At 59.3% G+C, this 137,684-nt stretch overlaps 4 protein-coding genes across 20 annotated transcripts in view; 2 read left to right on the top strand and 2 right to left on the bottom strand.

Moving 5' to 3' along the window:
* The window catches only part of GPR179 (G protein-coupled receptor 179), a 12,866-nt gene extending 9,232 nt beyond the window's left edge, over nt 1-3,634 (bottom strand). The window contains exons 1-5 of the mRNA XM_057402598.1: nt 2,781-3,634; nt 1,819-1,927; nt 980-1,073; nt 373-569; nt 204-272 (exon numbers count right to left, since the gene is read on the bottom strand). Coding sequence (XP_057258581.1) covers nt 204-272; nt 373-569; nt 980-1,073; nt 1,819-1,927; nt 2,781-3,595 — 1,284 coding nt within the window. The 5' untranslated portion in view covers nt 3,596-3,634. The remainder of the gene's footprint in view (nt 1-203; nt 273-372; nt 570-979; nt 1,074-1,818; nt 1,928-2,780) is intronic.
* A 1,119-nt stretch (nt 3,635-4,753) lies between these two features.
* SOCS7 (suppressor of cytokine signaling 7) lies at nt 4,754-22,350 on the top strand. The gene is made up of 10 exons (XM_057402626.1): nt 4,754-5,642; nt 9,975-10,039; nt 12,825-12,929; nt 13,665-13,766; nt 14,574-14,704; nt 15,177-15,345; nt 17,849-17,977; nt 20,641-20,776; nt 21,422-21,579; nt 21,791-22,350. Exons 1-9 carry the CDS (start codon nt 4,789-4,791, stop codon nt 21,540-21,542), a joined length of 1,812 nt encoding a protein of 603 aa, XP_057258609.1. The 5' UTR covers nt 4,754-4,788; the 3' UTR covers nt 21,543-21,579; nt 21,791-22,350.
* Nucleotides 22,351-28,634: 6,284 nt separating this feature from the next.
* ARHGAP23 (Rho GTPase activating protein 23) lies at nt 28,635-60,097 on the top strand. 3 transcript variants are annotated; one of them, XM_057402625.1, is made up of 24 exons: nt 28,635-28,658; nt 45,670-45,849; nt 48,160-48,184; nt 48,922-49,014; nt 49,414-49,492; nt 49,592-49,646; nt 50,163-51,510; nt 52,329-52,484; nt 52,611-52,722; nt 52,824-52,881; nt 53,005-53,142; nt 53,241-53,540; nt 54,589-54,650; nt 54,957-55,087; nt 55,237-55,355; nt 55,438-55,593; nt 56,208-56,286; nt 56,613-56,686; nt 56,811-56,900; nt 57,039-57,164; nt 57,305-57,346; nt 57,439-57,532; nt 58,948-58,979; nt 59,093-60,097. In XM_057402625.1, the coding sequence occupies exons 1-24, from the start codon at nt 28,650-28,652 to the stop codon at nt 60,095-60,097; spliced, it is 4,563 nt and encodes a 1,520-aa protein (XP_057258608.1). In that variant the 5' UTR covers nt 28,635-28,649. The 3 variants fall into 3 exon arrangements, with proteins under 3 accessions (XP_057258608.1, XP_057258607.1, XP_057258606.1); XM_057402624.1 differs by lacking the exon at nt 28,635-28,658 and adding an exon at nt 33,719-33,901; XM_057402623.1 differs by lacking the exon at nt 28,635-28,658 and adding an exon at nt 42,773-43,074.
* Nucleotides 60,098-63,785: 3,688 nt separating this feature from the next.
* On the bottom strand, nt 63,786-132,213 carry SRCIN1 (SRC kinase signaling inhibitor 1). 15 transcript variants are annotated; one of them, XM_057402614.1, is made up of 22 exons: nt 131,968-132,212; nt 121,385-121,447; nt 102,825-103,108; nt 91,325-91,348; nt 80,007-80,199; nt 79,522-79,720; nt 79,247-79,340; nt 78,042-78,871; nt 77,642-77,734; nt 77,427-77,470; nt 76,972-77,150; nt 76,455-76,630; nt 76,111-76,241; nt 75,312-75,459; nt 74,255-74,567; nt 73,050-73,299; nt 72,749-72,903; nt 72,499-72,651; nt 71,789-71,902; nt 69,460-70,599; nt 67,807-67,944; nt 63,786-64,912 (listed from the first exon to the last, which is right to left on the bottom strand). In XM_057402614.1, the coding sequence occupies exons 3-22, from the start codon at nt 103,083-103,085 to the stop codon at nt 64,469-64,471; spliced, it is 5,079 nt and encodes a 1,692-aa protein (XP_057258597.1). In that variant the 5' UTR covers nt 103,086-103,108; nt 121,385-121,447; nt 131,968-132,212; the 3' UTR covers nt 63,786-64,468. The 15 variants fall into 15 exon arrangements, with proteins under 15 accessions (XP_057258597.1, XP_057258590.1, XP_057258594.1 ...); XM_057402607.1 differs by having other exon boundaries at nt 132,009-132,212; XM_057402611.1 differs by lacking the exons at nt 121,385-121,447; nt 131,968-132,212 and adding exons at nt 111,433-111,608; nt 111,807-112,143.
* Between the last annotated feature and the right edge of the window lie 5,471 nt (nt 132,214-137,684).

Raw genomic sequence — 137,684 nt, 5'->3', positions numbered from 1 at the left:
GGATTTGGGCAGGGATTAACTCCTGCCGCCACTGGGAGAGCAGGGATTTGGTTTCCCAAGGTTTATACCGGAGCCACCGGGGGCTGTGCCAGCGAATCCACAATCAGGTGGAGTTGTGCCCATGCTCTGCTTGGGGCCAGCCCCCGACCCTCACCAGGCCTCAGAGGCTCTTACACGGAGTCCTCTGCCAGCTGGATACTCACTGGGAAGTAGAGGAGGAGGGACCCGAAGAGGATCGTCTCCAGGAGGATGATTCCGGATGCCCGGATCCTCTGCGGGGACACAGGTGTGAGGATGCAGCCAGGAGCCTTGAGCCCATGGGGTTTGGGGATGGGAGCAGGGCAGGGGGCATGGGACATGGGGACACCTTGCCTTGCTCCGTCGGAAGTGGTAGGAGACCAGCATGCTGAGGAAGATGGCCAGCATGCAGCAGGCCTGGCAGGACAGCACGGCTGCCCGCAGCGCCCGGTCCTCCTGGATCAGGCAGGGAGCATCGTCCTGGCAGGTGGAGCATCCCTGGCGGCAGGGCCGGCATCCCAACAGGGACCCCCCGTCTGCCCCCGCTGTGCCTGGAAGAGGATCATGGAATTATCATGGACCCAACCAGGCTGGGAAAGACCTCTAAGATTGAGTCTGACCGGTCCCCAGCACTGCCAAGGCCACCACTAACCCATGGCACTGAGGGTGTGTGAACACTTGCAGGGACGGTGACTGCAGCCCTGCCCTGGGCAGCCTGTTCCAATGCCTGAGCACCCTTTGGGGCAGGAATTGTTCCTCAGCTCCACCTAAACCTGCCCTGGTGCAGCTTGAGGCCGGTTCCTCTTCTATCACTCATTACTCGTGGTTACAATCACTGCATCACTTGGAGGCACTTTCCTTGCCAGGGAATGGGCTTGGGCTTCCCAAATCCCCCCCCCCCCCCCCCAGCCTCAGCCCCCACTGCAGTGGCCATGTCCCACTGGGTGAAATGGGCACCCACCTGCCTGGGCTGCTCCACTGGCCCCATAAAAGCCCGGCTTGCACCGGCACAGGTACCTCCCGAGGACGAAGCCGTGGCTCTCCTGCGGGATACACTGAAGGCGACAGGCTGGGATGCATGGAAGGGCTCATCCCGCATCCCAAACACTCCCCCTATCCCTGCATCCCTCCCACACCAGAGGCTCCAGCATCCCCTGTCTCACAGGTACCTGCCCCAGGCCGCTCTCCCCCTGTGCAGTGGTTAAACATTGAAGAATTAAAAGCCAAAGCTTGGCCCCCAAATCCCTCCCTAAACCCTAAATGGACACATAATGCAGCAGAGAACACTAATCCTGCCCAGCCATGACGGCAGCGGCGCTGCCCTAATCCCCTCTGCCCGCATCCTGCCCCCAATGGGCTGTGCTGGCAGCTTCTCTGGGTATTGTTGTGTCCTGGAGACATTCCCAGCACCAGAGCCCATCCCTCCGGAGGAAAGAGAAGCTGGCGACGCCTTTCCCACTTGGGGACCACGCTGAGCCGTGTCGCTGCGGTGTTTGCTCTGCTTGGGGATGCTGATGGTTGCGCCAAGCCCTGATACAGGCTTTGGCATCACCGGCAGGGATGGAGGTGATTGTCCCAGCGGTGCCCACCCATCCCCGTGGTGTCTGGGCAGGGAGCACCAGGTCACTGGCTGCTGCTGGCACAGGGAGGGCAGATTTGCACACTAAACCCCTCCACTGCAGCGGAAGGAAGCAGATGGATGGGCCGGGAGAGGATAAAGCTCAGTCGGAGGGAGGGATGGGGGCAGAGCGGTGCCCTGCCGGGTGAAGGGATGGGGTGCTGGGTGCTGGTGGACGGTACCTGGGTGCTGTTGAGGTCGCAGCGGTGCGTGTCTGCGAACCAGCCCGGCCCGCTGGCACACTGGTCAATGGCCACGTCCCGCAGCTCGATGTCCACCCGCACGACACCCCTGTGCAGAGGGATGGGGTCAGCCCCGTGTCCACAACCAGCGTGGGCCCCATGCCCCACCAATGCCACCGGGACAGGCACCGGGGGAGGGCACAACCATGGGGGTGCTGGGTGCTTGGGTGGCCCAGAGAAGCTGTGGCTGCCCCATCCCTGGCAGTGTTCAAGGCCAGGTTGGACACAGGGGCTTGGAGCAAGCTGCTCCAGTGGAAGGGGTCCCTGCCCGTGGCAGGGGTTGGAGCTGGAGGAGCTTTAAGGTCCCTTCCAACCCAACCCATTCCATGGTTCTATGGTTCTATGATACGTCCCCCCTTGGAGCTGCATCTGAGGGAGGCTGGAGCAGCAGCTCCTGGCTGTGGATTCTGCCTCTCAAAAGGGGCTTTAAGCAAACGGCTGGGAAATAGGAGGTGCTGGGGTGGCCCCTGGTGCCATCCTGCATCCTGCAGGACCAACCCTCTCCCCTAAGTGCTCTGAGGGGCACACAGCATCCCCCTTAGAAACGGAGACACATCCCCTCTCCAGGACTAAACCCAGGAGCCCCTTTCCCTCCCCATTGTCCCCCACTGTGGCTGCTTGCACAGGGGGTGCTGGGGTGCAGCAGGGACCCGCCACCCCACAGAGTGGCCGTGACAGGGTAGGAGGTTTCGGAGGGTGGCAGCCCGAGTGGGGACAAGGGTCCACACCGTGCCTATGGGTGTGCAAATAGCCATACACATGCACAGGGATGCAGGCAGTGTGCCGGCAAAGCATCCTGCCTGCACCCCAAGGTGCTGCCTCCATCCGCACTCCCCAGCATGCACACAGGGCGCCCTCCAACCCTCTTTACCCCTCCTCCGGCCCCTCCGGGTACCACTTACCTGAACTCAGGGCTGAGGTCTGGCTTGAGCCCATAGAAAGCAGCGGAGAGCGTGACAGCCCAGGCAGGCAGGAACCGGCCGTCCCGGCACTCGAGGAACGGAGGGGACCACCGCACATGGCCCGGGTCCCCCACGTAGCTGTCACCCCGCTGCCACTTGGGGGTCTCCATGCTGCGCAGGTCATTGCTGAGCACCCGCTTGCGGAGGGCAGGGGTCCGCTGGGATTTGGGGGCATTGAACCACTCGTTGTCCCAGCTGAGGTTACCGAGGCTCGGAGCTGCAGCGGAGACATCCTGGAGCAGGATCTGGCCATCGCCCTTGGTAGCCTGCAGCATCAGCCGGGGCTTGGCGGCCAGCGGGTGAGCATCGAGGGCCAGCACCGCCCTGCGCACCCATGGGTGCCCCTCGGCCAGGCTGCGCACCAGCGCCTGGTACCACTCCACGTCCTCGGCCACGCTGGCCTCGCGGATGTCGTTGGTCTGGAAGAGCATGTTGAGGAAGTTGGCGGCGTGGGCCAGCGCCTCGGGGGCGGCACGGAGCGCAGCTCGCAACGCCGGGGGGGGACCGGGACCCGCGGCCGCCGCCGGGACCCCCCGGCTGCAGTTGGCTCGGGCCAGGCGCCGAGCATCGCCCGTCCGCAGGAACGCCAGAGCCGCCGCCGAGCCCTCGGCGTCCCCCGGCTCCTCTGTGGGTCCCCAGGGGGGTGATGGAGCCGGGGACCACCCCGCCGGGCGGGGGGGGCCGTCCTGTGGGCGCTGGCCATGGAGCAGCGCCGTGTGCCAGCACCAGAGCAGCAGCCACCGCCACGGCGCCATGGCTGGGGCTCAGCGGAGCCCCCCGGCCTCCAGCGGCCCCGCCGGGGGGCACATGGTGATGGGCGCGGTGCCCCGGAGCCTGCTCGGCTCCACAGCGCTGGGATCGCGCTCTGCCGCTTGTTTTCCTGCCTCGGTGATGCCGGAGCAGACGTCACCAGCTCCAAAACGTGCTCATCTGCTGGCGCCGGGGCTCGGAGCTCCCCCCCCCGCTTGTCCCTGCGCTCCTGCTTGGATGCGGTGCCGCGGAGCCCCTGGCCCTGAGCCCCATAGGGACCCCCACAGCCCGGCCCTGAGGCCCGTGGGGACACCCGATACCCCCAGCCCTGAGCCCCGGGGGGACCCGTGCACCCCTCGTGCTGGCCGTGATGCAAGCGCATCCTGATGGGAAGCCATGGCAACAGGGCTGGGAATATTCCTCCTTTCCGCAGCCCCCCTGGCAGCCGGGGGGAGAATCTCCCGTTGGTTCCCCATATGTTGCCGGCCTCAAGCCCTCAGTTTCCCCCTACCCCGGCGATGGGATGGAAGTGGGGCACCCATAGGGATCTCCCCATAGGCGGTGGGTGCAGGGTCCCCATGGCAGAGCCTGATGCTCCCCTCCCCTCAGCTGGGCGATGCTGTCCCAGCTCCCACCCAGCACTGGCCCTGTTGCAGAGGGGAAACTGAGGCACCGCTGGGGCCGCTCTCCCCTGCCCGGAGCAGCGGTGACTTCCCCCTTCAGCGGCCCCCGGGCGGGAGGGGGCAGAGCCGGGGCCCGGTCCCTCGCCTCCATCCGTGGGGTGCGAGGGGTGCGACAGCCGAAGCCGAGCCGAGCCGAGGCGGAGCCGAAGCGGAGCCGAAGCCGAGCCGAAGCCGAGCCGAAGCCGAGCCGAAGCCGCCACAGGACGGCGCCGTCCACCCGCGCATTGCCCGGTGCCGGGGGGGGGGGGTTCAGCCTCCCCGCTCGCTGCCGGTGCTGCCCCAGAGGTACCCGGCCCCCCCCCGCCATTCCCGCTAAGTGCCCCGACCCGAGAGGGCGTGTCCACATCCAGCGAGGGGAGGGCGTGGTTTGCGTCAGGAGGCGTGGCCTATGGCGGAAGTGAGGGGGCGTGGCGCGGCGCCGTGATGGTGGGTGGGCGGTGCGGCCCGGTCGCGGCCCCGCTCCCGGTGCCTGTGCCGGTCCCGGTCCCGGTCCCGGCCATGCGGCGGCCGTAGCCATGCACCGCGCCGAGCTGCGCGACGGGGACGCGGCGGCGGCCGCTGCGGCCTCCTACCGGGTGCTGAGCCGCCTCCTGGGCTATGTGGCCGGGCCGGAGGCGGGCGCGGCGGGCGGCTCCGTTACCGGCGCTGCGGGCGCGGGGCCGCTGGGCCTCGGCGGCGGGCGGCTGGCGGGCGGTGCGGCGCTGCGGAGCCCCCGACCGCCGCCGCAGCTGATGGTGTTCCGCAACGCGGCCGAGGGGCGGCCGGGAGAGGAGGGCGGCCCCGCGGCGGGCGGCGGGGGCCCGGCGGGAGGCGGCGGGGAACTGCTCTGCCCGCGGCACCGCTGCGCCCTGGAGCCCAAGGCGGTGACCGGGTGGGGAGCCGCGCCGGCGGGCGGGCTGGAGCTGCAGCTGGCAGCGCTGGGGCTGCGGCCGCCCGGGCTGGGCACGAAGGGACCCGCGGGGTGCCCGTGCCTCGGGCCGCCGCCGCCGCCGGCCGGGCCCGCTGCCGAGGAGACGAGCGATGCGCTGCTGGTGCTGGAGGCGCTGGAGCCCGACGAGGCCGGGAGCTGCTCCGAGGAGGAGCCGGGGTCCCCCGGCCGCGGAGCCGCCAGAGCTACCGGTAGAGGAGCTCCCGGCCCCGCGCCGCCGCCCGCGGCCCCCGGGGGAGCCGGCCCCGGCGGCAGGAAGGGCTCGCTCAAGATCCGCCTCAGCCGCCTCTTCCGCACCAAGAGCTGCAGCGGCGGCTCAGCCACCGGGGACGCCGCCGCCGCCGCCAGCACCGAGGCCCGGCGCGCCGGGGAGCTGCCCGCCTCGGCCGGCAGCCTGACCGATGTGTGCGGGGCCCGCGGCCGCGAGCAGGAGGCGGGCAGGTACGGGGGGGGTACCGGCACCGGGGGGGCTGTGGCCGGTCTTGAAGGGGAGGTTTTGGGGGTAATAGGATGGGGGTTGTGGGGACAGGGATGGTTTTGGGGTGATGTGGAAGGGGGCTCCGGGGAGCAGAGGTGGTTTTGGGGTGGTGGGGGCTGTGGGGAGCAGTCGCCTGCGTGGAGAGCCTGGGGGCTGATGTGACAGCAGCACAGGGCATGCAGCGATGTGGCCCCCACAGTACGGGGATATACGGGGTGCCAGGGCTGTGATGCCTTGGTGGAAGTGGAGGATGAGCAGGTACCACCCTGCACATGGGCATCACGGTTGTGTATGGGCTCCGAGCTGGGTTCAGGCCGCTTCCAAGCTGAGGCCTCATCTTCTGGAGCCCAGGAGAGGCAGGCGAGGAGGACCCCTCTGCTCTGGGCCTCGCATCCTTAAAGGGGATGGTGGAAAAACATCCGGGAGCAGGATTAGCGGAGGGATGGCAACGGCTGAGCAAGGAAGTGGGGCGTTCTGGGGATGGCCGCTGGTGGCTCTGTGCTGAGACCCAAGGGGCTGGTGTTTCCTCTTGCAGAATGATGTCCTGAGGCTCACCGGTGTCACCGCTGGGCTCTGGCCTCGGTGGTGGTGGTGATGGTGATGGTGGGTGATGCTCTGTAGGAGGACATAGCTGGAGGAAGTGTTGACAACCAGAGGTTGACTGGTTTTTGTTAGGCTGAAGGGATATAATCTGGGACCTGCTGGTGTGGGACCCAGGGCTGCAGCACTCCTGCTCTAGCCTCATGTCTCAGCAGAAGACATGAGCTGCTTGATGCCACCTGAGGAGGGTAAAGGGCTGATGCCTCTGGTGGCCTCCTGTGCTCCAGAAACCACCTTCTATAGCATTTCCAGCAGCAGAACTGAGATCCCTCATGGAGGAGGCAGGGGGAGCCTGCCCAAGGGCTGTGCAGGCAGCCTGGGAGCAGCATCCAGTAACTAAATGGACTTTGGGTATTGCAGCACAGCCCTTTCCCTGTGGGGTTAAGTAACCCTGTGTAAGGCTTTTGGGCTCTGTAGCCTCCTTGTTGAGGTGAAGAGTAGGGAGCTCTCCAGGCTTGCTCTGAAAGATGCTGACCTTGGCTCAGGTGTGGTAGCGGGGCACTTGCGCAGCCCAAAAGGCAACAGAGGCCAAAGTTCTGAAGCACAGGATGGGTTCTGAGATGGGGCAGCCTCAGCTCCCAGCCCTGCAGCTGCTGGGAGGGTGTTTGAGCCCTGTGAGGAGCCTGGCTTTTGCATAGGGTGGTGAAGCAGCTTTATACAACGGCTTCATTCCCTACAAATGACTGAATGGGCCTCAAATGATGACATTAATGACATAATGTTCTAATGGGCTTGTGGTTTAGGCCGTCCTGGTGCTTGATGAGAGCAGGAAGGAGTCCTAGGACCTCCTCTACCACCGGCATTAGGCAGTGCAGCGTTGGCAGTTGTGTCTTAAGCAGGTCAGGAGCAGAGAAGCACCGTTATCACTGCCTGGGTCTTGCCTCTGGTTCAGTGGTCACTTCTCCAGCATCATGCAACTCCCCTGCACTAAGTAGGTGATGTTTGAGCAGAGGTTACTTCAAGGTGCCTGATGCAGCAGCTCGTGTGGTTCAGGGACTGTTCGTTGCTGCCAGCTCCAGTGTCCCTTCCTGCTCACGAGGGCTGGGTTATTTGAGTGATGCTTTTTGTGCCCTGGAGTGCAGCTCTTGTGCTTTGGGGCTGTGGGATGGGTGTGCTTGCAGCTGGCATCTCCTCTGCTGGGAGGCTGTGCAGGGCTGGGATGGTCCCTGCTGGTCCTGGAGGTCTTCTCAATGAGGAGGAGTGGTTTGGGGTGCTGGGGATGCTCATCCCTGCCTAAGCAAGTTAGGTTTAGGTAAGCCAAGCTTGCTGGGAAGTGAATGTTCGTCCTCAGCAGATGGTGCTTTCCTTTTCCTCTCTTCTGCTATGGCCTTTAGTGGGCTTAACCCAGCCCAGCAAATGCTGTCCGCTGGCTTGCACCAGCGCCATCAGCAGCATGACCTCTCCTTGATTCTGCTCAGAGCTGGAGTTTATGGCCCCTGTTAATATAGGATGGATCTGGTGTTCCTATGAGCTGCTGCTGAGGTGGGCTCAGGGCAACTTTTGGGTTAATTCCTGCCTCTGCTTGCTATGGGGCTCTTGTTGCCGACTTGCAAGGATCTTTGATGCAGGGTGCTCCCTTGGACTGTGGTGGGTGTTATCTGTCCCAGCTCCTTTTTCCTTTAAACATCCATCTGAAGCAGGATTCCTGGTATTTGGAGTCGCTGCTCAAGCTTCCCATCCAGGTAGTTGGAGGGGAAAGGGGAATGGGTTTAGGCACCGGTTCTGTGGATAGGTGGATGCAGGCAAACCTGAGCTGCAGCCAGCATCTGCTGCCCATCACTGGCCAGGTTGGTACCAGGTCCTGGTTGATAGCTCCACTGGTGACCTTGGTTCTTCACATGTCTCCATGGTATTACAAGTATAAAGTAGCACGTGGCCAGCTTGGATGGCTGGGTGAGACTTGGGATGAGTGGGAAGCACCATTTCAGCATCGTTTGGATGCTGCAGAGCTTGAGGGCAGGAGGAGGGTGTATGGAAGGCGGTTGTTTTGGGTTGGGAAGTGGAGGATCCGGTTCATGGGAATCATTTCTTGCTCTCACCCTGCTTGCTTGAAACGAGACATCTCAGGAAGTGATGGTTGTAAGACGCTGGCATAAAATGTAGCTGTTTTGGTAACAGCAAAATGCCAGCAATGCTCCTTTCCGTCTGGCTTAGTGGGAGGGAGCAGAGCTGTTACTATATTATAAGCTTCGTTGATATTAGTCCAGAAGTGTAATTTTGTATGTGTGTGTGTGTGGCTGATAATCAGGGAATCATCTTCCTTGGAGAGGGAAAACCATCCAACCCTCGAATAGGTGTGAGAGGCTTAAAATGGGACCACTTCCAAACCTTGGAATGGGGTTGATGTATCAGGATGAGTGTTTGTAGTGTGTTTATTTGCAAGCTGATAGCTGTGAATTAATACTATGAACCCCAGTGATGTGTCTGGACACAAACAAGAGAAGCGTTTGGGCAGCTCTGTGAGGAGGTGAGGACTCCCCCATCTGCTCCACGTGGGAATATGAGCCTGGAACTCAGGTTTCTTCTCCCTCTGGGATGGCTGAGTTGCATCTGCATCTCAGAGCAGAGCTGGGGGCTGAGGCACAAGCTTAAGGCTCAGGGTCAGCCTTTTGCTGGGAGGAGGTTGGAGAGTGAAGATGATGCCCAGGAAGAACAGTGTCAGCCCTTTGCTTGCAGTGGAAGCAGTGTGCTCTGGGCTGGGAGGAGAGCTGGTCTCTGAGCTCCTGCAGGTCTCGGTGCCATCACTTGCCTGCATGCACCGGGACCGGTTCCTCTGGTCAGCACGGTGGAGTTGCACTATTCAATTGGGAGTAGCCTTGCCTGACCCACTACAGACCTGGAACAGGCTGCCCCATGCTGGGATGGGCCTTGCAGGGTGCTGGGAAGACCTTTGTCAAAGCTGACGCTGATCTTTGTTCTTGTGCTCCCCTCTTAGGTGGGACTGAGTGTCTGGCACCAGGGATGCGCTTCTCTATTGGATTCGAGTCCTGGGGGTGCCATACTCTCTGCCTCAGTTTACCAGCAGTTTCTGTGCCTACATCTGGATAAAGCCCTTGAGCACTGCAATAGGAAGGAGGGGTTTTGTGTGGCGAGAGCACGGTGCTGGCTACAGCCTTGTTATAAACCCACTGGTTTGGAAAGCATGGGAGCTGCTGGCTCCTCGTCAGAGGCGCATCTTTAGCTGCTTCCATCCATGTCCCCAGCGCCGGGTGTAGCTCGCCTGCCCTTCAGCTGCAGTTTGGCACCCTTTTGGGGGAGATGGTGTCCTCCAAACGCAGCGGGAGGGCACTCGATGCCCTCGCTCCAGGCACAGCCCCTCGTTGCCCAGGGACCAAACCTGTTTGTCAAAGGCATTTGGCAACGGCTGCTGCGGAGCGAGAGGGAGACGGCGGTTGGGAAACAGCTTCTGGGCTCTGGTTAGCACAGCTGCTTGGGGTTCTTCTTCCTAAAGGCTTTATTAATTCCCTACTTACGGATGTGCTTCGGAGCAGGATGCAGACCTGGCTTTACTGGTTCACTGCCCTACTTAGGCTAAAGCACTGCTCTAGAAGTCCAATAAACACAAAGCAATGAGGTGTCTCTCGCTCCTGGAGCGAGGCACGGGGAAGGCTCTCCTGGTTGGAGGAGGTCAGAAGGGGTTTCCTTGTGCTGGGATGCCTCCTCTCCACTGACAACGTTTTCCTTATTTCCCATAGGAAACACAGACTGACAAGAACTCAAAGTGCCTTTTCCCCGGTTGTGTTCAGCCCCCTCTTCACAGGTAAGGGTGCGCAGTTGGTGTTTAAGGATACTTTGGGATGAAGGGACCTTAAAGCTCCTCCAGCTCCAACCCCTGCCACAGGCAGGGACCCCTTCCACTGGAGCAGCTTGCTCCAAGCCCCTGTGCCTTGAACACTGCCAGGGATGGGGCAGCCACAGCTTCTCTGGGCACCCTGTGCCAGCGCCTCAGCATCCTCCCAGGGAAGAGCTTCTGCCTAAGAGCTCATTTCAGTCTCCCCTCCGGCAGGTTCAAGCCATTCCCCTTGGCCTGTCCCTACAGGCCCTCTTAAGAAGTCCCTTTCCATGGTTGCACATCAGCATTTTGCAATTCCTCCTGTTGAAACACAAGTTGGAGGTGAAGGTCCTGGTCCTTCCTCTGCACAGGGCTCTGCATCCGGGGGGTTTGGAAGATCCCTTTCAGAGCAAAGGCATTTGACTCGAGAAGGGCTAAGACCAAGCCCTGCTTCCCACCTGGACCATACATCACCGTTGGTGGCTCTGCAGTGGGAATTGAAACCTCATTTGTGGAGCATGGTTTCCCCTTTCCCCTTGTCCTGCTGGTTTCTGACCTTCCCTTTTCTGCTGGGCAGGCATGGGGGGGGGGAGCTGGTTTATAAATGGTGTGAGGGGGAAGTCCTGCTCTGCTGGTGGCTGGAAGCTGTAGGACTGCAAAGCTCCCAGTCATGGTCATGTGCCTCTTGTGGTCTGGGTTTGTAGTCAGAACGGTCCCAGCCATAGGGCTTGGGGCTTCCTTGCGTGACTCCTGTCTCCAGGCTTGCATGAGCAGGAATCTAAGGGCACAAGTGAGTATTTATTGGCTTGGGAGGGGTTTCCATGGCCTGTTATAGAGGGCAGGTTCAAAATAGATTCATATTGAGGGTCTTAGTGCAGAGCAGAGGAGTCAAAACGGGATTGTGCAGCCATAGCTGCCTTAAAGCTGGTGGGGAGAGCTTGAAAGCCTCTTGTTGTTGGCGTAGGTGATGGAGAGTGGGGGGTGTTTTGTGCCCCTGAGCAGGGCAAAGCCTCTTTGGAGTGCAGTGGTGAACTCTTCTCTTCCTCCAAACTGGTTTAAACATCAGAGAAGTTGCCTTCAAGGCAGAGCATTCGTTTGACTTGCCTGAAAGTAGGAACTGGAAGCTTCTGATCCTGATGTTTCCTGTAGCTCCTTCAGCTCTTGCAGAAGGGGAGTCACTCGGGGGTGATTCAGCTGTGCTGGGGCTTGTTCTCTCCTCCATTCCCACATCCTTTCAGCCCGTGTCCTGAGGATGGGGTGGCACGTTGAGGACTTGTTCCTCGTGTGATGGGACTCTGTTCCTCAGTGTCGCCTTGCAAATCAGGGCTGGTGCAGGCAGAAGCTGCTTCTGCTGCTTTGTCGCCTGTTGCTGGGGGAAGCTGTGAGTGTAAATGCAATAGTGACAGTGCCCTTGGAGGGTTTTTTCCTGGCCAGAAAACCATGGCATCATCCCCAGAGTGAGGATCTGGCTTTGGGTCGGTGCTGACTTCAGTCTTGCACTGCTTGGTTTCTTTCATGGCTCCTGCATTGTGGGGTTTCTGAGGCTGGGACAGAATTCAAATGGACTGTCCCAGCTTGCATGAATTCCTTGGGGACTTGCTTCCAGGTTTGTCTGTGGCGTGAGGAAAGGCCTTTGGGAAGGCTCTCCTTCCCTTCCCTGACCTCTCCTTGAGCACCCCTTGGAAGCATAAGCCCATCACAGCCCCTCCTGCTGCCTTGGGAAGGGTTGCAAGCTGAGTTCCTGGCCCCCCCCCCCCCCCCCTTAGCCTGGTTGGCTTTTGGGTTTGTTTGTCCAAGGTGGATGCAGCTTGGGCACTTTATTGTTAAGGTGTGGAAATGAAGGAGTGGTTGTGTGCATGTGTGTGTGCTCACACCCTTAACCCCCCAGGGAGAAGGTACCTTGGATAATACCCACCCTAAATACTCCTCCTGCCATCGCTTATTAATAGACAGGAGTCTTAAAAGCAGAAGGAAGCTGAGTCAATCTTGTCCTCTCTAATGCATGGTGAATACACTGTCAGATGGGTGATGCTGTGCATGGTATCTGGAGCAGGAGAGGAGCTCCCTGCCCACAGGAATTGAAATCTAAGGCAGCCAGATCTTGTTGTCCTTGAGACCATGGTTCGGATCTTTGGGATGATGGGGTTCCGGTGCTGGTGTCCATCAGAGCCTGGTTAAACTCAGTGTTAAGCCTTGGCTGTGGTAGCACCCCTAGGGATCTCTCTGGGATTTGGGTGTTTTCCTTTTGCCTCTGTATCAGCCCAATACCGAGGCTGATGCTTTGACCTGGATTTGCTGCCTTCCTTTCTCTCCCATGATTTTAGGCTCATTTTAAGCTTTTCTGGCTTGAAGTTAGACATCTTAATTTGTGTGGTTATTTTCCCCCAGCAGTATCCTGGGTCTGAAGCCTTTTTAGTGCTCAGCAAATTCCACTTTTTAAATGTTAAAGCCTGTCCAGTTCCCTCGTATTAATCTGAAGAGCTGGTACCCTCCTGGCCTTTGGCATTAAAGTGCAGCGCTTGATGAGCTCTGCTTGCTGTGAACTTGCCTTCCTCATCCCAGCATCCTGACGTTGGACTCCAGGGGGATTCAGGACTGGTGTCGTTCTCCTCTGCCTGACCTTTGGGCTACAGCAGCCGAGCTAATCCATGTCTCCAAAGGGAAGCAACTAACGAGATGGTGTTCCAAACCCTGCCGAGGTTCCTGCCCCGTTCCCCCTCCACGTGCCCTGGAGCAGGTGTGATACTGATGCTCTTGCTCTGCCAACCCTCAGGTGAAACGGTGTCGCTGGTGGACGTGGACATCTCGCAGCGAGGACTGACCTCCCCTCACCCTCCGACTCCACCACCACCACCACGACGAAGCCTCAGCCTGCTAGGTACTGTCTTGGAGAGCATCCTTGCCCTGTGTCCCTATGGGAGCGTAGGAACTGCCCATCTGCCTGTGTAGGGAGGGAAGGGGAGAGCCTTGAGCATCCCTGGCATTGGGCTCGCTGCCTGCTCACCCTTCCCTAGGAGGGGATTGCTTTTGCTCTTCGTTGACAGGCTCAGTGTTTCTCCTGGATCAGCCAGGAGGGGAGGGTGATGGGGCAGCAATGTGAGGTGGGGAGGGAACGTGTTGGTTTTGTAGCATTTCTGCTGCTTTTGGGAACTGCTCCCCTTCCTACCCATCACCCAGCGAGGCCGGTTCCTTTCTGTGCTCTGGAGTCACTGGAGGCTGCATGGGAGCTCACCAGGAGGCAGGCTCAGCTGCTCTTCATCCTCCTCTGGAGGAGGCTGCTCTGAGAAGAAGCTAAGGATGGGTCAAGTCAGCCTTAGGCAGCAGCACCTTAAACTGCACATCCCATGTGCTGGGCCTGTGAAACCTCCTTTAAATGCCTGTATTATGCATGTGAGGGGCTGGAAACCAGCCTCCCCCACTCTTGGGGAGCATGTGAAGCTCCAAGCTGGTGTGAAGCAGCAGCAAGAGGAGGATGCTGAGCTGCTGGTGGGAAGCTCCATCTTGGCTGCCCCAGGCAGCACCAAGGGCTGGTTTGCTCGGGTGTGTGTCAGGCAGTGCAGAGCTCGCTTGCTTTCCTGTTTTCTGAATCTCTCTTGCCTCTGTTCTCTCCTAGATGATATCAGTGGGACGCTGCCTACATCTGTCCTAGTGGGTCCAATGGGCTCCTCCCTGCAGTCTTTCCCTCTGCCTCCGCCTCCTCCACCCCATGCCCCAGGTCAGCTTAGCTTTAGCAGCAAGGCTCTGGCTTTCCCTTGAGGGATCTGGAACCTTCTGGGGTTTTATTTGGTGAATTCTAAGGCTGCACTTTGGGCTTTCACAGCAGCGGTGCTGCCTGCGGTGCCTGCCGGGGGCCGTGTGGTCCTGCACTGCTGAGTGCTCAGGCACTCTTGTGTCAAGGCTCCTGTTTCCATGTGGCTCTCGTTGCTCACAGGGGTTTTGCTGAAGCTCATCCCTGCACCAGCTTTATCCTCAGTTCAGCATCTCCCGTTTGCTCTGATTCCTCTTGGGTTCAGCCCACCCCAGTTTGTGCTGTGTCAGGGAGCATGGTAATGAGTGGCAGGGATGGGAGAGAGCTGTGGGAGCAGGGTTTGGTGCAGGAGCCCCAGCTCTGCCAGCCAGCCTGGTGTGCATCCAACTGACCAGCACACTGGGATGCTTCCTGTGCATTTACCCTCCTGCTTTCAGTTTCCTTCAGCACCCATAGAGCTTTAACTGCCCCTTTTTCAGGCTGTGCTTGTTCTTTCCAATGGGTGCTGCAGGGCACTTCCCTGGCCTTCCCTCCGAGCTAGCAGAAAGAAATAGCAGCGAAGGCACTGAATTAGTCACCTTGGAGGAGCAGGTAGTGACTCCCCTGCATCCTTCACAAGGACATTGCCCTCCCATGGCTCAGCCCAGCTTCCTCCTCCCCACTGCAGCTCCTGCATCTTGACCTCCAGAGCCATGCGAGGGGGACGGGGCGACTCAGCCTTGTGCTGAGCTCCCCAAGGGGTGACCAAGGCCTGGGCTGTGTTTCCCTCTGCAGATGCCTTCCCACGGATTGTCCCTCTGAGGCCCATGGAGGCGATGCCCGGCCAGCCCGCCCAGCACCTCCAGTGCCCCCTGTACCGCCCCGACTCCAGCAGCTTCGCAGCCAGCTTGCGGGAGCTGGAGAAGGTAATGGGGATGTGGGTTGGTGGCAGCAGCCCCAAGGGAAAGGCTCTGGGTCTAAGCTCTGCTTTCGGGTCTAATCGTCCCCTTTACAGACTTCATAGAGTGGTTTGGGTTGGAAAAGACCTCAAGATCATTAGTTCCAACCCCCTGCCATGGGCAGGGATGCCTCACACTAGAAGTGGGTAGACTTGGGAGCACAAGATTAGGGTAGGACTGGAAAAAGCCTCCTGCCTTTCTCCCAGTGAGGTCTTCGAGTCATTGTGTGGAATGGAATGCTTTCACCTCATCTGTTCTTTCACTGCTTTTAGGTGGTAAGGGATGTGATGGTGCACTCTCATCCAGGAGTAAGTCCCAGCCATTCCTCCTCCTGGTTGGACACAACAGGGCACTTCCAATTTAGCACTTAAAAGGAATTAACAACGGGAGCAAATCCTATTGTGTTTGATTGCTGATGTTCTGCTGTCTCTCTTCCTAGTGTGGCTGGTACTGGGGACCGATGAACTGGGAGGATGCAGAGATGAAGCTGAAGGGGAAACCAGATGGGTCCTTTCTGGTCCGAGACAGTTCTGACCCTCGTTACATCCTGAGCCTCAGCTTTCGGTCGCAGGGCATCACCCATCACACCAGGATGGAGCACTACAGAGGTAAGAGCCATGCATGGGTGGTTCTGGGGATGCTGCTGACCGCAGAGGCCTGTGGCTGGGGACCAGTCTGATCTCAAGGTCCCAAAGCAGTGCTCTGGGTGCAGAGCTGGTGAAAGAAGGGGAGCAGCATCACTGTGTCCTCACTCTTGTGCTGAGGTTCTGTGAGAGGCCTTAGAAGCCGGCTTTGACTTTGCTTCTTGGGCTTCAAGAAGCAACTCTCCTTAAAACTGGGGAGCACCAGAGCTCCCTCAGGCCTTGCTTTGGAAAACTTGGCCTGAAGAAAATGAGGATGGCGGGATCCTTGGGACCCTGTGTCACTGGGATGTGAGGTACAGCACAAGCCATCACCCGTCAGCTTTTCTCCCTGCGAAAGGAGAAGTGATCTCAACGTGTGGCAGCTCAGCACCTTGCTTGGTTCTCCCCCTGCCCAGGGATGCTTAGCAGTGGGATCACCTGCAGTAGGTCCCAGGCTGAGGCCTTAGCTCCACGTGTGGTTTCCTGTACTGACCCCTCGTGCGCACTGTCCTCAGGCTGAGGATAATGCCCAAGAGGCTCCATGGAGCTGCCCTGTGACCAGTGGGCAAGCTTTAATAACAGCTGCCTAGAGAGCCTTGTCATTAACAAATAATAGGGTCAGAGGCTTCCCAGCCAACCTGCTGCAGAAAACAGTGGTTTGCAGCCCTTCAGAGCAAAGCTCATCCTTTTCTCCTTGTCCTTGCTCCAGGGATGCTGCTGTTCTCTTCCAGTTGTGCTAGGCAAACCTGGCAGCTCTTCTGCTCTGGAGCCCCTCGGATGGGGAGGTGGCCCAATATTCATTGTAACCCCTCTAGAGCTGGTTCCCCTGTCCCTGACCATTGCTTGAGAAGGAAGGATCTTCATCACCCTGGCTTTGTATAGAAACTGCATGAATCTCTTTCAGGTGGAGGGGATGGGAGGCTGCCTGTGCCATGGATTCTCTTCCATAACTGAGTTTTGGAGCGAGCTTGTCTGGCTGCTTACTTTGGGGTTGGGATATTTCCCTTCTCTGAGCATCCTTAGCCCAGCATCCTTCCCTTTCCTCACTCTTCTCTTGTTGCAAGGATGGAGCTTGGTGCTCCCACCTTCCCTCGAGCATCTCTCCCAGCCATGGCATCACATCAAGGAGTGCATTTTTTGGGTGCAGTGCTTGGGTCTATGTGGGGCAGCAGCCCTGTGCTCCCCCCCACACACCCTAGGCCTGGCTGCCTTGTGCTGAATGGGCTGCAGCACCCTGGAAAACTGCAGACTGGAGCACTTTGCTAAACCAATGAAGATGATAAATGGTGAGGCTGGGGGAATGGTAAGAGAGCAGTGCTTGACCTTCAGGTTCTAAGTAGATGAGCAGAAGAAACCAGCATTTATTTGTCTATTTTTAGGCAGGCTGAGGATGCTGGTGCTTGTCCTTTGCAGTCACTGACCAAGGGCTCATACAGGACCAGGATTCCCAAGAATTACCTGTGCTTGCTGATCCTGGACGTTTAGCACGTGCTAACCCAGATCACTGCTCCCAAACTGGCCTGTGGCAAGGGTGAGAGGTATCTCCTCCCAGTAAAGCCTTACTGGAGCAAGCCGTGGGCTGTCTATAGCCCTGTATTGCTGCTTGCTGTCCACCCTGCATAAAGCTGTGAGTGCTGGCCATCCAACAGAGCTCCTTCCTCTAGTCTTCCTGTGGCAGGTTGGTGCTGCAGAGCCTGTGATGGTGCTGGGGGGGGGCTGCTGGCCTGGGTACCTCTGATTTGGCTGGCGACAGGGGCTAAATGGCTGCGTTTTGGTGCAAGGAAGGAGGTGTCTGCTTGCAGCACGAAGCCTGTGACACCGGTCTGATGTGAGGCTTCAACTCAACCTGTTTGGAGGTCTGTAAGCAGGGTAGAGGGCCTGCTTGCCGCCCGTGGCCCCTTTCCAGTGCTGCTCCAGCTCAATGCACCGCGTCGGGTGGCAGCACAGGCAGGGCTGCATCCGTGTGCCTCGCCCCTGCTTCTAGCTCGACAGCCATTTGGATTAAGGGGTTTGGAACAGCAAGCAAGGACATAAAGCTGCTGAAATAAGTGATCCTTGACAGCCCTAGGGCTGGCAGAAGAGGACTCCAACACCTGGCTCACTGCTTTTACATACACCCCTATGTGTGGGCTGAAGCGCTCCGATGCGGCGGCTTGCTTTGCGAGTGCTGTTGAGGGGATGCTGCAGAGGGGCAGGGACATCTCTTAATGCTCTGTTCCAATATGTTTTGGTAGTTTTAGAGCCAGCAGTTGTTGCAGGCTGCTCGCAAGTTCAGGTAAGCTTGACCTGAGGTCATCCTTGGGTTATAGAGCACTGGTTCCAGTGGAACAGCATCTTCGCAAGCTGGTGTTTCCTTTTAGTGCCCTTCCTAGGTTAAGTTGTCTGCCTGGGGCATTCACCTGGCCTTTGAGAGCATCACTCATGGCTGAATGGCTCCTCTTGCTACCAGTGCTCCTGTAACATGAGGCCTTTTCTGTTCTGTTGGAAGGGACCTTCAGCCTCTGGTGCCATCCCAAGTTTGAAGACCGCTGCCAGTCCGTGGTGGAGTTCATAAAGAGAGCAATCATGCACTCCAAAAACGGGAAGTTCCTCTACTTCCTCCGATCCAGGGTTCCAGGTGAGTGTCCTGCTCTGCCTCTGGGGGAGGCTTTACTCTGTCATCAGCTGCTGGTCTGTCCTAGAGAGCCAGTTTAATGTGGCTTTGCTGGGATGGGCTCAGTGCATCCTGCTCCGCATCCTTGCCCACTGACTTCAGAAGGATCCTGAGGAGCACATCCCTTGCACCACTTACTGTGGTAAGGAGACCTCCTGAAACTTCCTTTCCAGGAGTGTGGAAGCATAATACAAACTCACACTATGACAAATGGAGCTGGAGACTGGAATGCTACTCCCTCAACAAGCAGCTGTTTGGCTACTAAAGCTCCTCTTTCTTCCCTCCCCCAGTCTCAGTGCTGCTGTTCTTAAGAACCACTCCATACTTTGTAGTTTCCCAGCTCTCCCTTAGCTGAAACCCACCTGGGGCTGTCAGGAGGGAGAGACGTTAAGCTGAGCTGTGGGAACGTTTCCAAGTGTGAGCTCAAAGTGAGCCTCCAGCTCGCTTGATAGATGCTGTAGATTCAGAGTCCCTGGGGGGGACCCTGATGCCAGAGCCCATCAACAGGCAGGTGCTTGCAAGCAGGGAGGGAGTGTTAGCGAAGCTTTGTTGGAGCATGTTTGATTGCATGCTGCTGGGATTGCAAAGTGCTTGTTTCCCCATCCATCAAGCTTTGGCTCCTTAAATGGGCTCGCATCTCCTGCCTGCTAAATCTGGGCAGGCAACTGGACCAGTGTCCTTGGTGCTTTTTGTTTCACTCGTTTGTCCTGGTGTACCAGCAAGCTGGCCAAAAAAACCCAGTGTGAAAGGAAGGGGAGAGCTTGCCAAGTGGGCAAATGTGCCCCTTAATTGTGAGGGAGCAGCAGTGGGGAACAGGATCTGGAGGGCGGGTGAGTGGGGATGCTGGGAACAAAAGGGAGCAGGAATGGGAACGCTGCCGTGGTGAGGTGGGTGATGGCAGTGAAGCAGAGGGGAGCAGGACTGATGAGTGTGAGGATTCCTGCAGTAAATTTGTTCCCTATCTCCTTTGCCATTGTGCCTGCAGACCCTGATGGTGACCTCTGTGCCACTGCAGCATGGAGAGGATTTGGCCCAAAGAGTTTCTGGTCTGGAGGAGGGATGGGATGCTCCTCTGCAGGGTTCCCAGCAGTGCTGGAATCACAGCCTGAATCTGTTCAGTGTTGCCCTCTGCTGCAGGCACTGCCAATAACTGGAGAGCTGATGCAGAACATGGCTGTGCTTTGGGAGGAGAGGGACAGGAAGCTGGTTTTGCAATGTATCCTCCCTTCAAACAATCCTTTCCACTTCAAGATGCTTTCCCTTCCTGATCCTGACACCTCTCCCCTTTGAGAATAGGGCTTTGAGGGCTGAGGCCTCCAGGGAAATACCTCAGAAAGCACTTGCTCTAGAAAATATCATCAAGAAAAGAGCCCCACCAAGCAGTGCTGAAGGGTCCCCTCCATAGGCTGTGCTGGCTCCCGGTCCTGCACCTCTCCATCCGGGTGCAGCACTGAACCCGGGTGCTTCTTCGAGTCGCTGCTCCTTGATCCATGCAAAACAAGGTCTCACCCCGATGCCTCATCTTCAACGGGGGAACCCTGAGGACCTGCGTGGCCCGGGGTGCTCCTTGGTGCTGTTCTCCTGCCCACACGTTAACTGCTGCTCGGAGGAAGGGGCAGTTTCCAGCTCGCATCTGGCTCCTGGCAGCGAGGCATGCGGCGAGCTCAGTGTGCGGAGCTCGTGCTGCCGCCCCGTAGCTGCTGGCTGAGCTCCCAGAGGCTAATTCCTTTCTGTAAGAGAATAGGGGAGATGGGAAGGGGGGGGGGGGGGGGAGAATCCAGCCTTCAATTGATTGCTGTTCTTTGCTTTCTCAAAAGCTGGCTCACAGCTTCCTGAGCTGCCCGGAGCAGTTTTGAGCCCATCTTAGTGTGAAGAGCTTTCCCTTTTCTCCTTTCTCTCCATTGCCCTCGGAGACAAGCCAGCAGGAGGGGGTTAGAGTGTAGCTGGCTTTGAATCCCGCTGCAAAGACAGATAAAACCTTGTGCTGTGAATGAACCCAGCTCCCAAAGAGCCTCCCTGGTGCTCCTGCACCGACCCCTTGGTTCTGAGGGCTCGATTGTTGCCTGTAACGCTGATGGAGGAGGTGGGGTGGAGGGAAAGCTGGATGCAACTCGCTTCCAGCCCTGCGAGGCTGCTGCCTGCGTGGGGAGCTGCCTTTGTGCCCAGCCTCGTGACCCCAAGAATGAGCAGCTTGAGCTGGCCAAATCCTCCAGCTTTTTAATGCTGCGCAAGAACTGCCCAGAGGCTTGTGCAGAGCAAAGCCTACGTGCGGCTCATGCTGCCTGCCCTCTCCTTTGCCTTCCTCCTGCCTCCCTTCCAGGCTCTGGGGCTTCTCAGTATAAGCGATGCTTCATCTACGACTCCACGGAGGGGGGTGGTTGGGAGGTTGTGGTATCCCAGGATCTGCTTTGCCACAGTCACCCCATGACCTCCAAACCGGTGCTGCGTTGTGGGGAAGGCTGAACCCTGGAAGGTTTGGCTCCCCAGTCCCAAGCAGCATCAAGGCAGCGGGCTCCTGGGATGACGCGCTATCAACTGCAGCCTTGCGAAGAGCTCCGGCTTTTCCTTGCTGCATCAAGAGTGGTTTCGTTCTAACATAACACCTCCAACACTGCTTTATTCCCAAGGTCTCCCTCCGACGCCCGTGCAGCTGCTGTATCCAGTCTCCAGGTTCAGCAATGTCAAATCCCTTCAGCACCTTTGCCGCTTTCGGATCAGGCAGTTGGTCCGAATAGACCACATTCCCGAGCTCCCGCTGCCCAAGTAAGGCGCTTTGGTTTCCTCCCTGACCATCACCTTAGGAGCAAGAAGTTGTCTGTACCCGCAGCGAGGGCTCTGGGAGGGAATAGAATAGAATCAGAACAGTTTGGGTTGGAAAGGACCTTAAGATCATCCAGTTCCAACCCCCCTGCTATGGGCAGGGACACCTCGCACTAAACCATCTCACCCAAGGCCCTGTCCAACCTGGCCTTGAACACTGCCAGGGATGGAGCATTCACAACCTCCCTGGGCAACCCATTCCAGTGCCTCAGCACCCTAACAGGAAAGAATTTCTTCCTTATATCCAATCTAAACTTCCCCTGTTTCAGTTTTAACCCGTTACCCCATGTCCTGTCACTACAGTCTCTAATGAAGAGTCCCTCTCCAGCATCCCTATAGGCCCCCTAAATAGTTGGCTTCTTCAGCCTTGGGATAACATGATAAATATCCTGAGGTGTGTAGGGATGTGTACAGGAATGGTGACCAGCTCAGAAGTGAGGTGCTACCTGCCTATGGCAAAGCTTCTAGGTACAGGCTCCTGTTCCTGCTGGATGTGGGTGGGCTGGGGGAGAGGTTCTGGTTATCCTGGTGCTGGTTGGTGTGGTGGTGGTGGTTCAGGGTTAAAGCTTCTGCCCATTCCTTCCCCAGGCCCCTCATCTCCTACATCCGCAAGTTCTACTACTACGACCCGCAGGAGGAGGTGTATCTGTCACTGAAGGAAGCTCAGCTCATCTCCAAACAGAAGCAGGAGACCGAATCCTCCACGTAGCGAGGCTGCCTCACTCACCTTGTTGCTGTCACTGATGGTACGTGTGTGCTGCTGCTCTGTGGGGTCAAACACAGATCATCCTATTCCCTTGGATTGCAATGAAAGCACAAAACCCTCCCAGAGGAGCTGTGGCTTGACCATAGCTTTCCTTGTGCACGTTTGGGCCCATACAAACCTGTGCTCATGCTTGTGCAAACCAGCTGGAGCCTGGCTGCTTGATCCCTCTTCCCCTTTATTCTCCCCACTAGGAATTTGATTGTTGCCATCCTGTAAGCCCAAGCCTGGCTGTGGTGGAAGGAGGCACGCACGGGGAGCCTGCTTCTGCGGGGCTGCTTCTGCTCTCGAGCTCTTTTGTACAGAGAAGAGGGTTCAAGACTCCTGAGAAGCGCAGTGGAAGGGGGAACAAGAGCCTCAGCTCCTGCCTGAGGGAGAGGGGAGACAGCTGAGCCCAGCTCGTGGACTCCTTGCGGAACCAAGAATGTCCTGGCACTATTTATGACTTTGGGAAAGTTTTATTTTTCAATGTCTTTTGGGTTTGGTTTTATTTTCAGCATGAGAAATAACTGTCTTATGATGAGCTGAAGTTTATTGTCCTCCCTTGGAAACTTCAAGGGGGAGAGGAAGAGAGATGGGGACTCTCTGGGAAGGTCATTGCTCCAGGTGGGATGGCAAGACTGGTCTTGAGCCCTTACTGATGGGGAGATGCAGCCAGAGAGCTGCTTGGAGGCAAGCCTGAGCCACGGCGACCTGCAGCTACGGGGAATAAGCTCTGGGAAGCATGGAGCTCTGAACCAGTGGGCAGCTGAGCTTTGCAGGATGGGCCCAAGGAAGGAAGGAAGAGCACGGGAGCCTGTTTGGATGTCGTGGAGCCTTCTGCCAAAGGGAATGGCTGCTGCTGCACTGCAATCCTGGGCTGCTCCTCTGAGGGGGCATCGTTCCCTTAGCGAACACTGGAAGGTTTGGCTGAGCCTCTGCTAAGTGGAAGGAAGGTGGCAAAGCTGCGGCTGCAGCTGCAGTCCGTGGACCAAAGGTACTTGCTCCAGCCATCTCAGTCCTGCAGAGCCACGGGATGTGCACTTTCAGCCTTTGGCTGTCTCCAGAAGCTGTGAATGAAGTGGCTTTGTGCCGAGCTGTGAAGGATCTCGACTGGGAGTTGCTGGGGCATTAAGAGGCATCTCTAGGCTGACTTGGAGCCAGAAGCAGATTAAGTGAGGCTTCTCCTGGAGCAGCATCTGAGCTCTGAGCTTGCTGCTCCCTCCTCTCCCTGGGATGTCCCCGGAACCACAGCAGTTCAGAAACAGTAAAGCCAAGAGAGGTGGTTGCTCTTGCTGTGTTTCTGGGCTTGGCATTGGCTAAAAGACCCCTTCACCCCTTCAAATCCTGGTCTGCAAAGAGTTTGCATTTCATGAAGTTTAAAGTTTGCTCCAAGGGATGCTGAGAAGCATCTTTCCTCCTGCATTTCCATGAGCAAAGGTTCCTGTGCTCTCAACCCTGCAGCAGTGTGGGCTGAAGATAGGATGCTCTTGCGTGGCCTGGGCCTGTGGAGCTGAGCACCCTGTGAGCACTCGGGAGCTGCCAGGACTTTGGTCTTGCCCTGCAGAATGATCCAAGCCCTTAAATCAGGCACAGTCCTGTGGATCTTAAAGCAGCCTGGAGGAACCCCCCACCCCATTGCCTCTGCCAAGTGTTGCTACGATGGGTGCTAACAAACGCTGTCCTTCCTCCCCTCACCGTCCCCTCTGGCCTCCGTTTTTGGCCTTTGAGGAGCAAGGATGGTTTTTAAAAGGATTTGGCTTCCAGATGAAACAAACTGAGCTTCAGATTGTGTAGAAATACCTCATCAGGCACTGCTCACTGCTGACTGTGTCCCATGGCTGGGGCAGGGCTTATCAGGAGCTGCCCCAAGGTGTGCTCATCGGCATATCCTGACCCTTGGTGAAATGGGAGCTAATCCAGCCTACAGCTCCCCGTGTCCCTGCCTGGGGAATGGTGATGTTCCCTCCCTTGGCTGTAGACCTGCAGCTCGCAGCGGGTTACCAGCAGAGCCTGCAAAACGAATGCAACTGCTTCGAGTGAAACGCACAGCACGGTGTGAATGTCAGGGGGGGGAAAAGGCATCTTGTGCAGGTGAAAGCGGAGTGTCCACAGCAGCCTGGCTGTCTGTGTGCTGAAGGTCTGGCTCTTCCAACTCAGCCATATGCTGGGAAGGAAAAGCTTCCCCAAGAGCCAAGCCTGGTGCCTGTCATGCCCAGCCCTATGCCAGTGCAGAGCAGCGTGCTTGGGGCGTGTGTCTCCTGCCAAGCTTCCCAAATTGACCCCAGAGGCAAGGATGGGATGGCATGGATAGGTGATGGGCTGGAGCTGGGAGCTGGGAGTCTCCCCTTGCCAAAGCTGGGGAGAAGCTGGTCTTCTCCCTAGTGTGATGGTAACAGCATTGTTTTCACTCCCTCCATCCCTCCATCCCTCCATCCCTCCATCCCTCCATCCCTCCATCCCTCCATCCCTCCATCCCTCCATCCCTCCATCCCTCCATCCCTCCATCCCTCCATCCCTCCATCCCTCCATCCCTCCATCCCTCCATCCCTCCATCCCTCCATCCCTCCATCCCTCCATCCCTCCATCCCTCCATCCCTCCATCCCTCCATCCCTCCATCCCTCCATCCCTCCATCCCTCCATCCCTCCATCCCTCCATCCCTCCATCCCTCTTCTGGAATGGAGAGGCACAGGCTGGGTTTGGCAAGGGGAAGAAGCCAACCAGGGAAAACTGGTGCTGGGAATCAGTGCAGAGTCCCACTGCTGGGCTTGCCTGGGGTCGAAACACACAGCCCTGCTCTGTGGTGGGTCAGGAGCTCCCCATGTTACCCCCAGAGCTCCCCTTGAGGTGGATGGGGTTGGCTCTGTGGCTTTCAGAGCTGCTGAAGCAGCAGCCAGGCCTTAGGGGCAATGCTTGCCCTCCTTGCTTCAGGAGAGCTGGAGCGTGGTTGGAGGCCATTGGGGCTGATAGTGCTGGATGTGACCCCAAGGGTAACTGGAGTTAACAGCCTTCCCTTGAAATCCAGTTAAAGTAAAGCTGTTCCCAGAGTTCCTTCCCATCCAGGTGTAAGGGGAGGGATTTGATGTGTTGGAGCATGGAGGAGGTTCAGAGCTCTTGTTCTGAGGCTGGATGTGAGTGGAGCAAGCAGAGGGGTCTTTGTGGTGGGATCTTGGAGAGGTCAATCCCGTCTTGCCAATGCATCCCTATCCCTGTTTGGGGAAGGACCAGGTAATGTCTGCATCCTGCCTGGAATGGTTCTGGAGGATGCTCTCATCCTGCTGATTTGGAACCAAACTTTAGAGCCTCCTTTGTTCCAACCTTGAATTCTGCAGAGCTGGTGCTTGTTCCTCCTCCATCAGGGCCCAGGGGCCGATGATCCATGAAATGGACCATCTAAAAACTACCAAAGCGCAGAGAGCATCCATGGAAAAGCTTTTCCAGCTGGATGGGTACAGCCTTCAGCTGCGTGGTGGACCTGGGTAGCGAGGTCCCACTTTGCTCCTCTCCCTTGCAGCCTGCTTCACTTCAACAGGGAATTCCAAGAAGCCCAGGATAGTTTTCCATAGGGAAGTCCTTAGCTCAGCATTGACCTTTCTGAGGCCATAAGAAGGGATAAAAAGGATTCCTCTTTGGGTTGGGTTGGTGGGAGCCACCTTGAGCTGCTCAAGTCGGAGAGAATCAGGGGGTTTGAAAGCAGCAGGCATGGGGTGCTCCCATGTGGGGCCAGGTTTTAGACCCTAAAGGTGGTTTTGATGGGGACCTTTGTTACCATAGGGGTGCAGGGGGATGCGCAGGCTCTGCTGTGGGTCTTGGCTGGGAGTGTTTTGGGGAGGAAACCACTGGAAAGCTGGGTTTGCAGAAGGAAGGATTGTCCTGCTTCCACGAGGAAGGGAGCTGACCCTTTCCCTTCCTTCTTCCCAGTTCAGGTCTGCCTTTGGGATGATTTTACCCTTAAACCCAGACCTTTTGGAGGGCTCAGCGTGGGGATGCTGGCACCCACCCGAGCCCCCCAGGGCCTTCCAGAGCTGGAGCCATCTATCCAAGCATCCCCCATAGCCCTTCCCAGCCCCACGCTCCTCATCCAGAGTCTTCCAGATGAGATGGGGCAGGTGGGACCCCCCCCAACCACCCCCTGCTGATGAGAGAGGGGGGGGGGTCCCCCCACTTTGTGCCTCCAGCTGAAAAGCACAACGGTGACCCACAGCATCCCCCCCCCAAAACCAACATCCCCCAGGGGAGCCGGGTTTGCCTTTAGAGGAGGAAGGAGCAGACTTTGGGGGGGCAGCTCCTGGTGCTGCTCATGGCTGAGGACTCTTTGGACCCCCCCCCTTGGGTAGCAAAGCAGCGTTGCTTCCTTTGCCCCTTTTCACTCGGTGTGTGTGCGTGTGCGTGCTTTTAATTTATTCAGATAGTCGCTGTATAATTTATTTTCCTAAACTCTATTAAAAAAGTCACAGAAAAGGTTCAATCCAGCGGGGCCGCTTTTGATACCAACACCACCCCTAGCACTTTTGGGGTGTGTTTGGTTCTTTTTGGGGGTGGGAAACGGGGCTTGGCTGTATATATTGTATTAAAGGCATGTTTGGCCTCTGGGGTGGAGCCGTTTGGAGCTGCTGCAGGTCCCTGGGGGGGGGAAAGCTGGTGTGGAAGTCCCTGGTTCGGGGTTGCTTTTGGGGAGGGAGAGCGGATTCCAGTGGTTGTAGCTCATTTCCAGCGTCGGTTTGACTCATGGGGTATGGTTTTAGGGGGTATTTTTTTGGGGGGGGGGGGTGTGGGAGAAGGGGAGAGAGTGGGGGTTTGAAATAAACTCGGTAGAAATTGCTTTATGTGCTGTGTGTTGCCTTGCAGCATCGCTATGGGATGGGAGGGGGGGACCCAAGGGATGGAGATACCGCCGTCCTGCCTCCAGCATCCCCTCATCCCTTCCTTTCCCCACTGCGTGGTGCTTCCCCCCCTAATTCTGTGTTTGATGCTTTGAACACCCCCGGGTTTGGCAGATCAGAGGCTGTGGAGTGACAGAATGGGGCTGAGCCTGCATCTCCCGCCTCTCCCCTTCCTCTTCCTCCTCCATCACTGGGTGTGAGCAGTGAGGCGGGGTTGGGGTGCACCAGTTCCCCCCCCTGTTGCTGTCCTGGCTCTAGGCTTGGGGTAGGGCTCTGCCCTAGTGCCCCTGCCATGGGGACAAAGACCCCCATTGAGATCCAACATCTGAGGCCTCCTCTTGGTTCTCAGTCGGACCCAGCCTGGGGGCTGGAGCTGAGATGCCCCCAACCCCTTTGGGCAGCCCTGGGGAGGTTTTTGGGGTTCACCACCCCCAAGGAGCCTTGTGCTGAGGGGAGGGTGTCAGGGGTTGTACCCTGGGTCTTGCCCTTGGTGGATGATGGGGTCCTGGGGGAGCCACAAGCCCTGGGTGGGAATGGGGCACCCCCTGTGTACCCCCCTCCAGCCCCATAAAGCCCCTTTTGTCCGGCCACGCTGGAGCAGCCCCACCACGGCTGCGCTGCGCAGGAGCTTATTTTTAACATCTCATTAGCATCAGAAAGCAGCGAATTTCCCCATCCCCGGCAAGGTTCAGAGCCCCCGGACAAAAGCTTCTTTCTTCCCCTTCGCTTCCCCCCCACCCCAAGCCCTGAGGCGGGGTCTCCCCTTTTCCCCCCTCCCCACAACCCCGATGGGGACCATGTGGGGGGGGGGTGTTCAAGCATCACTGCTCCTGGTGCTGCCCACCCTGTGCCACATCAGAGCCTGGGCAAAGCACCCTATTGGGGTGTCACTGCACGGTCCGTCCCCCCCCCACCAGCCCTGACTCCCTTCCTAAGCCAACCCTGCTTGGACCATGACGGGTATGGGGTGCCCTGGCCCCACTCTGTGGAGGGAATGGGGCGGGGGGGGAGTATCCTAACCCTCCTCATCCTTATCCTCATCCCAATGCAGTGGGGAAAGCGTGGGGACATGGAAGGGAAACCCAATGCAGGGCTATGGAAGGGGGACCGAGGCACGGTGCGGGGCCGTGCCGGGAGCTGATGCAGGGCATGGGGCCGTGCCGCTGGCACGCAGGGCACTGGCGCTGCCCCAGCGGGTCACTGGGCCTGGCAGCGCCGCTGCCTCCGAGCTAATATTTACCCAGGGCTTGGCCCCGTGCTGGGAAACGTCGGGAGCGGCCGGAACGGGAATGGGAACGGGAATGGGAATGGGAACGGGAATGGGAATGGGACCGGGACCGGGAAGGTGCCGCTGGCAGGGGACAGGCAGTGCCGGCCAACGCTGCCCCAGGGCCACCCGGGTGTGGGCACAGACATCAGCACCTCTGCAGCCCTCCGGGTCCCTCGGGAGAAGGAAGGAGTGGATGGATGGGTGGGGACGGATGGATGGATGGATGGATGGATGGATGGATGGATGGATGGATGGATGGATGGATGGAGGATGAGGAGGCAAGAGGGGAAGGTAGGAAGCAGGATGCCAGGTGGTGCTGGAAGGAGAGATGGAGGGGACAGGATGGAAGGGTTGGGTTGGGGGTTTGAGACGGAGGGGTTGGGATGGGAGGGTTTGGGGGGGGGGGGGGATGGAGGGATTGGGATGAAGGGGATGGGATGGAAGGGCTGTGTTGGGGGTTTGGGATGGAGGGCTTGGGATGGGAGGGTTGGGGTGGAGGGGATGGGATGGAGGGGTTAGGATATGGGTTTGGGGTGGAGGGATTGGGATGAAGGGGATGGGATGGAAGGGCTGTGTTGGGGGTTTGGGATGGAGGGATTGGGATGGGAGGGTTGGGGTGGAGGGGATGGGATGAGGGGGTTGGGAACGGAGGGTGGGGGATATTGGGGGGGGATTGGGGGGGGGGGGCTGTGGTGGGTTCCCCGGGGGGGGGGCCGGGCGCGGTCCCCCCCCGCCGCCGCTCACATGACGCCGCTCCCGGGATGCGCCGGGCGGCGCCGGGCGTGGGCGGCGGCGGCGAGAGGCGGCGGCAGCGGCGGCAGCGGCGGGGCCGCACCGGGGCGCGCCGGGACCGGCACCGCCACCGGCACCGCCACCGGGACCGGCCCATGGCCCGCGGCCCGCCCGCCGCGCCGGCCCCATGGAGCAGGTAGGAGCGGCCGGCACCGGCACAGGGACGGGTCCAGCACCCCCCGGGCGCGGCGCTGCTCCGGGGACCGAAGGCTGGGGGCAGCCCCCACCCGGGACCGCGGGGACCCCTCCCGCTGCCGGGGAGACCCCGCTTGCCCCCTTTCCCCCCCCTCCCCCGTGCTCCCCACCTGCTGCTCGGGGATCCCTTTTTGCCGTGCCGGGTCCCCACCCGCCTTCCCCAGCATCTCCCCATCACCCCCAGCATCTCCCCATCACTCCCCTGCTTCCCCATCACCCCCCTGCATCCCACCCTAGCATCACCCTCTTCCTCCTGGTACCCCCATCACCCCCTTGCTCCTCCATCCAACCCCTGCACCTCCCCATTGCCCCCCCTGCTCCCCCATCACTCCCCAGCACTGCCCCATCACCTCCCTGCTCCCCCACCACTCCCATCACCCCACAGGATCTCCCCAGAACCTCTCCATCACCCCCCTGCATCCCACCCTATCGTGAGCCACCAGATGCCCCCCCGACCACGAACCAGGGACCCCCAGGACCCCTCCATCACTGCCTGCCCACCCTGAGCCCTCGTGTCCCATCCCTGCCCCACTGATATCAGCGCTCCCACAGGCTGTGGCATGTGCGTGGGCTCCCTGCATGGGCACCCATGGGTGCTTGCCCAGCCCAGGTCCCTGCCATGGGGATGGTTTCTTCACCCGACATGGAGGGGACAGAGGGGACAGTCCCTGCTCTGCCCCAGGTTTCCATCTCACCCCAAGGTGTGTCTCATCCCACTTGCTGGGAGCACCAGCGTGGGGTCCAGCTCCCTTCCCACAGCCTCAGCACCCCCCAGGCTCTGCCTCTGGTCTTCCCCACCTGCCCCATCCTGGCTTGGCCTAGATCTGAGGGAAGGATTTAATGCCTCGTGTGTGCCCCTGGTCTGGGGCTGCTCAGAGGGACCAGGGCAGAGCCACTGAGACACATCCCCAGCACACAGCAAAGTGTCCAAGGCCAGGTTGGACACAGGGGCTTGGAGCATCCTGCTCTAGTGGAAGGTGTCCCTGCCTGTGGCAGGGGTTGGAGCTGGATGAGCTTTAAGGTCCCTTCCATTCTATGGCTCTGTGTTGGGGTCTGCATGCTTGTGAGCACCCCCTGCCCAGCCTGGGTCCTCAGGAGCCCACATCCATCTACCCCACGAGAGCATCCAAAGCCAACGTGGGTGCCGCACGTGATGCTCTGCCATCCCCATCCCCAGGCTGCAACCCCGCTCCTGCATCCTCCCTGCTGCTGTGAGCGTGGGTGCCCCCCACACCCAAACCCCCCCGTTGCTCGCCGTGTCTCAGAGCTTGCATTCCCGCTGGCAACATCCCCGTCCGTGCCCATCCAGCTGCAATGCAGAGGAGCTCCGGAGCTCCGCACGCCTTCCCCCATTGGCAGCATCGCCGCTGGAGCAGCCGCGGTGGCTTTAGGCCGGCGGCAGCAGCAGGTTGGCGTGGGCCGGACCCCAGCAGCGAGGGCAGCCCCGGCCGCATCCCCGATGGCGATGGGCAGCCGGGGATGCTGGAAGCGAGGGGTCCCGCGGGCACCCCGCTTCCCAGCAGGGTTTCAGCCCCTCCCTGGTGTGAGATGAGCCCCTAAGTCCCCGCCGCTCCCCCCCTCCCGCCGCTCCGCTGCGTTTCCTCGCCCCATCCCATCCCAGATCCCCCCCCTCTCCCCTCAAGCCCTGCTCTTGTTTATGCCCGCAGCCGGGGAAGGAGGGGTTGGGGCCGTAACCCCTTCCTCTGGCCGCCGCCGGCTCAAAATGGCTTCGTGCCGCGGTGGTTGCCGAGGGAAGAGCAGCCCTTGGCTGGGAGGTGTCTGCCTGGGGCCGGGGGGGGCTGAGCGCCGGGAGGCCCCACCGATGGGCACCCAACACCCGTCCCCATGGGCAGCGCACGGTCCTGCGCTGGCCTCGGTGATGCTGTGTCCTGCTGCGATGCTGCTGCTGCTCCTCCGGCCACGCCGGTGCCCTGGTTTTTTTTTTTGCTTTTCTTCATTGAATTCATAGGATTAGGTTAAAACCTAAAGCTGGGATTCTCCTCTCATCTCCCTTTGTCTGTGGCTCCATAGGGAGCGGCAGCCTGGGCGGGTGTGGGGGGGGCTCACGCTCCCCCAGATCCTCTTCTCCAGATGCTGGGATTTGGGATGGGCACCGAGGAGGTTGAGATGTGATGGATCTGCTCTGCTGAACCCGATAGTGGGGTGGCTGCCGTGGTTTTCGGGTGGATGGCTATGGAATGGGGTGTGGGTGAGTGGTGGTGGTAGCTTGGGAACGCTGTGCCGGTGCCATCCCATCCCTGCGCATGGGGATGGGGGAGCCGGGGGTCCCCCTTGGTGCTGGGATGGAGACAAAGAGGGCCGGGAGGAGGAGGGAGGGATGGAGCATAGGCTGGTGGGGGCATGGTGGCACCCGCTCCTTGGGGATCCCTATGGAAAAGCTGCCTCTGGAGAGGGGCTGGGGTTTTGGGGGGGGCTCCTTGAGTCCCCCCCACCCCAGTTCATGCACCCCACAATGGGGTCACCTGTTGCTGGGGGTGGTTGCTTGTCCCTCAGCTCATCAAGGGTCCATCCCCGCCTCTGGGTGGGATCGGGGTGACAATAGCCAGCTCGGGTCGTGTCACCCCCCCAGTGAGGGTGGCACTGGGGAGCCCACATGGGGACACGGGAGTCCTGGGGTCCATGTGCACGTCCTGCCAGCAATGGCTCTTCAGTGCCAGGCTTGTGGTTGGTCCATGCGGGAGGGATGCAGCGCATCCCAGCGGGACCCGGAGCTGCTCTGCTGCACACAGGCGGGAGGTGGTGGCCCAAGAAGGGGACTGGGGACAGAGGGACCCATTGTAGGGTGCTGAGCAGGGGTGGAGGGTGGCCAGAGACAGGCTGCAGGCATCCGGCTGCAGGGGAGGAAACGTCCCATCATCCACATCCGACTGTTGGCTCCCTCCGGTTGTGGGATGGCTCCCAAGGCAGGGAACAGCCGTGGTGGCAGCGCTGCTGTGGGTCCCCCTGGGGTGCTGGCAGAGTGCAGGACCCCCCCCTCATCCCACTTCCCTGTTGCTGTGGGTGCTGCACCCCAGGGTGGCTGTTTCAGCATCCTGGGATGAAGGTGATATCCCCATCTGCCTGTGCTTGTGTGGCTGTGCATGGAGCACGAGGAGGGTGAGCAGCACTGCAGGAGCCACCAGCCAAGCAGGACATGCCCTTAAGCAGGATCAGACCCTGTGGCCTCTCTCCAGCTCCCAGTGCCCGGCGTTTCCGTGGCCGGCGGCGCGGTCCTGTGTTTGTTCTGGTGGTGCTGAGGTTTCTCCAGGAAGTCCTTGTTGACACAGACCTGCTCAATTGTGTCACAGAACCCTGGTGCTGGCAGCCCCGGGCTGGCGCTGACCCTAGGACATGGCATGGATGTGCCAGAGCCTTTGGCACAAGCCTTGTGTCCGGCGGGAGCTGGGGCTTCTGCATCCTGGGTGTCCTCCCTGTGCATGGAGCCCTGTCCCTGCTGGGGACCAGGGTGAGGATGGTGACACCCACCCGCAGCAGAGGAACCCCCTCAGGGTGCTGTGATGGGAGACTGAGCGACCACCCTGCACTGCCTTGGGCTCCATGGGCTCCAGCCCTGTTGAACCCCAGCTCCAGCCCCTGTGTCCGTGCATCCCCGTGGGCTGTGCCCATCACTCCTCCCCGGTTTCCTGCCTCCTCCAGCTTTCCCGTCACGTGCGGCTCCGTTTCCCCTCTGGCGTTGCCTCCATCACCCCAAGGCTGGTGCTGGGTCCCGGCTGTGCCTATTCCATGCCATGTGCCCAGCTCGAGTCTGTGGTGACTCTGGGCTTGTGCCGCAGCAACGCGGTCGCCTGCTGTCACCAAAGCACCTCTGAGGTGCTGTTTGCACCCCGAGACTCGGGTGTGGGAGGTAATTTGCTCAGTGGCTGCTTAATGACAGCTTTGGGATGCTCTGCTGTGGTCCAAGGGGCCTGAGCCGGGCTGGACCCTGTCTGGCTGCCCCTGTCCCTCTGTCTGCCAGGCCAGGCTCCGTCCGTCTGTCCTGCTGTTTCCCGTCCTTGCCGTTTCCTTTCCCCATGGGTCTGTGTCAGCCTTTGTCCCTCCGTCAGCCCCAACTCCGGTGTTTCCGTCCCTGTGTCTGCCTGTGCCAGTCCCCGTCACTCCCGTCCCCCTGTCCCGGTGTTTCCTGTCCGTGTGCCCTTCCCTGCTCCTCCTCCTCCCGCATTGCCCGGCCTCGGCCTTGTCCTGCCAGTCCCTGTCCTGCTGTTCCATGATCCCTCGGCCCGCTCCCCCTGTGCCTGCACTGGTCAGTTCTGTTCCTGGTTCCTGTCCTTCTGTCCTGGCTTATCCAGTCCTGGGTGTCCCTTGCACATCCTGGGGTCTCTCATCCCCATCCCCATCCTGGTCCCTGGGTGTCCCCCACCCACCCCTGGGTGCCCCATCCCCATTTGTGTTCTTGTTCTTGGGTGTCCCCTGTCCATCCCTGTCTCTGAATGTCCCTTGCTTGGTCCTGCTCCCTGCGTGTCCTTGTCCTGGTCTCTGAGTGTCCCCTGTCCATCCATGTCCCTGAATGTCCTGTCCTGGTTCTTGGATGTCCCTTGCTTGGTCCTGGTCCCTGGGTGTCCCTGTCCTGGTCTCTAAGAGTCCCCTGTCCATCCATGTCCCTGAATGTCCTGTCCCTGTCCTGGTCACTATGAGTCCCCTGTCCATCCATGTCCCTGAATGTCCTGTCCCTGTCCTGGTCACTATGAGTCCCCTGCCCATCCATGTCCCTGAATGTCCTGTCCCTGTTCTGGTCCCTGGGTGTTCCCTGCCCACCCATATCCCGGTTCCTGGATGCCCCTTGCTTGGTTCCCATCCCTGTCCCGTCCCAGTCCCGCTCCCCGGCTGTTCCCGGTCCCGGCTCTCCCCATCCCGTTCTCCCGATGCCTTCGCTCCCTCCCGTCGGGGCGGTCCCAGCCGCAACCCCGCCCGCCGCCGCGGGCGCCCGGAGGAGGCGGAGCCTCAACCGGGGCCGGGGCCGGCCCAGCCCGAACCGAGCCGAGCCGAGCCGAACCGGACCGGATCGTGCGGGGCCGGGCGGGACCGCACCGCTCCGAGCCTCATCGGGCTGAGCCGAGCCGAGCCGAGCCGAGCCGAGCCGGGCCGGACCGAGCCGAGCCCGGCCGCCGCGCCCCGATGAATGGGATCGCCTTCTGCCTGGTCGGGATCCCGCCGCCCTCCCCCGCGGTGAGCGGCACTGGGTGATACCGGGGAGGCTGTGGACTGGGGGGACTGGGAGGTACTGGGGGTGCTGGCATGGCGCCGACGTCCGGCAGCGGGGCTGGGCGATGCCCGGGTTCCTCGGGGGCCATAGGGCTGGGGCAGTGGGACCAGAGGGTTCCGGTCCCGCGCACAGGGCTGTGTGCCACGGGCGATGGTGGCCGCGGTGAGTCGTCACCGGGGACCATCCGCAGTGGTGTCGTGGCAGGGCGGTGGGGCTGAGGCGCCTGGATCCGGCCATGGGGCTGAAGGCGAGAGCTTGGGGCTGGGCTCCCCCTTGGTGGGACAAGACCCGCGCACACCCACGTGTGTTTCCTCCATAACTTCTGTCTGGGCTCTTTCCTTCTGGGTCCGGCTGCTCCATCCCTGCCAGCTCCATCCCTGCCAGCACTGGGCAGGCAGAGACCCCCCTCAATGTGCCCATAGCCCCTCGACGTCCTGTCCTGCCCCTTACACAGGGCTTCAAGCAGGCCCTCAGCCTCCAAGGTATTTACATCCCCACTGCCCCACGCTGCGGATGCTCCTCCCGTGGCGTGGGCACCGGCATCGCCCTGCAGGCGCTGGGGCCATTCCCTTCTCCCTCGGGAGCAGCGTGGTGCCAAGAAAGCCCAGCCCAGCCGTCGTCTAAAACCCCGTTTCCTGCCCATTTCACGCCAAAGCCCGGCGAAGGCGTGGGGTGGGGATGGGGACGGCGCTGGGGGCCGGTGGTGGGGGGCACGCCGGGGATGCGGCCGCGGTGCCGGGCTGGCACAACGCCGGCTGATTCGAGCACGTCCTTGCCCCAGAGCTGAATTCGGCCTCTGTTCCTCAGTTCCTGGTTATTTGAACTCGGCTTCCTCGGCCCGGCCATGGGGCTAATAACCAGCCTCAAAGGATTAATTGGGGTGTGCGAAATGGTTCAGATATGGGGAGTGCTGCTCGTTGCAGCGGCTGAGCATTAATCATGGTTTCTCTTCAGATTCCTCCCTGCTTACTCCGTCCCATTGAGTGCTTGCAGGCAGAATTGCCACGCTCTTGAAATCTGCTCTTCTGCTGCTTTTTTGGGGGTGAAATCTGCCCTTTTGGGTGGGCAGGACCTAGCGTAGGGGCTTTGCTCGGTGCCCACCTCTTCCCCCCCTGGGTGACGTGGGGGCGAGTTAGTACGGGGGTGGAAGGCTCTTTGCAACCTTCCAGCGAGGACTTTGTGCTGAGCAAGCAGAAATCCAGCCCCATGGCCATCCCCGGGGCTGCACCCCCCTGTCCGCCAGCCTTTGACCAGTGGATGCTGCCCTCATCCCCGTGCTGCCTCCATCCCGATGCCCCTATATACCGGTGCTCTCGGCAAACTGAGTTTCTTCATGCCTTTTTTTCTCCCCCTTCCCTTCCCTTCCCTTCCCTTTCTTTCTGAGCCCTGAACTTGAAAGACAGGAAAAGCCTGTGCTCGGTGCCGCAATCCCGCCTCGCCAGCGCAAAACCTGGCACCGGCGCCACGCTGGGGCACGTGGCGTGATGCCACCCCGGGGTCCGGCTGCCCACCCCGGGGGGGCTTTGGAGCCGTGGGGTCCCCATGAAGGGTTCTGACCTCATCGCTGCTGTGGCTTTAACCTTGACCTGTCTCATGTGCTGGCACAGCTGGCACCCATCTCTTGCACCGCGGGCGGGCTGATGGGTGATGTTTAATGTCCCAAAGCCTCCCGGGGCTGGCAGCGCTGCCCGGGTGCTGTCATCTGCAGTGTGAAGTGCCAAGGAACCACTGCAGGGAGCAGGGACTGTGGTCTCCGGGTGGGGGGACGTTGGTGCTGCAAGCATGGGGGACGTGGTGACAGCTCTCGGTTTGGGAGCGGGGCTGGCACCGGTGGTGCGGTGGGAGCTGCATGAGCAGATCCCAGGAGCCTCAGAGCTGTGTTCTGGGGCCTTTCCCCACTTTAAGCAGAGCAGGGAGAAAACACACAGGGATGGGGGGGGGGGTCGTGTTGGGAAGCTCCTGAGCTCCAGGGAAATGGCTTTTTATTCTCATTAAAAGGGGACAAAAAAGCTTAGGTTTCAGGTCGGGGCCATCCCATTAATAAACCAAGTTTGTCTTCAGCAGGCAGCAGGACCTGATTTAAAAAGGAATGGAGATAGATGACCTATTTTAAGCTCTCAAGTTGGAAACTATCGACCTGGCCGCCTCTGGGCCACGAGCAGCAGGGCCGGCTGCACTGGCTGAGCCCTGCCTCCTGCTCCCAAACCCATCCGGCTTTCCAGGGAGCCGGCCCGCCTTGGGATGCCCCAGGTTGTAAAGCAGGGTGGCTGCTTTAAACCTGCCGCCAACCTCCTGGCTATGGAGCAGATGTCTCCAGCACTGGCTCCGAGCACCCGAAGCGGCTGGGATTCCCTTTTCCGTGGCTGCTTATCCCAGGATTTCATTAAGCCTTCCCTAATTGCCGCAGCCAGGCGTGTTGCAAGACCCGCAGCGTCGCGGTCCGGCACGTCGGTGCCGCCGCCTCGGTGGGAATCACCTGCATGCCCTGTGGTTCCCAGCCCTTGGATTTCTTAGCGGGGCTGGGATAGGGGATTGGTGCCATTCCGCAGCCCTGCTGTGAACGTGGGAGCTGGAGCTGGGGTCTCCCCAAGGAAAAGGGTGGTTGAGGGTCATCAAGTGGCTTTGTCCATGGGGGTGTTGACCCCAGAATGGGATCCAGCAGGATTCCCCTTGCCTCTGCCTGCAAGTGCTTTGCTTGGTTAAGACCCTGCTGCAGCAGGAGGGAGCTGGGGCTGCAGTAACCGTGTCCAGATTGGGATAGGGATGAGATTCCTGCCATAATTCCCAATCCGGAGCTGGGTCCCCCAGTGATGTGCAGCCAGCAGGTCCCAGGGCTCTCCTATAAGATACCCATCAGTGGCACCCCCATAGCAGCACCCACAGCCCTGTCACCCCCACGGTGCCGGCATGGGGGTGCCCACAGTTGCCTTCCCCCCCACCCAACCACCCCGATGGCAACAGTGGGCCCCTTGATGTGGCCGAGCGCGTGGGGCAGCCCCGGAGCGGGTGGGATGGAGCCCGATGGCTCTGGGGGACAATTGTGCTATTGTGGAACACACTGGGCTCTTTGAGTGCCGTGCGAGGCGGGGGGCCGGGGCTGGTGGTGACTGGTGTGGTACCAGTGGCAGGATGCTGGAGGTGATGGAGCAAGGGGGGACAGGCCGGTCCTTGGGTTTAGGGATGCGCGTAGGCTGTGGAAGAATGTCGGGCTGCTTCTCATGGCAGGAAAGCACCGCTGGGTTTTAGGGCTGCAACAGAGCAGGAGGTGCTGTGGGAGCGTGGTGGTCCCCAAAGCTGCCTCTTGTCCTCGCAGGGGCTGGAGGGAGGCTTCTTTCCCCCATCCATTGAGGGATGCGGGATTTGTCCCTCCCCGAGCATCACCGACCCCTTTGCTCCACCCCATCCCCGGTGCACAGGCAGCAGCCCAGGGGGGGTACAAGGGGTCCCTCCACCATGCGAGGGGTGCACGGCCCTGGCCCCCACCCCGGGCCCCCGGCCTTGAGCAGGGCAGAGGCTGGAAGGAGCCGGCAGCTCCTTCCCTTGACCTCCATGGGTAGGATTTTCCGCCGCGTTAAGGTGCCTCTCGGAGCCGCCGGAGGAAATGGCTCATTGTTAGCGCTGCTGAAAAAAACAGGGACCCGAAAACCTGCAATAATGAGGCCAGCTTCTATTTGAGGGTTTCCATGGGAAAAACAGGAAGCGCAATCCTGGTCCTTTTCTAGGGCTCGCTGCTGATAACACCGCTTAGGACAGGGAGAGAATGAGGAGCTGGGGGTGAAGGCAGACCCTCGGTCACCTCCTCGGTGTCACTGTGGCTCCGTGCTTCCCAGCCTCTCCTGTGGGGTTTGGGCCACTGGGCACATCCCTGGTGTGGATCCCATCCCTTGCCCCCATGGAGCCGCTTCCCCCCATGGTGCTGGGTGTTAAGGAGGAGCCGTGTGTCTGGGGACCTGTGGGACACGGGATGGGGAATGGAGGGGGTTTAGGGATGCCCTAAAGGAAGAGACCCCAGGATGGTGGCACCACGGGGACGTTCTGCATGAACAGGGGATGTGGTGTCCCCTCATCGTGGCTCACAGGGATGCCCTGTGGGGGGCTCTTGGAGTATTGTGGTGCTGGGTGCTGGAGAGGACCGAGCTGGAGCCACATCCTGCCAAAGGGAGCTCAGTTTGGTCACGACGTGGCCGGGAGGGCATGGAGCCAAGCGGGGACCGGGCGCGGGGCTGTGAAGGAGACGCTGTGGAGATAGAAGTTGGTGTTGGGAAGGAACAAGGCGATTTCCTTCCCCACGTTCACACCCAGAGCGGAGCGGCCTGTGGCTCCTCCAACCTCCTCCTCAGCACTTGGCTCCGTGTCACCCGGGAAACAGCACCCCTGTCCTGGCTGCTTCGGATGCTGGGGATGCGGTTCCCCAGCCGGGCACATGGTCCCAGTGTGGGATGGGATTTGGCAGTGGGTCCAGTGCTGCCAAGCCTTGCACGTCCAGCACCCTGTGCCAGCCCCGGAGCTGGCTGTGAGGATGAGGATGGCACTCGAGCTGTGGTCCTGGTGGCTGTGTCCCGTTCCACTGGGACATCCGTGGGGTTGGCCTGGGTGCAGTGATGGGGTGGGAAGGGAGGAATCTGTTGAGCATCGTAGTGGATGCTTAGGGCATCCCCAGCCCTGACAACCAAAAGCCATCCCCAGAATTCCCATCCTGCCTACGGATGCCTATGGATGCTGCATCCCTGCCCAGGCTGGGATGTGGCATGGGGACTGCTGGCAGTTATTGGGAGGCACTTGGGGGGGGGGCTCTCCATCACCGAGGTGTTGCTGCCTCCAATTCCCAGCACTGCTGCTTCTGCATGGGATGTGCATCTGCTTCCCAGCATCTCCCTGCGGGATGCAGCCGTGCTGGGGCATTCCGGGGGGCCGGGAGCATGTGCTGGCTGTGTGCAAGCAAGCCAGCACCCCCCAAATCCCTGCTGAGCCGCAAAGCTCCTCAGCCCTGGTTTGGGTTAAGGAGAATTAAAACGCTTTCTCCTGGGGTTGGTAATCCTGGAGGATGGGGCCGGCTTCTCCCAGCGCCGTCACCTCCGTGCTGTTCCCCTTCTCCTGCCACCACATCTCCATGGCCAGGCCCTGCTGGTGGACTATGCCCTGGGGTGCATGGCTTGGGTGCAGGCAGCCCCTGCTCTTGGCTCCCTTTGGGGTGATGCCTTGGGACCAAGTGGTGCTGGGAGGACCTAAAGTGGGAGCAGGCAATGGCTTTGCCATCCAAGGGCTGGGAATGACTTCTTGTCTCAACACAGCTTCCTCCTCCCCAAAAATCCTATTAAAACCTCATTTTTCTGACCCTAATCCCAGCTCACCGTTCGGGAGGGATTAATGTTTGCGTCCCCTCCCTTCCCTGCGTGCTGTGGGGCTCCATGCTGGGATCAAACCTCCTTCCCGCATGGAAAGCGGTGCTGGAGGAGGGATGCTGGGGCCGATCCCAGCACGCCGTGGTGGCGGCAGGACCGGCAGCTGCCTGCCCCTCTGTCCTCTGTTCCTGCCCCACGCATGACGTGATCCTCGCTGCGTGCCAGGGGTTGTGATAGCCCCACAGCTGCCACTGGTGGCACTGGGATATAGTGGGGTGTCCCCCCCCCAGATGGGACCACCACCTCCATCCTGGGGGTGTCCCCATGGCCTGGGCAGGGTGGGAGAGGCCTGGGAGCAGCAGCCATGGGGCAGGGAGGTGGGGAACAGGGAACCCCCCTTAGGAAAGGCTGCTCCGTGCCTCAGTTTCCCAGCGGCTTTGGCCGGGAGTGCCGGCACCGGCACCCATGGGTGCGCGTCCCCACGCCTGCCGCAACGTGTGCCCGGTGCCGGAGCATGCCGGGAACGCCGCTGCCTTTCCCCCTTGCTCCTGTTTGGCTGCGTATTTAGGGCACTCCTGTGCAAAACACAAGGGGTTTGGAAGGCGTCCAGGAGCGCTCGCATTCCGCGGGGTGGAATCTGCCCCCGCCAACGCTGCTTGACCTTTCCTGCTTTGGGCTGCGGGAACAAGCCTGGGGCCCATCTTCCCCCCCCCCCCCCCCCCCCCCTGCCCCCCAACTTTGGGGGGACAGGGACCCCCTGTCACCCTCCGGGCTCAATGCAGCTGGGGAAGGTGTGAGTGGAGGTGGCAGGATCGCATCCGCTGTTCCCAAGGTGTTCCCGGATGGAGCCGTCCCTCTGTGGCAAGCTGCTTTTTGCCCCCTCTTAGCTGAAAGCATCCCCCCCCCCCCCCCTCCCCGGGCTCTGCTCGCACCCACAGCTCTGTTATCCTTGCCTCAGGCACCTCTTCCTGCTGGGATGTGCTGGAGTGGCTCCCATGGGAGACCCACAGCACGCACGCAGGGTGACAGGGGGAGAAGGCAACGGTAGGGATTTGGCTCCTGCCTTTTCCCCATCGCAGTTTCTCCTTGGGTTGTCGGTACGGAGGTGCTGGGATGGTGTCACCAAGCAATCCAGCCAGCCCTCAGCGAGGCTTGGAGCAAGCACTGGGGCTGTCTGGGGCCACAACCTTGGTACTTTGGCCGGGGTAGACTTGCTGAATGCCATTGGGAAGTGCAGGGAATGCGGGATGCCCCATCCCTGGACGTGTTGGATACAGGGGCTTGGAGCAAGCTGCTCTAGTAGAAGGGGTCCGTGGCAGGGATTGGAACTGGATGAGCTTCAAGGTCCCTTCCAGCCCAAACCGTTCTGTGATCCTGTGGATGCCAAGGCACCGCCACCATGCAGGGGGTCCCCAGGGACCGTCCCCTCGCTGCTGGCTGTGGGCATTGGGTGCCCGGCACCGTGCTGCTCCCGCTGGTGGAGTGGAGGGGGCAGAGGAGTGGAGGGGCCATGGGGAGCAGGACGCTGGCCCCAGGGCTGCAGGCTGCAATCCCAGCAATGCCCGGCATGTCCCGGCGCGGCCGCATGTGCCTCTCCTCGGCTTCCAGCACGGCAGGAATGCGGAGCGGGACCCCCTCGAGCGGGGACAGGGGCAGGGACAGGGTGGGGGGGGAGGCATTGCCCTGCTCTGGTGTCCGGGCTCACCACGGTGCTGCCGGTTTCCTTATTCCTCCCATGTTTTGGCTCAGCTCAGGGGAGCCAGGATTGAACCGTAGGGGTTGATGACTCCATGCATGGGGACCAACAGGGACCTGCAGCCCTGGGTAGCCCCCAGAATGGGAGATGAGGGAAACTCTTGGTTTGGGAAGTGATGGCCTTGGAGCCATCGCCCTTTGCCACAAGCACTGAGCAGGAGGCTTGAGGGGCTTTGTGGGTCCCCAAGGGTCTGTGTTGGTCCTTGCGGTGCTGCAGCAGCGGAGCCTAGGGCTGGGTGGGACAGAGGGGAGCAGGGGTGACTCGAAGCCCCCTTGTAGAGACCACTGGTGGCTCGTCTCTGAGCAAGCAGGGGGGACACTTGCTGCCCCCACGGGGTGTCCCCCTCCCTGTCCCCAGCATCGCCTGGTGCCCTGTGTGAGTGAGCAGAGGAAGGAAGGAAGGAAGGGAGGAAGGGGCTGGGAGGAGGGCGAGGAGGAAGCCGGGAGGGTGGATGCTGCCCCGGGGTGATGGAGGAGGAAGGGGCAGATGGGAAAACAGAAAACAGCAACCCAGAAGAAAGAAAGAAAGAAAGGAAAAAGGGAAAGTCCTGGCAAAGGGACGCTGCAGGCATGGGGGGACGGGCGGCTGGAGCACCAGCTAGGATGTGTGGCTGTCCATCCTCCATGCATCCATCCATGCATCCACCCATCCATCCATCCCATCCAGTTTCCATTCCACCCTGTGTCTATCCCACCCTCCCTTCATCCTCCATCCATTCCTCCATCCATTCCTCCATCCATTCCTCCATCCATCCATCCATCCATTCCTCCATCCATCCATCCATCCATCCATCCATCCATCCATCCATCCATCCATCCTTTCATCCCTCCCTCCCTCCCTCCCTCCCTCCCTCCCTCCCTCCCTCCCTCCCTCCCTCCCTCCCTCCCTCCCTCCCTCCCTCCCTCCTTCAATCCCTGCCCCCCTCCCTCCCTCCCTCCATTCCTCCATTCCTCCATCCATCCCTCCCTTCATCCATCCATCCATCCATCCATCCATCCATCCATCCATCCATCCTTTCATCCATCCTTTCATCCATCCTTTCATCCATCCTTTCATCCATCCATCCATCCATCCATCCATCCATCCATCCATCCATCCATCCATCCATCCACACATTCATCCATCCATCCATCCATCCATCCATCCATCCATCCATCCATCCATCCATCCATCCATCCATCCATTCATCCATCCATCCATCCATCCATCCATCCATCCATCCATCCATCCATCCATCCATCCATCCATCCATCCATCCATCCATCCATCCATCCATCCATCCATCCATCCATCCATCCATCCATCCATCCCTCCCTCCCTCCCTCCCTCCTTCCTTCAATCCCTCCCCCCCTCCCTCCCTCCCTCCATCCATCCATCCATCCATCCATCCATCCATCCATCCATCCATCCATCCATCCATCCATCCATCCATCCATCCATCCATCCATCCTTTCACACTTCCCTCTCTCCCTCCCTCCTTTCCTCCATCCACCCACCCATCCATCCATTCATCCCTCCATCCCACCCTGCGTCCACCTCACCCTCCCACCCTCTCTCCCTCCCACCCTCTCTCCCTCCCTCCCTCCTTCCCTCCCTCCCTCCCTCCCTCCCCCCGTCCCTCCCTCCGTCCATCCCACCCTCCCCGTCCCACCTCAGGGTTGCAGCCACGGAAGGCGGCGATGGCTGAGCCCGAGCCCGAGCCCGAGCCCGAGCCCGTGCCCTTGCCGGCTGCCGGCTGAGCCCCCTCGTCCCTCGCCGCATGGTGGAGGAGAGCGCGGGCAGCGGGGCCCGGGGCTCCCTGCGGGTGCTGCGGGGCTCCCCCCCCCGGCCCCCGCCGGCCCCCAGCCCCGTGCTGGTGCTGAGCAAGAGGCTGTGGAGCGTGGAGCGAGCGGGCCGGGGCTGGCGGCTGGAGCTGCCGGTCGGGGTGGACTGCAGCAACCCCGAGCCGCGCTGCCTGTGGCTGAGCAGCCTGCGCCGGCTCGCTGCGGGCAGCCCGCACCGCGGCCCCACCGACCCCCGCACCCGTAGGTGCCACCGGGTGAGAACCGCGCTTCGCGATGGCCTTGGACGGGAGGGAAGGGGCTGGGGGGCTCCGCTGGGGCTGTGCTGCGTCCCCTCGGTCCCGGAGGTTGGGGTCGGGGGTCCCGGTTCCTTCCCCGGTGCAGGGCTGGAAGCTGCGGGCAGTGGCAGGGCTGTGCCTGGGTGTTTGATTCCCACTCGCCGTGGCCGGGAGGAGGAGGGGGGAGGATGGATCCTGCCCCCTCAGGATGCAGAGAAAACTCTCCTTTGTTCTGCCTGTCCATGGGGCAGCGAGGTGGCATGGGGACATGGGGTGCAGGTGACACCAGTGATGGGGGGGACGGGACAAGCGACCTCGCAGGCGTTAGGGCTGTCTGGCCCTAATTGCAATTAAAATCAAGCCAAAAAGGCAGGAAGGAACTGGGCTCTGTGGGGATGGGGGACGGGGTGCTGGGGACAAATGGCTGAGGTGACAAATCAAGTGTCAGCCCGCTGCTGGGGGAGCTGGAGCATCTCCCACTGCGGGGATGTCCAAGTTAGGGGCATGTCCAAGCCCACACTGGGGGCTTTACAGTTCAGAAAGCTCCAATATGGGGTGGGTGGAGAGGGAAACTGAGGCACTGCGGTATGGGATGGTTTGCAGGGTCTCTGGGTCTCTGCAGTGGATGATTCCCTCTGTCAGATGGGGGGTAGAAGGGATCTGGAGTGGGAAAACCACCAAGTTGAGGCTGGAACAATCCCAAATGATGCTTAATCAGGGCAAGGAGAACCCCCCCATCAGCAGCGGGATCAGGACACTGGGTCCCTGTGGGATGGGAGTGATTCCTCCTCTTCTATGACTTATAGAAGCTTGGGATAGAGCCATGGCCATGGCTGTGAGCACAGGGACACATCCCCATCCCTGCGGGTCGGTGCTGTGGTGGTGTCTGCACTGATCCTGCCCTCTCCGAGGCTTGTCTGTGCCGGTTAAAATCAGCTGGGCACATTCAGCTGTCAGCTTAAAAATAATCCAGCAGCCACGGACACAATGGAGGGCGCAGATGGGGACAGGCGCCGGGATGGCCCCGGGGCAAAGGGATGGGGGTCCCCCGGGAGCGTGGGGAGCCCGTTGCCATCTGGTTTTGGGTCACCAATTGGGGCTTTGGGGGCTCATGGGGAGCTTTACCCCCTGTATGGTGCTGGGGTGGGGGGCTGGTTCTGGCTCTACAGTGCTGGTGTTTGGAGCATTGCTGCTCTCTGCCGTGTTTTGGGGTGTCTGAGAATCCCAGCCTGGTTTGGGTTGAAAGGGACCTTAAAGCTCCTCCAGTTCCAACCCCCTGCCACGGGCAGGGACCCCTTCCACTGGAGCAGCTTGCTCCAAGCCCCTGTGTCCAACCTGGCCTTATCCGTGAGCACCCAAATCCATCGTGGTTGGGTCTGGCAGTGATGGAGTGGGTGCCGTGCCAGGGTGATGCCTCACCGGCTGCAGTGCCAGAGCGGTGCCCTCACCATGGAGCCCTTGATCCCCATGGGGACGGGACCCCCAACAGCGGGGCCATGCGGGACGTGCCGGCACCGGGGGCTCAGCCTGGCCCCGCTGAGCTGCTGTCACATTTCCCCCCCCGGCAGCGAAAAGGCCCACTCAGCAGAGCACAGACAAAGGCTGTTTTGTGCCACTGTCCCTTTGTGTGTCCCTTTCCCCTCCCCGCTCCCCATCCATCGCTTCAACCCAGACAGCGCCTGCATTTTAACACCCTCATCCCTGCATGGGCTGACTCCCGCCTGCTGCGGTGGGGAAAGAGGTCCCGCTCGGGCAGAACCCCTCCTGCCTGGCTGTCACTGCCCTGCCTGGCCCTGCAGCTCCCACGTTACTGGGTTCTCCCGTTTCAGCAGGGATCTGTGCTGCCGGGGCACTGGGAAGGGCCCTCTGCCCCCTTTGGCCGTGGGGCTGCAGGGCTGGCGGATGCGCAGCCAGATGTGCAGCCGCATCCCTCACCAGGGCAGTGCTACGAACCCTCCCGGGCTCAGCCAAGGTCTCTGTTTTCCTGCTGTCTCCAGGCTCTGTTCCCAGTGCCAAGCGGGATGCCCATGGCTTTGCCGTGGCCTTGTTCCCCATCCCAGCACCGAGATGGAGCCGTGGCCCTCCTGACCCCATCTGCTGCTCCAGGCAGGCTCCTTTGCCAGCACCCATGGCGGTGCCAGGTCCCTGCCCTGTCTCGGGAAGCATCACTCAGCCAGCGGCTCTTTCCGGCTTGCCTGAGGTTATTACCACGGCGTCATCGGAAAGGGACCCTTTTGTCCCCAGCTCCCCCATCCGCTCCCATCCCTAATCCTGCTGTGCTGCCTCCTGGGTCCCATCCAGACCTCCAGGCACCGCTCATTCCCCCCTCCCGCCCCTTTTTTAACATCCTTTCTATGCATCTTCTCCCAAAAGTTCCCATCCAAGGAGTTTTGGGGCATGGTCTTTGCCTGGAATTCGCTGGGATTAGGGAAAAGGGTTCCTGAGAGCTCTGGGCAGATCCCAGCCCCAAGTGCAGGGCTTTGGATGGGCAGACATGGGGGGGACACTGCCTGTACCCCCCCCCCCCCTTCCAGAAGTGACATCTTCCTCCTTGTCGTTCCCCCCCCCCAACAGCCAACACCAGGCCGGAGAGATGGAGCATCCCCAAACGCCAACGTGCCCCCCGAGGGCTCCTTCCCCTGGGTGGGCCCCAAGACGGTGCTGCTGCAGAAGAGCTCGCAGGGGGGGTTCGGCTTCACCCTCCGCCACTTCATCGTCTACCCCCCGGAGTCAGCGGTGCACTGCAGCACCAAGGTAGGGCTGGGACCCCCCCTTCCCTCCATAGAGGGACCCCCGGGGGGTGGTGGGATGCAGGATGGTGATGTAAGGGTGGGAATGGGGCTGTGCATCGCCTGCTTGGTTGGGGTACCCTGGGATGAAGGAGCACTCAGGGATGTGCTCCGAGCAAGTTGGCAGCGCCTTTGGAGATGTCCCGGAGCCTTTTGGCAGGGACACGGCTGGCTGCGGGAGCAGAGGATCCCTCAGCTCCGGACGTGGCTCTGGCATCCTTGGGAATGGCAGGAAAAAGGCACTTCAGAGCCCCTGAGGCCAGGAGGGAGGCTTGGCACAGCGGGATGCTGCTCGAGCTGAAGTGAACTGCGCACCGGCACTGCAATTCCCGGTTTTTGGCTCCCAATTTTCCTGGCTGGAAGCTTTGGGCTGGATCTGCCCCAGGACCCAGTGGCTGCAGCCTGGATCCTTCCTGGGTGCTGCCTTTTGGAGGGACCAACCCTGGGTTGGTCAGCACCTCCTGCACCCTCCGAGCCATCAAGAGACGCTCATCCAGACAGCACCTTTCCATTGGGATAGAGGGACCATGCCAAACCACCCAGCAGCTTCCAGCATGGACCGTGGTGCCCTCTGCACCTGAAGGCAATGATCCAGCTCTCCAGCCATGCCAGCTCCAAGCTCCTGGGGTCTAAAATCCTCCTCTCACCCCATATTCTGCACTGGCAGCTTCATGCAGATGAAGGGAAAAGGGTCTGGGGCTGCATCATCCATCTCAGCCCTTTCCCTGCTCCGGGGTGAGCGGACCTGGATGCTTCACATCACCCCGGAGCTTCACAGCCCCACGGCTCTGGCTGCCCCATGGCTTGGCATTGGCTGCCTCCTCCCCACAGGGGGGAACCGCAGTGGGAAGTGAGTCACAGGGAGAAGCAATTCCCTGGAATCCCCACTCAGCACCCTCAGCTTTTCCAAGGCTCCTGAGCCCGCTTCCCTAAATCCTGCCTGCGCTTCCCTGCTCGCACCGGCAACACGGACCTGAGCGCAAAAGCTTTTCCCATGGGGATGGACTGAACGGACCCCCTCACTTCCTAAAGCATCCTCCAGGATTTGGTGCCTGCATTGGGCACCGGGGGCGGGGAGGCCACGGGGCCGTGTGGGAAGGAGCCGGATCAGCGCCGGGAGGTGGAGATGCTCTTGGAAAGACGCTGGGAACACTGGGAATAGCTGCCGGCAGCCGGAGCCGGCGGGGCTGGGTGCAGTGCGGCTGGCTCAGCACCCATGGGTGCCGGCGGGCAGCCAGGTCCGGGGGCTGAGTTTCGGTGGGGTTGACTCAGCCGGGAGGGTGATGACGGCAAAGCCGTGCCCCAGCCATGGCAACGGCGCTGCTGGGCTGCCCCGGGGGCCAGGAAGGGCGCTGGGTGCCGCAGGGTGAGGAGGGGCAGGGACTGGGTGAGGCCGTGCCTCCAGGGCCTCCCGGTGTCCCCATCGCCTGCTGTGGCACCATGGCACAGGCAATGGTGTGTGCCGAGGCTGCAGGATGGGGCTTCCGCTTCCCACCATGGGGAGATGCTTCCAGCCCCCTCACTGGGATGGAGACTGGTGCCATGCCAGCACCCCCGAGAGACCTGCTCATGCTGGAGGCACTGGGGCTGTGTCCCTGCTCTTGGCTGGAGCTGAGCCTGTGTCCCCCCTGGAGCCAGCAGGATCCGGCCCTTGTGGAGTGAGAAATCCCCTTCCCGGTGCTTGGCTCCCTTGGGATGCTGCTGGCTCCATGGCAGGGCTGGGTGCTCAGCAGGGTGGGTGCAGCCCCATGTGGGTGCCAGCACCCACAGCTTGGCTCTGTAGGAGGATCCCAATGGGAGGATGCGGGGCGGGAGCAGTTCCCAGTTCCCATGCCAAGGGACAGACCCACATGGCTCCCCAGGGCTTTCCCTGCCCGTGGCTGGGAATGGGGTGCTGGGACCCCCCTGCAATGCCCACTGCAGCCTTGAGGATGCCTATTCAAGCCCACTGCCCCCCTTCTCTGTCAGTGCCTGGGTGCTGTGGTCGCATGGGTGCCCCCAGCCACCTCCATCCCTCCCCTGGGACCCCACTGTGGGTGTTCAGGCTCTCCCCTACTTGGTGGCCCAGGAGAAGGGTGCGATGCCACCATAGGGCTGGCTGGGACCTTTGCTGCTCCCCTGGTCCACAACCAGCCCCTTCCCCACCTGTTGGGTACCAGGGGGCTACGGTGGGTCCTGCCTGGGGCTTCATGGTGCTGGCACCCATTGGGTCCCCTCCTGGTCCCCTCCGCTGCGTCCTGGCCACCAAATGAATGTGTTTCTCTTGTTTTGGCAGGAGGAGGAGAACGGGAACCGAGCAGGTGAGCACCGGAGGGACCCTGCACACGGGGGCATGGGGGTGTCACAGGTCACTGTCCCCACTGACTGCCACTGCAGCCCTAAACACTGGCTGGTGGTGAAGCTTTGTGGTGTTTTGGTGTCCCCAAAGCCCTTGGGATGCTCACGGGACCTTGTGCCCAAGGAGGGGTCTGTCCCGAAGCCGGAGGGGCTGTGGCAGGGCCCCTTCAGGTGGGCAGCTTGGCCGAGCACAGGGTGTTTGGGAATGGGGACACGGCCCTGCTCTCCTCCCCGAGGCTGGTGCTGACGTGAGTGGATGTGAAGGTGTCAGAACACATCGGTGCTGCTGGGGTGACGCGGCCCAGGGAGCCAGAGCAGGCAGCAGGGGCTGGACCCAGCACCCGTCAGGGCTGGGAGGACACCGGCCTCTCTCCGCATGGTCCCCAGGGGGTTCAGCATCCCTTGTTGCCACCGTCCCTTTGCCATCCATCCTCTGCCCTCCACTTCTGGCAGCACCCGATGGCTTTTACCCTTGCAGAGGAGTGTGGCGGCAGGGGGAATCCTAGAATCAACCGGGTTGGAGCAGATCTTTAAGCTGAGCTGGGGCTGGAGGTGCTGGGGCTGTCCCAAGCTTTGCCCAGGGCAGGGCTGTGCCCCACAGGTCCCAGGGGCAGGCAATGGGGGTAGCGCAAGGGACCAAGGATGCTCCTTGCCATGGGATGGGTTGGTGATTCCCTGGTGCTCTGTCCCCTGGGAGCAGGTCCCCCCCGGAGCCGCTTGGAGCCCATGGATACCATCTTTGTGAAGAGCGTGCGGGAGGACGGGCCGGCGCACCAGGCAGGGCTGCGCACTGGTGAGTTGTGGTGCACAGGATGCTTGTGATGCACAGGATGCTTGTGGTGCGCAGGATGCTTGTGATGCACATGATGCTTATGATGCACAGGATGCTCTGCCTGCTCTGGCAGGGACTTCATTGCTTATTCTGCTTGCTTTCTTGCATTCCTTCCTTTTTCTCCCCCTTCACCCCCTGGCTCTGCTCTCTTGTCCCTGGCCTGGGATGCTCCGAGCAGCATTGGGGTCCCCATGGGTTAGGTGGGCTTTGGGGTTCCCCTGGCTCCTCTTGCCAAATGGGACCAGGCTCTGCCTCTGGCAAAAGCCCTGGGCATGTTCAAACTCTGCTGTGAGTGACAGTGGGGACAGCCCTGTGCCAGCAGCTCCCCACGTGCCTGTGTTGACACTGTCTCCTCCCCAGGGGACCGGCTGGTCAAGGTGAATGGGGAGAGCATCATTGGGAAAACCTACTCACAAGTCATTGCGCTGATCCAGAACAGGTGAGTCCCCTTCCCAGGGCATGAAAGGGACCCGTTGCAGCAGACACCGGTCTGGGGTTCCATGATACGGTTCCATGATAACATCCCCTTTCCCGGCAGTGATGATGTGCTGGAGCTCTCCATCATGCCCAAAGATGAGGACATCCTCCAACTGGTGAGTTTACCAGGCGGGTACCAGGGACTGGGCTGATTCCAGGGCTTGGCTTCCCTGTACGTCCCTGCCCTCCCAAAACTAAGGGGCTGGTCGATCCCTGATAGTACCCACCCCCCGTGGCTTTGCTATTGGGTGTCACCCAGTGTGAGGGACCCATTCCCATTGGACTGGGGGGGATCTTACAGCCCTGGGAAACCTGTGCCTGCCCTGTGCTGTGAGGATGCTCTGGGCACAGAGTCAGCGGTGGCTGTGAAAAGTGAGATGGGAGAACCGGGCCCGGCAGCCCTGCCGGGGTATTTTGGGAAGGAGCAGAGGGAAGGGCGGAAGGGCTGCTGGTGGTGGGAGCATTGCTCAGAGCTGGGGGCCCCATGGGAAAGCAGGAAGCGGAGGGGGGGGGGGGACACGACACACGACTGCAGCCAGCCCTGCCCAGCTGTCCCCAATGGGGGGGGTTTGCTCATGGGGAGGGAACTGGGAATGGGGGGCTGTGTCCCTGAGCCCCCCATCCCTCCGCAGGCCTATTCCCAGGATGCCTACCTGAAGGGCAATGAGCCATACTCCGGCGGGGCGCAGAGCATCCCCGAGCCCCCTCCTATCTGCTACCCACGCAAGACATACACCTTCCAGGCCCGGGGTGCCGAGCCCCCCCCGGACCCCCGTCCCCACCGCGCCGCAGCCGCATCCCCGCTCAGCAGCCCCGCGCATCGCCCCGACGAGCCCCAACCCGGGGCGCTCCCCCCGCGCCCCACCGCACCCCACGGCCACCACCCCGGCTCCTTCTGCCGCACCAACGCCTCCGACCGCTATGGGATCACCTCCGCCACCCCTTCGAGCTTCCCCAAGCACCTCCCGGAGCACCGGACTCACTGCGGCTTCAAGGAGGGCACCGGGGGACTGTCGGGGGCCGGTCGGTCCCGCCGGGATGCACCGAGCAGCAACCAGCGGGTGCCGGGGCGCCAGGAATGCCATCAGGCTCTGTCGCGCTGGTTTAGCAGCCAGGAGCCGCGGCGCAGCTTGTCGGAGGAGCGCCGGCACGCCATGCCCCCCCGCTCCCGCAGCGTGTCCCAGGACCGGTTGGGGGGCTCGGCCAGGACCCCCCGGGGGTGGCCTCACAGCGCCTCGCATGACACCTTGCTGCAGCCCAGCCGGGAGAGCTGGGCCCCCCGCGCCCGCTCCGACCATGCCCTAGGGAGATACGGGCGCTCCATGGAGGCTCTGGAGCCCAGCGCGCTGCTCGCCCACCCCCTTGAGCGGGAGAGGCTCTGCCGGGTGGCCACCACGGTGGGGCAGCACATCCCGCGTGGTTCCTTCACGCCTTCCTCCTCCTCCTCCTCTTCCTCGCGGGAGCCGGCGCCCGTGCAGAAGCACCCATCGCAGCCCAACCTGCAGAGCGCCGATGATTCGGGGTACATCGGCTACCGCAGCTACAGCCCGTCCTTCCAGCGCCGCACGGGGCTGCTGCACGCCCTCTCCTTCCGTGACCCGGCCTTCGGTGGGCTGCCCACCTTCAGCATCCCGCAGGGCTCGGCCAGCCCGCTCCTGGAGAGCGTGGTCCCCGCTGTGCCACCTCCCGCCGGGCCCCCGCCGGGCCCTGCTGCATCCAGGGAGAGCAGCCGGGTGCCTGAGCAGCCGGAGGAGCGGAGGGATGAGGTGGTGCTGAGGCAGAAGCCGCCCTCGGGCCGCAAGGTGCCGGTTCCTCTGCGGCAGATGAACTTTGTCTTCCCCGAGGGGGTGAAGGGGATGGACATTTGTGAGCAGCCACAGCCCGCTGGCAAAGGGGACAGGCCGGCAGCCGAGCGGCACGGCCGGCGTGTGGCTCCGTTAGCGGCCCCCGAGGACTCGCTGGCATCCATCCCCTTCATCGGTGAGTGGGGCTGGCTCCAGGAGGGGGGTTTAAGCCAGTCCCGTGCCAGGGGATGGGGAGCATTCAGAGCATCCGTCCATGGAGGTGTCCCCAAGCAGGGGTGCAGGTGTTGGTGATGGGGTATCAGGGTTTGGGCTCCAGCGGCGTTATCGGGGGTTGTAGCGATAGGACAAGGGGTGATGGGTTTAAACTGAAACGGGGGAAGTTCAGGTTGGATACAAGGCAGAAGCTCTTCCCTGTGAGGGTGCTGAGGCGCTGGCACAGGGTGCCCAGAGAAGCTGTGGCTGCCCCATCCCTGGCAGTGCTCAAGGCCAGGTTGGACACAGGGCTTGGAGCAAGCTGCTCTATGGAAGGGGTCCCTGCCCGTGGCAGGGCTTGGAGCTGGAGGAGCTTTAAGGTCCCTTCCAACCCAAACCAGGCTGGGATTCAATGATCCCTCCCTCTGTTGTCCAGCATCACGTGCCCAGCCCCTGGTACCTCTTCCTCTGTGTGAACTGGAGCCCTGTACATTCCTGCTCCGAAGTGGGGACGAAGACATGGCACTCCCTGTCTCGCTTGCACAGCCACCTCTGCCCATGGGGACCCAAATGGGTCTGGGGCAGCTGCCAGCTCTGCCCCATCCCTCACTGCAGCCTGCAGGGAAGGGACCCCAGGGGAGGGTTGGGACAGGGTACGTGTGCTCTGTGCAGGGTTCTGGGCACATCCTGTCCCCCAGCCCAGGCAATGCAAACCCACCACGTGCCAGAAGTGCTGAGGGGTCCCAGCAGGGTCTTCCCCTGCCCCAAGCCCTCCTTTAACATCACCTACCCCTCTCACAGATGAACCCACCAGCCCCAGCATCGACCTGAAGGCCAAGCACGTTCCTGCCTCCTCCGTGGTCTCCAGTGCCATGAACTCAGCACCCGCCGTTGCCACCAGCCCCTCCTCACCCACCTTCGCCTTTGCGCTGAGCCGCCATTACTCCCAAGACTGCAGTAAGTTCTGGGGCGGACGAGAACCATCCGTGGGGCCACGGTGTGGGGCAGGATGGGCAGGAGCCCCCCCTTCACCCTGCCGCTCTGCCCTGTGCCCACTGGGCTTTGCCCTTCTCCCCCTCGCAGGCAGCATCAAGGCTGGCCGCCGGTCATCCTACCTGCTGGCCATCACCACCGAGCGCTCCAAGTCCTGCGACGATGGTCTGAACGCCTTTCGGGATGAGGGGAAGATCCTAAGGTAGGGTTGGACCCCCCCAGTTCCCAGACCCAGCACCACATAGCTCCCATTCCCTCCCCATCATCCCGCTCACGGGGGCTGCTCTTTCCCCCCCCCAACAGGAGGATGCCCAGCCGGGTCCCCAGCCTCCGCATGCTGAGGAGCTTCTTCACCGATGGGGTGAGTGTGGTGTGATGGTACCTCTATAGGAGGGTGGTCTGGGGTGGCTCTGCTTGGATGGAGCACTGGTGGAACACGAGGGCATCACCCTCACCGTGCCCTCTGGTCGTCCCCCCTCCGCAGTCTCTGGACAGCCTTGGCACGTCGGAAGACGCCCGTTCCAAAAGACACTCAACCTCCGACCTCTCGGACGTCCCGTTCAGCGCCGTGAGGAAGGAGGGCTGGCTCCACTGCAAGCAGATCCTCACCAAAAAGGGGAAGGTACGCGGGCGCCCACCCGAGCCCCGCCGGCCCCGCAACGGGGCCGCTCCCCGCCGCGAGCATCGCTGAGCTCCGTGCCCCGTCCCTTGTCCCCGCAGAAGGTCGGGGGAGGCATCCGGCAGTGGAAGCGCGTCTTCGCCGTGCTGCGCACCCACTCGCTGTACCTGTGCAAGGACAGGCGGGAGGCGGTGACCTGCGCCCCGGCCCCAGGTGAGGAGGAGCCGCCGATCAGCATCCAAGCGTGCCTGGTGGACATCTCCTACAGCGAGACCAAGAGGAAGCACGTCTTCCGCCTGACGACCGCTGACTTCTGTGAATATCTCTTTCAGGCAGAGGATCGGGAAGACATGCTGGCCTGGATCAAAGTCATCAGGGAGAACAGCAAGGCTGAGGGCGAGGTGAGAGCCACATGGGGCTCCCGCCTGCCTCTGGCTCTCCCGGCACTAACCGCCTCGGCTCTCTCCGGCTCTTTGCCTTGTGCTGCTTCCCCAGGCCACGGCCAGCCCGGGGCTGGTGCGGAGCTCACGGTGCTGCGCTCCCAGGGGTGCATGAGGGCTTAACGGTGCCGCGGCATCCAAGAAGAGCGCGGCTCCATCCAGGGCAGGGTGCGTCAGGGTGCTTGGCAGCGATGCTCCGTGCGCCGCAGGCAGGGTCGGTGCCGGATCCACCGGCAGCATTCGGTTGTGTGGAGGGACAGGAGCGCGCGCGGCTCTGCCGTGGTGTGTTTTGTCTTCACCGCGCTGTGTTGTGGTTCCTTCCACGGAGAGACGCTGGGCACGGTGTCCGCGCGGTGCCGGTGCCGGGTCGGGGCTGACCCTTTGCCGTGGTCTGTGCAATGGGTTGTTTGGTGTGAGATGGGGAGAGCTGCTCCCCGAGGATGCGGGCTCCAGCGCAGGGTGCGTGGGGCTGGATGTGCCGTTACGGCCTCATTTGGTCGCTGCGATTGTGCCAGGCTTGTGGCAGGCTCCAGGCCATGGAGGGTGCGTTGAGCTCGGTGCAGTCTCTGGTTCTCTGTGGCACAGCCCCTCTCTGGAGGGTGCTCAGTGGTGCTGGCAGTGCAGGGATGGTGCTGCCAGGTTGGAGCTGTCTGGGGACCTGCTGGTGCCGCTGGGCAGGACCGTGCGGGCAGCATCGCACAGGGATAAGGCGCGCGTGTCTTTGGATGCTCTGTGGTGCCGCGGGTGCGCCTGGCGCGGGCAGATGGAGATGTGAGTGCCATGGAGAGGGATGTGCTCATCCCTGAGCCTCTGCGTCCGGCTTGGACCCCGTGTGTGTGGCAAGGAGCTCTGGAGACCTCAGCAGGGCAGCACTTCAGGGACCTGCTCCTGCCTTTGCCTGGTCCTGCCTGGCCCCGCGTGGTGCCCGGCAGAGCATGGACTTGCCTGGGGCCTCCGTTGGGATGCGCTGCTCAAGCTCTCCCTTCCCCTCTTCTCTCTGCCTCCCCAGGACCCCGGTTTTGCCAGCCAAGCACTTATCAACAAGAAGTTAAACGACTACCGGAAAGTGAGGTACGGACCTGGGGCCGGAGGGCACCAAGACCCCGAGTGCTTTATTCACCTCGATTGTAAAGTGATGGAGCAAAGCCAGCGCCTGCCTTGACGGCGCGGTGCTGGAGGTGCTGGTTGTGCCCGGCTGCGCTCAGGCTGCCGGCAGGGTCTGGTTCAACCCAACTGGTGCCGAGCAGAGGGTTTAAAGCAGCTCAGTGCTCCCCAGGGGTCCTGGAGGATGCTGGGCAGAGGTGCCAGGAGGTTTTATTGCGCCGGGCTGGTGTCCCCCTGGCCGTGCTCCGCCTGAGCCTCCTGCTCTCCCTGCAGCCCCGCGGGCACCAAGCCCGATTCCTCCTCACCCAAGGGCCCTCGTGGGCTGGGGATCCGAGCCGAGTTCCTGAAGCAGACGGGAACCAGCGCGCCCCGGTCCCCCAGGCAGGATGCGGCCATCACGAAAGGTAGGTCCTAGCCCTGCCTGTGGGGACACCCCGGCAAACCTTTGCAAGGATGGAGGGCATCATGTTCATCCCTATAGGGCAGGAGGGATGCTCTTTCCCTTTATCCCAGCTTGTTAACAAGTGATGCTGTGGGTGTTTTTTCCCCCCAGATGATAGCAGCTCCCAAAAAGCTCCGTGGGGCATCAATATCATGAAGAAGAACAAGAAATCTGCCCCCAGGGCCTTTGGCGTGAGGCTGGAGGACTGCCAGCCTGCCCCGGACAACAAGGTACAGCCGTGGTGGCAGTGCCAGCCCTCTGGGGACCCCACGCAGCCCTGGCACCTCCATCACCTCCTCCCTGTCCCTGCAGAACGTCCCCCTGATCGTCGAAGCTTGCTGCAAGGTGGTGGAGGACCGAGGGCTGGAGTACATGGGCATCTACCGTGTGCCCGGGAACAACGCGGTGGTGTCCAGCCTGCAGGAGCAGCTCAACAAGGGAGCCACCGAGATCAACCTGCAGGATGAGGTGAGGGCAGGGTGGGCTCCGTGTCCCCGTCCCCATCCCTGCCTCCAGGCTGCTGGGATGCTCTGAGGTTGTTGTCGTGGCTCACGGCTCTGTCAGCATGCCTAAATCCATCATCATCCCTGTCCCCATCATGGTCATCATCCCTGTTCCTGTCATCATCCCTATCTCCAACACGATCATTATCGCTGTCCCCATCACCATCCCTGTCCCCGTCATGATCATCATCCCTGTCCCCGTCATCATCCTTATTCCCATCATCATCATCCTTGTCTCCAACATGATCATCATCCCTGTCTCTGTCATTGTTCCTGTCTCCACCGTGATCATCATTCCTGTCGTCGTTCCATCGCCATCCCTGTCTCCATCGTTATCCCTATCCCCGTCATCATCCCTGTCCCCATCGCTGGGACCATCCCTGGAGTGGCAGGGCCGCCTAGCGGCGGGTGGCAGCAGCGTCGGTGCCAGCCTGGGGGCACATTTGTCCTCTTGCATCTCACGTTGCTGCAATGGTGCAGGGATGGGGACATTGCAGGCTGGGGTCCCCCTTGGGGACTTTGATGGCAAGCGGCTTTTCCTGGTGTGGTCCCTCTGAGCATCCTCCTCTCTCCCTGCAGCGGTGGCAGGACCTGAACGTCATCAGCAGCCTCTTGAAATCCTTCTTCCGAAAGCTGCCCGAGCCCCTCTTCACTGACGGTGAGTCACAGCACCGGGGCCATCAGTGGCCACGGGTGACCCTGTGCTGATGGCCATGGTGGTCACCAGGCATCCCCAGCGCCTGTCCCGTGTTGGGGTCAGGTCCCCAGACCCTGTGACAGAGTGAGCCAGTGAGCACCCAAGGCACTGCAGACCCCATCCTCCATGGGCCAGCCCTTGTCCTAGTCCCTCCCATCCCTGTGGGACCCCACCAGCACCCTCCCCAACACCCCCATCTGGTGCATCGGGGGGTCCCTGGCCTCGGGGAGGGGGGGGTGCCCGGTCCCCTCCTCCCAGCTCTGACCCCCCCCATATCCCACTTTCAGACAAGTACAATGATTTTATCGAGGCCAACCGGATAGAGGACGCCAGCGAGAGGATGAGGACGCTGCGGAAGCTGGTAAGGAGATGGGGCAGGGTCTGGGGTTGGGGGGCACAGCCCTGGAGCCCCACACTTTGAGGGCTGGTGTAGATGGGGAAGGTGCAGGGGGTAAGCTGAGAGGTGACCTGGTGCCTCCCCACAGATACGGGACCTGCCAGGTCACTACTATGAGACACTCAAGTTCCTGGTGGGTCACCTGAAGACCATCGCTGACCACTCGGAGAAGAACAAGGTATTGCTCATCCTAGGGCTCTCCTGGACCCCTACCTCACCTCAAGCATCCCCACCTTGGGTTGAGCCATGGCTACAGTGGGGTGGGAAAGGAGATAGGTGCCTGATGAAGGGGTGAACACCAAGGCTCCGGTTGCAGATGGAACCCCGAAACCTGGCACTGGTGTTCGGCCCCACACTGGTGCGGACGTCTGAGGACAACATGACCGACATGGTGACGCACATGCCCGACCGCTACAAAATCGTGGAGACCCTCATCCAGCACGTGAGTGGCGCCTGTGGGCAGTTGGGCATCAGCGCAGATGGAGGGGAGGCTGATCCGCACCCTAGGAATGGGGAACGGGGCTCCCTGGCCACAGCGGGCTCCTCATGGGTCCGTGACCCCTCTCCCATCTCCCCCCACAGTCGGACTGGTTCTTCAGTGACAAGGAGGACAAGGGCGAGAAGGTGAGTCCCGTCCCCATGGGGGTGTCCCGGTGGGGCAGGGTGGGGGGCACAGAGCCCGGGTGGGAACCAGGGTGACCACTGTCCCCTTGCAGACCCCCGTGGATGAGAAGGAGGCTCAGTCCGTGCCCAACATCGAGTACCTGCTCCCCAACATTGGCAGGACCGCGGCGCCCGGCGATGCCGCAGGTGAGGAGCAGCATCCGCGGCACCGGTCCCCCCGGTCCTGGAACCCAGGACACCCCAAGGCCCCTCTCCACTGCTGTGTCCCCCCATGCTCGCAGCCCCGCGGGCAGCCAGCCCGTCTCACCATAGCCATGGCAAACCCGGGTGTGCTGGCACGGGACATCCCGGTGCCTTCCCCACTGGAAAGTGGGAACATCCCCCCCCCCGTCCCCCCAGTGCCTGGAGGGCCACCTCCCTGTCCTTTCCCATCACCCTTCTCTCCGGTGGCTGCTCCCCATCCCTCTCAAAGCCGGCAGCTCACAGGACCCCTGCTCTGGCCCATGCTGCCAAACCCAGAGCCTGGGAGCCTTTGATGTTCGACTGATTTCTTATGTTCTTTCCTTGAACTTCTCTGTGCTGTCCTCTTCCTCCTCCTCTTCCTCCTCCTCCTCCTCCTCTTCCTCCTCCAGCGGACCTCCTCGAGAGCTAGAGCGGGTACAGTTTGATTCTGGGTGCATTGCTCACGCACTAACTGCTCGGGGTGACCATGAGAGAGTGCGAGCAGGGAGGGGAGAGGGTCCTGTCCTGCCTGCCCGCTGTCCCCAGGGTCCCCAGCATCACCCCCAGGGGCTGCTGAGCACCTGGGGACCCCCAAACCCTTTAACCCCAGTTCTCTTGTGGGCTGGTTCGTGTGGTGGCACTGGGGATGCTGCTGGCATGCCCCAGCAGTGATGGGTGCTGGTATCCCAACGCCAGCACACTCAGATACTGGGGTATGGGAGTCCCAATGCCCCTGGGGGGGGGGGGGGTCTGCACCCCCTTTCTGCCTCCCCCTCTCTCATCGTCAGTGGCTGTTAACCCCATCCTGGGGCATGCGGGGTGGGAGAGGGTGTCTGTTGTCTTGTCTTTGTCCTTCACACTGCGGCAGCGGGGCCAGGGCTGATTGTCACCCCCAAGTCCCCATTTGCCCTTTACCCTTGGGGAGCTGGGCCAAGTCCCAGCCCTCTCCGGTTCAGCCCATCTCAGACCCCGCTCCAAGGCTGTGGTGTTGATCCAGCTCTCCGTGCCCCATCCTGGTGCAGTGGCAACGGCAGCACCGTGCCCGCTGCTGGTCCCCTCTGTGCCCTGTGGCCATGGGAGGGTTGGGGTCCTGTTGCTGGGGTCCTGGCTGTGTGTGTCCCCCTTATCCCAAGCCTTACTCTGGGGCTCTACACCAAGCAAGTGGTGCTGGGTACCACTGGAGCCCCCCCGAGCCTTTAGGCACCACCAGATGCGTTGGCATCCCTGTTTACCAGCCGGTCTGATGGCCCCAGCATGTCCCCATCCTGGTTTGGGGAATGGAGCAGCATCTCCCAGCTCAACCCAACAACTCCCCTCCCCAGCACTCACCCATCTCCTGGGGGGCCTGGTTAACCCCCCCTTTCCCCTCTGCTTTACAGGCTTGACCCGCAGCGGCTCCGCCAAACCGAAGGTAAGAGGGTGCTGGGCTGGGGGCTGGCAGGGAGGGATGCGATGGCTTGGACATGGAGCTCATCCCTAACCCTGGCACCGCCATCCCTAACCCTGGCATCACCACGTTCCCAGGGCACGTGGCCGTCGCGAAAGGCACCGCCGCACCGGGAGCTCCTCGCCATCCCCTTCGTCTCGGCCGCCGCACGCAAGAGGAAGAAGAGGAGAGAGGCCGAGGGCGTTGGGAGCAGCACCGACGACGACGCGGAGCGCAGGGATGCTCCAGGCCGGGAGCAGGACGAGGAGGGGACCGCGGCCATCCTGCCGGGGCATGGCAGAGCCCCCCGCGGCACCCGCCCCAAGCCGGCGGTCCCCAGCCCGGCTGGGATGGAGCAGGAGAGCTCCCTGGAGGCCGGGGATGCCGTGTCCGAGCCAGCTCCCGATGCCCGCTCCATCGTGTCGGGCTACTCCACCTTGTCCACCATGGACCGCAGCCTGTGCTCCGAGGTGCAGTCGGTGGCCGGGAGCCGCGGGGAGGAAGCGGATGATGAGCGCAGCGAGCTCAGCCACATGGAAACGGACACGGAGAGCCGGGAGGGCGCCCGGCGCCGGCTGGGGCAGGGGGACGGTGGTCCCGGGGATGAGGACAAGGGGCTCCTGAGCCGCCCTTCCTTCAATTCCCACCGCCTGATCCAGTGCGACACGCTGGCCCGCAGGAAGCTGGCGCGGCCCCGGCCGGCCGGTGACACCGCGGTGCCCAGCAAGGAGGAGCCGGGCTGGGGTCCCTCGCTGCGGGAGCAGCTCCGGCAGCGCCTGCGGGGCTCTGCCGAGGACATGGGGGTGCTGCTGCGCCGAGCCCACTCCCCGGAGACGCGCCGCAAGAAGAGCAGCTGGCGCCGGCACACGGTGGTGGTGCCCGGCGGCATCAAGGACCTCAACTGCAACGAGTGGAAGGAGCCGCGCGGGGTCGAGGTGGCCCCGGGACCCTGCCGTGACAAGGACTCGGGGCTCAGCAGCCTCGAGTCCACCAAAGCCCGGCCCTTGGCACAGCCTGGCATCACCGGGGAGGCATCCGCTACCAAGAGCCCCCCCGGCAGCCCCGCTCCCCCGGCCCCCCTGCGCTTCCCACAGTGTCTGTGACCCCCCCCCCCCCTTCCCCAGGGATGTGCACCCCACAGCTCCCCATCCCCCAGAGGGTTTAACTTAAGGACTCACCTTTGTTCCTGTATTTAAGTGTGCTCTGGACAAGCTGCTCTTATTTAACAGGTCCCCGTGGTCCCGGGTTTGGGGACAGCCTGGGTCCCATGTCCCAGCAGTGGGCAGCGCCAGGGACCCATGGGGACCATCGCCACCCCAGGCAATGGTAGCTCTGCGGTGTCCGTGGCAATGGGAAGTGCTGGCACTTCCTTGGGCGCTGCGGCTGCATTGGCCGGGGACATTCCCGGTGCTGGGAGCCCTGCGGACCCTGGGCTGGGAACCTTGCAGACCTCGGGCTGGGGACCCTCTGCTTGGGACCCTGGGACCTCGGTGTGCTCTGTGCTATGGGGTCCGGGCTGAGCCCCGGTGGCCCTTGGATGGTGTCCCCATGGGCTGGGTGTGACAAGAAGAGGGGACCTTGATGCAATGCGGGGGGACGACACACACACACGCTGCCATCCCCTGCACTCCATGAGCCACAGCCCGGTGTGTGGCACATGGCACAAGGCACAAGGCACAGCCCCGTTCCCCTTCCTACCCCTCCAGGCTAAAAGCACTTTAGGAAGGGGACACAGGGACCCCCCCCCCAGCCTTGCCATGGGCCATGGTTGGTGTCACTTGGGGGGGGGGGGGCTCCAGTCACGTCACTGTTTCCCCCGTGTCGTTCTCATACGTTCTGCAGGTATTTGCTGTAAAGTTGGGTTTTTCTTTACTCCCCCCTCCTGTAAATACGCTCCCCGGCTCTGTAAGATACCGCAGAGGGTTTCTAAAGGGTTTTTTAAGCTGTTTTGCTCCACGGAAAGGGCCAGCCCCAAGCAGGGGATGTGCTGGACCAGTGATGACTTCTGCCCCCCTCCTGCATGTGTGCCCCCACCTCTGTGTGTTGTACAAGTTGGGCCATGGAGCTGGTATATGCAAAAGTACACACCCCCCCCCCCCCCCAAAACACAACACCCCCAAACACAGCCCCTCCATTGCTTCATCCCACTCCAGTCCTGGTCTATATATTGGAAATAAACTGGTTATTCAAGGAGGTGGTTTCCTGCCTCATTGTCTCTGCTTGGGGTTGGGGGGGGTCAGGGCAGGGATCCCATGTTTTCTGTGCTACAGGGCCTGGAGCACTGGCAGCATCCAGGGAAGGATTTATCCCAGCTTTTTCTAGAGCCTGGAGGGAGAGGAGGTGGATCCACACCCCCATTGACCCATCCCAAATGGGAATGTGGGGCTGGGGTGGTCTCGGGACCAGGGATGTCCCACCCCATCGCCCAAAGAGAATGTGGTACCAGGGTGGTCTCAGGAGCAGGGATGTCCCACCCCATCTCCCATAGGGAATGTGGGACTGGGGTGGTCTCAGGAGCAAGGATGTCCCTCCCTGTTTCCCATAGGGAATGTGGCACCAGGGTGGTCTCAGGAGCAAGGATGTCCCACCCCGTTTCCCATAGGGAATGTGGTACCAGGGTGGTCTCAGGAGCAGGGATGTCCCACCCCGTTTCCCATAGGGAATGTGGTACCAGGGTGGTCTCAGGAGCAGGGATGTCCCACCCCATCTCCCATAGGGAATGTGGGACTGGGGTGGTCTTGGGACCAGGGATGTCAACCCCACCTCCTAAAGGGAATGTGGACTGGGGTGAAGCTCAGGAGCAGGGATGTTAAACCCCATCTCCCATAGGGAATGTGGGGCTGGAGTGGTCTTGGCACCAGGGATGTCCCACCCCATCTCCCAAAGAGAATGTGGTACCAGGGTGGTCTCAGGAGCAGGGATGTCAACCCCATCTTCTAAAGGGAATATGGTACTGGGGTGGTCTCAGAACCAGGGATGTCTCACCCCATCCCCAAGAGACCAAACTTGGGGAGGGGTGTGTTGAAAAAAGTACCAGAGACAGAGAGAAAACAACCCAAAAGAAAAAAAGAAAGTAATTTTATTAAAGCCAGACACTCTGATAGAAAAGAAAAGTAATAAAAGAAAACAACCAAAAGCAACCCTTTGTCATCGGCGTTTGCACGTTACAATGGTCACGTTGTGCACAGAACTACCCATGGCATCCACAGTGACACAGGGACAGCGGCGGGCACGGGGCAGGGAGGGCGGTGGGGGGCAGCTCCCCCCATCCCACCCTTTACCCTCTTCCCACCTCGGTTTTGGGGGGGGGGGGTGGGGTTTGGTTCTTCTTGAAATCCCTTTTTGCTTTTAAAACAGTTCACGAGAAAAAATTCATGCGGAGACACACGACGCGGTAGAAACCCCAAAAAACAGCTTCTAAAGAGTAGGAGGAATAGATTTTTTTTCTCTTTTTTTATGTTTGTTTTTTTTTTTGTGTCCTTTTACAAGTAACCTTTTTTTTTCTTAAACAACATCCAGACAGTAAAGCGGGGTGCGCATGCAGCGGGCGCCTCCGACACATGCACGATGCAGGCAGCGCTTGGGGTTCCTCTTCTTTTTCTTGTTTTTTTTTGGATCATTTTTGTAATGTTTTCCTCTTTTTTTTTTTTTGGTCCTTTTTTTTTTCTTTTTTTTTTCTTTATCTCTCCTCAACCAGAAGGAAGGGTTTGGTTTATGTGGGTTTATGTCCTCTTTGCTTCAGCGCCGGCACCGGGCTCGGTGCTCGCGGAGGGTTCGCGTGATGCCATGAAGGGACGGACGCACACGCACGCAGAGACACATACGCTCACAGAGAAACCAGCCTGATGGGCAGTGGGGAGGGTTGTGGGGAGGGGGAAAGAAATGGGTGCACCCCATCACCCAGTGCACCCCATCACCCAGTGCACCTGTCATCCATCGCTGTGCATCGCATCACCCATCACCGTGCACTCCATCACCCATCGCAAGGTGATCTGGATGCAGGTGGGGGTCCACCAATGGTGATGCCTGGGAGGGGGGTGGTCCCTGGACAAAGCCGGGGTGCAGCAAAGGGAATAGACCCATAGACACACCCCCCCCCCCCCATCCCAACAGCTGGAGCTTGCTCCAAGTAGGAAGGGTGATGGAACACCCATGGGTGCTACTGGGATGGGGCTGCACTAACTACAGCTCCCCCCCACCCTGACCACTTTGCACCCACATGTCCTTGTCACTGGGGGGCTGGTGGCACTTGTTCCCCCCAGGACAAATAGGGACAGCAGGTCCCAGGACACAGGGTGCTGCCCGGGAGTCCCCCTCCTTGGGTGCCGGCAGGATGGACCCACGGGAGCACTGGGATGGGTGTAGGTCAGGGCGGGATGGGGCTGGGGAAGAAGAGTGGGGGGACCCCATCCTGGCCATAAGAAGCTGCGGCTTTGCTACAGTATTTCACTTTGGTACCAAGAAAAAATCATCAAAAAAGGAAATAACACACATCAAGTGACTGCTATTGCTGCAGGGAGGTGGGTGCCAGCGTCCCCGGGGCCATCACCCATGGGTGCCAGCGTCCCCGGGGGCACCCAGCCCCTTCCACCCCCTGCTCCGGCAAGGGATGGGGATGGGGACAGGACAAGGAAGGTGCTGGATGGAGAATGAGGACTCAGCACGAGGGCTCACAAGCTGCTAGGAACCGACCCTCTCAAAATCACAAGGAGCTATAGGCTAACAGGGAAGCAAATCCACCCCCTAAGATACCAGACGGGACGAGATTTATTTCTTTTCTTTTCTTTTCTCTTTTTCTTTTTTTCTTCTTTAAATATTTATATATTTCTATTTATAGTACGTATATTATATATATATAATATGTAAATATATTTCTTAAAACAATATAAAATGTTAAGACACTTCACTTAAATGTAAAGAGTTGCTTTTTGCAATCCAAAGAAATTGCATCATGATTCTTTTTTCTTTTTTTCTCTTTTTTTTTGTCTCTTTTTTGTCTTTTCTTCTCTTTGTTATTCAAAAAAGGCTCGTTCTGTACAAAAATGATCGATATACAAAAAAAAGAGGGGAGGGGGGAAAGAAGTAATAATACTAATAAATAAGACTAATAAAAGAAAGCAACCCAAGGAGAAACTGGCCAATGAAAGGAGTGATTCGATCTCGTGTTGCACACCCAGTGCACACCCAGCTCACTGTGCTAATGGGGGGGGACACGGGCAAAGGGACCCCCTCCGTGTTCCCCCAGGCTTGGGGATGGGACTGCTCCCCAGGGAAGAACCATGTGGGATCCCCATGTAAGGGGCTTTGGGGACCTGCTTGTCCCCAAGGGTATTTGGTGCTCAGGGAGGGGACAGTGGGGTTTCTGAGCCCCCTGAGCATCACATTGTGCCCACCCAAGTGACCCTTTAAAGTGCTACGTTGCGACCCGAAGGCGATGGCAGCTCGGCTGGACCCGTTCCTGCCCCTTCCCCGTTTCACATCCTCAGCCTCCGGCCTCTCTGGCACGTCCGGGCACCCCTTGGGGCTGCTCCTGGCTCCTTCCCCAGCCCTCTTCCCACCACCCCTCCCCGGGAAGAGCCGGGGCTGGCGCCTGGGGGGCAACCGGTGGCACCGGCACCCGCTCGGGATGGCACCGGTGAAGGACACGGTGCCGCCGCCGCCGCACCACCCGCCACCCATCGCCAAGACCTGGCCGGAGCTCCGAGCATCCTCTCATCCTGCTGGCTCGGCGTCGCGGCGGCCGGGATGCTCGGTGAGGGCCGGGAGCGAGCGCTCGGATGGAGGGGTGTCTTCGGCAGCTGTTTCCCACCTTTCCGGGGTGGAATGGGTGCTGCTCGCATGGGCAGCGGGGTTGGGTGCTGCCCGGTGTCCTCCTTGCTTGAAGCTGGTGAAACTGGTGGAGTGAAGCTCTGAGAGCTCTTAAATAAATAGAAAACGGTGGGGTGGGAAGGGAGGGGAGGGCGGAGAAAAACCAAACCAACAGCAACCCAAAGGAACCGAAAGGAAAAGGGAAAAGGAAAGGGAAAGGGAGGAGAAAGAGAGAGAGAGAGAAACAGAAAGTGGCTGGTTGGCCATTGCGGAGCGAGATGGGAGACAGAAGTCGGGCCGAGGCGGAGCAGAGGCGAGACACAAGTTGGGCCGAGGCGGAGCAGAGGTGAGACACGAGGTCGGCCACATTGGAGCAAAGACATGGATATAAAACAGAAAGAGGAGGGACGGGTGGTGAATCCCTCCAGGTGCCTCAAGAAGACAAGTCCCAGGGAGGAGGAGCCCAAGGAAGAGAGAAGCCCGGCCCCAGAAGCAGGAGAGCAGTTGGGTTGAGCTGGCAAGGATGCTCAGAATGAGATGGAGGAGTTCCTTGCCCCAAAGGAAGTCAATACGGGGATGGATGTTCTGCCAGATGCGGGTTTTTCTGAGACCGTGGGGGAAGTCTCACTAGCCTCTTTAGTTGGTCTAGCGGCCTAGAAAGAAAAGCAAGATTCAAGGAGGAGGAGGAGGAGGAGAAAGGGGCGGAAAGTCAAACAGTTTCTTACAGGAAAAAAAAAAGACAAAAGAGAGGGAGAAAAAAGACAGAATAAAGGAAAACAACCGAGAACCAACACAGCCAAGGACCAAACAGGAGTTTGTTCAGAAGCAGCATTGAGTTAGGCCTGAGGTCAAGCAGCTGGAAAAGGTCCACCACAAACAGAGCACGAGATGAGGCTGGTCCCACGCGTTACTGGATGGGAAAGGGACGTCCCCGAGAGGAGGAGGAGGAGGAGAGAGACGAGAGAGACACAGACAGACGGACAGACACAAGGACAGGCAGGCAGGCACACAGGCGGGTGAAGGGGAGAAAGGTGGGGGGGGACAAGAAGGGCAGTGTTAGATGTTAGACGAGGTGGGCACAGTGCAGCACCCAGCTCCACCGGCTGGTGCCGGGGATGCCACCAAGGTCTGGGTGGGCATCAACCCTCAACCGAGCAGGGCAGAGCCTCAGCAGTCCCACAGCAGGACCATGGCAGCCCCAGCTCCTCTGAGAGGTGACGGTGCCCACCCTGTACCCTTGCATCCATCACAGTGATGTGACGGCCACCAGCAGTGACATGACCCAATCCTACTCCAGTGTGATCCAAAGGGAGCCAGGGCACTGGGAATGATGCTTGTAATCCCTCCTGGAATGGAACTAGATGATCTTTAAGGACCCAGTCCAAACCACTCTGTGATCCTATGAATGGGGGAGAGGGCTCCTGCTGTAGTGGGGTGGGATGCTGGGCACAGGGACACGCAGCCAAACCCTGTACATGGAGGGCATCCAGGACTAAAATGCCATGGAAAACTGGTCCAGCCACCCTAGTGGGTGCTAGGGACCGGGTGAGTGCCAAGGGGTGCCCCGAGGTTGGGGCATGGTGACACTGGACAGCCGGGCCTGTGCTGGTGTGTGGGTTCCAGGGAAGGGGACTTGGTGCCCAGGACAGGTTGATGCTTCCCAAGCCCTCAGAGCTCCTGGAATAGCCCTTTTGACCAGCGTTACTGCCCATGGGGCAGCCCTGTCATTCCCTGGTGCTGGGGGTGACTGGCAAGAAGACCCCAACATCAAGGATAGACCCTGCCCGAGGATGCCTCACCACGACCCTGGGACCATCTCGGTTGTGGCTACGACAAACAGGACCTGAGTGGCTCTGATCCAGCAACGGAGCAGCCAAGGGGGAACAGAGGGGCTGCACCCTCTTGCTGGAGCTGGGAGGGACACAAGGTGCCTATCCTGCTCATGCAACAACCGCCCAGATTGCATGATGTGTCCCAGCCCGGCTTAAACAGCTGGGAAAACCCTTTGGTTTATCCAACAGCGTTCATGGATCCAACAGAATGAGCAAAACCGGGTTGGTTTGGGGTGGTTTAATGCCAGGCCCAGGGAAAGGGGATTGAGACACAGAGCAGGGAGTGGGGAGGAGAGGATGGGGATGAACCCACTCGTGGTCCTGCTGCCCACTGGAGGCAGGAGGGGAGGGCTGGGATGGAGAGAGGAGGAGTGAGGAGGGATGGAGGGCAATGTGCTGGCTGTGGTTACCTTGCCTGTGGTCTGAGCAAGCTGGAGAAGGCACCGCCAGCACTGGGGTGTCAGCAAGAACAGCGGGGACCGAGTCCCAGCACCATGGCAGGGGATGGGAGAGGGGTGGGTGCTGGGCTGGGACACACACACACCACCCCACAGCGCTCCTCTTCCAGCTGCTGTGCCCCCCCCCCCAAGCTCTCCCCACACTGCCCAGGTTCCACCCCTCTGGCCGTGACACCCCTTCCTAGGACAAGCTGCTTCTGCAGACACGATGGGTCCTGGCTCTCCGAAACCCCCTGGGATGGGTTGCACATCCCTTCCCTTCCCAGCCCTTGGAGGCCCTGTGCCATGCACGCAGCTCTGCAGCCCATCACCATGGCTAAGATGCTCTGCAAGGAGGCTTCGGGGTCCCTCAGGATGAGGGGACCAACGCTGGGGCTCAGCCCTGTCCATCACTGAGCTGTAGCACAAATGACTTCAGCCTCACACCATACTGGTTAATGAGTTTGTCACTCTCAGCACAAAGCCATGTCCCCATTCCCAGCAGCCAGCTATGGAAACCACCGTGCTGGGCATAGACCAGGGCAAGAGCCCCCTCTGCACCCCAAGAGTCACATCCCTGTGCCCCCAGCCCCGCTGGGCTCAGCCAAGGTGAAGGGGTGGACCAAGAGAGCCAGTCCCTCAAAGCAGCACCCGAGATGCTGGGGCTATGGGCAGCGTGTGGCTCTCCCTGGTGCCAGGAGAACTGGTCAGGATGGTGCTGGAGGTAATAACTACCTGCTGCTGGCCCTGGATCCGCATGTACTCCATCCGCTGCTTTATGTGCTTGCTTTTGTCGGGGCTGCCCTGCTGGCTCTGCTTCAGCCGGGATGCCGGGTTCACCACCTTCATGGCCGGGATGGAGACGCCACCGCTCTGTTGGGACAGAGGATTTGGGGATTAAAACCGGCAGATGAAAGCTCACAGCAGCACCGTGGGCAGCTGGAACATCGGATGCATGGAGCTGTACCCAGCTCCCGTGGCAACCACCGTGTCTGGACAGCCCATAGAGGCAAACTCAGGCAAGGACAAGGTCACCCCAGCATCAGTGAGGTCAGGAACCAGGCAGGACTTATCGACAGCCACCACTGCAACGCAAAGAGGGAGTTAGGGGCAGACACGGCAAACACCAGGAGACCGAGGGCAGGAGGAGAACATCCCTGCCGGGGCAGGGCTGCACAGCCAAGAGAAAGGAAAAGAGGCGATGGGAGATTCCAGGTGGAAACGGCAGCAGTGGGAATGCAGAGGTTTTTATTCCCTGGCTGTGCACAGATGGAAGAGCAGCAGTGAGGGCAGCTGGTACTGCAGGTCCCTAAAGTGGGGCACCCCAGATCCTCTTGCATGCCTCCTGCCTGCCCCAAGCCGAGTCTGGAGCAGAGATGCTGCCCCAGAGACGTGCAATTGCTGCCCAGATTGCACCTCCACTGGGAGAGGGACAGCAGGCTACCACAGCGTGTCCTCCCACCCTGCTCTGTGATCCATGGGGCAGACACTGGGATTCCTGCACCTCACAGCACAGGGAACGCAGCATCCCTGGCACGAGCACACTCCGGATCTCAGCCTTCACATCCAACTCGCTGCAGCCTTGAGAGGTGCCACAAGCCCTGCGCTCTCCTGCTCTGCTTCTGGGACTAAGCCAGCTCCTGCTGCCAAGAGCCTGAGCTGAGCTTTGCTTTGTGCCTGCCCCTGCACGCACACAGCCACGAATCCATCCCCACATCCAGGCTCCAGCGGGGAGGTGACACCAGGAGAAACTGCAGCTGCATCCCCTTGAGGGCCACCCTCGGTGGCACCAGGAACCAGGGCTCGGATCATTGCTGCACATGGAGATTTATTCCCTGGCGCTGAATGTTAATAAGGGAGCAGAAGTGGCTGAGGGCATTTTCCACCCTCTTTTCCCAGCTTATCCAGCCAGGCGAGCCACAGATTCCAGCAGAAAGCAGTTTGGATGGCTCCGGGCAGGCTGCGCTGGGATGTAATTAGGAGAAACATCTGCCATGCTCCAACTGCAGTTCCTGAGACAAGGACTTATAAAGGAGGGATGCTGCTTTGTCACCACGCTGGCCCCATGGGATGCTCATCACCAGCCCCAAAACCTGCTCAGGCAGAAGACAACCAGCTTAGCGAGGGTCTAATTCAGCGCAGGCAGCATCAGCACCAGTGAGGGGCAGGATGCAGCATCGCCTGTCTTCACGCTGCCTTCAATCTCCCTCCTGCTTTCCTGCACTTCCCAAACCCCTTCGAGTGACAGGGAAAGGAAAGAGATTTGTTTTCCACCTTGGCTCGGCCTGGAGGTGGAGTCACAGAGAGGGAGCAGGTAGAGGTGGAGGAAGAGAGACATCAGAGTGAGTCCAGGGCAGAGCACAGCAAGAGGGATAATAGGAAATAAACCTGTGGCTTGGGTAGCAGAGGTGGCTTGGTCTTGCTTGGAGACAGGCTCTTAGGAGCATCATCTCTGGCCTGACTGAGGTCCAGGATAGTCCCATCATCACAGCTACCGTGTCTGAGATCCCCCAGACCTTCCTTGGTCTCCTCACGGGCATCCTTGGATCCCGCTGGTCCGAGCAGCTCTTTAGGGAATACAGATTCAATGGCGGGGTGGCTGCTGATCTCACTGATGGTTATTTCCAGCTCACGGATGGTTTCTTCCAGGCTATCCAGTCTCTGGTACGTGCCTTCATAGATCTCCTTGCTGCACGGGCTCATGGAGCAGCGAGGGGACAACTGCCCCTTGCAGACCCCTTCTGCTGCCTTCCTCCCAACCCCAGCATCCTCTGTGCCACCCCGGCACGGTGATGCTGTGACATGGGGCAGTTCAGCCCGGGACTGTCCACTTCCCCACGGGGCTGGAGCTCTGCTTGGGGAAGCTCCAGGATGTGGCACTGGGCAGGCTGGGGCTGGTGAGCTGTCCTCCCTCCACGCAGAGTCTCCAGGTGGGACTGAGACCCACTGTTTGCTCTGCCCAGCTCCAACTTGGGGGTCCCCATCACTGGGATGCTGGGGGACAGCACCAAGCCTCCTGCTGCTTGCACTGGTGGAGGGGAGCACTGCTTCTCCAGCTCCAGGACCCATTGCTTCTCGCTGGGGCTGTGCAACCAAGGAACGTCGATGGGAAACCTTGCTGCTGCCTTCTTGCTTGCTGGAGGCATCCAGAGCACCATCTCCTCCTTCTCCCACCATGGGGCAGCTCAATTTATGCCTTGAGAAAGGCAGGACCTTGCTGGCTGCTAGAGGGAACCTCCAGGTCTCCCCTGCTCCATGGGCATGGCCCATTGGATGGGCTCGGATGGACTTGAATGGGCTGCTCAGGGGCTGCGGGGCTGAGCCTGGAGGGTCCCCAGGACCGGAGATGCCAGCGGACCCCTGGCATTTCCTTCCCACCCCTCCTGCTCCTATGGGGCCAGACAGGTCCCCATTCTCCGAGCTGCCCGTTGCCACCCAGACCTCCGCTTCGGCTTCGGGGGACGGTGGTTCTGACACCCACTGGGTGAGCACGATCTGCGGGAGGGAGAAGGGCCTGCTCCCCGGCTCCTAGGTAGAGAATTCAGACACGTTAAGAGCAGGAGGTGATGGAGAGCACTGAGGGGCTGCACACACCACTTGGAAACCCTATTTCTGTCGCCTCCGGGCATCGTAGCACTGCAGGGAGGTGGTCAGCCAAGGAGGGAGATGCTCAGCTCCCTGCTGCCCAGCCCTGACACCCCATTGGTCCCCACAGCACAGACAGGGAGTGTTTTCAATGTGTTTCTGGGAGATTTTGGCAGCACATTGCCTGGACTTCAGCAAAACTGAGTTGGGGTCGCTGCACCGAATGCCTTTGGAAACTCAACTGCAACTACCCAGCAATCCCATGCTGGGATAAACTGGCAGAGCACTGGTGCAAGAGCAGAGCCCGGAGTAGCATCCACGATAAGGAGACAAGGAGACATGGGTTCTGGGGTGGCTGCGGAGCTCTGGGTCCAGAGCTGGACCAGTCTGACCGCTGGGGAGAGGGGTCCTTGTCCACAGGGACAGGAGATGTTCGATTCAGCCTTGGTGCTGGGTGTCCCAGGAGAGGGGACCCAGACCCCACCAGCACCTGAGCTGCCCTGGATGAGGCAGAGCTCCTCTCGCCAGATGCTTTCAGTGATACCCTCTGTCCTTGCCTCTTTGTCCCCCCACCCTGGGCATCCCCTGCTCCATCCCATCCACTCTCCAGGTGCTTTCCTCCTGCTCCCTCCACCCCAGAGCCCAGGACAGGATGGAGGGCAGGGGCGGCCTGAAGGGGTGATGGAGCCAAACCCAACTGGGTCCCAGCAGCCACCAGCCTCTGGTCCAGCCCTTCACCTGCATCATGCACACGGATCAGGCTCCCCTTGCTCAGACATGCATCACCCACCATGGCCCCCTTCCAGCGACACCCTCCCTGGGCACCCAGCGTGGCACGAGGTCAAGAAGCCCCTCCCTGTGCCCATCCCAGTGTGATGCCGGGGTGTCCCCATCCATCCTCCCATCCATGTGGCTGCAGGAGCTGCAGCAGCGCCGTGCCGCTGATGCAGGGGTTAGTGCTGGGTCCTGTGCCGGGTCAGTGCCATACACGCAGTGGTGGTGAGGGAGGGAGTGGAGAGAAGCTGTTAGTTTGTTAAACCAGAGAAAGAAGCAGAAGTGAGTTAAAAAGAGGCAGGAGAGGAGGTGGTTAAAGTGCACCCCGGCAGCAGGAGGAGGGGTCGTCCGCTGTTACCTTCCATCCTTCAATGCAGGCTCCGTTGGGCCACAAGTCTGCGTGCCCAGGGGAGACGGCAGCATCGTATCGGAGCTTGGGGAGGAAAGGGGAGGCAGAGCTCCTCTGAAAGACCTGGGGAGTCAAACACGGGCCATTGGAGGAGGGAGGCTTGAGGGTACCGATGCAGCCCGTGGCTGCAGGGATGCTTGTGGTGGTCACACCAGACCCAGGGCTCAAGCGGAACAGGGGGAACGTGGATGCAGCCCCATCCTGCAGCATCACCGGTCCCCCGGCCTCCTGGGGGAAAACCAGCCATGGAAAAGCCATCTGCTACCCACTTGGGCACCTCAGCTGTGGCAAACGGGGCAAGGATGTGGGGCAGAGCCAGCCTCGGGGAGTTCAGAGCCTGGCACAGTGTGTCGGGTGGGATCTCTGCAATGCCCTGCACACAAAGCCCTCCAGCTGAAGCTGCATAAAACCAAGTGAGGTTATCTTAAAGCCCACGATGGGGTGGAAGTGCTGAAGAGAGACCATGAACCAGGCAGCGAGGGGTCTGGCTGGGTGCAACAGCTCCACGCTGCCCATCCCCATGGCAGACAGGCGAGGAGGGGACAGCCTGTGGGATGTCATTCCCTGCATCCCATCGCATTCCCGGGGGCCGGGCGCAGGGTGGCATCACCTGCGGTGCGGGTTAAGCTGGGGCATCCCGCAGCCCCTCCCGCGCTCACCTCTAGCTCCGCAATGATGCGGTCCTCGTCGTCGTCGTCTTTGATGGCAGAGGCGATGATGGGAGGGGTGGACGCGGGTCTCACCACCTCCGACACCGTCCGCCTCAGCTTCACCTGCGGCTTCTGCGTCTCCAGCTCCTCCGATTCGGCCTTCTGCAAGCGGGGAGCAGGGCGGTGAGGGGGGTCTCACTGGTGGTGACCCCCTCAATGCACCCCAAGCACCATCCCATAGCCCCCCTCCGCTCGCTACCTTTATAAACCCGGGTTCTTTCTTGCTGGTGACGATGACTTCGCCGCTGCGGGTTGTGGTCAGCCCGTGGGACGAGGGGAAGCTCCGGCGTGGAGGGGGAGGCGGTGGCGATTTGGAAGGTTTCTCGGTCCGGTACCGCGGCACCGTCAGTTCGTCTGGGCACAAACGATGCTGTGAGGGCACGAGACCTGTCCCTGCCCCTCTCATCCAACACCCGAGGCACAAACCTCCCTTCGGGGCAGCACGGCTCAGCCCCATCCCTGGGCTATGGAGGGGGACCCGTGACCGCCCCACACCATACCTGAGCCCCTGCGGCCGTTGGGGTCTCCTTTGCCCCCCGATTTCGGTGCGTGCTGCGGCTTGGAGGGTTTGTGCTCGGGGGTGGATGCGGTGCTGCCGCTGCCTGGGGCTTGCTTGTGCTTGGCAGCGAATTCCAGGTCGGGAATGGCCTTCATCAGCTCGGCTTGGGTCTCCTCCAGGAGGCGGTTGATGTCCTTGGCGCTGTATTGGGTCAGCGCCGCTCGCTTCTCCTCCCAGTCCCGCTCGGCAGCCTGCAGGAGGAACCCGCTGCAGCCCCACGCACGGCAGCATCTCCTGCCCTTGCAGGCAGGATGGGACCCACAACCCTCCTGCCAGCCCCTAAACTGATGCCGAGCCCGGAAGGAATGGGGGGGTCCCCATTTTCAGCCACCCTATTGGCTGCAAACCCAGTGAGGAGAAGGAGGATAGACCAAATTCCTGTTCACAGGTTCAGCTGGGAATAGAATCTTAGGATCATAGGATCATAGACTGGTTTGGGTTGGAAACCACCATAGACTGGTTTGGGTTGGAAACCACCATAGACTGGTTTGGGTTGGAAACCACCATAGACTGGTTTGGGCTGGAAAGGACCTTAAGGTCAGCTACTTCCAAAACCCTGCCATGGACATGGATACCTCACACTAGACCAGGTTGCCCAAGGCTCTGTACAACCTGGCCTTGAACACTGCCAGGGATGGGGCAACCACAGCTTCTCTGGGCACCCTGTGCCAGCACCTCACCACCCTCACAGGGAAGAGCTTCTGCCTCATCTCCAACCTGAACTTCCCCTGTTTCAGTTTGAACCCATCACCCCTTGTCCTGTCACTGCAGTCCCTAATGAAGAGTCCCTCTCCAGCATCCTTGTAGCCCACTTCAGATACTGGAAGCTGCTCTGAGGTCTCCAAGCAGCTTCTCTTCCCCAGGCTGAACAGCCCCAATGTTCTCAGCCTGGCTCCATACGGGAGCTGCTCCAGCCCCTGAGCATCCTCGTGGCCTCCTCTGTCCTTCCTCCAACAGCTCCATGTCCTCCTTATGTTGAGGACCCCAGAGCTTCACGCAGTGCTGCAAGCGGGGTCTCATGATATCAAAGGGGTAGGATCGCCTCCTTCAACCTGCTGCTCGCTCTCCTTTTGATGCGTATTCCATAGGGAAAACCCCTTTGGAAGAGCCCCCCCATCCAAGCCCCAACTCATCCCAGGCTCTCACCTCCACGGATACAGCTTTGTCTGCGCTCTTCTTGCTGGGGGTCTCGGGGCCCGTCTGGGTCTTGGCTGGCACCATCTCCGGTGCTCGGGAAGGGTTGTTACTCTTGGAGGGATGGCTTTGGGTTTGGGGGGGGCTGTGCCCGAAGCCGGGCATGCCCAGGGTCTCAGTGGCCGCAGTCAGGTGGTGGAGGCTGACGGGGGGGCTGGTGGGCACCTCCAAATCCAGCCCCTTGCTGAAGTCTGCCTCGGGGGCCACCTTCTTGGGGGACTGGCTCAGGTTGCTGGGGGACGTCCACACGCCCTCGTCCACTTGCCTGCAAGGGACAGAGCGATGGCACCAGGCACGGGTGGCTTCACTGCACCCTCTCCAAGGCGCAGCACCAAAACTCAGCCTGGCGCTGCGAGGATGAAGGCGGAGGTTCTCGGATGGCTGCGAAGGGGTTGGTATTGATGCTACAGCCTCCTCTACCTGGCTGTCCGTTCGCATGAACCTGGTAGGAAAACGGATCTTCCCCAACCCTGCCCCTCTGTCAGATCTGTCTGGAATGGCCCTTTGGATTTAGGAGTGACGAGGGATAGGGAATGACAGCGAGGGCAGATTCAGACACTGTGATCATACAAGCTCACTCCCATAGAAAACCAGGCTAACAAAGAGCCTGAGGCGGTGAGCTGTGAGCCATCCGAAAGGGCTCATAATGGGAAGAGGCAGGTAGGCTCAGCCCAGCACCATTGTTAGATCTGGAAGACGATTTCCCTCCAGCGGAACCTTTTCCTGCTCCTCAGGAAAGAGGTTTCTGATCACACACTGAGGCTGCTTTTCTATCTGGTTACACCTCCAGGCTTTTCCAAGGTGATCCGGAAAAGTCAGTGTAGAAAGAGGGGCTCCCACACACACTGGGAAGGACTGAGGGGTGATTTTTAGCTCCTTAGCAGCAAAATGAGCTTTCTTTCCCCATCCCCTTTGGGATTTGCACCTGTAGCGCAGGCAGGATACAGCACACAACGCAGAGGGCAGAGGGGAAAGTGAAGGGACCGCCTGTGTCCTCCAAGATGCTCACCTACGGATCTGGGCGAGGGTGTCCGTCACCGTCTTGCAGCGCTTGAGGAGCCCATCGAGGCGGTTTGGCTCCTCCTTGAGGAACTTGACAGCTTCCACCTCCACCCTCAGCACCACCCGCATCTTGCTCTGCAGGCTGGGGAACTGGGCTGGGTTGGGGGCGAGAGGTGGGGGTCACCACAGCCCCCCTGTGCCACCAAAACCCCCACCATGGTCATCACACCCAAGGCAAGGGGACCCTCCCAGATGGAGCGGGATGGAGCCTGAGGAGCTGGGGCTGGTGCCTCTCCTGCTCCCTGTGTCCTTCATCCTTTCTCCATCCATCCTCAGGCACAGATTTTAGCCCCTCAAGGTGTAACCCCCCCACCCCTACATCCATGAGAACCAAACCCCGCTCTGGAGCTGGGAGCTTGGTACCCAGGGCTCAGTGGCAAGGGCTGGCATGGAGCAGGTGCCAGTGCTCTGCTCAGCATCCCGGCTGCTCAGCTTCTGCCTGACTCCATGGAAAGGCTGCAGGAAAAGGGAGCAGCTCCTGTGTCTGCCCTGTGCCCCATAGTGCTCCCCACAGCACCCCATTGAGCCTTGTCTTGCAACCTCAGCGACTGCTGCTAAATCATCATTTATTGCCTGCTTTGGCTCTGCCACTTCCAATTGAGGTGCTGAGCATCTCTTTGTGAAAGGCAGGATGGGCACAGCCTGGGAACAGGAGGCTGCAGGAGCAGCAGAATCAAGGGCAGCGTTTAACCCCATCACCCCTTGTCCTACCGCTACAGTCCCTCTCCAGCACCCAAGGTCCTCACCCTTCAGGTCTGTCAGCGTCTCCCCCAGCTGCTTGAGCACCACTGCCTTCTCCTCCAGCTCCTGCACAGGGACGAGCCGATGGTTGTGGGTCAAATCCTTCTGGATCTTCTCCACTGACTTCTCCAGGTCACTGTGAGCACACGGACAGGGCAGGGGTGTCACTGCTGCACGGGGATGCTGCAGAGCCCCGCGGGTGGCCACAGGAGGGAGAACAAGTGGGCTGGGGACATGCTAGACATGCAGTCAAGGATGTGGCCTGGATCTGGCAGAGCTGCTGCTTTCCACCCACGGAGGTCAACGCACAAAGACCCTCTACCCACTTGCACACCCAGCCTCGGCTCACTTGAGCTGCTGGGTGATGAGCTCCTCCTCGTTGAGGTAGCGGAGCCGCTCCTCTTCCACCAAGCTGCGCTGGCGCTGCAGCGGGTCCTCGTGCTTGCGCATGGTGTCCGTCACCCGCACGCTGATCTCCGTCTCCGTCCGCCGCAGCATCGTCTTCACCATCTCCTGGTTCTGCAGCTGCAGGGACCAGGATCGGAGGCTCAGAGAAAGGTTTTGGGTTGGAAGGGAGCTTAAAGCTCACCCAGCTCCAAGCCCTGCCACGGGCAGGGACACCTTCCACTAGAGCAGCTTGCTCCAAGCCCCATCCAACCCGGCCTTGAACACTGCCAGGGATGGGGCATTTACCACTTCTTTGGCCAACCTGCTCCAGTGCCCCATCACCCTCACAGCAGCCATGGGAGGTTCAACGTGCGGAGGGATCCCCTCACTCCCCCACACCCAGCCCCATGCAAAAAGGAAAGGGGGATTTTCCTGCTCTGGATCTGGAGCCACCCCAACGAGAGCCCCCAAACACCCACCTGCAGCTTCTTGAGCTGCTGGAGCTGGTTGCGGAGGTCGCTGGCGTTCTGCTGCAGGTCGTGGAGGTGCAGCTGCATGTGCAAGCGGGTGATGGCCGTGGGCTGCCCCGCTGGGGTGCTGCTGGCGGAGGGCGGCGGTGGTGCGGGCACCGGTGTCCCCATGCTGCTGCGGCTGGTGGCTGTGGGGAGGGCAAGCGGAGGGTGCTGAGCGCAGATATCCCAGCCTGGAGGAGGCTGCAGGCTCCGGCCCCTTTGCTTTCCCAGGAAAGACCTTTCTTTCCCAACCCATGCTCCAAAATAACCCCATCCACAGCACCACCATGCTGGATCCACCCCGGAGATGCTCCGTAGTGGGACATGGGGTTGCCAGCGCATGGTGGGGGCTGCAGACCCCCCGCTCCTGTGCCCACCCCAGGACTCCCGACAGCCATGGGGCTGGCTCCCCAGTTACTTACACGCTGATGGGGGGGTCCCACCATTGGTGGCTTCTGTCTTCTCACTGCAACGAAAAAGAGGAGGGAAGCAAGCATGGACCAAGCACCTCCATCCTCACCGGCTCAGGGGTGGCCACAGGGGCACGGGGGGGGGGAGGGGGGGGGGGGGGCTGGTGTCCCATGGAAGCAAACAGCATCCCCCTCCCCACACCAGACCCCGGGGTCCAACTCCTTACCTGGGGGTCTCAGCCTCGGAGCCGCGGAGCAGCGCGCTCTGCACCAGCCCCGTCAGGCTGGCGATCTGCTTCTCCATCGCCTCCATCCGCTCTCTGCCGTGGGGAAGGGAGAGGGGCTGGGTGAGGAGGTGGCTTGGGCACCGTGGACACCCTCAGCCTTGTCCTGTCTCCCACCCCCTGGGTCCCTGCGTGGCCCAGGAGGGACACAGGGGTGGCAGCAGCGCTGCTGTCACAGCTCCATCATCCCCTTCGCTCCTTCGTGCCTCCAGTGAGCCCCGATTCAGTGCTTCATCTCCCATCCCATCACCACAGGGCAAAGCCTTCCTCTGCTCTTCCTCTCCATCCCCAGCCGCACTGACAACCTCCAGCGCATCAAAACTCATTCCAAATCCCACCTCACCTTGTTTCCGTGTCTTTAGCTGGTCCAGGGGAGCCAAACCCCGAGAGCGGGCGATCCCCAGGGCCAGGAAAGAGCTCCGGAGGGCCGGAGGAGCTGGGGTTACGCGGCTTGTTCACAGGGCTCTCCATGAAGACGGAGGAGCAGGAATCCTTGCGGAAGGACTGGCGCACAGGAGAGGAGCGGCTGGGGGGTCCCGAGTAGGGGCTGTGCGGGCTCTGCCCCGGCTGCACGTCCACCAGCCGCCCATCAGCCATCTTCTGCGGGGAGGATGGAGGCATCCGGAAACCCAGACCGGGGCCGTACGTGTCGCCGTACATGGGGGCATTGGGCTTGTAGAGGTTGTCCTCCAGCTCCGTCTGCAGGGCGGCCGCCGAGTAGGTGCTGAGGGAGCGCACGGAGCCGCGCTTGTACAGCCCCCCCGAGTAGCCAAAAGGGTCTCCCATGCCAGCCAAGGACTGCGTGGAGGTGATGCTGAGCCGGCCCTCGTGCACCATGCCGTAGGGATCGGCGTAGAGCCCCTCGTTCTTCATCAGCACCACGTTCTTCCCGGCTAAGTCCTCATCCGGTTTCACATCCCGGCGCTCCAGGATGGCGCTGGGGCTGGGCGAGACGCCCTGCGCCGGTGGCAGGTTGGAGAGGCGCTCGCTGTGATGGACGGGGCTGCCGGCGTAGGAGGGCGGGCGCCCGCCGCTGTAGGACATGCGGGAGCGGGATGGTGACGAGGACTGGAGCACCGGTGGAGGGGAGCCCGAGGCGAGGTGGGAAGCCGGGGACATGTTGTTGAGCCGGCGGGTGGGAGAGGACTCCCTGGATGTGTACACCATCTCCCGCTGCGGAAAGGGGCAAGGGGAGGGGGGGTCAGCACCTGCAGAGCAGCTCCCTGCCCTCCATCCACCCAGCTGCATCCCCGAGAGCTGCAGCTCCTGCGCCTTCACCTGCCGGCATCATCCTTATTCCCATCCATCAGGATGATTTACTCTGATGAACCCCCTAATTATCATGTTTATTACCCTGCTGTCAGGCCCCAAACATCCATTCTCTTAAAGCAACACTTCACAATGCTGGAACCGGGCAAGATGGATCGTAGTCATCACCCCTTCCACAAACACAAGCAATTGCCAAGTCCCTATCTCCATCGCTTTCCCTCTTTACTGGTTCCAGCCCACTGAATGCACCCACCCTGTGACAACTGTTCCCCCCCTTACCCTCAAGTCACCATTGGTGATGTGTGAGGCTGGGAATGAAGCGTAGAGAGGCTCCTTCCGATAGATCTTGATGATACTTCTGTCCTGGATGTCCCTGGAAGGAGAGGCAGAGCCATCAGCATCCCAGACAGGCAGCCACCGAGCCGGTCCCAGACACAGGATTGCACCCACACCCACCCTTCTGCTTCCACCCCACTGATTTCCTTGCTTGGGATGACCTTAAAGAAAGGAGCAATCAATCTGTGGTGGATTTCTGAGCCCCCCTCCCCTCTCACCGGACATCCTCCAGCTCATAGAAGACATTGCGCGACTCATCCTTGATGAGGATGGCCGTGTTGGGAGACTTCAGCATCCCCATGGTGAGCTTCTGGGGGAACATGTGGACAATGAGGGCGTGCAGGGTGTCCATGCTGCTGATCTCGTGGGTGATGTGGACGCGCCTCGTCTCGTCCCCAAACTGCAGGAAAAGGACCCCTGGAAGCAGAGGGAGCAGGAAGCGGTCAGGCGCTCGCATCCCTTCTCCATGCAACACAGGTTTGCCCACTGGTCACCCAGCCTCATCCTCAAGCAGTGAGGCCGAAGGCAGCTCATCCCCCTTGGCCACCCTACACTGCCCCCACCTCCATCCGGGGTTATTTAGGCAGACACAAACCAATCCCAAGCCAATCCCACAGCAGGCACATGCAGGCATCGTGCTGGAAGGGATGGTTGCTGGTGGTGGATGTCTTGGGGCCAGGCACAGCCACGGCCCTGATGGTACCTGGGGATCGCAGCTTCGTCTGGCTGGTGGAGCGGGACAAGGGCAAGCTCTGCCGGAACCGGTTCATCCTGTTGAACCCCAGGGGCAGCTCCGCTTCCGACATGGTTTCCAGGGATTCGGCCGAGGCGAAGGAGAGTTTGGCTTGATCGGCCAAGCCAGGCTGGGAGCCCTGGGAGTGCCGGGAGCTCCTTGTCTGCAAGAGGAGAGGTCAGAGGAGAGCTGGGCTGGGTACCCCAGCCCGGGGCTGAGCTCCCCTGGATGCTCGCAGTGATGGAGATGCAGGGATGCTCATTCCTGGCTCTCCAGCTGAGTCAGCACACTGCTGTGGTCCAGACACAGCGCCAGCTCCAGGCCCCCTCCATCTCTAAGCATCTATAACCATTCACAGCCCTCTTGCCTCCTGCAATTGCTCACTCCCATTTTCCTCTCCGTGCTGTACTTCAAAGCCTCCCAGTGCCATTCCAGGCACCTTTGAGTTCCCCCACCAGTGACCCAGTGGAAATAAAACCAGTGCTAGCTAGCTGGTGGCGACAGAGCCAGGCTCGCATGCGAGCGCTGGGATAACCTTAGCAATTACAGGAGGTTACACATCCATTACACCAACGAACCAGCTCCCGGGACACATAAATGCCTGGCTTATTCTGGAAGCAAAGCAGCAGCAAGGTTTATGGCTTCCTGCGCTGGGGGAAGGTAATGGATGTGGGGTTTGAGCACTAAAGATTTCACATGCCACGCGTCCATGGCCAAGGGTACATCCAACAGCATAGCAAGTTCAGGCTCCGCGCACTGGGTTCCTGCACCACCACCTCCAAACACACAGGGAGGTGCCCGTGGATCCCTCCCCATAAGAAGCTGGATTTTCCCAGACACTGTCTTTAATGCTGCCAAATCAAAGGCAGGGAGAACAAGCAGCTCCCGGGGGGTGGGAAAGGCAGCGTGGAAGGGCTCTATTTTAAGACCGAAAAGAAGCAGCCCTAGGAAATGATAACAGGCATCATCCTCCTCCTTTAAATTAGACATTAATGGGGGGGTGTTAATTAATCTGGCAGGGCGGGGTTTCCAATGGCTTGAAATGTGCTTGCTGCATGCAGCTAATTGCTGGAAAATCGAGGGCTTTAGTCCTGTTGTTGCTCCAGCACAAAGCACGTTGGCAGCGCTGAGGCTTAACGGCTTACGTCGAGAAAGGGAAGTGGGGCTGGATCAGCCCCATCCGTGGGTGAGGAGGCTGCGGTGAGCAGGAGGTGATGGAGAGACCCGCTCTCCTCTAACCCAGGTCTCTGGGGCAAAGCATCTGGATTTGGGGGGGGTCTCCATCCTTCCCTGGGGAACCTGGAGGGCTTTTGGTTCCCCACCTCCATCTGCGCTGGGTTGGGTTTATGGTGCTGCTCCCTGATGCAGGATGGATCTATGGCCGCAGGGATGGATCAGGAAGTACATGGCCAGGATGTGACCCATGCAGCCCTTTTCTCTCTGCTCCTTCCCCTGCTCCATGCCTTCACCCTGCTCCATCTCCATCCATCCCTCCCTGCTCCCACCACCCACACCCCCCCGCCAACCAGAGCCCACACCTCAACTGGGCTTTAAAACCTGTTGGGCTTTCACACCAGATGACAAAAGCCCTTACACCCCTATACACAACACCCCAATGCACCACAGTCCCTATAGCACAACCTCCCAATGTACCAGCATGCCTACAGCCCCTACAGCACGGCAACCCAGACACACCATGGTCCCTACAGCCCCTATAAACAACACCCCACCACACCATGGTCTCTACAGTGCAACACCCCAATGCACCACAGTCCCTATAGCACAACACCCCAATCTACCAGCGTGCCTACAGCCCGTACAGCACTACAGCCCCGACACATCATGGTCCCTACATCCCCTATAGCACAACACCCCAATGTACCAGCATGCCTACAGCCCGTACAGCACAACAGCCCTGACACATCATGGTCCCTACATCCCTTATAGCACAACATCCCAATGTACCAGCGTGCCTACAGCCCCAGACACATCATGGTCCCTACAGCCCCTATAGCACAACATCCCAATGTACCAGCATGCCTACAGCCCCAGACACATCATGGTCCCTACAGCCCCTATAGCACAACATCCCAATGTACCAGCATGCCTACAGCCCCAGACACATCATGGTCCCTACAGCCCCTATAGCATAACACCCCACCACACCAGTGACCATATAGCACAACACGTGTCTGTGGGGCACGGGACCCCTAGGTACCTCCAGCTAAGGCAGGATGCTGGAAAGGGCAGACATATGGGGGGGGGGGGTGGGGGGGTGTCTCTGCCATTCCTTGCCTGTGGCTCTTTTGGCCACCCCAGCTTTGCTGTGGGACCTGGGTGCCCCCAACATCCCTGCAGCAGCAGCAGGGAGCTGCGGTGCCCTGTCCTTGGCCTCCAGCAGACCATAATGAGCTGACTGCAAGGGAATTGGGTTTTATTGCTCTGCCTCGCTAATGGCTTTTCCTCCTAGGAGATAATAACCTGGCAGCTCAGCCCCACACATCCTGCCTGTGCCCATGCTGAGGTGCCCCCCCCCCCCCCCCATAGGCACCCTTCATCCCCTCCTGGACAAGGGGAGACCTGACCACAGCCAGCAAGGCTGTGGCTCATCCCAATGGTGTCAGAACCTTCATCCATCCCCGTGGAGTTTAAACAGGGTCCTCGGTTCATGGAGATGCTTTTGTGGGGGCCCAGTCCTGCCTTGCTGGGTCTGGACCTGCTTGTGCCAGTGCCTGCACTGATGGGAGGGATGCATGGGCTGAGCTTTCAACCTGATGCAGGATGGATTTGCATCAGGGACTGCAGTGACAGGACAAGGGGTGATGGGTCTAGAGGCAGGGACCCCTTCCACTGGAGCAGCTTGCTCCAAGCCCCTGTGTCCAACCTGGCCTTGAACACTGCCAGGGATGGGGCAGCCACAGCTTCTCTGGGCACCCTGTGCCAGCGCCTCAGCACCCTCCCAGGGAAGAGCTTCTGCCTAAGAGCTCATCTCAGTCTGCCCTCGGGCAGGTTCAAGCCATTCCCCTTGGCCTGATGGCTTCAAGCCACCCCCAGGGATGCCTGCAGCGTGGGAAGCAGCGGCTTCATGGGCAGAGCACAACGGGAAGGAGCGAAGCAGCTGCCCAAAAGCAAAACAAAAACCTCCCAAGGCCGTGGGCAGCTCCTCCCATGGCACCAAGGGCAGGAAAGGCCTTGGGAGGGCAGCGCTGCGGTGATGGGCACCAAGGCCAGGGGGTCTGCAGCCTACCCCGGGGAAGAAAGCTGCTTGGGACCTGCCAGGGAGCGGTTTAAAGCCCCTGGTTTAAAGCAGGGGGAACCTCAGCAGCAGCTTTGAGTGATTCTCCCAGTGAAAACCCACTCACAGAGCACCCACATCCTCCCTGGACTCCTCCTGGGAAGCAGTGGCAACATCCCCCCCCCCCAGTGCTGTTGGCAACAGGAGCATCCCCAGCACCCCCACACCTCCATGGGAGCCTTAAAGGAAAGAGATGGGATGGAGAATGGAAAGAGACATGGGGGCTTTTGTCTTTTATCTCCCCAGAGCTAAAAACAAGCTACAATTAACCAGTCCTTTCAGCTCCTAAAACCCCCACCAATCCCTTTCCTGTCAGCGCAGAAGCAGCTTCATTCTATCCGCCTGGCAAGGTAAGGATGCTTCTCTCCTCCTTCTCTCCTCTCCCTTCTTCTTGCCCTCATCCCTCCCTCCCATCCTCCATACCCCTCTCCAATATAACCCTCCCCAGCTTCAAGGGCTGAATGCTCAGAGGGAAGGACCCAAGGTGCTTCCTTGGTGAGGAATGGGGACATCCCTCTGGACCCAGCAGTGATGGGCACCGCAGTGATCATCAAACTCAAAGTCCCCGGAGCTCATTCGTCTTCCCACTCACTTCCTAAGACCCTGGAGATGGAGGGTCTGTCCCAGTGGATGCAGCAGAGACTCCACCAGCACCTCAGGCTCCGAGGGCTGTGCTCCGACCCCTCTGCCCATCACACACCATGCTCAGCAAGCCCCGGTGCTGGGGGTGTTTCAGCCATGGTAAGGACCTTACCTGCAACAAGGAGACTCCCCTGGGTATTAGAAAGGGGGTCCCCAAGCACCCTGATGAGATGTGCACAGGGGACACAGCTCCACTGCCCTCAACCTAGCACCCAGCCCAGCTCATCCCGAGCTCTGCACCCTGTCCTGGCACAGGAATCAGCCCTTCTCCCCCCAGCACCCAGCCCAAACAGCCCCCAAGCACCGATACAGACCTGTGCTCACAGCTGGGATGGATAAGCTCTCGCTGTGATAATGCCATAGGCTGTTACCTGCCCGGGCTGTGCTGGGCACTGCTGGGACTGGTGGCAGCTCCAGGTCCCTCCCAGCTCATGCTCCATCGTGTCCCGTTGGCAAGGATGATGGACCAGAGCGCATCCGGCTGGCTGAGCATCGTCCTTGCATGGGTGGGTGGGTGGATGGATGGAGCCCTGCGAAGGTCCTGCAGCACTGGGTGCTGCTGCCTGTTTGCATCTCCTCTGCCAAGCCACATGATGGGGATAAAGGGAAGAGCTCCCTCAAATCCACTCTGGCCAGCTTGGGAAAACAGCTGGCACGGAGCTGGGAAAGCCAGCCCTGGGCAAAGCAATGCAACCGGTTATTTACCAAGTGCATAAAGCCCCGGCTCCAGCTCCTGGTTGGACACAGATCTGGATTAATTCCTCATAATCCCCCCCTCTCACCATTTAATCCAGCCTCTGACTACAGATCCCATCTGGTGGCTTGCTGAGCTCTCGAGATGGAGCTCAGCATCCCCATGGTCTGGGCTGTGCTGGGGATGAGGAGACACCCCCAGCCTCCAGCAGCTATGCTGGGAGCAGGGAAGGGTGTTCTGGGAGTCACCCCAGGCTCTTGCTGTGGGGCCAGGGTGAGCTACTGCACCTTTCTGTGCCATCTCCATAGCATTCCTTGGAGCTGGCATTGGGAAGAGCCATGGGAGAGGGTAACAGCACCCTGCATGTGGGGTCCCGCCTGATGCTTCTTGGACCTTTGCTCTCCATCGCTCTTCTCCATCTCCCTATCTATAAAATTAATATAAATATATATAACACATGATAAAGAGATCTGCTTTTCTAAGCCATTACCTGCATCCCTACCCCTGCCTGCTGGGCTTCGAGGCCTCCTGCCTTGAATTCCCAGACTCTGGCACACTGGAGCTAGTGGGGCCCATCCCTCCTGGCAGCTCCCAGCCCACGCCATTCCCTGGATAAATATATCTCAGAAACAAAGGGATAGGGAAAAAAACAGTGGATGTGATCCCTTGGCCCTCCCCATGCTGGGAAGAGCCTTTCCATGGACACTGCAGGTGTAGCCTCCATCCGCAACTGCACCAGCTCAGTGCTGCTTCACTGGGCTGCTTGGGGACAGATCTGAGCTTCCTTCATCCTTATCCTTTGGAGGAACGTTCCCAAGGAAAACATTTTCATTGGAACTTGAAACTTTTCCCTGCAAAATGGACTCTGGTTGGTGTCTGGACAACCCCTGTGAGGCTCCCAGCCTGGCCAGCTCACCCCATCAGGAGTGATCTGACCCCTCTGCAAACAACCTGGCGCCAGCACATCACAAACGGCTTCATTCATTCATTCATACATTCATTCATTCATTCACTCACTCACTTATTCCTAACAAACTCCACTCATCCTTAATTATTGATGCTCCCAGGGAGTGAGTCAGCGAGGAGCTGGCGGCTGCTCTGTAAGAGGAGCAGAGCCCAGGTAATGGGACACTTCCCCAGCAGACACCTCCTCGCCTTGAGTCTGGCTGCAAATCCCTCCTGGAGAGCATCCCTGGACAGAACAGAGCATCCCCGACTGGGATGCAGCATCCCCAGCACTGGGTACCACCAGCCCAGGTATCAGCGCTTGAGTTTCAAACTAGATTCAGAGAGGGCAGCCCAGCTTATCCCAGCACCACACATCCATAGGTGCCTCCCTCCTCCTGCGCATCCCAGCTTTGGCTGGGATTTACCCTTCCACATCCCTGTGCAATGTTTCACACCATCCCCACCAACCAGGCGCACTGAACTTGAGCAAAACCCCCATGCAGGGAAACGCTGCAGCACCCCGGCTCCTGCTTCCCAAAACACAGCAAGCAGGAGATGCTCAGCTGGGAAGAAAAGGGGGAAAAACTGGAAGTAAGTGGGGCTGCAGCAGCAAAGGTGGAAGAAATGAGAGGTCAGGGTGCTGAGCATCATCGGGAGGGATATACCACCAGTGTCTCCCACACGAAGGGGCCCAGCAGCCCCCACCCCTCTTGCCCACTGAATTCCAAGCGTTCCCCCTCACGGCAGCAATAATTCATCCCACGTCTAATGCTCACCATTTTGTCAGGATTATCCCGATTAACCCAGAATTAATCCTGATCTCAATGTTAACAGGATTAGCGTTAAAATCGGATTAGGCTTTTTCAAACCAGACCCCTTGACTAAAGCAAGGGGCCTTCCCCGCCAGATGTGCACAGCCCGCTACCGGCAGCCAGATGTGAGCGGGAGCTTGGGTGGGTGCTCAGTACCCTGCAACAGGCCCCGCGTATGGGTGACATGGGTGAAACAGGGTGCTCCTACAGCAAGCACCTCCTGACACCAGCATCCTGCCCTGCAAAGCACAGCCTCTGAAGGTGATGAGCTAGAACCCGACCCTTGGATGTTGTATGCCGAAGCAGAAAACACCCTTTTGCCCTCAGACATGCCCCTGCCAGCTCCGTGGAGGACACGGGTGGCTGCTTGTCCCCTCTCTGCAGTCTTTCCCCTTCCTGCTGGCACCATCAGCCTCCTGCCTGATGAATATTTCAAAGCCTGGATCCTCTGCAGCCTCATGAATATTGACGGCTGATGGTTGCCACGGTGGTGGTCCCTCTCCATCCCGATCCATCCCGAGCAGCGGGGCTGCGAGCTGGGACCAGCCCTAGTGAAGGAAGTCTCTGTGCCCACTCGTCCTCACCTCCCAGCACTGGGTCCAACCTTGGCTCCCTTGGGATGGGTAATCATTAACCCCCTAACAAAGGCAGATGTGCTTTTGTTCCTGGGGTTGTTTTCTCCGTGCCTCAAACAGGCATTTCCAGCCTGGCATCCATACGGAGAGCATCCTGTGGGGGACCAGAAACAAGCCTGATGCAGCACATCCCCTGAGGCTGAGGTGGTTGCAGGAGATGGGTTATGTGGCAGGGGTCCTGCCTCCATCCCTGGACGTTCATCCCGCTCCTCACAGCGGCTGTGCTCCATCCCTGCTCTCTGGCCACGCTGCCTTGTGTGAGAGCACCTTCCAAAATAAGCAAATTACTGCATCCTTCAGGGATGCTGGCGGGAAGGAAGCAAAGCCGGGTGTGGGAAAGCAGCAGAAAGGGGATGGGGAGCGGGGAAAGAATGGACAAGCCCTTGTTGGGGATCACCAGGATGCAGCCACCAAGGGATGGGAGCTGGAACAGGCTGGAAACCAGCAGGGACACGGGTTAGCAGCATTAGTGACGAGGACTTCGTGGTGACAGGTGACAAGGCTCAGCTCTTTGGCATCCCAGGCATGATTTGCTTTAACAGCTGGATACAGGGAGACCGGGCTGTGGTTAACACATGCGGTGTCTCTGGTGGGGGGAAAAGGCTTGAAGGGGCTGGTTTGAGGGGGAAAATAACCCCATTGATAACTTCATCTGAAGGTTAAAGAGCCCAGATCTGGGATATCAGCCCAGGTATGGCTGCAGGTCCCTCTGAAGCATCTCTCCTGAGTATAGAATTGTAGAATCATAGAATGGTTTGGGTTGGAAGGGACCTTCAAAGCTCACCCAGTCCAAAGCCCCTGCAACGAGCAGGGACATCCCCCAGGTATATGAGGTTGCTCAGAACCACATCCAGCCTGGCCTTGAATGTGTTCAAGGGTGTCACCAAGTCCCACTGCACCTCGGTTCTCCCATTCCTACACTAAGGATGCTGCTGCCATCCCTGCTGAGACAATAAATCACGGCAACACCCAGGATCAACAGATAACCCAGAGCAGCTCCCGTGGACAGGGCAGAAAACCAAAAGCAGAGGTTTACAGCCCAAACCCCTCCTCCTGTGGGCAACAAAACAGAGCTGGTAAATGCCAGTCCCACAGAGCACGGTGGATGCCAAGGCTACAGGGAAGAGGGCTGGTGCAGGAGCAGCAGGATACAGGAGCTAAGCCTGCCTGGTATTTGCTTGTCTCCTACAAGTAAATACCACTGCCTGCCTGTAATACCAGGTGGGGAAACGCCTCGAGTCCCAGCCTGCTGTGGGATGGAAATGGCTTCCCACTATGGAGACATGGCATTCCTGGGAAGCTCCATGCCCTGCCCCAGCTGCTGCAGCCTGAGTGCTGCTGGGCAGGGCCAGCACACTGTGGGTCCCCCACAAAGGTGTCTTGTGTCCCCTCTCCTGCTTTCCCCTTCCCACATCCCAGCCATTCTTTTCCCCATTACATTTCGCTTTAGACCCTTTTATGTTCTTTTAAAGCCCTAGCACCAAAGGAGAGATTCCAAGAAACTGCCTTCTGTTCTTCTCATCCCTCCTCCAGCCCATAAGTGACAGCAAGGAGCCAGCCCACCGCTGTGTTAGCACAGCAGGAGCCCCCAGCCCTCGGTACTGCCTCTCTTTGCTGCATCCCTAGGAAGCGATTTTCCCCCCTGGATGAGTCCCTGGAGCCCCCCAAGCCCCCAGGGCTGAGATGCTCCTGCCCTGGAGGTGCTGACACCCAGAGCACGGTTTTGAACAACCCCAAATTGGCAGGGATGGGGGCTGCGAGCTGGGATGTGGTTTAGGTGATGGGAAGGCGGCTGGGTACCAGGTTGTCCTGGCCGAGGGACTCGGGCGTCTGCCTGGGGACTCAGGGACAAGCAGCAGCGTGACAATGGCCATGGAGCAGCAGGATCAATGGCTCCATGCGAGGGGAAGGGACTCCCATGAGCTGAGCAGGGCTGGCTCCATCTAGAGGCAAGTGCAGAAACCCTAAGGATGCGCTGGGGCAGGAGGATGGAGCAGGGCAGAGGCTGTGGCAGGACCTGCTGACACGAAGGGATGCAGAGGATGGAAAGGGCTGGGGACAGCGTGGTTGCTTGGACCCCCTCTACAACGACATCTGCCCATCATCAGAGAGCCACAACAGATGAACACAGCAATGCAGAGCCCCCCTTCCCCAAATCACGTGCCTGGAGAGCCCCAAAAGAGCCCCACATCCCCACCAGCACCTGCTACTGCAGATGGGGATGCCAGGGCAGGAGGAGAGCAGGTTCTGCCCTGGGAATCCATCAGCCACATCCCTGGGTGTCCCTAGGAATTTGGCACAGTCCTTCTCACCATCCAATCCCCTCCAACCCCCATCAGCTGGGGCGCTGGCTGCAGCCCCCCTCTTTGGAGAAGGGATGGGGAAGGGTTGAGTTTGCATCCCCAGCAGTGATGGGTGGCACACACAGGGAACCTCTAAAGCTTTCTTATCTGAGATTGCAGCTTCCCAGCTGAAGGCCAAGCCTGCAGCTCCACAAGACCCCAGGGGATGCAGATGGCTGCAGTGGCCTCAAGGAAGCCCTCAGCACCTGCCTGTGGGCTCAGCATCCCCGCAGGGCTCTCCCCATGACAAGCATCCTCAGCTGCCTCTGCCTCATGCCCCACTTGTTATGGGGTCAGGCAGCTGCCGGCCTCCCTCTGCTGGGATTTATCCCATAACACATTCCCACTGTGCACACATCCAGGCAGGATGCTCCCCTTGCAATGCAAGGCACTTCCAAGCTTGGGTGGGAAAACAGACCCCAATCTCTGTGGATGCAAACCCCTGTGGCTGCCGCCAAAGAGAACCCCACTGGGGTGCACGAACCCCTAAAGTTTGTCCCCATTTTACGTCTTACTTACGAAAAGAAAGAAAGAAATCCAATAAAATTAAGGCTTTGGCACCTTCCCCCATTCCCAGCGTCGGGAATTGTCGCCGGGAGCACACGGTCAGTGAGAACTCAGACAGCTGAGCCCTCGGGGAGCTGCTGCTCGCACCCCTTTGCCACCGCGAGTCCGTCGGGGATGAAAACCCGGAGCGAGTGCACATATCCTGCATTTTACAGCTCCTCCGCTCGCCGCTGCCATCCAAGAGCCTGGGTTTGGTTATTTTCCACGCTGGAAAAGCAAACCCACCAGGGATAACGCGCCAAGGTCATCCAGCAACACGCCTGGCCTTGAAGTGTTGCCACCGCATCCCCCGGCGAGCAGGAGGGAGGAAGGGCAAGGGGAGGACGGCGCATTCCCCCTGCCAGACAATGGGGTAACTGTTTGCAAGGTGCTGGCAGGAATCAGAGCCTTGCTGCTGCCAACAGGCTCCTGCCATGGTGCCCTTTGGGTAGCCTGGGAGAGGTGGGTTTAAGCACAAAGATCCCAGTGCTATAAAGGAAACGCTAATGACTGAGGGCTGGGGCAGCCTGGAGAAGAGAAGGCTCCTGAAGGGGAGACCTGAGAGCAGCTCCAGTGCCTAAAGGGGCTGCAGGAAAGCTGGAGAGGGGCTTGGGACAAGGGATGTAGGGACAGGCCAAGGGGAATGGCTTGAACCTGCCAGAGGGGAGACTGAGATGAGCTCTTAGGCAGAAGCTCTTCCCTGGGAGGGTGCTGAGGCGCTGGCACAGGGTGCCCAGAGAAGCTGTGGATGCCCCATCCCTGGCCGTGTTCAAGGACACAGGGGCTTGGAGCAAGCTGCTCCAGTGGAAGGGGTCCCTGCCCATGGCAGGGGTTGGAGCTGGATGAGCTTTAAGGTCCTTTCCCACCCAGACCAGGCTGGGATTTCTCTATTCTGCTTCTCCTGCAGCCTGCTGATGAACAGGCTGGTACCGTAACACCCAAACAACAGAGCAGAGGATGGACACAGAGATGTGATGGCCAACGCAGGACCGAGCTGCCCCTTCCCTTCCCACAGCTCTCAGCACCACCAGCCTGTCCTTTTCCCAGCATTAAGGTTTCTTCTGCCATCAAACAACTCCAAAGCAGCAGGGTTTGACCGTGGGGTGATAGTGGGCTGAAGGAGGGCAGGACGCACATCACCCCTCCCAGAGAGCAGGTTTGTATCTACACCACAACCTGTCCCAGAAGCCTAAAGATCCATCTCATGAGCTTAAATTGCTGCTGAGCTGAGGACAAACTACTTTGGCACAGAATCCCTTAACAAAACACCCGAGCTCCCCCCCCCCCCCTACACACACAGAGAGACAGGGACAAGGCGAGGATGGAAAAGTGCATGCGTTTCAAAGAGAAGCATGGAAAATCAGGAATACTGACCTTAAAGCTCCAGTAGTTGGGTTGCTAACGAAAGAAATCCAAGAACAAAACAAAAGAAAACAAAAAAGAACATTAAGATTCCGCTTTGACTTTTGCTTTCCTCCTGAGAATTGTTCACTTTAAGCGGCCACATTAAACCCGCTCTCGTTTCTGCTTCAAGTCCCCTCCCAACGGGTTCCTTAAGTTTCACGCTGCGAAGGGCTGGCGAAGGGGGAGCAGGATCATGCAAGCAGGCAGGGACGGTGACGGGCACTGAATGCAGACTGGGGTGCAAAGGAAGGGAAGCGAAGCAAACCAAAGCAGGGAACGGGATGGCAGCCCAGCATCGCTCCTGGAGTCAATGGTGTGCCCATGTCCCAGGTGTTGGTGAGGCTGCTGCCCTGGGAGCCGGTGCTGGAAGCCAGGATGATGTTCATTTATAAAGGGATCTTCCAATCCCCCTTCCCTGCCTTGGCCACCTCCCTCTGTTGCTTCTTCACGGTGTTTCCATCGGCGTCAAGTCAATGTGCTACAGCGAGTGACAGGAGCTGGCATCACTTACAGCCCAGCACGCTGCAGAGCCTGGGAGCTTCCTTCCGGTGGGTTAGGGGATAGAATAGGATCAGAGAATCAAGTAGGTTGGAAAAGACCTTTAAGATCATCAAATCTGATGGCTGGACTTGATGGTCTTGAAGGTCTTTTCCAACCTAGTTGGTTCTATGATTCTGTTTTATGATTCTAAGTGCTGAGGATGCTCGGAGCTGCAGCTCTTGGCAATACCCCTATATGAGTTAGAGACGTGGGACCCCCTCCCAGGGCAGCACTGGGCTCACACAACCAGGATGTGGGGACCGGATGGGGACAGGAGAGATGCAGGCAAAGCAGGGATGCGCTTCAGAGCAGGGCACGCACTTGGCACAGCAGCAGCACAAGCAGCTTCATCCCACCCTGGAGACGATCCCCCAGCACCATGCACCCCAGCCCCAGGTGGGGATACCCCTGGGGAGGGAAGTTAGACCTGGTGAGGATCCACCTTGCTGGAAGGGGAAGCGTTTCTGACAGCACCGACAGGAGCAGATAATGGGAAGGGTGGAAGAAATGGGGACAAAGCAGCTTTTGTCCCAGCACTCCTTTTATTGGGATCAAAGTCCTCAGCGGCTCTTTTCTCCCCTCTCCCACCCACCTATCACCTTGCTTTTATACAGCCCTTGTTTCTCCACCACAATCACTACGGCTGCAAACCTGGTTTGTTATTTTGGGTTATTATCTTAAATGGAAAGTAAACCCCCCCCCTCTCCCAAGCTCCCCGTCCCCACCAGACCCAGCAATGCCCTGGTGCCTGCCAAGACCATCACGGAGTATTCATGCAAGGCCTTGCTGCTGGGGAATTAACCCTTCTGCTGACAAGGTGAATACAGGTCTAGCCTCGGTATATGAACACCAACCCACTTGTTAGGCTCATCTCGAGCATCAGCAGGATGCTCTTAGTCGTGTGAACTGCCTTCAAGATGCAGCTCACGTTAATACGCCACAAGACACCCGTAGAGCCAAAGTTTTGCCTCGACCAAACCAAAAGTGTTTGAGAAGTGATTGAAGTCAAACAACTGCAGTGTTTTCATGCAGACGAGCCTCAAGGCACAAAGGTCTTTTCCAAGGGCACATCGTGACTCAAGAGGCAGAACCAGAAATAGAAGCCCAGAGCTGTGATTACCAGGCACCATTAGATAACAACCAGCAGGATCCAAGCCTATCCTGGGCACGTCAAGCTCTTCCAAAACACCAGGAACTTGGAAGTCAGAAACCGCCTCAGGATGCCTTTTGGTCCCAAACGACTCCATCCATCACACCTACAATTAACACACCCGCTGCACCAGCGGCCAGGCTGCGATGCCGGGCACAAAGCCCACCGGCAGCACTGGTACCTGCCTGGCCATGCACAGGAGCAGATCCCAGACTGCAGCACTGCTCTGTGTCGAGCCAAAGCATCGGACCCCGGGTAAGAAACCCACAGCCTCAGCACGTCCCTCCTCGGAGCTCGCTGGCTCGGGGAGGTGAGCAGCAGCATTGCATCAGCTCCTGAAGGCTTTGACGTGCTGTGCCTTGATGGGGAAACAGCTCCAGCTAAGCTGCACAGGGCAGCAGTTTTGTGGCTCTGCTGCTGCTGCTGCTGCTCAGCTGCACGCAGCCCAACTCCCCAGGGCCAGGCTTGGATGCTGCCTCCCAGGAAACGCTGCATGAGAGACCCTTAACAAATCACAGCCAGGAGGGAAGCCTTCATCCCCTTCCATTGCCACACTCGGCCCCTCTGCCACCCAATTCTCCCCACCAGTACACCCAGACAAGGAGGGAAGCAACAGACCCCCCCACCCACCCAGGAGGGCAACACGGAGGTGCCTGGTCCCCGAAAACATGGACTGAGGGGATGCTCATTCCCCCCCCCAGGTCCTCTGTGCTTGGAACGCCTGCAATGGGCCTCAACACATATTTTGGCCAAGTGCTGCTGGGAAGAGTGGTCAATACCAGTCTGTCCCAGTCCCCAAAGGGCCCCAACTCAGTCTGTGGTAGGAGAGGATGCTCTTGACTTTGTCCTTGTGCACCTTTGGGTTTTTTCCTCCATACTCTTCCTTTTGCTGTTGAAGAGGCTCAGTAATTTTCCTCAGACCCTGATATTACTGATCCTATCTCCTGCCAGCCCTTGGTATGTATTTTATTTATTATTTTAGGATGACTGGACAGGCTTATCACAAAGTCCATAAATTACATCCCCACCGCACACAACCACCCCCCGTCAAACCGGCGATGAGCTTGTCTGAACCCCAAAGTGCTGTGGAATGGAATCAAGAATATTCTGGAAGCAATTTGGGCTGGTTTGCACGCCCTGCAGCGCACACCGGGGTGCCCTGGCACAAACACTCTCCCAGGTCCCTGGATCCAGCCCCCTTTGCTGGCATCCCCATGAGAGATGCGGGATCCCTAAGCAAAGGAGCTGGGTATGGGTTGGATGCGGGGTAGGGGATGCGCTGCCTGCCCTGCCTGTTCCCTGCCAAGGGGCAGGGCTGTCCAGGACCTACAATCTGGTGCTGTCTACCAGGGCCAAGCAGGAGATGGACACCACCTTTCAGGTCTCCATCTGTCCTTGCAGGCTTTGCTGTCGCACCAGCCTGTCCTTCATCCACCCCAAATCTCCCAAAGCAAAGAGGACACGCTCCCCCAGCACAGGTACAGCGACAGGGGACGGTCCCAGCCTTACATGCAGCTCCCCAAAAAGGCAGGGGACAGAGCAGGCAGAGCCCCAGCTCCCCTGCAAGCACCCCGGCAGCCAGCCAGGCTGGCGAGGGAGGGTTTGTAGAGAGAGAAGGCCAAGGTAGAATTAACATATCGCTGGCTCTTCAAAAGCATCAAAGGGAGATAATGGTCTGAGAGAGGATTTGAAGCGACAGCCTTGTTACAAGCAATAAACCAGGCAGCTCGCTTGCAGCAGGGCTGTGCAGAAGGTATGGAGAATTACAAAGGCTGAGATGATAATTGCGATGAAAGTCATGTCCACGATGCTGCAAAACGATGGACTAATGAGCACTGGGGCCCCCCTAAAAGCACAGACGTGCACATGTGTGTGCACAGGCACGCGTTTAGCAGCTGGGGCAAGAGCAAAACGGGGCTTGAGGTGCTCCTGTGAACCCATGGCCATGAGGGAACCTATAGGCACACATGAACGCTTGCAGAGATGCACCTGCATGAGTGCTGCAGAAGAGAGGAAAACCCGAGGTGGGGGATGTATCGAGGAACGTGGTGGAGTTTAACAATCATATTCTTTATAGTCTTTATGAGATTATCCCAGGAGAAGACAGGAGGTAAATGGAGGAAATCCAAGTGAGTCACTGCCTTGACCAAGGCAGACTTCCCCAGGTTAGCAATTAGAACACAGACCTGCTAGTGATTAACAAGGCAGCACTGAATGCAGCCCTCTAAACCAGGCAGCGGCTCCAGTGTGCTCTGCCAAAGGGAGGGACAGAGGCTGCTTAATTCACCCATGTTCAGGAGTTGCAGTTTCTGATGGAGTCCCCCTCAGGCACAATGTCTTGACAAACAAAACTCTCCTTGAAAAATAGCTGTAAAGGGAATTTAATCTGCTTTCGCCTTATTAAAGTTGGGGTTTGGGTTTTTTTTTAGTGCTTTCCAGCACAAGAGAAACTGAATGAAAGTGGAAATAGCAAAACGACAAGATAGAGTCAAATGCAAACAGGAACCTGATAGAGTGAAGAGTGACCCCGGCGCTGTGCATTGCAGATACTGTCATCAGAGCCCTTGCAGTTATTGCAGGAGGACCTCTCAAACCTGAGCATCTCAGCACTCAGGAAAGAGACAGGATGGGATGTGGCAGTGCAGGGGATGGTTCCCATCAGACCTGGGCTCCTGAAGGGGCTTCAGGGAGTCACCCAGCCCAGACCCCACCGTGCAAAGGGTACCAAGAGGCTTGCTTTGCTTGTCTTTCAGGCAGAGACTTGGGGTTTATGACACCTCTCTCCAGTCCCCAGCACAAAGATGCTCTGATGGCATCAGATGGCTTGTGACAGTGAGCCACTGGCAGGTATCACCGACAGACCCCTGGTACCCTGCACCATCCCTTATCTGCACACACCCCCCAGCCTGCTCTCCAAGAGAGGTTCATCAGTTCTCCATCGGTGACCATGGCCTTGACCTACAACACCCAGGTGATATTAGAGCACAAGCGCTTTTGAATGGCCATGGATTTATGCTCCTGACCCTTCCCTTCCCGATGTTAATACAAAGCAAATCAACAACACCTGCTCCTAGCAGAGCACCCCCAAGTAGCTCTGCTGAGGAGCATCCGTGCTTGGGTGTTCAGAATCCCCCTTCTGTGGCCTCCAAGGTCAAGGTCTCTGTGCCATCACTGCCCCATACCCTGCAGCAACCAGAGCAGGAAGCAGCCATGCATCCCAGCACAGGGACCAGGATCCCCTCCCACCTCCATCCCGCTGCTGGGGCATGGGAAGAACAGCCAAGGTGCAGGGCCAAAGGTTTTGGGGGGAAAGCAGGGGAAGCAGGCAGAAGTTGGGCAGATCAGATTGCAGAGTAGCTATGGCAACGGCACGGCGTAGGTGGACCAGCACAATAGGGACGTGCAAGGTAAACCCGGCAGTGAGCAGGCAGCGAGCATCCATCCGCTCCCCACTGCACTCAGCCAGGGACAGCACCAGGGTCTGGACCCCTCCAAGAGCTTTGGGGTGACCTCCACCCTCCGTCAGGTGCCTCCAAGCCGAGGAAGCTCATCCCTGATGGCAAGTCCCTGAGAAACCCCATGACAAGAGTGAGGAAGGATGGATCCCCTGGAGAAGGAGGCACATTTGGGTTAAGAACAGCAGGAAACCGAGTGCCGGGGCAGGGATGGATGCACACGGTCACATCCCCGCATCCGTGTGTGCCGGAGAGGCTGGAGTACACACGGGCAGCAGCACTGGCACTGTGCTCCTGGGAACCACGGTGAGGAACTGGGAGCACTGGGAGCCCAAGCGCAGCCAGGGAAGCGCGCCAGGTGCATCCCACCTGCTGCCGGGATGGAGTTGGATCCGGTTCCTCGTGGGTGTGCAATGGACATGTCCCTGCTGGACTACACCACAGGCTCATCAATCCCCTCCCCAGGGCTGCCGTCGCTGTCATCAACACGGCCGTATTTATTATCCACTTGTCAGGAAGTGGGGTGACCCCCGGACCTTTGACTGACTCCCAGCTCCTGAGAACCTGATTCCCAGCCAAACCATGGATCAGGTCTCTTTTAATCAGCCCGGAATCGTTCCCAGGAGGGGAGAAATAAGAGAATCAAATTGAGACAGCTCTGGCTGCTCCCAGACACACACACACGCTCCTTCATGTTACTCCTGACAGGCACACACGCTCTCCTCCACCATTACAGCACTTTGTGATGGTTCACAACACGCTCCACCTCTGGAGACCAAGATGAGACCCTGGGAAGCGTAATGAAGGACCCTGCTTCTCGCTCCCACCGCCCCAGCGAGCTCCCACCAACCGGTTCACTTCGGGCATCGTTCACAAGCCTCCGTCACCACTGGTTTGGCAAAAGCAGAGGGTCCAGGTACCCCGTGCCTATGGGGGGGACCCCCAGCCCAGTCAAGCACCCCACGAGAACAAGACAATGCCAACCTCACACCATGGGGATTGCAGGGACACGCTGTTAAGCCAAGGGCCAGGGTGGGCTCAGACCCGGGTGGGTCCTCATGGTGCTGGCAGGACCCCCACGGGAAGGATGCTCGGCCAAGTGAGCTGGAGGTGAGACAAGATCCCACTGGGTGCAGGGATGCTGCATGCCCAGGCCACCATCTGCCCCTCTCCGTCTGCCCCCACACACAGCCCGAGAAGGGCAGAGGGGACCGGTGTCCCCTGCAGAAGGACAGGGACAAGGGTGACAATGCAGGGGTGCCCTGGGAAGATGGGGACTGCGCAGTGGGCTTGGCACGGGCACCGCGGGGGGCTTTGCATGGCTCCACGTGCACCGGGAGGAGCAGGGTGAGGCCCCCCCACACCAGCTCCTGCACCGAAGGGTAATGCAGGGACGATGGAACCCACAGACTGCCACCAGCTCCATGCTGCGGACTTGGACGTGGGGGGAACCCCGCGAAGGGGAAATGGGGTGAACTGGGGGTATGGGGGGGCTGGAAAAACAGGGGGGACTGAGCGCCGCGGCCAAGGTAAGGGCACGATCCGGAGCACCGGCTGGTGATGGGAATGGCAGAGGGGAACACCGGGATGTCGGGGGAGACGGAAGCGGACGTTTGGGAAGGGGGTGCTGGGATGGGTGGGAGCGACCCCAGGGTACGTGGGCAAGGGGAGGGCGGGGGGGAGGCGGGCCCCGGGATGCAGGAGGGGACCACGACACCGGAGGGATGCGCCGCGCCCGCCCCGCCGGCCCCGGTACCTGCGGCAGGTGAGATCCGCAGCGCCGGCGGGGCGCGCTCGGCCCCGCTCGGCTCTGATCGGCTCCGCTCGGCTCTGATCGGCTCCGCTCGGATCACATCGGCAACGCGGGCCGCGGAGGGAGGGGTGGGGGGGGTGTGTGAAGAGCGGGCGGGCGGTGCCGAGCGGAGTCGCCACCTCCCGCCGCTGTCGGCCCCGCGCGCCTGCCCTGATAGGGGGCGCGGTCACCATGGCAACCGCGACTCCACCTGCCGCCCCCTGCAGCAGCGCCGGGCCGCCGCGAGGGGGAGCGCGCTCCCGGAGGGGGGGCAAAGGGGCGGGGCAGGGTGATGGGGGGTAATGGGGGGGCAATGGGGCGCGATGGGGCGCAATGGGGTACAATAGGGATGCATTGGGGCAGGGGAGGGTGATGGGGTGCAATGGGGGGGCAATGGGGTACAATAAGGATGCATTGGGGCAGGGGTGGGTGATGGGGTGCAATGGGGGGGCAATGGGGTACAATGGGGTACAATAAGGATGCATTGGGGCAGGGGCGGGTGATGGGGTGCAATGCGGGGGCAAGGGGGTGCGATGGGGTACAATAAGGATGCATTGGGGCAGGGGTGGGTGATGGGGTGCAATGGGGGGGCAATGGGGTACAATGGGGTACAATAAGGATGCATTGGGGCAGGGGCGGGTGATGGGGTGCAATGCGGGGGCAAGGGGGTGCGATGGGGTACAATAGGGATGCATTGGGGCAGGGGCGGGTGATGGGGTGCAATGGGGGGGCAATGGGGTACAATGGGGTACAATAAGGATGCATTGGGGCAGGGGGCAATGGGGTACGATGGGGTACAATAAGGATGCATTGGGGCAGGGGCGGGTGATGGGGTGCAATGGGGGGGGCAATGGGGTACAATAAGGATGCATTGGGGCAGGGGCGGGTGATGGGGTGCAATGGGGCAAGGGTGGGTGCTAGGGTGCAGGGGGTGCAATGGGGCGGGTGGTGCGATGGGGTGCAATGGGATGGGGTGGGTGCTGGGGTGTAATGGAGTGCAATGGGGGTGAAATGGGCAAAGGTAAGTGCTGGGGGGAATTGGGGGTACAATGGGCAGGGGTAGGTGCTGGAGGTGCATGCATCCATTCACACCCCCCATAAATCACTGCTGTAGCACAGGGTGCCCGAATGCCACTGGCACAGCCTCATCAATCCCCCACGGTCCTGGGACCCTGAGTTCTCCGTGAGTTCTCCCTTCCTATGAAGCGGGGAAGCAGCCAAGACGCACGCTTCCCTCAGGGAAACTGAGGCACGGAGCCACCTGCAGCAAAGCAGCATCTCCCCAGCCTGTTGCACCCTGCCTGCATCCCCATTGCATCCTGCCTGCATCCCCATTGCATCCCTGCCTGCACCCCTGTTGCATCCCTGCCTGCGCTGGTGAGGCAGGACAGAGCAAGGGCCTGGCTCTGTGGGCTCATCCATCTGCACTGGTTGGTATTTATTGATTCCAAAGTCAGATTTGTTCTGTGCAGCTGCAGATCTGCTGCTGTCAGGCAGCCACCAACATGTTCCCACTCGGCTCCAGCCTTTCCCTATTATTTTGTTCCCGCAGCAGAGCTGGACAAGCTAAAATCTGAGCTTTTATGTACTTCCCTGTAGCCCTGAATGAGGCACGTTTCTGCTCCAGCTCCGCTGCAGTATTTAAACCCACACTGCAGCTTAGGAGCTGCAGGGCACCCGAGCAGACAGGGCTGAATGATGTTTTACCTGCTTACAGGGAAAGGAGGGGGTGTAATCCCTTCTTTTCTGGGATTTATCACTTATCTGCACTAAAACCATGTTGTCCTGGGTGGTACATACCCTCTGAGCCCCATCCCAAACGCACATCCAATAGGAATGTGGGCATTAGTAGGAAGCAGGGAGGGGTGATGGGGTTACCTCTTTGAACCATCATCTAATTATTTTTTTTAGATGCTATTAACTTTATATATATATATAAGCATAATGAGATAGAGATACAGGTATATAGATGCATAGGTGTATAAGTATATAGGTATATGGATATATAGGTATATGGGATAGATACATAGGCATATGGGTATATAGACATATAGGTATATGGGATAGATACATGGGCATATAGAGATATAGGTATATGGGATACATAGGTATATAGATATATAGGTATATGGGTATATAGGTATATAGATATATAGGTATATGTGCATTCAGTATCGGGTACCACAGGGTGGCCCCATCCAAACCGTGCATCCCAGAGCACACTGATAAGAATCCCAGCCGTGCCATCCCTCTCCTTCTAGATTTCCCCTTCCCAGGGTAGGATTCCCCCCCTCCAAAGCAGCCTCAAAGCCCAGGAGCCAACGTGCTCCGTCAGCCACCTCATCCCAATTCCCATGCCCCTCTTTATTGTTAACGTTCCCATTTAACGCCTTCTCCCATCTGGGTTTTAAGCAAGCTCGCTGCCTCCTTGGACTTCTCCGCAGCTTTGCTAGCGGTCTGTTGGGTGTTGGTACAATGATTTCCCTGTGTTCCTTTCCCCCCCCCTGCTCTGTTATATATACATACGATTAAAATTAATATTGCTTTCCCTTCCCAATGCCTCAGCACGGGAACGCTGGCGTTTTGCTGCAGGCTTTGCTGCGCTGAAAGGGATGTTGACATTCCTGAAACGCTTCTTTTCACCTCTCATTTTGGCAAACGCATTGGAAATTACACATAAAACCCCAACAAAACAGCAAAGCCTGCTCGGAAATACCTGCCAGGCTCCCCTAGAAGAGCAAAGCAAGCTTCAAACGGTATAGGAAGGCCCAGAGTGTTGCATCCCAATGTCATTTAAAGGTTGGCCCCTGGGGTTTCCAGTGTTTTCTAGTTGCATTTTTCTCCCTGTTATTATTTACCACCCACAGGGAAAATGAGAGGAAAAAGGAAAGGAAACAAAAAAAAAAAATAGAGAAGAAGAATGGGATTTGGATGTTTTCTTTCCCCACCGGTTGCAAAGATGTGATGCTTGTGGCTGGGCTGATGGATGGAGTTGAGCCCTTAGCATCATGCCCAGGGCAGGGGGATGAAGCCAACCTGGACCCACAGCCCTAAGCAAGGGGCTCCAGGGATACAAGATCATTCCAGAATCCAACCCATTTGCCTTTGACCTGCTAAAACTCCCCCAAAGCTCAGACCCTGAGTCAACAGGAGCTGGTTTTTTCTCCTTGTAGCCGCTGATATTAAAAACTACCCAAAACAGTCTTGAAATCATTGCAATAACAGGGGAAAGATTTCTGGTTATTTACTGAGAAATGTCACTCGGGTTGGAAATGTCACCACCAGCCAACAGCCTGCCACCAAAACAGGGATGCTGTGCTGCTGAGGATCTCTTTTTAGCAAGGAGAGGGGCTGCAGAGTGGGGACACCCCCCCCAGTGCACCCCAACACCGAGGAGACAGCGATGGCGATGCCTCGGCATGCAGGGTTTTCCTTACAAAGCCGGTTTCTTTGTGGGATTCAGCGCCTGCATCCCACCGGGAGGTGTCTAGTTGGGGATGATATAAGATCTTTCTTTCCAGGCACTTCCTCCAGCAGCTCTGTGCTCACCCTCCCCTGTGCCTCCTCATAGAAGTGCCAGTTTAGGTGGGGATTTATCACTGCCCCAACAGCATCGCTTCCGCATCACTGGTACCCAGACCAGGATGGGCTCCCCAGCACCCTGGGATGCTGCCTAGCCCAGGGGTGCACCCCCAGCCATGGGGACCACTCAACCCTTGGGCTCTGCTGCTTTCAGCAGGGGTGCCCAGACACATCCTGCTCCAAAGACCAGCAGGTCCTTGGGGTGGGATTGACTCCATGGGGACCTGGTAACCAAAGGATGTGGATGCTAAATCCTGGCACGTGTCACCCATCCCCATCCCACACTGCACAGCAGCACATGCTGAGGTAGAGCAACAGCTCCTCACTGCCTCATCCTGCCCCATAGCCCCTCCTGAGCTCAGCAGCCCCCCAGCACCTTGTGGGGCAGTCAGGAGGGAGATATCTGCCCCAAGAGCTGCACTGACCCCCCAGCTCAGAAAGCATCCATCCTGTCTCTGGTGCTGCACCAGTATCTTCAGTTTTGGGGGGTTCATAGCACAGAGGAGAGCCAGGCATGCAGCAGCACTTGCAAACACCAGCCCATGGGTCCAGCTGCCCCTTTCCGGGTGAGTTTGGGGTCTGCAGCCATCACCCCCACCCCTCTGCATGGAGAAACACCCCTCTCCTCCCCATTATTGCTGCCAGCCAGTGGGATTGAATCCACTCGCATGGCTGGATGAATCTGCCTGGGAGCCCTCCAGCCCTGGGGAGGGATGGAGGTGCTCCCCAGTAGGGCTGAGGGATGCTCCCCAAAAGGGCTGGAGGATGCTTCTCCCCAAGGATAGAGGATGCTCTTCCTCAGACCTGGGGGATGCTCCCCCTCAGGCTACTGCAAGCAGCCACCCATTTCATGCACCATCCAAACCCCCATTGAGCCTCTTCTCCCGCAGCCAGCCCCAAAGGGTGAGATGTGGTCCCCATCCCCTCCAGCCCCAAGAAGACGCCCCGTACCTGGTCCCGCATACGTTCCTGCTGCCCCCGGAGCGCCAGTGCATGCTGTGGGTACTTGTTCTTCAGGTGGTCCATGAATGCATCCCTCTTGCGCTCCATCTCCGACTTCTGGAGGCCGGTGAGGGCCTCCAGGCTCTGGGCAGCGATGACGGTGTGCCGGCGCTCCGAGGTGTGCACCAGCCCTACATTGGAGAAGCGCCGGGTGCCGTTGCCCAGGGTCCGGTATTCCCGCGGGTACTCGGCATCATCGGCCGAGATCATGTGGGTGCTCGTCCTCTCGGGATCTGCACAGGGAGGGGGGAGAGCAGAACAGGGTCAGGACCAGCCCTGGGGCAGCCCCACTGCTATGGGGCAGAGGTGGGGTGCTGAGATTTGGGGATGGGGAGGGGGTTTTAAGCTAGAGGTGAGCAGAGCCTGGATGGGAGCGGGAGCATCCCTCAGTGGGATGGGTTGGGGGGTGCAGGGTTTATGCCCCTGCGATGGCAGTGGGCATGGGGCTGGTGGTGGCAGGAGATGGATGGGGCAGGGGAGGGAGCAGGAGGGATGGAGGGGCTGGGATGCCACCGAGACCACGATGTTCAGACCAAATCATGGCTAAAACAGTGCTGGGTCATGGAAACAGCACAGACAAGACACAGGAGCCAGGCACCGCTCCAGAGCACAGACAGATGAGGGGGGGGGGACATGGACACATGGACAAACCAAAAAGAAAATGAAAGGGGGGGCCATGGTGAGGGGATGCTGGTGTCTGCCCATCCTGCACTGTGCTGATGCCCATGAGAGCATGCAGGACCCCTATGTCCTCCCTGCCAGGTCCTGCTGGACCCCCTCCATACCATCAGACCCCATCCTGCATCCACTGCTCCCAGCACCCATGGGCACCGAACTCAGCAGCACCACGGCACCCTCTGCTCCATCCCATCCCATCCCGCTCAGACAGCTCCCCCCATCCCGGGCAGCAGAGCAGGCAGCGAGTGCAGGCAGGGTGCAGGCAGCACAGGGGAAGGGACTCGCCCCTTTGCTAATAATCCATGAGCTGCACGTTGTGGGGTTCCTGGGAAGCTGTGCCCAGCGCCAGCGCTGATGGATGCCTGGAAGTCCCTGCACGCTGCCAGCGCCTGGCACCTCCTGCCTGGCTGCAGGATGGGGCCACCCCACAGCCCATAGCCCCTTGCCCAGACCAAGAAGCCACTTGTGAGGGTCTGATGGCATCGGAACCTTTTGCCCCACAGCCCTGGGCTGGTCCTGGCCGCTGCCACCGTGCCCAACGCTGCCTTTGGCACTTCTAACTAGTTTGGCAAGCCGCAGCAAGCGTACTGCAGGGATTCACCACGTTACAGCTTTCCTTTTTCACTCACCATTTAACCTTGATCCATTATTCATCTCTCTCCTTGTCCTTCTACTCACACCCCCCCCCCCCCCCTTCATTCCAAAGTTCCTGTTAAGCAAATCATAAGCGGGTTTTTCCTTTTCCCTTAATTATTTATCAGCACCACGTATTAGCTTTATATCAACTGATTGTGTTTTTAATGTAGGACAGGACTCTAGCGTGTGTTACAGACCTAACTCCTCTGCTCAAGGTCATACAATGGGGTTTGCTACGAGCCAGGCAGGGACATCACGCTCCCAGCAATGCAATGCCATGGGGACATCCTTACCCTTGCCCAATGCCTGAGGACATCCCTTTCCTCCTCTAAAACACAACCGGTCCAGCTCCATCACCAAATGGGACCTCAGCCAGGGGACCATCACCCCCTTACCCAGGAGGTGGAATCTGAGTGAGAGCTGAAGCTCCCGTTCCCTCATCACTTTGCTCAGGTGCCTGCATCACCACATCGTGGTGGCACATCTGCCCCATGCAAAACACCCCGAGATCATGGAATCCCAGACTGATCTGGGTTAAAGGGGCCTTAAAGCTCCTCCAGCTCCAACCCCTGCCACGGGCAGGGACACCTTCCACTAGAGCAGCTTGCTCCAAGCCCCATCCAACCTGGCCTTGGTTCCCTGCAGCCACCTCCCAAGCGCATCCACCAGCCCTGAGTGTAGCATCCCTGGGCTGAGGCCACATTCCCAGCTCCTTCCCACCCTTCTCCTCCTGCTCCCGATGCCAAGCCATGCATCAGCATGCAGATCTCCGCTCCCTAATTACATGCTCCAAGAGCGGAACGCGCCAGCTCTCTGCCTCTGCCGACTGCTAAAAAGGGTGATTTGAAAAGCCCTGCACAATCTGCACCGGGGTCAGAGCAAAGCTGGAAGCCACTGGGGGTTCTTCCCCTCCCGGCTGTGCTGCATCCGCTCCCACATCCCTCATCAGGCAGCCCATGGTCCATAAACCCCATTAAACTGAGAAGAGGAAAAGCCACCACAGACACACGTGTACCTGTCCCCACGCTGGCCACCTTTTCCCCTTTCAGGTATCCCAGCCCGGAGTGGGAGGAGGCAATTTGATAACAGCCAACAACTGGGATAGGGGGGCTCCTTTGGAAAGGGACCTTAAACCTCACGGGGTCGTGCTTCCCTGGCACTGTGCATGGGGAAAGGACACTGAGTGTAGAATGGTTCGGGTTGGAAGGGATCTTAAAGATCATCTGGTTCCATCCCTCCTAATCCCTCCTGGCTTCACCTCAAGGGGATGATTGCATCCTGCCACCCAAAAGCATAGAATAGAATCACAGAATGGTTTGGGTTGGAAAGGACCTTAAAAATCATCCGGTTCCAACCCCCTGCCAGGGACAGGGACAAATCCTCCCACCAAGTTGTCTCTCTTCCCCCTCCGCAGATCCCATGGAGGGATGCTGGAGCAGTGGTACCCGCTCACAGGCTGCCCCGCTGCCAGCAGCAGCAGATCCCTGCAAAGTGCTTCCAGGGGCTGCTTCCAAGTAGGTCAACGGAGCGGGAGAGCCGGTGGCCGGAGCCCACCCAGGGTCCCCCCTTCAGCCCTGCCCCAGCCCATCCAAGCGGGGTGTCCCCAAGCGCAGGGACCACCCCATCGCTTACCCGCGGGAGCAGGACAGCTTCCATGGCGGCTGGAAAACTGCTTCGGTGGCCCGGCGGAGGCAGCCCCCGGGGCTCCAGGGGCTGGAGGAGACTCCTTGGCCGGGCGCAGGGCTCCCAGCGCAACCAAAATCCCACGGTAAATCCTGGCGAGTCCCTCTCCGAGCAGGCGGAGGTTGAGGGAGCGCGGTTCCCTTTGCCGATTCATTCATCCATCTCCCTTACCTGCCAGCAAAGGGGGTCACCCGGCCCGGGACCACAGCCCCGGCTCCTAGCAGGATGCGGCCAGCGCCTCCATCCCAGGAAAGCAGCAGCACCGGAGGTGCTTTGGGTGATGCTCTTGCAGCTCAAGTAGCGGCTCTCCACCAGCGCCCTGCTCCTTCAAAGGGAGATGGGGATGGGAAAGATCCCTAAAGCCCTGCCCCGTGCTGCGGGTGCTGCCCCACAGGAGCGAGAACAACGGCAGGGTCGGCGGTACGGTCCTCTCTGATCCCCTCCGCCCCCCCCCCCCCCCCCCCCCGCAGCAGCTTGGCAGGGCTTTATCAAGAAGAGGATCTTTCAAACACAGTTTATTACTGCAGTTGCATAAATCTTCACGAGGCAGCGAAGCTCAGGCGGGTCGGGAAAGCAGCGGCAGTTACCGGAGCATGAAACGCAGCCCGAGAAAGCGATTGTACAGAAGGGGATGAGGCGAGGGGAAGGAGAGAGCCCGCTCCGAGAGAAAGGGAGGTGAAAGAATAGAAGCCCCCCGGAGCGATGCGGTTCCCCCGCACCCGGCCATTAAGGCAGCGGGGAAGAGCCCTGCGATGCTCTGGGATGCGCTCGCCTTCCTCCCAGAGGCTGCGGCTGCTGCACTGCCAGCCCACTGCCTGCACAGCACCCACGGAGGCTGCCCAGCACCCAGAGCTCTGCTCAGCACTAACCCCTTCCCTGCCGTGCTGCTGCCAGGCACTGGGGACCGGAGGCACGACTGGGAAGTGCATCCATGGCTCTGGATACACTTAACTCCTGTTGTGCCGCACAGCCAAACTCAGTGGGCACCCCGGAAATGAACACCTTTACCCAAGCTAGGACCTGGTGGGGTAAAGGGACCTTCAGAGTCATTTGCTGCCCAGGGCATCCCTGATGCTGGCACAGGGATGCTCTGTTTGTGCTCATTTCGGGATGGCCAAGTGCCTTGCGGGGTCTGCCCATAGCTCCCATCTCACCCCCACAATAGGACCAGCAAACACAGCCCAAAACCACTGCAGCTGCATGTGTGTTGGTGTTCTCCTTTGGAAGCTGTGCCCAGGAGCAGCAATGAGGCAGTGACACACCAGGGGGGACATGAGTGTCCCCCCCCACAGCACCACCCAGAGCCAAACGGACCCAGCCATCAGCACTGCTTTACAGAGCCAGGTCTTGTTTAAAATCAACCTGCAGAGGAACACATCCCTGGTTTGAGCTCAGCCTATGGGCTATGGATGCCCCTATCCCATGGGAATGGCAGGTGTGGGACAGACCCATGGCTCATCCCAGCACACGGGTGTTGAAGTGAAGGCATCTGCACACTCTTCCTCATCCCTCGCTCAGCGCCGGTGAGCAATACAAGGAGGGAAGCTGAAGCATCCCTGCCTTCCTCTTGCTCCCGGGATGATGGAGAGCCAGCACCAAACCGCCTGGGAAAAGCCAGGCAGTGCCAAGGCCACCCATGAGGGACCGCTAGCATCCATCCCAGGACAAAGCTCCCCATGCCCATGCTCTGGGAGGTGGGGGCTGTGGCTCTCCCATCTCCTCTCCCCATCCCAAAGGATCTCTCCCAGCTTAGCCCGGGCTCAGCAGCTCCCCGCAGTGCTTTTCACTCCCAAATTCGAGTGGAACCAAGGAAAAATAAAGCACCACCCGCTGACCATTTCATTGGGAACTTCCCAGCCGGGGCCGTGCTGATCCCACCGGCACCACAGCCAGGACACCGTGCCAGTCCGGATGCGACCCTGCAGACCTGCCTGTCCCCAGCCTCTACGTGCCCTGGATGCTGCCTGCACCCCACCAGCGCCAGCCCTACCGATGCTGCTGACAAGGAGCCGGTCCAAAGCAATGTTGGTGCCCCCTGGTTGCTTCCCAGTTGGAGCATGGGATGATCCAGCTGGCAGCTCTCCACCGCACTGCCCTGACAAGCAGCTCCTTTAACTTTGGAAGCAGAGAAAAGACCGGATAAATTCCCATGTCATTGTCAAACCCCAAACCGAAGGAGAAATCCCATCTGGCCAGCCCTGTGAAAAGCAGCAGCTACTTCCCACCTCGCCGGGTGTTATGACACCCACACATGCACATGGAAACGGGAGAGGAGTTCACTTCCTAGATCCCATGGACAGCAGTGCCAAGAGCAGGACCAGCACGCCCGACTGCTCACTTTGTGCTCAGGATCAGAGCCCTATCCCCACATCCTTTGACATGAGGCACATGAGCCAGGCTGCTCCCCATGCTGCCATCTGCAAAAGGGGGACCTGGCACCCAAGAAGCTCCTCCAGCCTGGTCCGCTTCATCCTGCAGCTCCTGTTGTGGTGTCCCTGCCACCACCCTGCCTGTCTCTGCCTGCACACAGAACGAGCATCCCATTACAGCAGCTGAAAAGCATCAACCAGCCCCTGTCCTTCCTTTTCCTCACCCTGTCTCCTTGACTCAGCATCTCCCTGGAATCTCCTGCCAGGTCCAAGTTGGGAACCATCCCTACCCTCACCCGAGTGCTGCAGTGACCAGAAGGGACAGCACCAAGCACAGATGTGACCTGACCTGCATCATAGGCCTGGTACACAGCATCAGGGGATGCTCTGAGGGCAACCGACGGGCAGAAATGCCCTCATCACCATGCAGTAAGAGCAGCATCCAAGTGGAAGTTTCTCCCCACATGTCCTTGCCCTCCTGGAGACCCCAGCAATGGGAAGCATCGATCCCCAAGGAGCTTCCCATGCTTGGGCAAGGGCGAATAAGATGGGCAGAGGGCACAGGGAGGATGGGAAAGCCAGGGCAGATTTTTGCCCTGCCATCAGCTTCCTCTCTGACTGTTGGCAGGAGGCTGAAGGCAGCAGCATCCTCTGTGCATGGAGAGCATCCCTGCTGGGAACGGGAGGAGAAAGGAGCCCATGTACCCTTGGTGGGGATGGCTGGGGACATGCCAACAGCTTGGGGATGCAGGACACAAAGGAGAGGATGGAAGAGGCCAGGCTCTTCCCAGCACAGACACAAGCCACATTGTGGTCTGGTCTCCATACAGGCAGCAGTGATTTGAGACAGCGCAGCCTGGCAACTGGGTTGGAAGCAGTCAGATCTGAGCCTGGGGATCCCCTTTGGAGCCAGACGGGAGAGGGAAACTGAGGCACAGAGCCTCAGCTCAGGAATAGCCCCAGAGGCACAGCCGTACCCATCACGCTCCTGCAAAGCCAAGTCACAGCACGGGTCCTGGGCGCTCCTGCCTGGAGCTGCTCAGACAAATGCCTCTGGAAATCAATTCCAATCTATCAGGCATCACTTCAAGACACCAAATCGATGGCTCCTCTTAGCCCAGAGCAGAGGGAGGGAGGTGGGAGAGGGGGAAGGGATGAGGGTTGGGTCCAGTTGGAAGAAAATGGCTCCAAAGCCAGCTCTTGGTGTGGCAGAGAGCATGGGAGATGCATGTCTGCATGTGGTGCAGCTCCAGGGAGGGGCAGAGAGAGGGAAGGACAGAGGGGTGGAGGATGAAGGGATGGGAGGATGGAGGGAGGGAGGATGGAGGGATGGAGGATGGAAGGAGGGCATCATCTGAGCTCCCAGTCAGAGCTTTGGATTAATTTCTTCCTCTCATCTCTTTGCAAGCAGAGCAAGAGTGCAGAGGCACGGGGAGGTTGTGGAGCCTGCAGGGGGTGAGGAGGTGCTGGCAGAGAGGAGGAGGGAACACACATCACGACCAGAAATGAGTTCCTGACAGGACCATTGTTCCCTCTAATGAGACACTGAGGAGAGTCACTAAAGAGAGCAAGGCTGCCACAACCGCTTCCATGATGGGAGAAACGGGAACGGGCAAGCGTGGTCAGGCAGCAGGAGCCTCCAGCCTGGCCCATGGCCATAGGCAACTGTGAGCTTATAGCCAAGAGCCAGGCTGTTTGCTGCTCAAGGCATGCACCAGCTTGGGAACACAGGCAAAGCTGCACCTCGGAGAAGCCTGAGGTCGAAGGCAGAGACAAAATGCAACAAGTGGATGGAGAGGAAGGTTAAAGGATGGGAGACACCTCCCGTGCAGGGAAATGATGCAGGGGTGATGCTCCGGCCCCTTGTGCCAAACGCACTGGGTGCCATTCTCTAAGCCAGCTCAGCAGCACCTCTCATCTCCTGCCGTCAGCGCAGCGATGCTGACCGAGGGAGCTGCTGACAGGAGCTTCAACGTGCTGCACCCTATCAGGAGCTAATTCATCTGATAGAGCACGGCAGGGCTGAGGGAGGGAACCATCCCCCCTCCCATCATCGCTAAGGGAAGAATCCAAGCCAAACCCATGGCTTTTCCAGCCCTTGTGCTGCAGCCTGGAGTCACCACATGAGAAAGCGCCCAGGAGGGGGATTTTACCCAGCTTGGCACATTGGGGACCACTGGCTGCTCAGCCCGGCACAACACTTGGCCCATCTCTGCCTTGGCACGGGAAGACCCAACTCTTCCAAAGACTTGGCTCCTGCTGCCATCGTGATGTGCTTGGATGCACAGCCCGGAGCTCAGCAGGTCCAGCCACAGCACCGAGTGCTGCTCCCGCAGCCTCCAGGCTGGAATTATGGGGGAGCTGCCTTTTGGAGTGATTCCTGCCAGGAGATGGGGTGATGCCAGCTCTGGTGGCTGCGGGGGAGAGGCTGGAAGGAGCTGGTTTGGTGTTATGGAGGGGCTCAGGAAGGCTCCTGATGGGGTGTGGAGAACAGACCCTATTTATAAGCGCCCAGGTAGCAAGTAGGCGGGTGGCCACAGCCCGCTGTGCCAGCATGGTTAGTCACAGCTACTTAAAAATCAGGAATGCTGAAAACAACCTGCTCAGACCCACATCCAAAGCCTCTCCCAATCCAAAATCATGGCGTGAGATGCGACAATGCTTCACCGACAGCCTGATGAGAGACCCTGCGTGCACATGGCATGGGGATGCTGCTGGGACACGTCATCTCCTCTCCACAGGGCATGAGGACACTGAAGCACACAGTCCCTACAGCGCCTGGCTGGCACCACATTCCCCCACCTCGGAGTGGGATGCTGTAGGTGACACTAGGATGAGGTGCACCATCCCCAGAGGCAGATTCCATCCCTCCCGCTGGCACAGAGCAAACCCTCTTGCTCTCTCTTGCACTTCTTAACCCACACCAGGGCACATCACAAGGAGAGCTCCGGCCCTTCCACCAGCACCAGTCAGAAGCTGTCCAGGCAGCGAGGTTTAGTCAAGCAAAAGGAGGGCAGCAGCATCTGCCTGCAGCCCTGCTGCCTCCTCCCACCCCAATAAGCATCCGACCCAGCCCCACACTATCACCTCCCGGGGGGCAGAGCCCACCTTCATGGTGCTGGGACCATCCCCGAGGGACCAGCATCACCTGGTGCCTGCATCCCCATCGCGTCACCCCCCCTGGTCCATACCCACGAGCAACGGAGTGAGCCTGTAGTCCCCGGGCTCGGCGGGTCTCTCCTGCTCCCGCAGCCTCGGCACGGCTCTAGGGGAAGCTCCAAAGGGATGCTTTGCCCAGCGAGGAAGCATGGTGGTACCCAGGCAGCCGAGAGGAACCAGGAGACGGCTCGGAGCAGGGCTCCGAAATCTGTGTGACAAACACACGCATCTCATCGCATATGTTTAAACCGAGGGAAAGATGCTTTTCCTGATCACTTGGCATTTAAAGCGACACGTCAAGTTAAATCTAAGGAGACGGATGGAGCCGCTTGAGATGCTTGTGTTAATGAAATACGGGATCGGATCGTTATTAAACACGGATGCAGCGAGCTGGGGTGGTACCGACCTTATCACACGGCGCTGACCCGGAGGAAAGCTGCACGCAGCGACCGGCGGCGCTCAACCCTGTGGACACCGATCCCTCACATCCAGAGCCGGATCCCCCGCACCGGGAAGCGGAGCCGGAGCAGCGCTGGGTGCCTGGAGGAGCTCCGGAGCTGGTGCCCTGCTGCCACCCGGGTCCTGGCCCCCGTCAGTCCCCACTGCTGCCCCCAAACTAGCGAGGGGTGCGCGGCAGGGCTGTCTCCATGGCTCACAGGCAGTGCCACAGCTCCTCTGCCAGCCGCCATTGCATCCTCCCGGCTGCCAGCCAGCACTTTTCCTCACATCCTTTCCCTATCCCAGCAACTTCTCCCTTCCCTTCCCGCTTCGATTCCTCTTCCGATGCCTGTGTCTCCTGCTCTCCTGGTTCAGGCGGCTCGGAGCTCCCTGTAGGTCTCCGGGTGTGTTTTTTCCCCTTCTCTTCTGCTGGAAATGTCAACGTGCCCCCTCAAACACATCACATGGGCTGGGAGCCAGGAGCTGGTGCTCAGCCACCAGCGCTGCCACTGTCCCCTCCCTGTCCTGCCAAAGCAAGGGCTGGTGATGGGGCTATCGGCTCAAGGAGCCCTTCCTGTGCTCCCGCATCCGCCCTGGCTCTGGGTGCAACCCTGGAGGATGCAGGGTAACAGCAGAGCCCATTTCCAGGCTGGCATGGGCAGGGGTTGATGAAGTCACCCTGAAGGAGTGATGAACAGGCAGTGATGACCTGAGGGATACTTGGAGGCACAAGCCAGCTCCTCTTGGTTCACCCAAGCTAACGAAGACCATTGCTATGCCTGCATTCTGTGGGTGTTTTCCTGCCTCTCCCCACAAGGAAGATGCTGACCTCGTCACAGGTACTCCATAACTCAGGCTTTCCCCAACCCAAGGCCGTGACACCCCAGCACGGCCCTGACCTGTCCTGCAAGGATCCCCGATGGTCAAGCAGCACCCAAACACTGGGGCGATGCAATTGAGAGCGAATTCCAGCAGCACCCCAAAACCACCTGCACATGCATTTAGGGGAACACTTGCACTGTGGCTTTGCAAACTCCTCCTGTTTTCCTCCATCCCCCATTCCCGGTGTTTCTGCCTCCATCCAGCTCATTCTGACATCCTGAAGGATCTCTCATGGACTTACAACCACCCGAGCCCACTCAGGCCTGGCTGGGAAGGGCTGTAGAGCCCTCATACCAAAGACACATAGGTTGGTTTTATCCTCATTTCACAGATGGGGAAACTGAGGCATGCATGGAGCAGGGGGGGGGGGGGGGGGGGGTCAGGAGCACTTGTGGCTCAGAGCCCAGCAGTGGCAGGACAAGAAGGGAGAAGCTTGGGAGGGCTGGAGCCCTTCCAGGCTCTCCAACAGCCTTAGATGTGAGTCACAGCTGGCACAGGCATTCACTGCATTGACAACCCCCCAAAACCATGGTCCTCTTTGCTGAGCACTTCAGGAGGAGCTGGCTCCTGCACATCGTACACATAGAAGGGGCCTATTCCCCTTTCTCCTTCAGTTTGGGACCAAGGGCATCTCTCCCTTCACATTGATATCACAACTATCATGTGTACCCTGTGTGTTATTTGTATTGGCACAGCAGCTGTGCTCTGCTCGGCCAGCACCATGGGGAAGGGGTAGGATTTGCTCCAAAGAGCTTTGAGTCAATACAGGCAACAGAGGTGAGAGGCAAGGAGACACAGCCAAGGGCAAACAGCAGATCTGGGGCCCTCCTGCATGCCAGGACCCACAGCATCTCCCCTGTGCTCCCTATCACAGGATGCTAGAGCTGAAGCTGGAGGTTTGGGGCACAAAGAGTGTCTGGGGATGGGAGGATGCTACATGGGAAAAGCAAACACCATTACCGCCAGCAGGATTAATTGTCCTTCCTGCTGATCCCTGAAACCTGGCTCACTCCTGCTGCGGGGAGGGCCAGAGGATGGGGTGACCTTTTAATTCTGATTGCTCTGCGATGAGGAGTAAATAAGCATTATTATCAGTTAAAAGCTGCTCAGAAGGGCCCGCCTGCAGATCTGCTGCTGTCTCACATCCATCACATGGATGGTGCCCTCTCTCCTGCAGGTCAGACCCCCACACATCCCTTATTTCCAATGGGGAACTGAGCTGCCATGGAATGCCAAGGGCAGCACCAAGCACCCAGGTCTACCCCAGGATGCTTCCATCACCTCCAGCTCCCACCAGTACCGCCTGCTGCACCATCACCACAGGGATGGTCCTGCTGTCACTGTGGGAAGAGGCACCATTCCCTACACCCAGCCTTGCTCCATCACGGAGGCAAATGATTGCTTTCAAGTCCAAGGGGGATCTTCCCCCTCTGGGGCTTCCAAGGCTCCGACTTCTCTGCAGTGCAAACCTGAGTCACTTGCACATGTGAGAAGCCCATTTCTCAGTGACACCTCATCCTCACCAGGGACCTGCTGTGTGCCAGCAACGCAAGCCCCAGGGAGAGGCTGGTCAGAGGAGCTAACACACCAGGGTGAGACATCCCCATTTACACCTGCAATGCCAGACATGGCTCTTAGCAGCTACACAAGGAGCTGCTTTCAGACAGCAACAGCATCAAACCTGCCTGCAGGGGAGAAGGATGCCCATTGCCCTGCTCTTGTGCCTGCTCTCCAGCCGCTGGTGCCAGCTCCGGCCTCTTCCCTCCATCAGCCGATTCCTCCATCTCCATCCTCCTATTTACTCTGTAAGCTCTTTAGAAAGATGATTGCATCTCACAATGCCAGTGTACAGCCCCGAGCACAATGAAGCCTCGCTCTGCCCCGGCACCACTTCAATCCGCACAGTAAGACAGTCATGGGGTGGGAATACAGCCGGGACACAGAGCACAGCTTTGTGTCTGCTCACAACTGGGCTCAGCACACGCAGTCTATACAGCAATATTCATGCATGCGGTGCCCTGACACGCTGCTCACAGTAGGCCTATTGTACATCATTTAAACTACGAGATACTGGGGACTGACCAAGGAGATGCTGCTCAGAGCAGCGATGCTGAGTTCCAGTGCTGGAGAAGGAGCAGGAACCTGTTGCACCAGGCAGCCAAGGATGCTCAGGGAGGCAAAGAGGTGTTAACCAGGAGCAAATCATAGATTCCCAGACTGGTTTGGGTTGGAAGGGACCTTAAGATCTCTGGGCACCCTGTGCCAGCACCTCAGCACCCTCACAGGGAAGAACTCTGCCCAAGAGCTCATCTCAGTCTCCCCTCTGGCAGGTTCAAGCCATTCCCCTTGGCCTGGCCCTACATCCCTTGTCCCGAGCCCCTCTCCAGGTTTCCTGCAGCCCCTTTAGGCACTGGAGCTGCTCTAAGGTCTCCCCTTCAGGAGCCTTCTCTTCTCCAGGCTGGCCCAGCCCAGCTCTCTCAGCCTGGCTCCAGAGCAGAGCTGCTCCAGCCCTTGCAGCATCCCCATGGCCTCCTCTGAACTCACTCCACATCCCTCTTACATTGGGAGCTCCAGCTCCATGCTCAGTACCCTGCGTGCCCTGTGCTGTGCTGCTAGGGCCAGGTCCACCTTGTGGGAATGGACGTGCCCTATTCCTGGTGGCTGGGGAGAAAGAGATGTAGGATTTGAGCTGTTCTGGCATCCCCATGGACAGAGCCTTTCCTTGCTTGTCCCCAGGCGCTTGAAGCATCGGGGGGAAAAAGAAGGAGCCTCTGCTTAAAGCATCCACTCTGGTGCGACACTGAGCTGGGCAGTGCAGACCCGATGGGAAATCAGGGTCCCTCTTTCCCCTTCTCACTCCACAATGCCCATCACTGGGCCAGAAAAGGCCCCATTAAGACATGAGCCCTGCCTCAATATAGCGGTGGGGACTGTGATTGTGGGTCAGGCGCTTTATATCAGACCTTATCTCAGTCCTCAGGGTGTCACAGGCGTGAAGAACACCCTCACCCGTGCACAAGGGATGCGCTGGTCTCAGGGCAGCTTAGAGCTGGGTGGACAGAAAGGTCTTTTCCATCTCGGAGGCACTGATTGGACCACACCAGATGCATGTCTGCTGCTATCAGAAATGGGGAAGAAGCCAGATAAAGGAAAGGAAAATAAAATATCCATTGGAGACCTTTCGACACCACACAGTTAAATGCACTCAATGCATTTCACAGCTGAAGGGCCACGGAGCATAATTTCTCATTAAACCCAGCCAACTGATAGCTGATAAGTTCTTAAGCAATAAAAAAACCCCTCTTTTTAAACCCCCGCGAGCCCCCGGAGGTGTCAAAGCAGCTCGGGAGATGGCTCATCCCTAAAGGGAACAGATCTGCAGGAGAGAAACCAGCTCCACGTGGCTGCTCCGCCTGTCGAGGCTGCAGGCAACATCTGCCGAGGCTGGCATCACCCGGCAGCGCTGGCAGAGCCCATCACGGATCCAAGCCGGGATGTGCCAAGCGGTGGCAGGTGGAGCCGAAGGGAGGACTTGGCACCCGGAGGTGCATCAGCCTCCCACGGGGACCGGTGCTGCCGTGCGCCGGGGCTCGGCTCACAGTCGCATCTCAAGCTGTTCCGTCGGGCGCCCGCTTGGTGAGCCCATGGGGCTGGGGTTTTGCTCCCCAGCTGGTGAGGAAGCCAAAACCCGCCTGGAGAAGCGGGGAAGCGAGAGTTTGCTCCCCGAACGGCACAAGCCGAGCGGTGCCTGGCAGCGCAGCGCAGCCCCGAGCTGCTGCGGCACCCAACACCTCCCGGGCCAGGCTGGCGCCCGCAGCACCCGGCTCCCACCCGGTGCCGTGGCACAGCACCAAGTCCTTCCACGCTCAGGGTACTTCAGCACCCTTCTCCTTTTGCTCACTTGCTGAGCGCAGATGCAGCAAATCCCACTCGACCAACGGGATTCAGAGCTGAGCCTTGTCCCATCCTGGAGCCAGGGGGGGGTTTAGAGGAGACGTGCCCTGTTCTGCATTAAAATAGCAAAGGGAACATACGCCAGGGCCAGCTGCAGCAGCACTTGGTGCAGGATCAGATCCTGGTCCAGGTCTCTGGAAGGAGCTTTCCATTTTAGCTCTGCAGAGAGAAAGCCTTGGCAAGGGCTGTGCTGGGTTTTGGGGGGCCACAAGCTCCCTCCTCCCCAGCACTTTCTGGGGAAGCAGAGATCCCAAGTGCCACAGAGGAGGCTCATGGCTCTTCAAACCACTTGGCACGGAGCAGCTCTGCAAATGCTAAACTCTTTGAGTGCCTGGGGGCAAACCTGCAGGATGGGATGAATCAGGGGGTGTCACAGCAAGCCCTGGGAGCCGCATCCATCTGGACCAACCAATGATGCTGATGCTACTCCTTACCCACCTGGAAAGCCAAAGCTCTCCAGGACACCCATGCCAGAAGGGAAGCAGTCACCTGGCTTAAACCCAGAGGAAAGGTAGAAGGGGTTTAACAGTTACTTTGCAGGGCATGGAAAAAAAGCCTCAAGCACACATCCCTGGCGTAGGGATCAGCGACTCCGGAGCTGCCCAGGCATTTTGGCAACCCCTAGCTCCTCATCCCCTGGGAGCATCACACCCTCAACGCCCCTATGCCAGTCCCCATTACCAGAAATCCACTGCTTCCCAGTCAATCTTACTTTGAAGGCAGCCCTGGTTTACTCTGATTTAAATCAAAGCACCGCTAGCTACAGTGTGCTATTACCACTGCCAAAAACTGGGAACTAAATGGCATTTCCCCACTGCTCCATTTATATTTCTGTGCTCTTTACCCATTTGTAAACTGCAGGAGGGAACAATTTAAGGCATCTGAGTGAAATGCTTAAATTAACAATTTACAAATAGCTTAATTGAGGTCCTGGTCTCCCTCTTCCTGAGCAGAAGCTGCTAAACGATTGTGAATCATTCCCATTTATTGGTTCTTGTGCTGTGAATTACAGGCCCTGGACTACGATAAAGGCTTTAATACCTTGGTGCAGGCTGGGAGTACGCATCACTTACACCCAGCACTGCTGGTGACAGACGGCCACAGCCACGGATGGGAGCTGAGGAACCAGAAACCATGGGAAGAAGCAGGCAAGTGATACAGGAGATAGGCAAAAGTGCCTTGACTGGAGGGATGCTACAGGGTGTGCAGTCGTCTTGGGGGCTTTCTATAGCTCTGAATAAGGGGCTGAGGGGTTTGCACTGGTGGAACACTGGGAAGAGGTTGGTGCTTAGATGCAGTTTGGAGGATGGGGAAGGTCAGCCCCATGGCTTGGTCACAGCGGGGAGCTGGGGTTTCACGCACCACCCCATGAAACCAGTAGTTGAATGCAACAACCCATTCCCCAGCAGCAGCCTCCACTGCAGACCCCAGGTCCCGGGGCTGGGCCTTGCACCTCATCCATCCCTCCCAGAAGTCCATTCCCAGCAGGAAAAGAGAGGAGCAGCCCCCGGGGAGGGCTGGGATCTGCTCTGCCTGCAGCCTCGCACTTGTTAAACCTCTCGCTGGCAGCCAAGGACACTCACGTCTGCATCAAACTCCTCAGCTCCCAGTCTAATTCTGGCACATCAGACAGTAATTATAGGTACATCACCGGCGCTGACAAGTCTGGAGCTCGTCATTCCCTGTCAGCACGGCACTGCAGACACCCCACAGGGAGCACAGAGGGGCCATGGCCCTCCCACCCGCTCCTGGCTCTATTTTAGGGATCTCTTCGCACTCCTGAGACCCCCCCCCCATTACCAGGGACTCATCCCACCACCATCAGCCCCGTCCGTCTCTGGGTGCTGGCTGGAAAGGGAGCTCCATCACCTATGGGGTTCCATGGCCCTGGACCGTGTTGAGGTGGAAATTGCATGTGGGGGGAGAAGCAATGATTTTAATTAAAAGGCAAATGACTGCACTGGAAGTTGACTTGAAGCACAGAGATATTAAAAAGCCATTGACTCTGTGAATTATTTCTCCCTGGGTTGCTTATAACAGGGAAAAGTGTTCAGGCAGCATGGGCTGCTTTAGCATCCTGACTTGGGGAGCCCCAGCAAGGGGAGAAGTGAGGGGGAGCTGCTGAGCAACAGATGGGGACATCCCCGTTCCCTGTCCCATGGTAGCCAGGAGCCCCTCGCCCTTTGGTCTGTACGAGCCAGCATCATTCCTGCCTGTCCTTCCCCTGGGAAAGCCACAGCAAGTGTATCCTCAGCATCCAAGCAGCATGGACCTTCCCAGCTCGGCCCCATCCCTTGCTTCTCCCCTCTCGGTCCTGGGGCTTGGCTCCATCTAATGAGTCCCTGTTGCATCCTGTCTGCCTGCAACAGGACTTGGGAAACCAGAGACACCTCATAAACCTCCCTGCCTGCCTCCAGGGTTACCCTGAGCCGCATCACTGCCGGAACACGAGCCAGGATGAAAGAGCAGTGCTGATTCCCATCACCAAGTCGTGGCTCTGTTCACCTAAGCGGGTACCAGCAGCCTTTCAGAAGGGGTCAAAGCCACCTCCTTTCCATGGGAGACAAGCTCATTAAGCAGCATCGTTACCCGGCTGCAGGATGACCTTATAACTGTCTATGCGTTCACCTCGGCTAGGATGCAGCTTCTGAGAGCGGGGGGCTCTTTAATCTTGTTCAGACAAAGGCGGAACGGGATCTGATAGCGGGAAGCTGAAGCGTCAGACACGCAGACGGAGAAGGGAAACACGTTCAACAGGACCAGGGAGAGCCTGCACGGAGCAGGGCGGCTTCTCCATCGCTTCCCACTTTGAACCGAGGCAGGGTGAAAGACAGCTGAGAGCCACAAGTTACCTTCCCCGTGCAGGAGTTAGAGCGGGGACTTGACAGCCTCCGTCACACAGCTGGGGTCAAACTGGGTGATGAGAGGGGTTTTTCCTCTTGAAATAGGGTCTTAAAAAGATCCCTTGAATGCAGAAAAACCCCACAAACGCTTCACCCCCACCCCTCAGCCCTCCTTGTTGTGCTGGTTTTAACACCTCCACTCAAGACCGGGAATCCCAGCAAAGCATCACCATTAGGCTACTTCTTCCCCCAGTACACTGAGGCTCAGCACCAGCAGGACCTGCAGCCCTCCCCACGAGCACCAGTGATGAACCTACCAGGGCTGGCTGTGCTTCCAGTCTGGAGAGCCAACTCCAGGCTCCTATGAGGAGCAATAGAAGCCACGGCCAGGAGCAGCCTTCCAGCCTTCTCCCAAGGAAGCAGTCGTGCAATCTGCTCTCCAGCTGAGGGGCAAAGCATGCACACCATTTGGAGCCCGGAATGCAATTCCATGTGTAATTCCAGGGCAGCAAATGAGCTAGAACAGCGTTTAGCACCCCAAGCCATACCCTCATATAGAGGCAGGACCTGGCTGTGGGCTGCTGTCTTCATCCTGCTTCCCCACTCCCATTATCCCATGGAATAATGCTTTCATTCCAACAAGGCAATTAAGTTACAGTGCACTGTTCCGTTGCCTTGGTTTTACACCACGAAGGCTCTGGGTTGGGGAGGCCTGGCACACCCCACCTATTACAAGCTTGATTTCCTCCATCTCCAGTCTGGGTCCCCCAGCACAGCCCTGCCTGACAGCCACAGAGAATCATGGAATAGTTAGGCTTGGAAAGGATCATTCAGTTCCAATCCCCTTCCACTAGAGCAAGGTGCTCCAAGCCCTGGCCAACCTGGCCTTGACCGCTACCAGGGATGTAGTAGCATTTACCTCTTCTTTGGGTAACCTGTTCCAGTGCCTCACCACCCTCACAGTAAAGAGCTTATAGCTAAGGAACTCATGCCATAAGACAGGCTAGTGCCTCTCCCCATACATTCAAGCTAGAACCAGCACAGAAAATCTACCTGCTCCGGGGCAGGAAGCCACCAAAGTCTTCAGGACAGCTCCTAAAGAGCCCACCCCATTGCTGTTCCCCAGAGCATCCAACTGAGTGATGCTGCTGATGAACAAGGAGGTTTGGGTGAAGGGAGATGTTTCCCTGATCACCTGCATTGCTCAGCTCTGCTGCTTTGGGGGTTATTTAGCCTGGGGCTGCTGCCCTGATTGACAGGGCTCGGGTGCACTTTTCAGCCTCCCAAAAAAGAAGAGCTGAAATCACTGCAGAGACACTCTGGCAACGCAAACAGCCTGTTAGAGGCCAGCAGATGCCACCGAAATCAAATCTATTATTATGACAGACCCAGCAGGGGTTGCTGCTGAACAGATTCCACCACACTTCCCCTCTTACAGCTCTTCTGAACCAGCCACACTTCCCCAGCCGGCTCCTAAATAAGGCACCTGCCTCTCCTCCTAACCCCCAGAGAGCCAGCATCCTCCTCTCCTTCCCCTTTGAGAGCTTTCCCTTCATATTCCCAACCAGGAAAAGAAACCCAAACCTTGCAAGCTCCAGCGCTCAGTGGAGAAATGGTCCCTCCTGGAGCATCAGTGATGCCTCCAACTGCAGAAAGCCTTCCCTGCAAAAAGGGATGGGGGCTGATGCCTTAGCCACCAATGCAACCAAGAGACCTCCTATAAACACCCCGAAAGGAGCTCAAGGTGCTGCTCTCATCCACCACATTCCCTGCACCTGGAAGAAGGGTGGGGAAGGAGCAAACATCAAACATGAAACAAGCAGGTATGGGGAGGAGCACGCTGCTGGCCCCCAGCCCCGGTACTGACCTGGAGACTTTAAACAAAGGGAACAGAGTCCTGGCTTCTTCCCTCCTGCAATTCGATCGAGCCCTGGTTAGGGACAGGAAAGGAGGAGATTCATGAATGAACGTGATCCAGGCAGGAAAGTTTGCCAGGGATGGAGGGGAATAAACAAATAAATGAGAGCAAGCAAACACATCATAATCGTGAAACAAAAGAGCAGCGGCAGGAAGCGTCTGAGAATGAGACCCGGTGCTGGGAGCGATGGGGAGCTGGGGTTGGCCTCCCTGTGCGGGCAAAGGGAGCAGCAGCCCCCTTCCACCCCATGGCCACGGTGCCAGACACCCCCTTGTCTGCGCATGGGGGGGTTGCTCCCATGCATAGGGGAGCAAACACCGGGCTGCAAAGGAACCCCAGGATGCCCCGATCCGCTGCTGCTGTGGGGTCTTGCCAAGCCCGGGCGCAGGATGCTGGTTGTGGGCATGGAAGAGCAAGGGGGAATGAGAGAAGATGGGTTTCTCAGGGTGTTTTTTGCATCACATACTCCGATTGGACCTGTCTGTCCTACGTGAAGCTGCACAAGCTCGAGGTGATGCGAGCAGCAGTGCAGCCTGGGCAATGCCAGCACCAAAAAGCACCTTCCTCACCCCAGCTCTGTGGGGCTTGGACCTCCTCACAGGGAGAGACATGAGCACAACGCTGAGAACTGAGATGGGTGAATACGGGGGGGAAGAGGCTCTGCCAAGGAGCCCCCCAGAGCCAGACCCCCCCCCTCTCTGAGCATCCTGCCCGCAGGCGCTGAGCCCTGGCTCCCAGCAAAACAGCCCCGAGCTGCTTTGAGCCTTTGTTTTTAGGGCCATGGGGGGGTTTGGTCCTCCTCCCCCTTTGCAAGCCCCTGTGCCTGGAGGAGCGGGGTGACAAGGGCAGGGGCAGGCAGGGGACAGCCAAGCCAGCAAGACCTCAGCACCCACAAGGATCTCTTTCTTTGCTGGCAAGCGGGCAGAGCAGCACCCGTGGCCAAGAGGCAGCTCAGCTCATCCATCACAGCCAGGGGACATTTGTCCCCTTGTCCCAAGCCTGTCTCTGCTCCACGTGCTCTTGCTCTGGTGTCAGTTCTTCCATTGCTGCCCTCTGGGGTGAGATGAGGCCCCCCTTGCCCAGCAAGGAGAAGGAGGAGGGCAGCAGGGGGGATGAACCCTGTTTCTAACTCAATATCCCTCAATAAAACGGCACTGATGGACTCAACCCTCCCAATGCTGCTGAAGCTTTGCTCTGCCATTCCCGGGATGCTCCCGGGATGCTTTGCGGTGGGATCTCACCCTCAGATCCAAGCAGGGGGAATTCAGAATGTGCAGCTCCCCCCCCCCAGCTCCCTTCTGTCAGAGCATCCCTGTGGGTCAAGGTGTGGATTCAAACGCTTGTGGCTCGGGAATGGATTTCATGCCCAGAGAGAGTAAATAACCTTCAAGGCACAACAGGAGAGAAACAAAGACAGAAAAGTGGGAAATCCTTCCTAGACGTGCTTTATTCGTTTGTTTGATAATTGCAGTTTGGATTTAATTATTCATGCCATGCTTTGGAATATGCCAGGAACCATTCCGGAGCGAAGCTGCTGCTGGTCGTGGCTGCGGTACCTCACTGAGGGCAGGGTGCTGGGCCATAGGTGCCAGCCTGCCCAGGGTGATGAGGTGCTGGTTGCCCAGAGGAGCTGTGGCTGCTCCATCCCTGGCAGTGTTCAAGGCCAGGTTGGACACAGGGGCTTGGAGCAAGCTGCTCCAGTGGAAGGGGTCCCTGTCTGTGTCAGGGCTTGGAGCTGGAGGAGCTTTAAGGTCCCTTCCAACCCAAACCATTCAGGGATTCTATGAAATCATAAAAAGGAGGGGGACAAACGTGGTTCCTCTCATACATTTTCCATAGACTAAGACTGAGCTCTTCAATCCTCAGGATGCTCTTGGTGTTGGGGGGAGGAAAAGGCTGGGGGTGTTTTCAGCACTGCCAAGCATCCCAAGCTGAGGCCCAGCAGCAGATCCCAGCTCCTGGTTTCAGTCTCTGCTTCACTCTACATTACCTTGGGCAAAAGACTTGCACCTTGGCTTCCCCACGTGTGGAAGGGAGATAACAGCCTTGCTTTGTGAAGAGCTGGGACTGACAGCTCAGAGGAGCTCATTATTATCCGCGGAGCAGCAGTTAACTTTGGCTGAGATGCCAAGTCACAGCCAACCCCTCGCTCGAGGTCCTGCTGCATCCTGGGGATGGAGCTGGTCCTGGAAGCTCCCAGACCAAAGGGATCCTACCCCATGCTACCACATGTGCTGGTTCCACAGGGCTCAGCGTTATCAGGGGCCCTTTTGCACTCTTGTGCAAGCCTCAAGGGAGCCTCACAGGTCCCCATCCTCTAGGTCTATCCTCGAGGATCCTCACAGGTCCCCATCCTCTAGGTCTCCATCCTCTAGGATCCTCACAGGTCCCCATCCTCTAGGTCTATCCTCTAAGATCCTCACAGGTCCCCATCCTCTAGGTCTCCATCCTCTAGGATGCTCACAGGTCCCCATCCTCTAGGTCTATCCTCTAAGATGCTCACAGGTCCCCATCCTCTAGGTCTCCATCCTCCAGGAGCCTCTCCAGGTCCCCATGAAGAGGATGCTGCTTCACACCACAGAGCCTGGGCAGCTCACACGATGAGAGCAAACCAGAGGCACAGGCAGAGCCAGGAGCTGGCCAAGCCCTGGCTGTGCCATGGGGCAGGTTGAGAAGGGCAGGAGCATGGCATTGCTCTCTGCAGGTGAGGAAGAGGAGGAGGGCAGGGAGAGGAGCGGGGAAGGCGCCATCTGAATGTCCTTGGGTGTCCTTTAGCAGCTTTGCTTTCCACGCAGCGCAGCGGATGAGGAAGGACTGACAATCCCAAACTGCTCTCCTCTTTGATTCCCACCACCACAGAGTTGAAAGGAAGCAGTGAAGGCGAGAGAAAGGAGGAGGAGTGTGGGAAAGGAGGAGGGGGAGAAACAGAGCAGGTATGGGAGGGGGGGAAGGAGACACTGCTGGTCCCTTTCCCCCTGGGAATCAGGTCCCTTTAGAGGGCACACGGGCTCTCCATGAGCCTCCCGCTCTTGGCACACAAGGGAGGTGAGGGCAGAGGATGCTCCCAACAGCCGTGCACTGCTGTCCTTTCCCCAAAGCACACCCGTCACCAAATAATCCCAAGGGAACAGCATTCCCGAGCGGGCTGCCTGCCCCTGGCTGCTCCTGGAAGAAGCTGGAAGAGGAAAGGGAAAGGCGGATGGCCACGGTCCACACGCAGCCATCACAGCCTTCAGCCTCCCCATCATCCCCTGCAGCCCTGCGGGCGGAGGGCAATGCCACAGGCTGGCACGGGGAGGTGAGCTGGCAGGGCTGGAAACACGCAAGTGCTCTGTGTTTAGTCTGGGCAATGTGTTTTTAATGAGCCATATAATGTTTTTCAAATGATGCTGGAATCATTAATCCTCCTGAAATGAGACGGATCCTGCCGCCCGCGGGCAGCGCCGCGCCTGCCTGTTGCACAAGCAAGCAGGCAGGAGCTGCCTCCGCTGTGCTGCTTTCAGCGGGGCCATTGAGATGGGACCCCCATAGCCCTGTCCCCCACTTCTGCAAGGGACCCAACGTGGGGCTGGCTGGAGCCCTGGGCCACAAGTGCTCATCTGCAGCAGGCACGGTCAGCAGGAGGGGGACCACGGCTCTGCAGCTCCCACTGCATCTCCTCTGCTTCACGGTCCCTCACTGCATCCCCTCTGCTTCACGGTCCCTCACTGCATCCCCTCTGCTTCACATTCCCTCACTGCATCCCCTCTGTTTCACGTTCCCTCACTGCATCTCCTCTGCTTCACGGTCCCTCACTGCATCTCCTCTGCTTCACGGTCCCTCACTGCATCCCCTCTGTTTCACGTTCCCTCACTGCATCCCCTCTGCTTCACGTTCCCTCACTGCATCCCCTCTGCTTCACGGTCCCTCACTGCATCCCCTCTGCTTCACGTTCCCTCACTGCATCCCCTCTGCTTCACGTTCCCTCACTGCATCCCCTCTGCTTCACGTTCCCTCACTGCATCCCCTCTGCTTCACGGTCCCTCACTGCATCCCCTCTGCTTCACGTTCCCTCACTGCATCCCCTCTGCTTCACGTTCCCTCACTGCATCCCCTCTGCTTCACGTTCCCTCACTGCATCCCCTCTGCTTCACGTTCCCTCACTGCATCCCCTCTGCTTCACGTTCCCTCACTGCATCTCCTCTGCTTCACGTTCCCTCACTGCATCCCCTCTGCTTCACGTTCCCTCACTGCATCCCCTCTGCTTCACGTTCCCTCACTGCATCCCCTCTGCTTCACGTTCCTTGGTGACACCCACTGATCCAAGCCAGATCTGGCCAACACCAAGCTCATGCTTCTTGCCCCACCATGCACCTACTGCCCCTTGCAGACATGGGCTGCTGGTCCCCAGGGCTGCCAGGCACTGCAGCTCCCTCCCCACTGGAGATGCTCCACAGGGGCACAAATGAAACGGGAAGCAAGAAAAGATCTGGGAAACAAAACTGATCAAAGCCAACCCCATAGCAAGTGGGAGGAGGTCCTCTCATCCCAAACCACCCTGCCCTCCTTGCCCCTCCAGCCCTCCCCACAGACAGCACAGCTTGGGATGGGCTCATCCATGTCAACGGATCCATGGGATGGGCTCATCCCTGGCAGCGTTCAAGGCCAGGTTGGACACAGGGGCTTGGAGCAAGCTGCTCCAGTGGAAGGGGTCCCTGCCTGTGGCAGGGGTTGGAGCCGAGTCCCTTCCAACCCAAACCAGTCTGAGATTCCATGATTCTGGAAAAGGAGCAAACATGGGGGGGTTTGGGCCTTCCCACCGGGGTGCCTCTAGCAGGTCACTGCAAACAGGATGGTGAAGCCAGGAAAAGGCACGTGCTGGCCAAAGCAGGGCAGGAGGTGGCCACTGATGCTGCCTCACAGAGGAATGTCTCCATTCCCTCCTGTCTCCCAGTGCGTTCTCCCAGCGCTCCAACTGGAATCGCGGGAGGGAGGTGCTGTGTTTTTCCATGCACGAAGATCCAAAGTGACACTTCCTTCCCTCCTCTCTTTTCGGAGCGCGAGAGCTGCTTCATGACCATCAAAGCACCGAGGCAAAGAAACCCCTGAGCGGCGTGACAGCATCCCTCCAAATAACAGGGGAGAGGAGAGGTTCTGCATCTCCAGCTCTGCCCTTGCCGAGCGCCACGGCGAGGAGGAAAGTCAACTGGCAGGTGGTTGTTTCACACCCTATTACTGAGCACTCAGCTCGGCCGAGCCGCCTCCGAGCCACTGACAGATGGATGGGAGCGAGCAAAGGGATGCTCGGGAAGGGCAGAACCACTCAAAGCCCTTGGGAATGCTGGGAGAGGAGTGACCAAGCCCAGATGTTGGGCAGCTGGAGGAGGGATTTCTCTCTACGGCATCCCTGGCACCAGGTACCCAAAACCATCAGGATCCCGGTGCACTCGTGATCCCTAAGGAGCTTCCAGGCAAAGCTGGAGGTGGGTGAGGCAGTGCCATAAGGCTGACTATAGGCATGCAAGATGCATGTTCCATGCACATCAATTCCATGGGAATTTGGCTGTGGTACTGAGCCTGGATCCAACTGGAGAGGGAACCCAGTGCAGCCCCTTCCTCCCTGCACATCACTGGATTCCCCTCCATATTTTCATCTCTTTTGCATCCTTCCTTCCTTCCCTGATTGCACCATGGGATTTAGAAAGGACCAGGGGGATCCTACACTGGGAAATGCATCCTGCAGGAATCCCACTCCACCTCTCCATCCCTCCCTCCCACTCCCACAGCAGCTTCCTCTGAGCTCAGCTGGGAACGGGATCGGAGCCTCTGTCCTTCCGCACTGGGTCCCAGTTCAGCTCCAAATATCCCATCACAAAAGAAAACCACAAAAGCCAGAGCAGATGCCACAACCACTTTTCAAATCCATCCCTCTGGAAGTCAAGCTGCTGGGCTGGGAGTTGCAGCATCCCTTCCCCACCTTGGGTATCCCTGCATCCCATAGGAAATGAAGGCCGTTAATGGGAGCCACTGACCATAAGATTTTGACGCCCATAACTCACAGGGAAATGTGAGTTATAATCCCCATGCTCACAGGGAAAATGCCAGGGGACAGGGACATCAGCAGCCTAACGCTGTTTCCCATCACTGTGGCTTGCAGAGCTTGTGGGGCAGCAAGACCCAGGCTTTGGGCTGAGCCACGATGCTCTGTGAGGCCGCAGCTCCGGAGCAAGGGAAAAGCAGGAGATGCCCAGGCTGGCTTCAGGACAGGAGCCATAAATCCGGGCAGCTCTTGAAACATGGAGGCTTTTAACAGGCTGTAATTGAAATATATAAACTTGAGGTGGAGGAGATCCAACAATGCCAGCCAAAGAGGCTGTGCACAGGCTTGGCTGGAGCGGAGGGCAGAGAGCACCCATGGGTGAGGAGGATGGAGCCCTCACCTCCAGCCACAGCCAGGGCCCATCCTCCTTCAGGTGCCCTGTTCCAAGGGCTGAGACACTGTGGGGTGAGCTGAGCAAGGGGCTATGGAGTGGGACTGGAAAAGAAGCTGCTTCCTGACTCTCCTTTCCCAGAGCTGCTGGAAAACTGGTTCCCAGTTGGAACTGGAGTGCAGGCGCTACGTTTCCCCCTCCCGGAGCTATTCGTTATGCTAGAAACCCAAATGCATCATCTGCCTTCGCCCTCCTCCCTTTGCAATCAGAACATTTCAGCATGGGGGTGAGGGGAAAAACAAACAAACCAGAAGTGTTCATCCCCCCTCCTTTCCTCTTCCTCCCGCCCCCACCAGCCCTCTCCATCAGCCCTTCTGTTGGAGCTGAATTTAAGAAAAGGGGGAAAAAAAAAAAAACACCCCCAAAAAAAACCTAAAAAATCTTCATTTGCATTCATTCTGAAAGTGGAAACCAGGCAGGGGGAGGGAGAAAATAAAAACAGCTGACAGCCAACTTTTATTATCCCCATTGGGCGGCGAGGAGCAAATCAGTGGTTTTTTACCAAGCATTGAAGCTCCGGGTGCCTCTTTGAGCCTTGGTGCACCTGCAGCTTGGCACAGCCAGGAGGGGGGGTTAACAAGGACCTTCGATGGGGAGCAAGCACAGCTGATGGGGAACAGCACCCGGCTCGAGCTGAAGATGCTCACGGGGATGAGCTGGGACCAGCCTGCATCCTCGTGCCTTGCTGCGGCTGCTGGGGATGGAGCCTGGCCTATGGGCACGACCCACTCGCAGGGACCCATCGTGGGCTCCAGACCATGGTGATGCTAACGGGGTTGCTGGCTGCTGTTTGGAGCCAGTAATTCTGCAGAGCTTGGCCAAGCAGCTTCTACCCCCGTGGGACCTGAGACCTGGCATCCCTCGCCTCACCCACCTAGGGGTGTTTTAGCAGTGATAATTATGGTCACCAAACCTGGCTGGGAACGAGCCCACTGAGCAAAGCGCTGGTGATGGAAGAACTTCACAGCCACGGAGCCTGCACAAAAGGGGGAGCTGCGTCCTTCTCATAGCTCCTCACCCAGCCCCATGGCAGCGGTGCTGCAGGGCTGTGGGTGCTGGTCCCCATCACACTGCTTTACTGGAGCTCCAGCACCTCCAAGCCAAGAGCTGCAGTGCTGGAGCAAGCAGCAGTTTGTGCTTCATAAATCACAAATAGCAGCGAGGCGGGGATGCTACCCCAGCACCGGGAGCAGAGCAACAGCATGGGGAAGCGATTCCCCCCAGGAGTGGGGACTGCGGCACAGCATCCTTCCTCCTCCCTGTTTGCACACTGCAGCTTCCCTGTGCCCAGGTCAAACCCCACTCCACTGCACCCTCGAGCCTCTCCCAAACGCCTCTCCATGCCTGCAGCCTCCCTCTTTCCTCCCCAAAACGTTAACAGCAGGAGCTTCAGCATCACTTATCCACGCACACAGCAGCCTGGGGATACCCGTACCCCTTCACCTCCTCTTTTAACCCACCACATCCAACTCACCCCCTCACCAGGTACCCAGCCCTGGCTGTGTGGGGATGCTCCCTGCAGCCCTGGCCCACGCTCCACGCTGTGGGACATCGCTCGCATGTATCCATGCGTGCCAGGCATGTCCCTGGGGCGCAGAGGCAGCCACCGTGCACCCGGTTGGGATCGATGTGTGGCAACCAGAGGAATCAATGCTTATAATTAAACCCTGCACTGCTGGGCTGCGTCCCTCCTGCTCTGCTCCCCCCAGCAGGCGCTGCTGCTGTGGGGTCTTTCAGCCCCACAGCAGTGGTCCATGGGGAACGATGCTCTCAGCCAGTGCCAAAGGGAGCACCCACTCTGGTCCCTGCGGCAGCGAAGGGCACCCAGGGCCTCCTGCTCCCACAGCGAGACTTTAGTATGGGGAATTTGTTGGTGGAAAAAAGAAAGCAGGGGCAGGCAGGGGTGGGTGTTTCCCACCAGGCCGGGCCTTTGCTGCGAGGCTGATGCTGTGAGCACCAGGGGAAGGGAAGGAGAGAGGAGGAGGAGGAGGATGTGGGGTGACAGAGATGCCCTCCCTGGATGGAGCAGGGTGATGCCCCCGGCAAAACACACGCAGAGAGGGGCCTTTATCCCCCTTCCCCAAAAGGGAAAACCCACACTTTGGGGGAACTGTGCAGCTTTCCTGCGTGGGGAACCAGGTCTGAGCCTGGCACTGATGCTTCCCTCCCAGTCCAGTGCAATCGCCAGGCCAGTTCTCAGCATCACCCCCCCTTTTGTTCCTCCCCCCCCCCCCAGCATGCCAACCCAGCTCCCCGCGATCAGGATGAGCATCTCCCAGAGCATCGCCTGGACCACGAGCAGGACATTCCAGCTAAAACCAAACGGGGAGAGCACCACTCCCTGCCCATCCTGCTGGGAGGGGAGGGACAGCTCCTGACAAAGACTAAAGCTCCCTTCACACAAATGCACCAGCCCTGGAGCTGCCAGGGCCTGTGGGTGCTCACTCACCCCCCCCCCCCAAAACACCCATCCGGTCCTTCCCCCCCCACCTCGGGGTGGTCACAGCCCACCAGCAGCTCCCTGGGGGATCCATTTCCACACTGGCAGCTTCTGGTGGGGAGTAATTAGCACATTGGTGATGTATTCCTCATTAAAATCAGGGAAGAGCCACCATGGGGCTTGAGGCAGCTTTGGGGGGGGGGAGCATTCCTGCACCCTGGGCTGGGTTTGCTGAGGAGGGGGGGATCCTAACCAGCAGCCCCCCACACCAACAGCTGGATCCAGGCAGAGCTTGAGCAAGTTTGGGGTCCCTATTTAGCAACAGGGAAGGGCTGAATTCCCTGCCTGGTATTGGTCTAGTGGACACCCACCCACCCTGGACCAGCCGAGCTGAGGGACCCCTTCCATCCTTAAGCAAGAGGTGTCTGGATGTGACCCCCTTCCCACCCCAAGATGCCCACAAAGGGGTGCAGCTCCCAAGGGCCCCACTCTGCAGGCGCATTCCCAAGGCTAAGCACAGAGAAACCCAACTTGCCTGGGAGTTGGGTGCTGGTACCCACGCAGCAGCGGGTGGGTGGGTGGGCGCGGAGGCTGAAGCATCACCACTCCCCAGCCTGGCTCCCCACAGCCAGGGCGAAGAACACAGAGAGAACAAAGAGGGGAGAGGCTGCGGGGCGCTCCCGACAGCGAGGGCAGACAAAGGGACCCCCGACAGCATCCCTGTCACCCACCGGGGCTGGGCAGCTCCTGTGTGACACAGGGAAGGGGTGGGAGCGGACCTGTTACCCCCAACCACGCAGGGAGCAGCCGCCTGTGGCACAGGGCAGGGAGGCTTTGGAGTTATTTTAAGTTTCCCTCCCCAGCGCCTCCCCACACACACACACACACCCAAACCCAGGTATTTTTCCTCCTCCTGCAAGGATGCTGAGAAAGGGGCAACCTTGCAGCCCCACGGCTCGCCCTGCCCTTTGTGTCTCAGCAGCAGCTGGAGAGGAACAAAAAAGGGGAGAGAGCAGGTAGGAGAGCACCCGCAGCCTCCCTCCTCCTCACCCATCTGTCCCCACAAGCTCACAGAGAAAGGAAATCCAGAGCCTGGCAGCATCCAGCCCGGCTCGGTCAGCAAAACATCGTGTTTAATGCACAGCGCTGCAACAACGGAGCCGGAGCAGCCAGCGGCACGACAACGGGTTTCTTCGAGCATCCCCGGTGAGCCCCCGCCCCCAAGCACCCCATCGCTCCAGCTCCCCGCACCGGTGCTTCTAGGACAGTGGCTCTCCAGCTACTTTATCCCTCCAGAGCCAGGCAGCCCTAACAACGACCCAGCCCCGAGCAGCAGCATCACCACCAGCACCAGCTCAGCATCTCCCCCCCCCAAGCCCATCGGTCCGAGGCGCAGGGGGAAGCCTCCAGGCAAGGCACCGCATCCCCAGCGCAGCCGATCCCGACACACACACCGCCCCTCCGGAGCATCGCCGCCTTCACGCACACCTTTCCACCAGGGTACCGATTCACCACCAGCGAACTCCAGGGCTAATTCTTTCCCCCACCCTGGGCATCAGCGACGCTGCCCCGGTTGAGATGGAGGGAGGAGGCAAAAAAACCAACACGAATAAAAAAAATACCTGCTACTTAAGAATGGATGCACATAGTGAGAGTGACATGCCTTGAGAGGGTGTATTCCCCATTCCTGCTCTGCTTGCTCGCCTGCTTTTTCCTTTCCTTTCTCTCCGAGAGAGGGGCTCAGGCCCGGGCGAGCATGGGAGACGGAGGCAGGAGCGCGAGCGAGCGGGAGCGAGCGCGGAGGGATGCGCGTGGGAGCGCGCAGCTCGGGATGTACAAAGGAACAAATGGGAAAAACACATTAGCTCATGAGAGATTAATGTGCGGGGAGACGGCTCCCCCTCTCCGCTCCCTCTTAAAGGCCCCTACGTTTTATTCGGCGATAGGTGGCTAGATCAAATGCCAGGAGCAAGCCGGGGCTGGTGGCAAGATAACACCCCCCCCACCCCGTGTGTCGTCGCCCACCGGCGAGCGGAGGAGGCAGCCGGACCCATGGGGGATGCACAAGGAGAGGCAGCTCCGGGTGATGTGCAGGAGGAGCATCCCTAAGGTGTTCTATTCACTATGTACCTCGACAGGGGATGGCAAACCAGCATCTGCACATCCCTAGGGAGAGGGTGGGGTGGGTGGCATCGTGCCCGGGCAATGGGATTGACTTGTGGTAAAGGCAGGACAAGGGAAATGAAGGCAAAAGGGTGATGGAAGTGCTGGCAGCAGAGGAATGACCATACCTGGCCCTGTGAGACTCCCAGCTATCACAGTGCCACAGCCTGTCCATCGTGTGGCACCTGCACAAGCAGCCGGCAAGGAGCAGTGATGGCACCGGGGCACCTTAACCAAGGCTCCATCTCCCCCTGGCAGTGCCCACCATGGGGCAGACCCAGCCACAGGCTCCAAGAGCAGCAGAGCAGCAGCGTGATGGGTACATAAAGGTGCCCTCCCCACTGGCACCTCACCCCCGTTGGCATCTCCTTGCCGAGAGAAACAAACCTGAGGTCCCACCAGGGGGAAAGGGGAGGGATAGGGGAGGAAAAGCTAAATAAGCATCCGCTTTGTCTTGTGCTATTTCCCCAGAGCAGCACGGGGGTTGCTCGCAGGATTCCTGCCTTTCCCTCTACACCGGTGCTGCTCTCATCCCTGCGGGATGCTGAGCCCACCAGCACCTTCCCAGCATGGGGAAGGGGAGGTGGAAGAGCCACCAGCTCACACCAGCCCCGTGCTCCCCCCCAGCGCTGCATTAGCTGCTGCCCAGCGGCACGGGGAGCGCGGCAACGCCGGCTCCATTAGAGAACATCCGTGGGGCAAAAGCCTTTTCCAGCACCAGTGAAGTGCATCTTGATGGGGTTGACGTGTTCCTGACAGCAGGACGCCCCAGCACGCATGGCCAGGGGGGACTGGGGCATCCCAGGGCTCCACTGCAACGTGCTGCTTGCTCCTGCACCCCAGCAGCCTGGTCCCGTGCTCCCCATCACCTCCCAGGGCACCCCATCACCACCGTGCACCCCTGCGACTGCATCTTGGTGGGAGAGGGAGAAAGGGCAATTGTGCCTGCTGGGGGTGAGGGTTAGAGAGAGAAAAGCGATGAATGAAACATGGGAATGGAAGGAGCTGCTGTTAGACCTGGGAGCACTTCAGAGCTGTAATAAGAGGTGAAGTGTTTGTAACACCGAGTGAAATCCCCCCCGGCCTGTGTCTTGCTTGTAGGCAGATTAAGAGGAGCTCAGGTTCCCCACGGCATTAAAACAGTCTCCGCTTTAACACCAAATCCTAATCTGCTGCTTTCTAAGAGGTGCCACCAGGAAAAGTCTGAACCTCGCTGTGCCCGAGGGGAGCGTGGTCACCCCATGGGGCCACCCCGCCACTCCCAAACCGAAGGGCATAACCTGCGTGGGACAGATCCTGCTCTCCCTGGGGGTTCTGGGGTTTCCCATACCACTGCTTCACTTCATATGGAGCATCAGGTGGGAAATGCAAGGAGAGAGGGTGTCAACCATTCCCTCCTAGGAATGGGAGCCAACCCGGCCACCGTGGAGCAGACGGGAAGCATTTTGGGGTATCCGGGATGGACATAAAGCTGAGCAGCTGGGAAGGGCCAGAAGAACCCAACACAAGCCTAGCGATGCTCTGACAGCTTCCCGGTGCCACCAGGCATTTGGCAGGTGGTGGGGGGGCCCTGCTTGCGCAGAGGCAGGGGTTTTGATCACAGCAGATCCAAGTGAGGCGGTGAAACGTCTCTGAGTGAGCTGAAACGCAGCCTAATCGGCACATCTATTTCCTAACAAGTTACATATTCCCTTCAGAGCTCGAGTCATTTCAAAAACACATTAAGGAGAAATATTTGAAAGCTAAAAATGTATTAAACAAGCACTTCATCCTCATCAGCAGAGGGGTTATGGACCTTTGCTGGTCTCCTTCCAATAACCTTGCATGCAAGATACCACGAGGCAATCTCCTGCTTTCAAAGCCCCATTAAAAACACGTGCCCAAGAGGGCGGTCCTGGGGACACGGTGGGGTTGTCACCCCTCCAAGTGCCTCTGTTGGGGGTGCGCAGGGCAGGGCAGTCATGTCCCCAGGGGGTCCCCTATGGAAGTCAATGCAGCGGGCTGGGGACGTGAGCCAGATCCACCCAAAACCATGGGAGTGACAGGAAAATACCCAAGGTTTCTTGGAAGAAAGTCAACCAGGAGCACAAGCCGGTTTATTTCGGAGCCTTTGCAGAAGGGGAAGGGAGAGGGAAGGTCCTGCAGCCACAAGAGAGAGGAATTCAGTGTTGTTTTCCATGCATGAAACCACACCATGGAACCACATCATGCATTCCAGCAGAAGAGCCAACACCTCGGATCCACACAGGAGCTGTGGAAATGGGATCTCCTGGGGGCTGGGTCTTCCCAAACTCCCCCAAACCCAACCCCACTGCAGAGACCTGCAGCCTTTTCCTTTCCAATAAAGGATGAAAAGAGGCTCCTCGACCTTCTCTTGCTCTCCCCATCTCGGCTGCTCTTTCATCCTCCCATCCCCAAACCCCCTCAGCCCTGCTGAAAGGGCTCAAGATCCCTTCGCCACTGGGTTGGACATGGAGAAAATTGAGCTTCAGCTCTCAATTATTCATCATCCATTTCTTTTGTTGCCTCACTTGTCTTTGAAAGGCCTTCACAGCACCCACCACACGTGAGACTTGGGTGCTCCTTGCCTTTAATCAGCCTTCCCCACACACACAAAACCATCCTCATCCTCTCTCCTCTGCTGGGCAGCCCAAGCTGGCCGGGGCAGTTCATCCCTGCAGTGGGTGAGCAGGGTTCTGCGGACCAGGAGCTCCTGCCACAGATGGATGAGGGTCAGCACCAGGCTGGATCAAACCACCCCTGAAGACCCAGTGAGGCTAATAGGATGCTCTTATTAGCCCCGCAACATCCCTCCTCTTGGTGTCAGGAAACTCCCCCAGCAATAAGCTTCATTCAATCTCTGCAGCCATCAAAAAGGGTCTGATCCTGCCACCCACCTCAATGGGGAGTCTCATTCCCCATTAACAGTGCTAAACTTGCCCCCTCCTCCTCCAGAAACATAAATAAAGCCCCAGGTTCTCTATAAAAGCTCCCCCCAAGGGAGGAACCCGGGGCTTGGGAGAGGCTGTAAGTGGGCTTCTCAATGGGAGCATTGGTGTGAGCATCACCTGAGCCTGGGTCAGCATGGGAGGGGTTGCTCTGAGCTCATCCCCCTCATTAACAGCAGCTATTGATGTGGCACCTTAGCCCAAATCCCCACAAAGGGCTTAGGCTCTATCCATAGAGATTTAGTGGGTGCAACCCTGTTCATCCCACGTGCAATCCCTGCAGACCCATCCCAAAATGGGGAGAGGGGCAGGAGCGAAATGAGAGGGCTGAGGCTCAGCCCTGCCCTCCAGCCCCATCCCTCTCCCCTCCCCACCTCAGCAGGGAGACTTGGAAGCAAAGCTGAGCATCTGAAGCACCAGCGTCTGCCTTGCTCATGCGTTTAATATAGCTTCACACGGAGCCATCCCACACACATCTGTCCCCTCGGCGCTCACCCGCACGCCCAGCCCCTGCCCACATTGGCCACCCGTTTCCATTTATACTGCGCCCAGTCACGCAGCTCCATCCTGCCACACGCAGAGATTGGGGACGAGCCTTTGCCGTTCCCCCCATCCAGACACGCTCCGTCTTCCTCCCAAACCCACCTGGGAAGATGAAGGAAGCCTTTACGTTCTCTTTGAGCACCAGCAACCAATCCTAAACCCCCACTCTCGCGCCTGCAGTGCCCAGATCTCCTGCTTCTGAGCAGCCCCACACCTATAACGCTACATCCTCTACATGTGATCCATGTTATTCCTTCCCCAAATGTAAAACCAGGAAAACAGAGGAGAGGAAGTGGCGTTGCCGGGTCCCTGCTCTGCCCCAACTGCCTCAGCCCATGGAAACCTCCCTTTGGGCGGGCAAGGAAGAGGCTGGAATGCTCCAGAAACGAGCTTGGACAAGCAATAAGAGGTATCTAGAAGAGAGGACAGACTGCAGGACTGGAATGGATCCCCCAGCATTCCCAGCCAGGGATAAAGCTGGGAGGAGCTGGCTGCCCACGTTCCCAGGGACTGGTGAGGGCTTAGGAACAGTTAAATAATATATGGATTGGCAGATGTTTATCAGCAAAGCCACCACCACGGATAGGTTTTGTTGTCTCGGGAAGGGGCCCTTGGCTGCCTGCATGTCCCTTCCCATCTGGAGCACGTGAGGAAGCCGACAGTCCTTCTCGGAGCCTGCCCATGCCTGATTTCCACTGGGAATGGGTTTGTGAAGCTCACGTCTGCACAGCAAGCTCCAAAGACTGAGTGATCCCTGTCCCCCAGCCCTCCCGCAGCAAATCCGGGGGGGCAGATGGGGACAGCTACCCCATCCTGCACGGAGGTAGGTGATGGGAGGAGGTGACAACCTTCAATTGCAACAGCTTGAAGGAAAAGGGTTGAAACCAGAGAAGTTCAAAGAACAAAGGAGAGCAGAGGCTTTGCTGGGGGAGTTCGGACTCAGCTTGTTTCTTAGGAGAGGAAAAGAGCTCCAGCCCTAATGTGGAAACCCAAATGAGCCAGGTCCTCACTCACCCACAGCCACGCTGGCATCAAGGCTGACCCGCAGCAGCTGTACCTATCGCTGCACGTCTGGATCGCCTGTCTGAGTCCACAGGGATTGCCCCAGGTAGTGACAGCTCTGCATCAATACCCAATGCAGTCACACCAGTAAAGTCAGCTGGTGGCTGGAGCTGAGCCGCTGGGAGCTGGACAAGAGCTGTGAAGGGGATGCTGCATCTCACGCGCCCTGGGATGCAGGATGGCAGCGGCCATGTAGGCGCGAGGCTCCTGGGGTGATGTGCTCCAGCAGCACCTCCCTGCCCTGCCGTTATCCACTGCTTTCCTCTGGGCATTGGGAAGAGGAAAAGTCTCCATGGCAACCGAGGACAGATGTGACCACGACACGTTTTGGGGCTGAGCGAGGCACCCATGAACCAGGCAGACCGCAAAGCACGTGCAAGACCTTCCTTGCATCACTCGCACAAGGAGGGCTGACCTATTCCTGCCTAAATTTCACTGCAGGGAACCTGGGAGAGCTCACACAAGGGAACTGAGGCTGAATCCCAACTTCTAATCCCCAGGCCAGCCTCTCTCCAGCTCAACCAGGATATTTGGGCTGCCCCCACGGATTTGCCAGGAAAGGCTGCAAGGAGGAGGGTGGGATGTGCTGTGAAATACACCAAATCTGGAGGCTGTGGCCAGCT

Source organism: Pezoporus wallicus, unplaced genomic scaffold, assembly GCF_028554395.1.
Source record: "Pezoporus wallicus isolate ANWC-B61680 ecotype Strahan unplaced genomic scaffold, APGP_CSIRO_Pwel_v1 contig_13748, whole genome shotgun sequence".
NCBI lineage: Eukaryota > Metazoa > Chordata > Aves > Psittaciformes > Psittacidae > Pezoporus > Pezoporus wallicus.
This window is presented reverse-complemented; position numbering and strand designations above follow the sequence as displayed.

What these genes read in the sequence shown, in the direction of transcription:
- SOCS7 (XM_057402626.1), top strand. Translation starts at nt 4,789, where the DNA reads ATGCACCGCGCCGAGCTGCGCGACGGGGACGCGGCGGCGGCCGCTGCG. An exon ending in ACGAAGCCTCAGCCTGCTAG is followed by an intron (nt 12,930 to 13,664) that starts GTACTGTCTTGG and finishes GTTCTCTCCTAG; the next exon opens with ATGATATCAGTGGGACGCTG. An exon ending in GCTTGCGGGAGCTGGAGAAG is followed by an intron (nt 14,705 to 15,176) that starts GTAATGGGGATG and finishes CTCTCTTCCTAG; the next exon opens with TGTGGCTGGTACTGGGGACC.
- ARHGAP23 (XM_057402623.1), top strand. Translation starts at nt 42,796, where the DNA reads ATGGTGGAGGAGAGCGCGGGCAGCGGGGCCCGGGGCTCCCTGCGGGTG. An exon ending in TGGAGACCCTCATCCAGCAC is followed by an intron (nt 57,165 to 57,304) that starts GTGAGTGGCGCC and finishes CTCCCCCCACAG; the next exon opens with TCGGACTGGTTCTTCAGTGA. An exon ending in GGCGCCCGGCGATGCCGCAG is followed by an intron (nt 57,533 to 58,947) that starts GTGAGGAGCAGC and finishes TCTGCTTTACAG; the next exon opens with GCTTGACCCGCAGCGGCTCC.
- SRCIN1 (XM_057402607.1), bottom strand. Translation starts at nt 132,207, where the DNA reads ATGTGTTTTTCCCATTTGTTCCTTTGTACATCCCGAGCTGCGCGCTCC. An exon ending in CCTTTGTTTAAAGTCTCCAG is followed by an intron (nt 103,109 to 121,384) that starts GTCAGTACCGGG and finishes CTCCCTGTGCAG; the next exon opens with ATCCCGAGAGGACGAGCACC. An exon ending in GCATCATTGCGGAGCTAGAG is followed by an intron (nt 71,903 to 72,498) that starts GTGAGCGCGGGA and finishes TTGACTCCCCAG; the next exon opens with GTCTTTCAGAGGAGCTCTGC.